The sequence below is a fragment of the Procambarus clarkii genome, chromosome 75 (assembly GCF_040958095.1).
Source record: "Procambarus clarkii isolate CNS0578487 chromosome 75, FALCON_Pclarkii_2.0, whole genome shotgun sequence".
In the NCBI taxonomy this organism is placed as follows: Eukaryota; Metazoa; Arthropoda; class Malacostraca; order Decapoda; family Cambaridae; genus Procambarus; species Procambarus clarkii.
This window is the reverse complement of record NC_091224.1, coordinates 13005836-13150014: the sequence shown is the minus strand read 5'-3', so window position 1 is coordinate 13150014 and position 144179 is coordinate 13005836.

Sequence of the window (144179 nt, the reverse complement as noted above, 5' to 3'; positions counted from 1 at the left end):
TAACACCATTGTTTTTCCAGGCTGAGACTCAACCCGACAGTATTCCTGGGTTCTTCCTAGAGAACGACTTGCTCTACCGCAGATATAGACCCAGTAAACTGAAGGAGGAGGACGATTGGGCCAACATCGAACAACTTGTGATTCCCACCAGCCTGCGGCCCACTATTTTACACCTGGCCCACGGAGCATTCTCCCACTACGGCTTCAACAAGACTTACCATGGGATTCGTCAAGACTACTACTGGCCAGGTATGGTAAATAACGTCAAACAGTACGTAAAACAGTGTCATACATGTCAGATGGCAGGCAAACCGAACGTCTCCATTCCCAGAGCGCCACTGATTCCCATACAGGTGCCTGCGGAACCTTTCCACAGACTCATAATAGACTGTGTTGGTCCTTTACCTCGGACCAGTTCAGGTAACGCCTACATCCTAACCATCCTGTGTCCTACCACCAGATTTCCCATAGCAGTTCCAGTGAAGAACATCACGGCTGCTACGGTTATAAAACATCTATTGAAGATCTTCACTCAATACGGATTTCCCCGGGAGATTCAAAGTGACTGTGGTACCAACTTCACCAGTGATCTCTTCAAAAGGACACTGGAGGAGTTCAACATCAAACAGGTATTGTCCAGCCCCTATCATCCTGCTTCACAGGGTTCTCTTGAACGTAGTCATCAGACCATCAAAGCACTCTTGAAAAAGTTTTGTAGTGAAACCTCGAAGGACTGGGATAAGCAGATTGACCTAATAATGTGTATTTTCAGAAGTCTCCCCAATGAGTCCCTAGGAGTATCTCCTTATGAGATGCTCTACGGCCGTAAGTGCCGTACTCCCCTTAAGGCTTTCAAAGACTCTCTCAGAGATGCCACCTTCAGTGAGCATCAGAATGTGCCCCAGTTTCTTCAAAACCTTCAACACATTCTAGAGAGAGTCCACTGCTTTGCCCATAATAATCTATTGAAAGCCCAGGAGAGAATGAAAACTCATTACAACCAGACCAGCAAAGTACGAAAATTTAAGCCGGGAGACTTCGTCCTTGCCTATTTCCCTATCCCAGGTTCACCTTTACAAAACAGATTTTCAGGACCCTACTGCGTCAAAGAGTGCAGGAATAATAACAACTACGTGATGGAGACTCCAGATAGGCGGCGGAAGACCCAGCTGTGCCACGTCAACCTCCTGAAGCAATATAATGGTACTCCTCCCACTGTCCTGACTAATTGTTCTACCTTCACAGAACCCTACATCCACAGTGAGACCATCCCAGCTTCTCCTCCCGAAAGCACTGACAAGGAGTCAGCGCTTTCTAATCCCGAAATCCTTAATGATCTTCCCAAATGCTTTCAGGATAATAATCGTGCTCCTTTGCCCTCTTCTAATTCCACTCTCACCTCGTCAGATAAGCCCTTCATCCTCCATGTCGACGCCAATGGTACCGACGTTGGTGGTGTCGTGATGCAGCAACGAGGCGAGAAGAATACACCTGTCAGCGACAACTGCTACAAGGATCTACGGAACAATTGGCAAGGAGCTACTCTTCCTCATCCTGAAGCTTCAGCACTTCACTCCACACCTGAAAAGTGCTCGGTCCACCATCAACACGGACCACACCACCCTACACCTCCTGCAGCACGCCCACTTCTCATCTCAACGACTTCTACTATGGGCTTGCTAACTGCAGAAATTCAACCTGGAGACACGCTATACCAAGAGTCTGACAACATCTTAGCCCATGATTTCTCCAGAGTTTATGAAGTAGAAGCGACTCCATCCATTACTCCAACACATAACGACGTACTTCTTCCAGAACCGCAGGCTTCGGGGGAGAGTTGTGACGATAATCTCCTTCAAGAGATTGAGCCTGCTCTTCCCTCCACAATTACGTCGTTGAAATTATATAATACTACTATGGAAGAAATGTCCAACAACGACAACAACACCAGCAAGGTTTGCCAGAGCGCAAAACGTTGCAGCCAGAGACACCTGTTCAGACTCAAACCGCCAAACTACCTGTTGATCGCTACCGGCTCCGCTGATTGGTCGCCGGTCTGGCTGCAACTGCACTCGCCCCCCCATACTACTTGATGTCTGGGGTCGCCATGACCTCAGACCTCAGAATGTTCAGTGCTTTCGTGGTTACCACTCCTCCCGGCTAGACGTTAGCGTGTACTGAGAGAGGTGGTAGCTTAAAGCCAATATTCCAGCACCTTCCCTTTATTTTGTGTTGCACTTCTTGTTATTTTATCTTAACGTAACTTTTCATTGTGTCATTTAATTATTCTTATTATTTTGATTGATTGATTTTATTATACAAATTTGTTTGTCCATTTTTTCATGTTTTGATTTATTTAACGTAATTAAAATTTCATTGTTAAAGTTTACTTGTGTTTTGTGTGTCTTCTCCTTACCTTACCACAGACGAAGTTCCAGTTTTTCTATTTTTTTTTTATAACTATGTGACGAGGCCATACCCCTAGCCTTAGACAGCCGAACACCAACGCGTTACCGTCACAATATATATATATATATATATATATATATATATATATATATATATATATATATATATATATATATATATATATATATATAAATATATATATATATATATATATATATATATATATATATATATATATATATATATATATATATATATATATAAATATATATATATATATATATATATATATATATATATATATATATATATATATATATATATATATATATATATATTTATATATATATATATATATATATACACGAGTACCACCTCTGGCTGCAAGAAGGGGGACCCATAGCCTCGGAGGAAACCACACATAACGCATTGGAGGGAATGTAGGTCCCCTCCAATACAGTTTCTGTGTGCTTTTCTCCTACCACCCCCTTCCCTTTTTTTTTCCTTTATTGTGTATTTAAAGGTTACAAAACATACAAGACAAATGCCTAAAGGTTATGGATCTCTTGAAGCTCCTCCGCTTCTGGACAGGAACCGAGGACGCAGCAAGCATTTCCCCTCTGGATCGCCACACTGAGACGCTGAAACAAAAAACTGGAAGCCCTTGGGTCTCTGGTGACGTCAATGAGCTTGGAACCCAATTCCTTGAGAAATCCCAAGGCACTCTTGCCCCAGGGGCCATGCGTTTCAGACGCTATGGGAACAAAGAGGTATTGACCTTCCAGTCGCCTGTACTTGAGTGATTTAGCTGTTTCCCTGTGGTTGGCCGCCCCACCTGCTTGATCAGATCCGAAGTGTACATAGGTGTCAGCCAGGGTGGATACACATGTGTAGTCCCACACCAACTGTCTACCCTCCTTCCATGAGTATATGGTGATGCCATCAGGGCAAAGTGCGGGGAAATCCGAGTTTTGGACCCCTAGGATGCGAGGTTCTCTCTCCGCTGGGCACCTAGCTGAGACGAGGCTTCTCTTGATGATGTCATTGACCTCGTTGTGTCTATATATATATATATATATATATATATATATATATATATATATATATATATATATATATATATATATATATATATATATATATATATATATATATATATATATATATATATATATATATATATATATATATATATATATATATATATATATATATCTTCTGTGCTGGCTAGGGTTCGAGTCTCCTGGTGGGAAAGTGTTCTAAAGTTATATATATATATATATATATATATATATATATATATATATATATATATATATATATATATATATATATATATATATATATATATTTTATAATAAACCTAGAAGAGGTACCACCTCTGGTGCAAGTGTAGGGACCCATAGCCTCGGAGAAGAAAATAAAGAGTACTCAGAGAAGACCTTGTGGATCCTCACTGAACACTTTGATATTTTCTTCTCCTACCACCCCTATTCTTTTGGTATGTGTGTATATTTATCTAACTTTATTTGAAAATGTCATTACACAAAAAAAGTTACAATATTGATTACATGCAGGGTGCAAGGCTGCTTGTCACAAGTTGTACAGCTCTTCCAGCTCCTCAGATGGCGGGCAGGAACCATGGATTCATGAGCATTTCCTCTCTGGATTGCCACACTAAGGCGCTGAAAAAGAAAACTGGCAGCTCTAGGGTCTCTAGTTGTTTCGATTAACTTAGACCCCAACTCCTTCAAAAAGCTAGCAGCACTTTTACCCCAGGCACCAAGTGTCTCTGAGGCAATGGGGACAAAATTGTAGTGGTGCTCAAGGTCTCTGTATTTACGTGACTTGGCCGCTTCCCGGTGATTGGCAGCTCCTCCTGCTTGTGTAGCACTGAAGTCAACATAGGTATTGGCTAAAGTTGAAACGCATGTGTAGTCCCACACCAACTGTCTACCATTCTTCCAGGGGTTCACCGTGATTCCATCTGGGCGACCGACAGGCTCATCAGAGTTGCGGGACATTAGGTAACGGGGCTCTCTCTCTGCTGGACAACCGGCTGTGGTAAGGCTTCTCTTTATAATGTCATTGACCTCGCCGTGTCTTGCATGCCATCCTCCTGTCCTTTGGCAGAGAAGGCCATGCCGTCCGTATCTGTCGGCCTCTGCCTCGCCGCAAATACATCTGTATTCGGTGTGGATTAAGGCAGCGAGGCGGAGAGCCACGGCAATTCGGAGGGCCTGCGGTGTGAGACGGGTGCCGGTTGCTGACATTGGGGTTGCTAATAGGAAATCACCTGCATGGGGAGCTGCTACAGCTCTAAGTCGGGCAGTGTCATGTGGTGTTGTCGCAGCTTCTAGCAAAGTCGCAGCTTCTTGGTCGGCAATGGGGCGATCCCAGCTGGATTGCTTATGGGCTTCAGAAGGCGGTGGTTGGGGTGCTGGTCCTGCGAGAGAGACCCATTTGGTTGTGCAGTCTGTGAAACAGGGATCATGTACCCCAGCCTGTTGAACTATTTGCTCAGGTAGGATTTCCTTCACCAAGTTGTCAGACCCCACTGAAGAGGACAGGAACGCTGGTACAGCAATTTGTGTTGCTGTGCGCACATATATATATATATATATATATATATATATATATATATATATATATATATATATATATATATATATATATATATATATATATATATATATATATATATATGCAACAATGATCACAAAAACACTGATCCAAGTATGCAGAATAACCACATGTGGAAAATAGAAAAAGCTTAACGCGTTTTCGGCTATTTCGCCTTTATCAGAGAAAAGTAGAATGAAGATCAATGAAGATCAAAGTAGAATGAAGATAGATCTTCATTCTACTTTGCTCTGATGAAGGCGAAGTAGCCGAAAACGCGTTAAGCATTTTCTATTTTTCACATGTGGTTATTCTGCATATATATATATATATATATATATATATATATATATATATATATATATATATATATATATATATATATATATATATATATATATATAACTTTAGAACACTTTCCCACCAGGAGACTCGAACCCTAGCCAGCACAGAAGCCTTCCAGCAACTGGCATAACAGGTACGCCTTAACCCGCTCCACCACCTGCTCAGACCCTTAAAAGAGATGGTAATTTCGGAGTATTTAAATACACCAAAGATCACCACCTCCCAAGAGCACTAGAGCAAGTGAGGGATAGACACTGTGTCTTCCCATATTAACAGGGACTTGATGAAATAAACGTATAAATGACCCCTCACTTGCTCTAGTGCTCTTGGGAGGTGGTGATCTTTGGTGTATTTAAATACTCCGAAATTACCATCTCTTTTAAGGGTCTGAGCAGGTGCTGGAGCGGGTTAAGGCGTACCTGTTATGCCAGTTGCTGGAAGGCTTCTGTGCTGGCTAGGGTTCGAGTCTCCTGGTGGGAAAGTGTTCTAAAGTTGTATACTTCACTCTCGTGTTTAGGAGAGTTGTGCCTTATATATATATATATATATATATATATATATATATATATATATATATATATATATATATATATATATATATATATATATATATATATATATTGGTGTATACTGGCAGCAGGTTTTCTTTCAAACATGTTTCATTGAATATGACCGCATATTCTGTATTTATTATTTTCTGGTTTAGGGCTTCTATCCCTCTAACTATTTTCTTAGCATCAGGGCTTAATTGGAATAGGAGTTCTCCAAAACTCATTTTCGTACTTTTAAGGTGAAGAAAAGAAGTGATTTACTATAGAGTGTATTACACTTATTTGTATAATTTGCACGACGTTTCGAACCTCCATGGTTCATTCTCAAGTGAACAATCTTACAATACTAGTTGATTTTATACCCGCATTAGGTCAGGTGATAATACAATGAAGGTGAAAAACATGGGGGGATACATAAGGGATAAACATAGGGGCTGCAGAAGGCTTATTGGCCCATACGAGGCATCTCCTATCCAAACACAAAGATTAATCCAGTGTAATTGGCCTGTTATGTTGGACATTGTCTTCTGTATTGGCATCGATATGTTCTTGTCTTGTCCTTACTCTCATGGTGGGTAGAGTAAATAGTTCCGTGATTTGGGTGTTCATGGTAGGTCGCTCTATTCTTATGTGAATTGCCTCAAGAATTTGTAATCTTCTTGAATCTTGGGTTTTGTCTATTATGCAAGTATTCTTGTTCAACATTTCTCTTGTTAGAGTAATGTCATGGGCTTGTCTCATGTGATTCCTAGGGGCACCAGATTGAAGATGGCATGTCAAACGCCTCGTCAGCTTGGTCGACGTCATACCTATGTACTTACATTGAAGGTTACATTCTTCGTGGGGGCAAGTGTACATGTATACAACACTTGACTGCTGTAGAGGGTTCTCCGTCGGCTTCGGGCTGTTTTTGATAAGGAGTTCGGAAGTCTTCTTGGTTTTGTAGAATATTATCAGGTTTATGTTTTGGTTAGGAGTAGTGCTTTTTACTCCTTTACGGATTATTTCTTTCATTATTCTTTCCTCTTTTATATGTTCACTGTGCATGGTTGATTTGTAATATAATTTTATTGGGGGTGTTGTGGTTTCTGTTCTAGGTTCTGAATTATGCCAACGGTCCAAGTGTCTTCTTATAGCAGCGTTTATTTCCGCGTTGCTATATCCGTTGTTCACCAATACCTGAGTTACTCTTTCAAACTCTCTACTCACGTTGCTCCATTCAGAGCAGTGGGTAAGCGCTCGACGAATATAAGCATTGAGAACACTGGCTTTGTATCTTTGGGGGCACTCACTTCTACCGTTTAGGCATAATCCTATGTTGGTGGGCTTGGTATATACGTTGGTGCTTAAAGAGGTTCCTGTTTTTGTTATTAGTACATCCAAGAATGGCAGACTGTTATTTTCACTATTTTCATGTGTAAATCGGAGTACTGACTCTCTCTCTAGGTGTCTTTTTAGGTCAATTAGTTCATCTGAGTCTTTTACTATTACGAATATGTCATCTACATAACGGCAGTATACAGTTGGTTTTTGTCTGCTACTGAAGACCCTATCTTCGATGGTTCCCATATAAAAATTAGCAAATAAAACTCCTAAGGGGGAGCCCATTGCTACTCCGTCTATTTGTAAATACATGTCTCCTTGTGGACTGATGAAAGGGGCTTCCTTTGTACATGCTTCGAGAAGACTTTTCAAGTGTGGCTCAGGTATGTCTAATTTGGGGGTGCTCTCGTCTCTGTATACTCTGTCCAGTATCATTCCTATGGATGTGTCGACTGGGACGTTGGTAAAAAGGGATTCAACGTCCAGGGAAGCGATGATTCCATCGGGCTGGGTAGATTTGATCAATTCTAGGAAATCTGCTGATGATTGTAGACTAAACTTACTTGGAGTGTATGGAGTTAGGAGTTCATTGAGTTTCTTTGCCACGTGATAAGTTGGGGTTGGTATTTGGCTGATTATAGGGCGTAGAAACAAAGACACTCCGTAAGTTAACATCCCTAAACGGTGGACAGCTAAAAATCCCTCGTCCTAAAGATGGCTACTTTAACCTGACTTCTTATGATCTTACCCAGGACCAACGAGACCTCTTAAATCTTGGTCTAAATTGTCAATTCTTATCTAAACCAAAGGTGCATCAAAAACGCCTGGAAATCGAAATGCTTCTGGACGATATCCATAAGCTAGAAGACAACAAAAAAGTCATCACCACTGACACACTTCAAGCTGAACTACTTGCAGAAGCAGGGAAAAAACGAGGAACATATTCATCTACAATCTTAACCCCACGACTCAAAGAAGCAGCGAAACAACTAAAAAATCTGAAATACGTAACAATAAGAAAAGCCGACAAAACAGCAGCATATGTATTGATTCCTACCCATGAATACATGAACAAAATTAGCGACATCCTAAGTGACGACTCCAAATTTCAACGAATCACGAGGAACCCCGTAGAAGACCCTAAGCGGAAAGTAAACAAAACAATTACAGCAATCAACACAAAGAAAGGTAGTGTGCATTTCAATAAACTTCAAGGCGACTATGGCTTAGGATATGCCTACGGCAATGTTAAGACGCATAAACCAGGTAACCCACTACGCCCTATAATCAGCCAAATACCAACCCCAACTTATCACCTAGCAAAGAAACGCAATGAACTCCTAACTCCATACACTCCAAGTAAGTTTAGTCTACAATCATCAGCAGATTTCCTAGAACTGATCAAATCTACCCAGCCCGATGGAATCATCGCTTCCCTGGACGTTGAATCCCTTTTTACCAACGTCCCAGTCGACACAACCATAGGAATGATACTGGACAGAGTATACAGAGACGAGAGCACCCCCAAATTAGACATACCTGAGCCACACTTGAAAAGTCTTCTCGAAGCATGTACAAAGGAAGCCCCTTTCATCAGTCCACAAGGAGACATGTATTTACAAATAGACGGAGTAGCAATGGGCTCCCCCTTAGGAGTTTTATTTGCTAATTTTTATATGGGAACCATCGAAGATAGGGTCTTCAGTAGCAGACAAAAACCAACTGTATACTGCCGTTATGTAGATGACATATTCGTAATAGTAAAAGACTCAGATGAACTAATTGACCTAAAAAGACACCTAGAGAGAGAGTCAGTACTCCGATTTACACATGAAAATAGTGAAAATAACAGTCTGCCATTCTTGGATGTACTAATAACAAAAACAGGAACCTCTTTAAGCACCAACGTATATACCAAGCCCACCAAAATAGGATTATGCCTAAACGGTAGAAGTGAGTGCCCCCAAAGATACAAAGCCAGTGTTCTCAATGCTTATATTCGTCGAGCGCTTACCCACTGCTCTGAATGGAGCAACGTGAGTAGAGAGTTTGAAAGAGTAACTCAGGTATTGGTGAACAACGGATATAGCAACGCGGAAATAAACGCTGCTATAAGGAGACACTTGGACCGTTGGTATAATTCAGAACCTAGAACAGAAACCACAACACCCCCAATAAAATTATATTACAAATCAACCATGCACAGTGAACATATAAAAGAGGAAAGAATAATGAAAGAAATAATCCGTAAAGGAGTAAAAAGCACTACTCCTAACCAAAACATAAACCTGATAATATTCTACAAAACCAAGAAGACTTCCGAACTCCTTATCAAAAACAGCCCGAAGCCGACGGAGAACCCTCTACAGCAGTCAAGCGTTGTATACATGTACACTTGCCCCCACGAAGGATGTAACCTTCAATGTAAGTACATAGGTATGACGTCGACCAAGCTGACGAGGCGTTTGACATGCCATCTTCAATCTGGTGCCCCTAGGAATCACATGAGACAAGCCCATGACATTACTCTAACAAGAGAAATGTTGAACAAGAATACTTGCATAATAGACAAAACCCAAGATTCAAGAAGATTACAAATTCTTGAGGCAATTCACATAAGAATAGAGCGACCTACCATGAACACCCAAATCACGGAACTATTTACTCTACCCACCATGAGAGTAAGGACAAGACAAGAACATATCGATGCCAACACAGAAGACAATGTCCAACATAACAGGCCAATTACACTGGATTAATCTTTGTGTTTAGATAGGAGATGCCTCGTATGGGCCAATAAGCCTTCTGCAGCCCCAATGTTTATCCCTTATGTATCCCCCCATGTTTTCCCCTTCATTGTATTATCACCTGACCTAATGCGGGTATAAAATCAACTAGTATTGTAAGATCTGTTCACTTGAGAATGAACCATGGAGGTTCGAAACGTCGTGCAAATTATACAAATAAGTGTAATACACTCTATAGTAAATCACTTCTTTTCTTCACCTTAAAAGTACGTAAATGAGTTTTGGAGAACTCCTATTTCAATTAAGCCCTGATGCTAAGAAAATAGTTAGAGGGATAGAAGCCCTAAACCAGAAAATAATAAATACAGAATATTCGGTCATATTTAATGAAATATATATATATATATATATATATATATATATATATATATATATATATATATATATATATATATATATATATATATATATATATATATATATATATATTTATATATATATATATATATATATATATATATATATATATATATATATGGGACATTTGGGGCTTGAATCTGATTATTTAAATATTAATGTAGTAAATTAAATTACGAAGGACCACCCGCTTTTATAGTAAAGAGGGAAACTGAGAATTTCTGATCATTAGATAATTCCTAGATGAACCAGTAACTATGGATAAAATGCTAGTGAATATGATCATAGAAATAATTAATGGGCTGTATAATTAAATGAATCAAACCCTCAAACACCTACATTGGGGGGTTATTACTGGAAGTAAGTACGTCCAGGAACTAGTGTGGTTCGTTCACTAATCCAAATTATAATAATCTAATCCTATGAATTATAGTGAAACTAATGTCATTACCATGAGTGAGAACATAGATTATAAGTATAGTAATAATAGTCACAATAAACACATGTTAATCCAAGGAAATTCTGCATATAAGTAATTTCAGGAACTTCATGAATTAATACAAAGAAATCTTAGCTTAATGATGATTCCTTTATGTAAGCCACGATGATTCCTCTAATTCCCTAGGCTCGGCTGGCTGACGAATGGGATGGATTAACATGGGAGAAGGTGTCAGGGAAAATTCTTCTCTCGTGCTGCAAAACAAATATTTACAGTAGCAAATAATTAAACTACTGAATCTCTATGTTCAAGAAATTAAGAGTTACAGGTGATAAAAGGTAATCACCTGTGGTTTGGTGTTGGCATGCGTCGTCACGGACAATCACCCAGCTACTACACCACACTTTACAAGATGCATCAAATAAAGAGAAGATACTTAGCTAATAAGGGCAATGTATAAGTTTTAAGATTGCCGAAATTCGCGCCCCAGGCTCTGGCTTCCGCTTATCCTGGATAATGGCGCGCTTCACTGGTCGGTCACGTGCAGTCAGGAACCAGATTAAAAAGGTTCCTTATGTTACACCAGCACCAGTTGAAGATGTTATCTGCAAGGTTGTTCACGCCTCACAGTGGCGACTTTCATCTGAGGATGGATAACGTCTACCCTGATGGCTGGGTAATGGCGTCTCCTCGTGAGCACGATACGGGTAGGTCTGCCTCAGAGCTTCCCTCCACGTGTACTGGCAAGCCTCTCCAACCCACGCCGCGTCTCGCGTTCATTAGACAAATTATTGTCATGAATATTAGTATTTATCGCATTTACGCTTGAAATGTTGAAGAATGGACGGGTTTATTATTTAGAAGAGGATAATATTATTATTTGCCAATTTAGGGATAGTAAACATATAAGGGAGAGGAATTAATGTCTCCCCATGGCATTCACTCGTGACGTTAACTTTTATTACTAGATAATCGCTATGACTCCTACGCTCTATTCGGCTTTTAGTTGGAGGTCAATTCATCTGTAATTAATTATCATACAGAATGCCTTGGTTATAGAGAATCGAATTTAATTCTCAGATACATTGGATATAATGTGTTTATTGTAAGGAAATCTGACGCAATACTGGCGTCGGATGACGTGAGAATTCTAGCCTACTGCACAGATGAAATTATTAGTACATGAGAATTCTACGTGGTGTTAATTTTACTTACTACAATAATTAATAGAGTTAGTAATAAGTAATGAGAATACAACAGTGTTGTATTCGGTGTTGGAAATTCCCAACATAACTCCGGGGGGAGGATTCTAGGGTCGTAGTGTACTGTGGAGTACTGACCTATCCCGAAGTGATATTAAGATTAGTACATTAGTATGTTAATATGTTAGTATGTTAGTACACACATAACGAATGTCCCGGATTTATCAAGGACTTACAAGAACTTGAGTCTTGCTATTCACATGTCAAATGAAACATGTTACTTATAGCCTACACCATTTATTAAAGAATTGCTCTTAGTTGAGAACTATAATAGGCTTGTAGTTTCCCTTAGTGGAAACATGTATTAAATATTGAAACATTAAATGATTAAGTTATCGGTAATCAGGAACTCTCTAAAGCTCACAATAAACTCAACAACTAGGGTCGCAGTGACATGTAATGGTGTATTACGTAGCTGCTGAATCGTAGGTAAACTCAGAATAAGTTCCTAAGAACTGATAACACTATTGTATGATTATACAGTAAAGTATTATTAGTCATTTAAGATCAAGGAGACTATGACACTACAGTAAGGTCACTGTCTAGGGTCGCTGTGACTTGTAACTATTGAGTTACTAGACAATAACATCACGCAGCATCATGATCACCTCAAATTCAAATGAGGAAATTGAATTTAATGTGCACTGCCGTGCAGTAGTCATTCTGACTGATGGTACAACTAATTTGCTAACTAGCTAAAATAATGGAAAAGTAGAGAACTGAAAAGTTTATTCATTAAAATCAAGGAAAATTCTGAGTCGACAGTTAGATTAGTAGCCTAGTCATTCTGACTTATGAGCTAATTAAATGGTAGCTAATAGGCTTGACACTGTAAACTGGTTTAGTGCGAAATCACCTTTACATGAATTTGAGTTTTTTAAATCAGTCTCTATAAGTATAGTCAACTGTAATTAATGGTGAGTACAGATTTTGCTAGTACTCAGTTGACACTAACTAAAGTCTCTAAACCTACCTAAATAAATGGTTTGAATTTCTAACCTACCTAAGTAAGGGACTAAGCTAATTGTGAGCAAAAATGTACTCGAATTAACATTGTGAGGAGTATTGAGCTCATTAACAAGTCGAGCTATATTGAACTCGTGAACATGGTGAGCTATATTGAGCTCGTTAGCAGTGCTAACAGGGTAAGTTACAGTGAACTCGTCAACAGTGTTGACAGGGTGAGCTACAGTGAGCTCGTTAACAGTGCTAACAGGGTGAGTTGCAGTGAACTCGTCAACAGTGTTGACAGGGTGAGCTACAGTGAGCTCGTTAGCAGTGCTAACAGGGTGAGTTCAGTGAACTCGTCAACAGTGTTGACAGGGTGAGCTACAGTGAGCTCGTTAGCAGTGCTAACAGGGTGAGTTCAGTGAACTCGAATTAACGAGGTGGAGTTTTGTCTCATTCAATTATCATGGCGAGCAATATTAAGCTCGTACGCATGGGGAACAAGCACTCATATTATTACGTTAATTCTAAGGTGAGCTATATTAAGCTCATGAAGCATGTTAATTAACAATGCTAATGTTTAACGATAATGCATTAAACATATTAGTTCTCTGTAAATTCGCTTACGTATTAGTAAGTTTGCAATTTTGTTTGTGCTGCGCTCCTACACTAAATAAGCAGAAACGAAAGAAAAATAATTCAAACAAATTAATGCAAGTATTTATCACTAACTCTTAGTGCAGAAAACATGGTATTAAGAAGGTTTTCTTGGCAAACCTTTAAGCGCAAGTATAGTGGACCAGTGGTCCTAGTGAATTTGTAATTACTAAATTCAGGAAATGCCAGTGGCATTGAGTGCTAGATTCTCTAGCCTAACATTATTAATTACCTAGGGAGTACTAGATTCTCTAGCCCAACATTACAATTTACCTAGGAAGACTGAGTGTGGTCAATTACTACTTGTCGAGAATAATTCTAGGTCTGCAGTGACTTCAATAGTTTGGTCGCTGTGACTTGTACTTGTTTGAGTACGGACCATTGGTTTTCACTGAGAGCTATGAAACATCTCGGCGAGTATCAATTGCACTACATTCAATCTGAGTTTATTACTCAGCTGTGTTTCTCCTTTTAGCTTGCTGCTGGAGAATTGATTTACTGCTGACTAATTTATTATTATTGGCAGGTTTAGGCTTGTTCACATTCAGAACTTTACCAGTAAGTAAGTAGCCACCTGCAGATTGGAGCATATTCATTCCCAATCGTTTAACATGTCCAGTTATGAACTGGTAATAGTAGTCGGCTCCTACTAGTACATCTACATTGTTAAGGCGGTCAGACATTAATTTGTTGTCAGCCAAATTAATTTCACGTTCCTGCAGGAAGTGGGCTGTGTACCTCAGACCCTTAATATTTAAGTCTAAAGGTATTTGATCTACAACAATGGCTTGGACAGCCTTGGCATGACTAGTCGTACAAGCGGTTGAACTACTGAGTATTCATGGGTTCCTCGATTTATCATGGACCCCGACAAGTTTAATTTTACCTGTCCTATTGGTTGTAAATTAAGTGCCTCTGCTGCCCTTTGAGTAATGAAAGTTCTCTGGGAACCTTGATCAAATAGTCCACGTATGGTGATCTTGGTTCCTCTGTTCTTCACTTGAAGTTGGGCAGTAGGCAAAGCAGCATCCACTTGAGATGCTTGGGAAGTTACGCTGTACACATCTCGCACCTTGCAGCACTGTACTTGTGTAGATTCTCTACGTCCTATTCTAGGATTGACATAATTAGACCTAACTAATTTGCACAGTGCAGCATGATGCTTGCCCCTTCTACACCTATCGCAGGTATTCAGTGGGGTTTCACAGCTGTTAACATTATGTGGTTTGAGACACCTAGTACATTTGTGTAACTGTTTGAGTCGTCTGACTCTTGTGTCTCTATTAGGATAATTAGTACATTTGTACAGAGAATGTTTTTGATTGCAAAACAAGCACATTCCCCATCCTACAGATCGTTTAGGGGTTACCGGTTTAGGTAAAACAGTATTTGCAGGTGGTGATGGTTTTGCTGCTTGCATTTGCTTGTTATTTATTCTCTTGGGAGTACTTGGTGTACTCTGGGGAACCATTAATAGGCTCTTGGGAGTGCTCTTTGGACTATTATGTCTCTTAGGAGCACCTGTGGAGTTATTAGCAGTGCTCTTTGGACTATTAGGTCTCTTAGGAGCACCTGTGGAGTTATTAGGAGTGCTCTTTGGACTATTAGGTCTCTTAGGAGCACCTGTGGGACTCTTAGGTCTCACTGATGAGTCAGTGTTTGACTGATTGTTGTTACATTGATTATTAGCACCTTTGTTACTCAGTGACAGTGTCACTTTAGGAGTTTCAGCTAAGGAAACTGATGTAGGTACAGTTTTGGTGCATTCAGATTCAGCATTAATTGCTTGGTCTGCTGTATGATTGCTCATATTGCGCAAACCTGTAAATATATCCTGAATTGACAGGGTATTACCATTCTGGTATACATATAATTTATTAAGTGTGTCACCACACAATTTTCTTTGGATGATAATTTTATCATCCACTCAGTAGTTGGGTGATCCACCTCTTTACTGAAAGAATTTATCAGTGACTCAAGCTGAAAACTAAAGGCTTGTAAAGAGTAAACTGATTGCTCTGGTGAAGATAAATTTAATAATTGGTGCACAAGGTTTATAATAGTCTTCTCATTGTTAGCACTTGCTTTAGAAGGCTGTTGTGAGCAATTATGACCATTACTTGTGTTGCTTAAGGCTTCTTGTGTAGCCTCAGCTTTGATTACAGCTTCGGCTGCTGCTGCAGCATTAGCTTTATCATTTTCTGGTTCAGATTTACTGATTATTGCAGCTTCACTTGTTTCATCTGCAGCTTCACTTGTTTCTCTGGGTTCTGGTGATAAGCTAGCTAATTCAGTAGCCTTATGTATTGAACTTATAGAATCCAGGGAACATTGAGAAGAGTGGTCTGAAATTTGATCAGACTCTGTAAACAAATCATCACATGAAGCTGTATTAGATGAGAGGTTAGAAAATGAAGGTTATACTTCAGTTGTTGATCCTGTATAGTGATCAGCATTGATTAGAGGATTCTCCTCATCTTGAGGTAGCTCATGTATTTCATCTGAGCTGAGTGCTTGCTCGGTTGTAGTTTTTCTACAAAAACGTTCTATCCAATCAGGATCATTTTGTTTCGCAAGTACTCTTTCATAGTGATCTAACTGGTCTTGAATGGTATCTACATATTCATCAAGATCATATTCGATCTGACTTAATTCGTCTGGGTCAGTATTACTGACCTGGAGTAAGTTCCTATGAGACTCGATTACAGTCTTCACATGATCATATTTTTGGATGGCGTTCCCTATGTAACTTGCTAGTCTGTAGACGTCACCTGGGTCAGTTTCGACACAGAGATGACATTTCATAAGCAGTTTTTCTAGAGGACGTTGAAAAGCTGTCAAGAATCTTGCATTCCTTTCTAAAGGATTCATTCTTGCGGTAAATGGAGCCTGATAGGGCTTATGTAGCTAGTGGTATAGCTATGTGTCTGCTCCTTGATGTAGAGCAGGTATAAGTATTGACAGCCTGGTATTTCTTGAGGCTGGTTGTAATTTACCTCATTTAGAGGTTAGCTACCTACCTAATAATAAGCAACTAAGATTTGAGTGGTACTTTGGTCTCACTACAGGTGTTCCTCAGCTTAGCTCATCTAAATCAGCCTCGGATGGGTAGTGGACTTACAGTAACACTCAAAGACATACATAGAAATATGCAATAAAATAATCACACAATAAATGGTTAATCCCACCCTTGATAGGGTCAGCACAAAAGAATAATATATATCACTAACTAGCTCAAGCCTAGTCGTGAGAATTTCTACTTGAGAAACTACAACTATATTTAGTCTGTATTTGTGCCAAATTCAACACAATCACAGCCTAAATTGCTACCTAATAAAGGTTGGCAAAGATTATATTATGGTGCAGTAATGTGCAAATAATTGTGCTGTGTTTTTGGGTTTTTTGTATTTTATATAATATACACTTGTGTAATTATGTGTATAAGAAATTAAATGAACACAAAGGAATTAATTGTGTTTGGCAAGTATTCTACTGCCGTAAATATTATCTAACTCCTAAATGTACTCCTAATGGTGGAATAAAATATTATCAGGGTTAGTAATGGTTAATTAGTATGAGATCAGTAATTTATATTAGTATACTAGATCCCTAAATGTTAATGATCCACTGACTTGAGTGAATCAGTAATTATAAAATGGATTCAGGCTATAATGGACAGTCTGCTGACAGCCATATATTGAAACATTGGTATAGCCTAAATGGTTAACACTTAATTGGTGTTAGTGATTAATATAAGGTTATGAGCTGTTGCTCTTGGTGACCTAAAGATTCTACTTCAGTATGAAGTGTAGGTCTAAATGTTGTGGGTAATTGGCTATGACCCACTAAAGCTATCTTATACATGAGGTGAAAGTAGCAATATGTTAGTGTGATCTAGACTAACTGATGTGTTACACTGTTAGTTGACACAATTAATTAAATAGTTAGTCTAGCTTCAATCACACAAGGATTAGTTATTAATGATTAATATTTTAATTATAAATTTAATGCCTATCCGGTTCGAAGGACCATAATGTGGGACATTTGGGGCTTGAATCTGATTATTTAAATATTAATGTAGTAAATTAAATTACGAAGGACCACCCGCTTTTATAGTAAAGAGGGAAACTGAGAATTTCTGATCATTAGATAATTCCTAGATGAACCAGTAACTATGGATAAAATGCTAGTGAATATGATCATAGAAATAATTAATGGGCTGTATAATTAAATGAATCAAACCCTCAAACACCTACATTGGGGGGTTATTACTGGAAGTAAGTACGTCCAGGAACTAGTGTGGTTCGTTCACTAATCCAAATTGCAATAATCTAATCCTATGAATTATAGTGAAACTAATGTCATTACCATGAGTGAGAACATAGATTATAAGTATAGTAATGATAGTCACAATAAACACATGTTAATCCAAGGAAATTCTGCATATAAGTAATTTCAGGAACTTTATGAATTAATACAAAGAAATCTTAGCTTAATGATGATTCCTTTATGTAAGCCACGACGATTCCTCTAATTCCCTAGGCTCGGCTGGCTGACGAATGGGATGGATTAACATGGGAGAAGGTGGCAGGGAGAATTCTTCTCTCGTGCTGCAAAACAAATATTTACAGTAGCAAATAATTAAACTACTGAATCTCTATGTTCAAGAAATTAAGAGTTACAGGTGATAAAAGGTAATCACCTGTGGTTTGGTGTTGGCATGCGTCGTCACGGACAATCACCCAGCTACTACACTACACTTTACAAGATGCATCAAATAAAGAGAAGATACTTAGCTAATAAGGGCACTGTATAAGTTTTAAGATTGCCGAAATTCGCGCCCCAGGCTCTGGCTTCCGCTTATCCTGGATAATAGCGCGCTTCACTGGTCGGTCACGTGCAGTCAGGAACCAGATTAAAAAGGTTCCTTATGTTACACCAGCACCAGTTGAAGATATTATCTGCAAGGTTGTTCACGCCTCACAGTGGCGACTTTCATCTGAGGATGGATAACGTCTACCCTGATGGCTGGGTAATGGCGTCTCCTCGTGAGCACGATACAGGTAGGTCTGCCTCAGAGCTTCCCTCCACGTGTACTGGCAAGCCTCTCCAACCCACGCCGCGTCTCGCGTTCATTAGACAAATTATTGTCATGAATATTAGTATTTGTCGCATTTACGCTTGAAATGTTGAAGAATGGACGGGTTTATTATTTAGAAGAGGATAATATTATTATTTGCCAATTTAGGGATAGTAAACATATAAGGGAGAGGAATTAATGTCTCCCCATGGCATTCACTCGTGACGTTAACTTTTATTACTAGATAATCGCTATGACTCCTACGCTCTATTCGGCTTTTAGTTGGAGGTCAATTCATCTGTAATTAATTATCATACAGAATGCCTTGGTTATAGAGAATCGAATTTAATTCTCAGATACATTGGATATAATGTGTTTATTGTAAGGAAATCTGACGCAATACTGGCGTCGGATGACGTGAGAATTCTAGCCTACTGCACAGATGAAATTATTAGTACATGAGAATTCTACGTGGTGTTAATTTTACTTTCTACAATAATTAATAGAGTTAGTAATAAGTAATGAGAATACAACAGTGTTGTATTCGGTGTTGGAAATTCCCAACAATATATATATATATATATATATATATATATATATATATATATATATATATATATATATATATATATATATATATATATATATATATATATATATATATATATATGCGGACACTTCGTTCTGAGTAGCTAAATCTGAAACAAGAACGAAGAACGAAGTGTCCGCATATATATATATATATATATATATATATATATATATATATATAAACTCACACCCCAGAAGTGACTCGAACCCATACTCCCAGGAGCAACGCAACTGGTATGTACAAGACGCCTTAATCCACTTGACCATCACGACTGGACAAAATGAGGTGATAGCCGAGGCTATTTGAACCACCCCACCGCCGGCACTCGGATAGTAATCTTGGGTATAGCATTTTACCAAATCACCTCATTCTTTGCGGCACACGTGAGGAACACAAATGCGAACAAGCCTGAATGGCCCCCAGGACAATATGCAACTGAAAACTCACACCCCAGAAGTGACTCGAACCCATACTCCCAGGAGCAACGCAACTGGTATGTACAAGACGCCTTAATCCACTTGACCATCACGACCGGACAAAATGAGGTGATAGCCGAGGCTATTTGTCCGGTCGTGATGGTCCTGGGGACCATTCAGGCTTGTTCGCATATATATATATATATATATATATATATATATATATATATATATATTTTAAGGTTGGTAGTCCGTGGAGACCGGACGCACCGTAGAGCTCCAGGTTACCTTTATACTTTATCACAAAATAGTGAGGCCAAGCAGGTGGGGCGTTGGTCAGGACATATGTGAACATCATTAGAAGACATCTTCAGCGTTTGAAGTCCCTCCATCATCTCAGTCAACGGTATTTTACAATTTTCTCCTGTTTGCCAAGCTTGAACTCACCAGCAACAGTGCCAGTGAGGGAGGCCTACCACCTTAACGGACGGGGCAGGATGGGGAAGGGCGGGGGCGGAGGGAGGCGCGTGAGGGAAAGTGAACCTTAGAAGTAAGGCGTCACTAAGAACACCCGCTCACCGGTCAGGTGGAGGAGGCTGGTAGTGGCCGCATTTCAAACTCCCCTCGATACCACGCCTCCCTCCCAAACCTCCCCCCCCCCCACCTCACTACCAGAGCTGACCCTCGCCCTACCGGCCTCCACACCCAGCCGCGGCCTCCACACCCAGCTGATGCCTCCACACCCAGTTGCTGGCTCCACACCCAGTTGCTGGCTCCACACCCAGTTGCTGGCTCCACATCCAGTTGCTTGTTCCACACCCAGTTGCTGGCTCCACACCCAGTTGCTGGCTCCACACCCAGTTGCTGGCTCCACACCCAGTTGCTGGCTCCACATCCAGTTGCTGGCTCCACACCCAGTTGCTGGCTCCACATCCAGTTGATGCCTCCACACCCAGTTGCTGGCTCCACACCCAGTTGCTGGCTCCACACCCAGTTGATGCCTCCACACCCAGTTGATGCCTCCACACCCAGTTGATACCTCCACACCCAGTTGATGCCTCCACACCCAGTTGATGCCTCCACACCCAGGTGTTGGCAGTTGCTTGGCAATGACCCAGTGTGTTTGCCCCCCTCTATAGAACAATGCACAGTTTAACTCTCCCAACCGAGTTGAAATGGAAGGGGTCCCAGCGGTCGGGCAGGACTCCACAAGCCTTGAGGTGCCAACAACTACTCTTAAAAGAGGTTTTTGCCGAGTATGCAACAAAAACACCGCCATAAACTCCAACGGTGGTGTCATCTGCTTTCACACCTTCAACGAGGTAAGATGCAGTGGTTCCCACCAGCCTCTGAAGGGAAGCAATGGCCAGCTGCCATTAACAGTTAGGGAAGAGACTCCCATTAACCTAATCTCATCTGAGAATCTCACCCAATTTATAATATATTTTCTCTAATTTTTTTCTTATGACATGATTAAGCTACCCATTTCATTATGTATGAGGTCAATTTTTTGTTATTGGAGCTAAAATTAACGTAGATATATGACCGAACCTAACCAACCCTACCTAACCTAACCTAACCTATCTTTATAGGTCAGGTTAGGTTAGGTAGCCGAAAAAGTTAGGTTAGGTTAGGTTAGGTAGGTTAGGTAGTTGAAAAACAATTAATTCATGAAAACTTGGCTTATTAGGCAAATCGGGCCTTGCATAGTAGACTGAGAAGTGCGCTCTGGCTACTAGGTACGACATATATATATATATATATATATATATATATATATATATATATATATATATATATATATATATATATATATATATATATATATATATATATATGTATATATATATATATATATATATATATACATATATATATATATATATATATATGTCGTACTTAGTAGCCAGAACGTCGTACTCGGCCTATTATGAAAGGCCCGATTTGCCTAATAAGCCAAGTTTTCCTGAATTAATATATTTTGTATAATTTTTTTCTTATGAAATGATAAAGCTACCCATTTCATTACGTATGAGGTCAATTTTTTTTTATTGGAGTTAAAATTAACGTAGATATATGACCGAACCCAACCAATCCTACCTAACCTAACCTAACCTATCTTTATAGGTTATGTTAGGTTAGGTAGCCGAAAAAGTTAGGTTAGGTTAGGTTAGGTACGTTAGGTAGTCGAAAAATAATTAATTCATGAAAACTTGCCTTATTAGGCAAATCGGGCCTTGCATAGTAGGCAGAGAAGTGAGTTCTGGCTACTAGGTACGACATATATATATATATATATATATATATTTTAAGTAGTAGTATTTTAGTAGTATTTTAATAGTTGAGTTGAGTAGTTTAGTTTGAGTTTTAATAGTTTAGTTGAGTAGTATTTTAATAAATAAGATACAGATTTAAAACAATTATTAAAAATACTACTCATTTCTAAATGAGTAGTATTTTTAATAATTTTTTTAAATCTGTATCTTATATTATTTACTAAAGAGAAACTTAACAATATGCCTTCAGCGGAACAAGTCTATGTGGTTGGGGACAAGTACAGGTTGACTAATTTAGCAGTTACCAGGGAGTATGTAAACAAATAGTAAAACTAAAACCAAACAAATCCCTAGGACCGGATGAAGTGTTTGCCAGGGTGCTTAAAGAATGCAAAGAGGAGCTTTGCGAGCCACTGTCTATCATATCTAATAAATCAATAGAGAAAGGCAATGTGCCCCATGTTGCAACGGTGTTCGGAATCTGCAGGATTGCCACGATGATATTCGGCATATCCTTGATGCCCAAGGCCATTCTGTCCTCCAGGTTGACTCGTTTACTCGTCCCCGTCGTGGTCGTCGCCGTCAACCCCTTCGTGTTGTGGAGATCACCTTTGATGGTAGGACCCTTCCATCCTCTGTCATTCTTGCTGGTGTTAGGTGCTCTGTCCAGGAGTATATTCCTTCTCGACTTTGTAACAAGTGCTAGAGGTTTGGGCATGGTGCCCTCTGCTGCTCTGGGACTTTCTCTCTCTGTCCTTTGTGTGGGGGTGAAGGTCACTCTAAGTCAGAGTGCACTTCTCCCCAAGCTCGCTGCCTCAACTGCGGTGAGGCCCATCCTACCTTCTCCCGTGCCTGTATCCATTACAAGCTTGAGGCGGCCGTCCTCAACTTGAAGCACCGAGAGCGTTTATCTTTTCCTGAGGCGAGGCGCCAGGTTCGCCGGCTCCCGCCTTATGCTAACATCTCTTATGCTCGCGTGTTGCACTCTTCCTCTCCTCGTCCTTCCCTCCTTCCTCAGACTCACAACCGTTTCCGGGCCTTGGACCCTGATACGCCCACTACCCCCTCCTCTGTTCCTTTGCGTTCTGTCCCGAGGAGTCCCCCTCCTGGTCCTCTGTCTGGGGTTCCCCTTCTCTCTACCCAGTCTGTCATGTCTCTTGTGTCTTCTTCCTCGTCTCCCTCTGATCCTCCTTCCCATCCTCTTCCTCCATCTATCGGCTCTCCCCGCCGCCTGTCGGTGCAGGCGGATGTCCATCGCTCTCCTAACAGCCGTCGTGTGTGCTCTCGTTCAGATTCTCCTGTTGAAACACTGGAATCTGTTACCCGGTACGTAGTTGCTGGGACACCGGTCTCTTTAAGTCAGAAGCGTAAGCCTGGCTCCTCTCCTTCCTCCTCCCCGGCGGGTAAGAAGGCTTCGCTTTCTTCCTCAGCCCCTACTTCTGGCTCTGTTGCTCCTTCCCCTCCCATTTCAGTGATTGCGCCCCCTGTTCCTGCTATGGAGGTTTCTTTGGCCCCTGCTTCCCTTTCTGTTGCTGCTCTTGCTGAGGTGCGCTCCCCTCTTTCTACTCCCCCTCTTCCTGCTGCTGTCCTTGACTACTCCTCTCCGTTGTCTCCTCCTTTTCCTCCTCCTCAGGACCCCACCCGCCCACCTCTGGTCTGTTCTCCCGCTTCCTTCCCTCCGTCTTTGCTCAGTTTACCCATGCCCCTTAACCCTGACTTTGCTGACCCTGATCCTGACCCTGATATTCTTTAACGTGCTGCGTTGCTCTTTCGCCTTTGTTTCTTCCTTGTTCTCTGTTATTGTCCTTTCCCTTCTCGTCGATGTCTATTTTTCAATGGAACGTTCGAGGTTATTATGCCAATTTCCTCGAACTCCAACTTCTGATTTCACGGTTTTTGCCCATTTGTGTCTGTCTCCAGGAGCCGATGCTTGGTTCCCAGAAAGTCCCAGAGCAGCAGAGGGCACCATGCCCAAACCTCTAGCACTTGTTACAAAGTCGAGAAGGAATATACTCCTGGACAGAGTACCTAACACCAGCAAGAATGACAGAGGATGGAAGGGTCCTACCATCAAAGGTGATCTCCACAACACGAAGGGGTTGACGGCGACGACCACGACGGGGACGAGTAAACGAGTCAACCTGGAGGACAGAATGGCCTTGGGCATCAAGGATATGCCGAATATCATCGTGGCAATTCTGCAGATTCCGAACACCGTTGCAACATGGGGCACATTGCCTTTTTCTATTGATTTATTAGATATGATAGACAGTGGCTCGCAAAGCTCCTCTTTGCATTCTTTAAGCACCCTGGCAAACACTTCATCCGGTCCTAGGGATTTGTTTGGTTTTAGTTTTACTATTTGTTTACATACTCCCTGGTAACTGCTAAATTAGTCAACCTGTACTTGTCCCCAACCACATAGACTTGTTCCGCTGAAGGCATATTGTTAAGTTTCTCTTTAGTAAATAATATAAGATACAGATTTAAAAAAATTATTAAAAATACTACTCATTTAGAAATGAGTAGTATTTTTAATAATTGTTTTAAATCTGTATCTTATTTATTAAAATACTACTCAACTAAACTATTAAAACTCAAACTAAACTACTCAACTCAACTATTAAAATACTACTAAAATACTACTACTTAATATATATATATATATATATATATATATATATATATATATATAATATATATATATATATATATATATATATATATATATATATATATATATATATACATATATATATATATATATATATATATATATATATATATATATATATATATATATATATATATATATATATATATATATATATATATATATATATCAACTGAAAACTCACACCCCAGAAGTGACTCGAACCCATACTCCCAGAAGCAACGCAACTGGTATGTACAAGACGCCTTAATCCACTTGACCATCACGACCGGACAAAATGAGGTGATAGCCGAGGCTATTTGAACCACCCCACCGCCGGCACTCGGATAGTTATCTTGGGCATAGCATTTTACCAAATCACCTCATTCTTTGGGGCAACACGTGAGGAACACAAATGCGAACAAGCCTGAATGGTCCCCAGGACAAATGCAACTGAAAACTCACACCCCAGAAGTGACTCGAACCCATACTCCCAGAAGCAACGCAACTGGTATGTACAAGACGCCTTAATCCACTTGACCATCACGACCGGACAAAATGAGGTGATATCAGTTGCATATGTCCTGGGGACCATTCAGGCTTGTTCGCATTTGTGTTCCTCACGTGTTGCCCCAAAGAATGAGGTGATTTGGTAAAATGCTATGCCCAAGATAACTATCCGAGTGCCGGCGGTGGGGTGGTTCAAATAGCCTCGGCTATCACCTCATTTTGTCCGGTCGTGATGGTCAAGTGGATTAAGGCGTCTTGTACATACCAGTTGCGTTGCTTCTAGGAGTATGGGTTCGAGTCACTTCTGGGGTGTGAGTTTTCAGTTGCATATGTCCTGGGGACCATTCAGGCTTGTTCGCATATATATATATATATATATATATATATATATATATATATATATATATATATATATATATATATATATATATATATATATATATATATATATATATATATATATATATATATATATATATATATATATATATATATTAAGTAGTAGTATTTTAGTAGTATTTTAATAGTTGAGTTGAGTAGTTTAGTTTGAGTTTTAATAGTTTAGTTGAGTAGTATTTTAATAAATAAGATACAGATTTAAAACAATTATTAAAAATACTACTCATTTCTAAATGAGTAGTATTTTTAATAATTTTTTTAAATCTGTATCTTATATTATTTACTAAAGAGAAACTTAACAATATGCCTTCAGCGGAACAAGTCTATGTGGTTGGGGACAAGTACAGGTTGACTAATTTAGCAGTTACCAGGGAGTATGTAAACAAATAGTAAAACTAAAACCAAACAAATCCCTAGGACCGGATGAAGTGTTTGCCAGGGTGCTTAAAGAATGCAAAGAGGAGCTTTGCGAGCCACTGTCTATCATATCTAATAAATCAATAGAGAAAGGCAATGTGCCCCATGTTGCAACGGTGTTCGGAATCTGCAGGATTGCCACGATGATATTCGGCATATCCTTGATGCCCAAGGCCATTCTGTCCTCCAGGTTGACTCGTTTACTCGTCCCCGTCGTGGTCGTCGCCGTCAACCCCTTCGTGTTGTGGAGATCACCTTTGATGGTAGGACCCTTCCATCCTCTGTCATTCTTGCTGGTGTTAGGTGCTCTGTCCAGGAGTATATTCCTTCTCGACTTTGTAACAAGTGCTAGAGGTTTGGGCATGGTGCCCTCTGCTGCTCTGGGACTTTCTCTCTCTGTCCTTTGTGTGGGGGTGAAGGTCACTCTAAGTCAGAGTGCACTTCTCCCCAAGCTCGCTGCCTCAACTGCGGTGAGGCCCATCCTACCTTCTCCCGTGCCTGTATCCATTACAAGCTTGAGGCGGCCGTCCTCAACTTGAAGCACCGAGAGCGTTTATCTTTTCCTGAGGCGAGGCGCCAGGTTCGCCGGCTCCCGCCTTATGCTAACATCTCTTATGCTCGCGTGTTGCACTCTTCCTCTCCTCGTCCTTCCCTCCTTCCTCAGACTCACAACCGTTTCCGGGCCTTGGACCCTGATACGCCCACTACCCCCTCCTCTGTTCCTTTGCGTTCTGTCCCGAGGAGTCCCCCTCCTGGTCCTCTGTCTGGGGTTCCCCTTCTCTCTACCCAGTCTGTCATGTCTCTTGTGTCTTCTTCCTCGTCTCCCTCTGATCCTCCTTCCCATCCTCTTCCTCCATCTATCGGCTCTCCCCGCCGCCTGTCGGTGCAGGCGGATGTCCATCGCTCTCCTAACAGCCGTCGTGTGTGCTCTCGTTCAGATTCTCCTGTTGAAACACTGGAATCTGTTACCCGGTACGTAGTTGCTGGGACACCGGTCTCTTTAAGTCAGAAGCGTAAGCCTGGCTCCTCTCCTTCCTCCTCCCCGGCGGGTAAGAAGGCTTCGCTTTCTTCCTCAGCCCCTACTTCTGGCTCTGTTGCTCCTTCCCCTCCCATTTCAGTGATTGCGCCCCCTGTTCCTGCTATGGAGGTTTCTTTGGCCCCTGCTTCCCTTTCTGTTGCTGCTCTTGCTGAGGTGCGCTCCCCTCTTTCTACTCCCCCTCTTCCTGCTGCTGTCCTTGACTACTCCTCTCCGTTGTCTCCTCCTTTTCCTCCTCCTCAGGACCCCACCCGCCCACCTCTGGTCTGTTCTCCCGCTTCCTTCCCTCCGTCTTTGCTCAGTTTACCCATGCCCCTTAACCCTGACTTTGCTGACCCTGATCCTGACCCTGATATTCTTTAACGTGCTGCGTTGCTCTTTCGCCTTTGTTTCTTCCTTGTTCTCTGTTATTGTCCTTTCCCTTCTCGTCGATGTCTATTTTTCAATGGAACGTTCGAGGTTATTATGCCAATTTCCTCGAACTCCAACTTCTGATTTCACGGTTTTTGCCCATTTGTGTCTGTCTCCAGGAGCCGATGCTTGGTTCCCAGAAAGTCCCAGAGCAGCAGAGGGCACCATGCCCAAACCTCTAGCACTTGTTACAAAGTCGAGAAGGAATATACTCCTGGACAGAGTACCTAACACCAGCAAGAATGACAGAGGATGGAAGGGTCCTACCATCAAAGGTGATCTCCACAACACGAAGGGGTTGACGGCGACGACCACGACGGGGACGAGTAAACGAGTCAACCTGGAGGACAGAATGGCCTTGGGCATCAAGGATATGCCGAATATCATCGTGGCAATTCTGCAGATTCCGAACACCGTTGCAACATGGGGCACATTGCCTTTTTCTATTGATTTATTAGATATGATAGACAGTGGCTCGCAAAGCTCCTCTTTGCATTCTTTAAGCACCCTGGCAAACACTTCATCCGGTCCTAGGGATTTGTTTGGTTTTAGTTTTACTATTTGTTTACATACTCCCTGGTAACTGCTAAATTAGTCAACCTGTACTTGTCCCCAACCACATAGACTTGTTCCGCTGAAGGCATATTGTTAAGTTTCTCTTTAGTAAATAATATAAGATACAGATTTAAAAAAATTATTAAAAATACTACTCATTTAGAAATGAGTAGTATTTTTAATAATTGTTTTAAATCTGTATCTTATTTATTAAAATACTACTCAACTAAACTATTAAAACTCAAACTAAACTACTCAACTCAACTATTAAAATACTACTAAAATACTACTACTTAATATATATATATATATATATATATATATATATATATATATATATATATATATAATATATATATATATATATATATATATATATATATATATATATATACATATATATATATATATATATATATATATATATATATATATATATATATATATATATATATATATATATATATATATATCAACTGAAAACTCACACCCCAGAAGTGACTCGAACCCATACTCCCAGAAGCAACGCAACTGGTATGTACAAGACGCCTTAATCCACTTGACCATCACGACCGGACAAAATGAGGTGATAGCCGAGGCTATTTGAACCACCCCACCGCCGGCACTCGGATAGTTATCTTGGGCATAGCATTTTACCAAATCACCTCATTCTTTGGGGCAACACGTGAGGAACACAAATGCGAACAAGCCTGAATGGTCCCCAGGACATATGCAACTGAAAACTCACACCCCAGAAGTGACTCGAACCCATACTCCCAGAAGCAACGCAACTGGTATGTACAAGACGCCTTAATCCACTTGACCATCACGACCGGACAAAATGAGGTGATATCAGTTGCATATGTCCTGGGGACCATTCAGGCTTGTTCGCATTTGTGTTCCTCACGTGTTGCCCCAAAGAATGAGGTGATTTGGTAAAATGCTATGCCCAAGATAACTATCCGAGTGCCGGCGGTGGGGTGGTTCAAATAGCCTCGGCTATCACCTCATTTTGTCCGGTCGTGATGGTCAAGTGGATTAAGGCGTCTTGTACATACCAGTTGCGTTGCTTCTAGGAGTATGGGTTCGAGTCACTTCTGGGGTGTGAGTTTTCAGTTGCATATGTCCTGGGGACCATTCAGGCTTGTTCGCATATATATATATATATATATATATATATATATATATATATATATATATATATATATATATATATATATATATATATATATATATATATATATATATATATATATATATATATATATATATATATATATATATTAAGTAGTAGTATTTTAGTAGTATTTTAATAGTTGAGTTGAGTAGTTTAGTTTGAGTTTTAATAGTTTAGTTGAGTAGTATTTTAATAAATAAGATACAGATTTAAAACAATTATTAAAAATACTACTCATTTCTAAATGAGTAGTATTTTTAATAATTTTTTTAAATCTGTATCTTATATTATTTACTAAAGAGAAACTTAACAATATGCCTTCAGCGGAACAAGTCTATGTGGTTGGGGACAAGTACAGGTTGACTAATTTAGCAGTTACCAGGGAGTATGTAAACAAATAGTAAAACTAAAACCAAACAAATCCCTAGGACCGGATGAAGTGTTTGCCAGGGTGCTTAAAGAATGCAAAGAGGAGCTTTGCGAGCCACTGTCTATCATATCTAATAAATCAATAGAGAAAGGCAATGTGCCCCATGTTGCAACGGTGTTCGGAATCTGCAGGATTGCCACGATGATATTCGGCATATCCTTGATGCCCAAGGCCATTCTGTCCTCCAGGTTGACTCGTTTACTCGTCCCCGTCGTGGTCGTCGCCGTCAACCCCTTCGTGTTGTGGAGATCACCTTTGATGGTAGGACCCTTCCATCCTCTGTCATTCTTGCTGGTGTTAGGTGCTCTGTCCAGGAGTATATTCCTTCTCGACTTTGTAACAAGTGCTAGAGGTTTGGGCATGGTGCCCTCTGCTGCTCTGGGACTTTCTCTCTCTGTCCTTTGTGTGGGGGTGAAGGTCACTCTAAGTCAGAGTGCACTTCTCCCCAAGCTCGCTGCCTCAACTGCGGTGAGGCCCATCCTACCTTCTCCCGTGCCTGTATCCATTACAAGCTTGAGGCGGCCGTCCTCAACTTGAAGCACCGAGAGCGTTTATCTTTTCCTGAGGCGAGGCGCCAGGTTCGCCGGCTCCCGCCTTATGCTAACATCTCTTATGCTCGCGTGTTGCACTCTTCCTCTCCTCGTCCTTCCCTCCTTCCTCAGACTCACAACCGTTTCCGGGCCTTGGACCCTGATACGCCCACTACCCCCTCCTCTGTTCCTTTGCGTTCTGTCCCGAGGAGTCCCCCTCCTGGTCCTCTGTCTGGGGTTCCCCTTCTCTCTACCCAGTCTGTCATGTCTCTTGTGTCTTCTTCCTCGTCTCCCTCTGATCCTCCTTCCCATCCTCTTCCTCCATCTATCGGCTCTCCCCGCCGCCTGTCGGTGCAGGCGGATGTCCATCGCTCTCCTAACAGCCGTCGTGTGTGCTCTCGTTCAGATTCTCCTGTTGAAACACTGGAATCTGTTACCCGGTACGTAGTTGCTGGGACACCGGTCTCTTTAAGTCAGAAGCGTAAGCCTGGCTCCTCTCCTTCCTCCTCCCCGGCGGGTAAGAAGGCTTCGCTTTCTTCCTCAGCCCCTACTTCTGGCTCTGTTGCTCCTTCCCCTCCCATTTCAGTGATTGCGCCCCCTGTTCCTGCTATGGAGGTTTCTTTGGCCCCTGCTTCCCTTTCTGTTGCTGCTCTTGCTGAGGTGCGCTCCCCTCTTTCTACTCCCCCTCTTCCTGCTGCTGTCCTTGACTACTCCTCTCCGTTGTCTCCTCCTTTTCCTCCTCCTCAGGACCCCACCCGCCCACCTCTGGTCTGTTCTCCCGCTTCCTTCCCTCCGTCTTTGCTCAGTTTACCCATGCCCCTTAACCCTGACTTTGCTGACCCTGATCCTGACCCTGATATTCTTTAACGTGCTGCGTTGCTCTTTCGCCTTTGTTTCTTCCTTGTTCTCTGTTGTTGTCCTTTCCCTTCTCGTCGATGTCTATTTTTCAATGGAACGTTCGAGGTTATTATGCCAATTTCCTCGAACTCCAACTTCTGATTTCACGGTTTTTGCCCATTTGTGTCTGTCTCCAGGAGCCGATGCTTGGTTCCCAGAAAGTCCCAGAGCAGCAGAGGGCACCATGCCCAAACCTCTAGCACTTGTTACAAAGTCGAGAAGGAATATACTCCTGGACAGAGCACCTAACACCAGCAAGAATGACAGAGGATGGAAGGGTCCTACCATCAAAGGTGATCTCCACAACACGAAGGGGTTGACGGCGACGACCACGACGGGGACGAGTAAACGAGTCAACCTGGAGGACAGAATGGCCTTGGGCATCAAGGATATGCCGAATATCATCGTGGCAATTCTGCAGATTCCGAACACCGTTGCAACATGGGGCACATTGCCTTTCTCTATTGATTTATTAGATATGATAGACAGTGGCTCGCAAAGCTCCTCTTTGCATTCTTTAAGCACCCTGGCAAACACTTCATCCGGTCCTAGGGATTTGTTTGGTTTTAGTTTTACTATTTGTTTACATACTCCCTGGTAACTGCTAAATTAGTCAACCTGTACTTGTCCCCAACCACATAGACTTGTTCCGCTGAAGGCATATTGTTAAGTTTCTCTTTAGTAAATAATATAAGATACAGATTTAAAAAAATTATTAAAAATACTACTCATTTAGAAATGAGTAGTATTTTTAATAATTGTTTTAAATCTGTATCTTATTTATTAAAATACTACTCAACTAAACTATTAAAACTCAAACTAAACTACTCAACTCAACTATTAAAATACTACTAAAATACTACTACTTAAAATATATATATATATATATTATTAAATATGACCGAAAAAGTAAGATTAATAATTCTAACACGAATTTTCTCAATCTTTCGTACATTATGCTTCACTGTTGGAGGTAAATCAAAAATCACTTCTCCAAAATTCATTTTTATTTCTAGTCTGACGCGACACGGGCGCGTTTCGTAAAACTTATTACATTTTCAAAGACTTCACAAATACACAACTGATTAGAACTTGCGTTTCCCTGATTTTATATCTACATTTGAGTGAGGTGGGAAGGGTGATGTGGCATTACATTTGAGTGAGGTGGGAAGGATGATGTGGCATTAACACAAGACAGAACACTAGAGGATATTAATAGGGTATTAAAAGTATCAACACAAGACAGAACAGAAACAATGGGTATTGAATAGAAGTGTTTGTAGAAAGCCTATTGGTCCATATTTCTTGATGCTTCTATATTGGAGCGGAGTCTTGAGGTGGGTAGAATATAGTTGTGCAATAATTGGCTGTTGATTGCTGGTGTTGACTTCTTGATGTGTAGTGCCTCGCAAACGTCAAGCCGCCTGCTATCGCTGTATCTATCGATGATTTCTGTGTTGTTTACTAGGATTTCTCTGGCGATGGAAGCAAGTAGATGGGGTCGCCATGGGTTCTCCCCTAGGTGTCCTGTTTGCAAACTTCTACATGGGTACCATCGAGCAAAAAGTCTTAGTCGACATGAACTTGAAACCGGCCATATACTGCAGGTATGTTGACGACATTTTTACACAGGTACCTGATGTCAGACATCTGCAGGAGCTGAAGGAGGCATTTGAGCAGAGTTCCGTGCTGCGTTTCACTTACGAGACGAAAAAGGATGGGAAGCTGCCTTTTCTAGATGTAACAGTCATGGAAAAGGGCGGAGGTTTCCACACTGCAGTCTACACAAAGGAAACAAACATAGGAATGTGCCTAAATGCCAACAGCGACTGCCCTGACAGGTACAAGAGGAGTGTTGTTAACGCATACGTCGACCGTGCTCTCAGCCACAGCTCAGAATGGAAGCAAGTCGACGAAGAACTCTGTAGGGTAAGGCAGGTTCTAGTCAATAACGGCTTCTCCAATGGTTTCATCGAAGACATCATAAGAAGGAAAGTGAAAAGCCATGCAACCTCCGAAGAGACAACTAACACAACACCTATACCCCCTATTAGACTATTTTACAGGAACTTCTTTTCCACAGCTCATAAAACAGAGGAAAGGGTCCTGAAAGATATTGTTAATAGAAACGTTATCCCTACAGACAAAAATCAGAGGATACAACTGACGATTTACTATAAAACCAGAAAAACGGCCAGCCTACTCATGAGAAACTCTCCAGACACGAAACAGAACGCTTTAAAAGAGACTAACGTCGTCTATGCCTTCAAATGCCCACTTGGGGACTGTAAGCTCCAAAAAACCCAGTATATAGGCAACATCTCTTTCTAGGCGTTTAACGATGCATAAACAACAGGGCTCCATTAAGGAACATATAATCTCTTCCCATAACCATACCATCGCCAGAGAAATCCTAGTAAACAACACAGAAATCATCGATAGATACAGCGATAGCAGGCGGCTTGACGTTTGCGAGGCACTACACATCAAGAAGTCAACACCAGCAATCAACAGCCAATTATTGCACAACTATATTCTACCCACCTCAAGACTCCGCTCCAATATAGAAGCATCAAGAAATATGGACCAATAGGCTTTCTACAAACACTTCTATTCAATACCCATTGTTTCTGTTCTGTCTTGTGTTGATACTTTTAATACCCTATTAATATCCTCTAGTGTTCTGTCTTGTGTTAATGCCACATCATCCTTCCCACCTCACTCAAATGTAATGCCACATCACCCTTCCCACCTCACTCAAATGTAGATATAAAATCAGGGAAACGCAAGTTCTAATCAGTTGTGTATTTGTGAAGTCTTTGAAAATGTAATAAGTTTTACGAAACGCGCCCGTGTCGCGTCAGACTAGAAATAAAAATGAATTTTGGAGAAGTGATTTTTGATTTACCTCCAACAGTGAAGCATAATGTACGAAAGATTGAGAAAATTCGTGTTAGAATTATTAATCTTACTTTTTCGGTCATATTTAATAATATATGTCTACAGGAAAGACTGCTACCAAAATATACTAATATATATATATATATATATATATATATATATATATATATATATTTATATATATATATATATATATATATAATATATATATATATATATATATATATATATATTTATATATATATATATATATATATAATATATATATATATATATATATATATATATATATATATATATATATATATATATATATATATATACATATATATATATATATATATATATATATATATATATATATATATATATATATATATATATATATATATATATATATATATATATATATATATATATATATATCAACTGAAAACTCACACCCCAGAAGTGACTCGAACCCATACTCCCAGAAGCAACGCAACTGGTATGTACAAGACGCCTTAATCCACTTGACCATCACGGCCGGACAAAATGAGGTGATAGCCGAGGCTATTTGAACCACCCCACCGCCGGCACTCGGATAGTTATCTTGGGCATAGCATTTTACCAAATCACCTCATTCTTTGGGGCAACACGTGAGGAACACAAATGCGAACAAGCCTGAATGGTCCCCAGGACATATGCAACTGAAAACTCACACTCCAGAAGTGACTCGAACCCATACTCCCAGAAGCAACGCAACTGGTATGTACAAGACGCCTTAATCCCCTTGACCATCACGACCGGACAAAATGAGGTGATATCAGTTGCATATGTCCTGGGGACCATTCAGGCTTGTTCGCATTTGTGTTCCTCACGTGTTGCCCCAAAGAATGAGGTGATTTGGTAAAATGCTATGCCCAAGATAACTATCCGAGTGCCGGCGGTGGGGTGGTTCAAATAGCCTCGGCTATCACCTCATTTTGTCCGGTCGTGATGGTTAAGTGGATTAAGGCGTCTTGTACATACCAGTTGCGTTGCTTCTGGGAGTATGGGTTCGAGTCACTTCTGGGGTGTGAGTTTTCAGTTGCATATGTCCTGGGGACCATTCAGGCTTGTTCGCATATATATATATATATATATATATATATATATATATATATATATATATATATATATATATATATATATATATATATATATATATATATATATATTTTAAGTAGTAGTATTTTAATAGTTGAGTTGAGTAGTTTAGTTTGAGTTTTAATAGTTTAGTTGAGTAGTATTTTAATAAATAAGATACAGATTTAAAACAATTATTAAAAATACTACTCATTTCTAAATGAGTAGTATTTTTAATAATTTTTTTAAATCTGTATCTTATATTATTTACTAAAGAGAAACTTAACAATATGCCTTCAGCGGAACAAGTCTATGTGGTTGGGGACAAGTACAGGTTGACTAATTTAGCAGTTACCAGGGAGTATGTAAACAAATAGTAAAACTAAAACCAAACAAATCCCTAGGACCGGATGAAGTGTTTGCCAGGGTGCTTAAAGAATGCAAAGAGGAGCTTTGCGAGCCACTGTCTATCATATCTAATAAATCAATAGAGAAAGGCAATGTGCCCCATGTTGCAACGGTGTTCGGAATCTGCAGGATTGCCACGATGATATTCGGCATATCCTTGATGCCCAAGGCCATTCTGTCCTCCAGGTTGACTCGTTTACTCGTCCCCGTCGTGGTCGTCGCCGTCAACCCCTTCGTGTTGTGGAGATCACCTTTGATGGTAGGACCCTTCCATCCTCTGTCATTCTTGCTGGTGTTAGGTGCTCTGTCCAGGAGTATATTCCTTCTCGACTTTGTAACAAGTGCTAGAGGTTTGGGCATGGTGCCCTCTGCTGCTCTGGGACTTTCTCTCTCTGTCCTTTGTGTGGGGGTGAAGATCACTCTAAGTCAGAGTGCACTTCTCCCCAAGCTCGCTGCCTCAACTGCGGTGAGGCCCATCCTACCTTCTCCCGTGCCTGTATCCATTACAAGCTTGAGGCGGCCGTCCTCAACTTGAAGCACCGAGAGCGTTTATCTTTTCCTGAGGCGAGGCGCCAGGTTCGCCGGCTCCCGCCTTATGCTAACATCTCTTATGCTCGCGTGTTGCACTCTTCCTCTCCTCGTCCTTCCCTCCTTCCTCAGACTCACAACCGTTTCCGGGCCTTGGACCCTGATACGCCCACTACCCCCTCCTCTGTTCCTTTGCGTTCTGTCCCGAGGAGTCCCCCTCCTGGTCCTCTGTCTGGGGTTCCCCTTCTCTCTACCCAGTCTGTCATGTCTCTTGTGTCTTCTTCCTCGTCTCCCTCTGATCCTCCTTCCCATCCTCTTCCTCCATCTATCGGCTCTCCCCGCCGCCTGTCGGTGCAGGCGGATGTCCATCGCTCTCCTAACAGCCGTCGTGTGTGCTCTCGTTCAGATTCTCCTGTTGAAACACTGGAATCTGTTACCCGGTACGTAGTTGCTGGGACACCGGTCTCTTTAAGTCAGAAGCGTAAGCCTGGCTCCTCTCCTTCCTCCTCCCCGGCGGGTAAGAAGGCTTCGCTTTCTTCCTCAGCCCCTACTTCTGGCTCTGTTGCTCCTTCCCCTCCCATTTCAGTGATTGCGCCCCCTGTTCCTGCTATGGAGGTTTCTTTGGCCCCTGCTTCCCTTTCTGTTGCTGCTCTTGCTGAGGTGCGCTCCCCTCTTTCTACTCCCCCTCTTCCTGCTGCTGTCCTTGACTACTCCTCTCCGTTGTCTCCTCCTTTTCCTCCTCCTCAGGACCCCACCCGCCCACCTCTGGTCTGTTCTCCCGCTTCCTTCCCTCCGTCTTTGCTCAGTTTACCCATGCCCCTTAACCCTGACTTTGCTGACCCTGATCCTGACCCTGATATTCTTTAACGTGCTGCGTTGCTCTTTCGCCTTTGTTTCTTCCTTGTTCTCTGTTATTGTCCTTTCCCTTCTCGTCGATGTCTATTTTTCAATGGAACGTTCGAGGTTATTATGCCAATTTCCTCGAACTCCAACTTCTGATTTCACGGTTTTTGCCCATTTGTGTCTGTCTCCAGGAGCCGATGCTTGGTTCCCAGAAAGTCCCAGAGCAGCAGAGGGCACCATGCCCAAACCTCTAGCACTTGTTACAAAGTCGAGAAGGAATATACTCCTGGACAGAGTACCTAACACCAGCAAGAATGACAGAGGATGGAAGGGTCCTACCATCAAAGGTGATCTCCACAACACGAAGGGGTTGACGGCGACGACCACGACGGGGACGAGTAAACGAGTCAACCTGGAGGACAGAATGGCCTTGGGCATCAAGGATATGCCGAATATCATCGTGGCAATTCTGCAGATTCCGAACACCGTTGCAACATGGGGCACATTGCCTTTTTCTATTGATTTATTAGATATGATAGACAGTGGCTCGCAAAGCTCCTCTTTGCATTCTTTAAGCACCCTGGCAAACACTTCATCCGGTCCTAGGGATTTGTTTGGTTTTAGTTTTACTATTTGTTTACATACTCCCTGGTAACTGCTAAATTAGTCAACCTGTACTTGTCCCCAACCACATAGACTTGTTCCGCTGAAGGCATATTGTTAAGTTTCTCTTTAGTAAATAATATAAGATACAGATTTAAAAAAATTATTAAAAATACTACTCATTTAGAAATGAGTAGTATTTTTAATAATTGTTTTAAATCTGTATCTTATTTATTAAAATACTACTCAACTAAACTATTAAAACTCAAACTAAACTACTCAACTCAACTATTAAAATACTACTAAAATACTACTACTTAATATATATATATATATATATATATATATATATATATATATATATATATATAATATATATATATATATATATATATATATATATATATATATATATATATATACATATATATATATATATATATATATATATATATATATATATATATATATATATATATATATATATATATATATATATATATCAACTGAAAACTCACACCCCAGAAGTGACTCGAACCCATACTCCCAGAAGCAACGCAACTGGTATGTACAAGACGCCTTAATCCACTTGACCATCACGACCGGACAAAATGAGGTGATAGCCGAGGCTATTTGAACCACCCCACCGCCGGCACTCGGATAGTTATCTTGGGCATAGCATTTTACCAAATCACCTCATTCTTTGGGGCAACACGTGAGGAACACAAATGCGAACAAGCCTGAATGGTCCCCAGGACATATGCAACTGAAAACTCACACCCCAGAAGTGACTCGAACCCATACTCCCAGAAGCAACGCAACTGGTATGTACAAGACGCCTTAATCCACTTGACCATCACGACCGGACAAAATGAGGTGATATCAGTTGCATATGTCCTGGGGACCATTCAGGCTTGTTCGCATTTGTGTTCCTCACGTGTTGCCCCAAAGAATGAGGTGATTTGGTAAAATGCTATGCCCAAGATAACTATCCGAGTGCCGGCGGTGGGGTGGTTCAAATAGCCTCGGCTATCACCTCATTTTGTCCGGTCGTGATGGTCAAGTGGATTAAGGCGTCTTGTACATACCAGTTGCGTTGCTTCTAGGAGTATGGGTTCGAGTCACTTCTGGGGTGTGAGTTTTCAGTTGCATATGTCCTGGGGACCATTCAGGCTTGTTCGCATATATATATATATATATATATATATATATATATATATATATATATATATATATATATATATATATATATATATATATATATATATATATTAAGTAGTAGTATTTTAGTAGTATTTTAATAGTTGAGTTGAGTAGTTTAGTTTGAGTTTTAATAGTTTAGTTGAGTAGTATTTTAATAAATAAGATACAGATTTAAAACAATTATTAAAAATACTACTCATTTCTAAATGAGTAGTATTTTTAATAATTTTTTTAAATCTGTATCTTATATTATTTACTAAAGAGAAACTTAACAATATGCCTTCAGCGGAACAAGTCTATGTGGTTGGGGACAAGTACAGGTTGACTAATTTAGCAGTTACCAGGGAGTATGTAAACAAATAGTAAAACTAAAACCAAACAAATCCCTAGGACCGGATGAAGTGTTTGCCAGGGTGCTTAAAGAATGCAAAGAGGAGCTTTGCGAGCCACTGTCTATCATATCTAATAAATCAATAGAGAAAGGCAATGTGCCCCATGTTGCAACGGTGTTCGGAATCTGCAGGATTGCCACGATGATATTCGGCATATCCTTGATGCCCAAGGCCATTCTGTCCTCCAGGTTGACTCGTTTACTCGTCCCCGTCGTGGTCGTCGCCGTCAACCCCTTCGTGTTGTGGAGATCACCTTTGATGGTAGGACCCTTCCATCCTCTGTCATTCTTGCTGGTGTTAGGTGCTCTGTCCAGGAGTATATTCCTTCTCGACTTTGTAACAAGTGCTAGAGGTTTGGGCATGGTGCCCTCTGCTGCTCTGGGACTTTCTCTCTCTGTCCTTTGTGTGGGGGTGAAGGTCACTCTAAGTCAGAGTGCACTTCTCCCCAAGCTCGCTGCCTCAACTGCGGTGAGGCCCATCCTACCTTCTCCCGTGCCTGTATCCATTACAAGCTTGAGGCGGCCGTCCTCAACTTGAAGCACCGAGAGCGTTTATCTTTTCCTGAGGCGAGGCGCCAGGTTCGCCGGCTCCCGCCTTATGCTAACATCTCTTATGCTCGCGTGTTGCACTCTTCCTCTCCTCGTCCTTCCCTCCTTCCTCAGACTCACAACCGTTTCCGGGCCTTGGACCCTGATACGCCCACTACCCCCTCCTCTGTTCCTTTGCGTTCTGTCCCGAGGAGTCCCCCTCCTGGTCCTCTGTCTGGGGTTCCCCTTCTCTCTACCCAGTCTGTCATGTCTCTTGTGTCTTCTTCCTCGTCTCCCTCTGATCCTCCTTCCCATCCTCTTCCTCCATCTATCGGCTCTCCCCGCCGCCTGTCGGTGCAGGCGGATGTCCATCGCTCTCCTAACAGCCGTCGTGTGTGCTCTCGTTCAGATTCTCCTGTTGAAACACTGGAATCTGTTACCCGGTACGTAGTTGCTGGGACACCGGTCTCTTTAAGTCAGAAGCGTAAGCCTGGCTCCTCTCCTTCCTCCTCCCCGGCGGGTAAGAAGGCTTCGCTTTCTTCCTCAGCCCCTACTTCTGGCTCTGTTGCTCCTTCCCCTCCCATTTCAGTGATTGCGCCCCCTGTTCCTGCTATGGAGGTTTCTTTGGCCCCTGCTTCCCTTTCTGTTGCTGCTCTTGCTGAGGTGCGCTCCCCTCTTTCTACTCCCCCTCTTCCTGCTGCTGTCCTTGACTACTCCTCTCCGTTGTCTCCTCCTTTTCCTCCTCCTCAGGACCCCACCCGCCCACCTCTGGTCTGTTCTCCCGCTTCCTTCCCTCCGTCTTTGCTCAGTTTACCCATGCCCCTTAACCCTGACTTTGCTGACCCTGATCCTGACCCTGATATTCTTTAACGTGCTGCGTTGCTCTTTCGCCTTTGTTTCTTCCTTGTTCTCTGTTGTTGTCCTTTCCCTTCTCGTCGATGTCTATTTTTCAATGGAACGTTCGAGGTTATTATGCCAATTTCCTCGAACTCCAACTTCTGATTTCACGGTTTTTGCCCATTTGTGTCTGTCTCCAGGAGCCGATGCTTGGTGCTCGTCCTGGTCGTTTTCGTGGCTATTCCTTTCTCTCTCCCCCCCCCCCCCCCGCCATTGCTGGGGCTCCTAATTCTTCTGCTCTCTTGATTTGCGCTGATGTTCCCTTTGTTCCTTTACTTTTTCCTTTGCTTCTCCCTTGTTCTGCTGCTCGTATCTTTGTGGGGAAATGGTACACAGTTTGTTCCATTTATCTCCCCCCGAGTGTCCTGCTTTCTCTTCCTGATCTGAAACACCTCTTGGACTCCTTGCCAGAGCCTGTGCTCCTGCTGGGTGGCTTCAATTGTCGTCATTCTCTTTGGGGTGACGTTCTGACGAATACCCGGGGTCGCCTTCTTGAGCCTTTTCTCCTCTTTCCCCTCTGCATGTTCGGGGAAACGGGTGGCTGTGCACATTATTGTCAGTAAATACTCATGGCCTTTTCTGGTCCTTGGCAACGGACTTACACAGTCTATCTAGACCCTCTCGAAAGGCTCAACAAACGCCATTATGGGCCTCAAAGGTTCCTTCGGTATAGCTGGAGCCGGCTTACCCGCTCGTTGGCATGCCAAACATCCCAGCAAACACAAATCGTATAGAAAACTTTCATCTATCTCTTCCCATAGGTGTAGGAATGACTTGCATTGAGAATGGTGTAGGAGAGCCTTTGAGAAACTTTTAATCCAAAAATCCAAACACATAGGTTTTATAATAAATTGTTTTTCTACAACTTTTTTGTAAAATTTTCTACGAGTTTTTTTTGTAAAATTCATTAATAAATTGTGAATGATATTTAATGGCTGAATGAAACCTTCAAAATACATTTAGTTATTCTATGATCAGACAAAGTAGTTTTCTAAATTTTCTAAAAATCGCTCTTTTTAACACAATTTGACTCCTTATGTAGTCCACTAAACACTAATATCATGTTTAAATATAAAATGTATGTATTATTCCCTAAAATAATTTATATAAATTGTAAATGTTGCTCAATAGCGGTGTGAAAGATTCTGAAGACTTTTTGTTGTCCTACATTCTTAATGTTTACATGTTTACATTCTCTGAAGTATAGTTGTCAAGGCTGTGTCCTTCACTCTCACCACAGATTCTTACACTCCTCTGCATGTTCAACTATAATTGTTTCCATTCTGAATCTCCATGGACATTTGTATCCAAAATGAAACAAACGTGGTTTCCTTCAGCGCCTTCAGCAGCCAGCACATTGCTCATTCATTTCCACAGATTCCACAGATTCAAGGAGGAGGAGGGCGAGAAGGAAGGACGATGAGGGCGAGGAGGAAGGAGGAGGAGGAGAGCGAGGAGGAAGGAGGAGTAGGTTGAGGAGGAAGGAGGAGTAGGGCAAGGAGGAAGGAGGAGGAGGGCGAGGAGGATGGAGGAGTAGGAGGAAGGATGAGTAGAGCGAGGAGGAAGGAGGAGTAGGGCAAGGAAGAAGGAGGAGGGCAAGGAGGAAGGAGAAGGAGGGCGAGGAGTAAGGAGGAGGGCAGGGAGGAAGGAGGAGGAGGGTGAAGAGGAAGGAGGAAGGCGAGTAGGAGGAGGAGGAGGGCGAGGAAGAAGGAGTAGGATGAGAAGGAAGGAGGAGGGCGAGGTGGAAGGAGGAGGAGGAATGAGGAGGACGAGGAGGAAGGAGGATGGTGAGGAGGAAGGAGGAGGACGAGGAGGAAGGAGGAGGAGGAGGGCGAGTAGGATGGTGAGGAAGAAGGAGGAGGAGGACGACGAAGAGGATAGTGAGGAGGAAGGAGGATGGTGAGGTGGAAGGAGGAGGGCGAGAAGGAAGGAGGAGTAGGGCGAGGAGTAAGGAGGAGGGCGAGGAGGAAGGAGGAGTAGGGTAGGAGGAAGAAGGAGGAGGGCGAGGAGGAAGGAGGGGGAGGGCGAGGAGTAAGGAGGAGGGCGAGGAGGAAGGAGTAGGGCGAGGAGTAAGGAGGAGGGCGAGGAGGAGGAGTAGAGCGAGGAGGAAGGAGGAGTAGGGTAGGAGGAAGAAGGAGGAGGGCGAGGAGGAAGGAGGGGGAGGGCGAGGAGGAAGCAGGAGGAGGAGGAAGGAGGAGTAGAGCGAGGAGGAAGGAGAAGGAGGGCAGGGAAGGAGGAGGAAGGAAAAAGGCGAGTAGGAGGAGGGCGAGGAGGAAGGAGGAAGGCGAGTAGGAGGAGAAGGAGAGCGAGGAAGAAGGAGTAGGACGAGAAGGAAGGAGAGGAAGGAGGAGGGCAAGGAGGAAGGTGAGGTGAAAGGAGGAGGAGGGCGAGGAGGAATGAGGAGGACGAGGAGGAAGGAGGATGGTGAGGAGGAAGGAGCAGGGCGAGGAGGAGGAAGATGGTGAGGAGGAAGGAGGAGGAGGAGGACGAGGAGGAAGGAGGAGGACGAGGAGGATGGTGAGGAGGAAGGAGGACGAGGATGAAGTAGGAGGAGGAGGAAGGAGGATGGTGAGGAGGAAGGAGGAGGAAGGAGGACGAGGAGGATAGTGAGGAGGAAGGAGGAGGAGGAGGAAGGAGGAGTAGGGCGAGGAGGAAGGAGGAGGAGGAGGAAGGAGGAGTAGGGCGAGGAGGAAGGAGGAGGAGGTTGCAGAGGAGGAAGGAGGAATAGAGCGAGGAGGAGTAGGGCAAGGAGGAAGAAGGAGGAGGGCGAGGAGGAAGGAGGAGGAGGGCGAGGAGGAAGGAGAAAGGCGAGTAGGAAGGAGGAGGAGGGCGAGGAAGAAAGAGTAGGAGGAGGAGGAAGGAGGAAGGCGAGGTGGAAAGAGGAGGAATAGGAGGAAGGAGGATGGTGAGGAGGAAGAAGGAGGACGAGGAGAAAGGAGGACGAGGAGGTTGGTGAGGAGAAAGAAGGAGGACGAGGAGGAAAGAGGAGGGTGAGGAGGAAGAAGGAGGAGAGCGAGGACGAAGGAGGAGGAGGGCGAGGAGGAAGGAGGAAGAGAACGAGGAGGAGAACGAGGAGGAAGGAGGAGGAGGGCGAGGAGGAAGGAGGAGGAGGGCGAGGAGGAAGGAGGAGTTGGGCGAGGAGGAAGGAGGAGGGCGAGGAGGAAGGAGGAGGCGAGGAGGAAGGAGAAGCAGGGCGAGGAGGAAGGAGGAGGAAGAGGGCAAAGAGGAAGGAGGAGGAGAGCAAGGAGGAGGAAGGTGAGGAGGAAGGAGGAGGAGGGCGAGGAGGAAGGAGAGGTGGAATGAGGAAGAGGGCAAGGAGGAAGGAGGAAGAAGGTGAGGAGGAAGGAGGAGGAGGGCGAGGAAGAAGGAGGAGGAATTAAGAGGAGGAGATCGAGGAGGAAGGACGAGGAGGAAGAGGGGGAGGTGGTCGAGGCAGAGGAGGAAGGAGGATGAGGTAGAGGAGGATGGAGTGGGTGTAAGAGGACGGGGAAGGGGGAAAGAGGAGGTGCGAAGAGGAGGACGTCGGGGAGAGGGGAACTAAGTGAAGGAGGAGAAGAGGAGGGGGGAGAATAGCAGAGGTAGAAGTAGTAGAGGGAAACGGGAGAGGGTGAAGAGGAGGAGTGAGGGAAGGGGGATGAGAAGGAAGGGGAAGAGGAGGGGGTGAGGGTAGGGGGAAGAAGTAAGAGAACGGGGGGCTAAGGAGGGGGAGGGGTAAGAGAAGGGGAAGAGGAGGGGGTGAGGGTAGGCGGAAGAAGTAAGAGAACGGTGGGCTAAGGAGGGGGAGGGGTAAGGGAAGGGGAAGAGGAGGGGTAAGAGAAGGGGAAGAGGAGGGGGAGGGGTAAGGGAAGTGGGATAAGGAGGGGGGAGGGGGTAAGAGAAAGGGGGATGTGAAGGAAGGGGTAAGAGAAAGGGAATGAGGAGGAGGAAGGGGAAGAGGAGGGGGTAAGAAGGGAGGAGGGAAGAGGGGAAGATGGGGAGGGAGTGTAACGGGACCTGTGTGAGTCATGGAGCGTATACACTGTAGGCCTACAGAGTTTTCTTTTTTTTTTTTACCACTGATGTGGCCACACATTTACAATGCTAACCAGCATATATACATTTTCTTCTGTCCTCCATGGACAGGGTTAGAGATGTGTTAAACATATAGTTCAAGGGTTTATTGAACACTCAACCACAGAAGGTGATTCGGTGCTTTTAAAATGCTAAGCTAACCTACATACGTAAATACATAGATACACAGATTTACGTATGCCCTACATAAAGTGTTAGATGTGTCTTTTACATAGTGTCATTAATGTACATTCACAAAGGTGAAATGTAATTCTGATCAGCTTCCATATATACTTTATACCCATACATATACATACACACACACATATATACATACATATATACACACACACACATGCATTCACATACATTTGTCTCATTTACTCTGACAGGGTGAGGTAGCTGATAAAGAAACTAGTGTACAATTAAGCACTTAATCACTGAAGGTGATGAAGGTGCTTTTACAAGTTCAGGTTATATAGTTACATCATATATATACATTGCATGATTGATATATTACATGGTCAATCTTGGATACAAGTCCAATATATCATCAAGTGTTCCAGTACTCATATAGTAACTACAGAGTTCAGCATACCTTAGCCCAGGAGGGCGAAAGTCAGTCAGTATGGGACATTCTACAATATAATGTTCAAGAGAGTGCATGTTTTCTGTTTCACAAAGTTGTCACATTGTGCACTCGACATTTGGGTTTTGAGAAAGCTGCCAGATACGTTTATATCCCAGGCGTCTTCTGGCCACTATAACATCACATTGCCGGGTTATTGTTCTATTAGTCCCATGTGAATGTCTCCTCACGATATCTATCATAATATTTAATGCTACAACTTTCAGGTCTTTGAGAATTTGTTAGGTCGGTGAGATTTTCATTAGATATTTGTTTAAGTATTCTCTTTGTCACTGCTAATGAAACACCCATATCAATTTCTACCACTGGTTTTCTGCAGGCTGACTTAGCAAGTATATCAACAGTGTCATGCCCTGAGATGCCAACATGTGATGGTATCCATAGGAATTTAATCTCAAATCTGTTTTCTTTGGCAGCTAAAACATTCATTCGAATATCACTGACTATTTTCTGGGTGTCACTACTATGTGCGTTCAATGCCAGGAGTGCACTCTGCGAGTCACAGTATATAAGTCCAGTGCCTTTGTCTTTTAAAAAATTCAGTGGCAAGGTATATGCCTGCAAGTTCGGTTTGAGTTGTACTTGCCCAGTCATTGACGCGCTTCATTGCTGTATGTACGAGAGAAGATTGTTCAAATATGTTACATGCACATCCGGTACATCGTCCACCTTCTTCTACAGAGCCGTCGGTATAGCACTGATAAACATCGTTACCCATACTCTGAGTACTTTCAGCGATGCTTTTCAGTGTTAACTGTTTTAATAATGTAGTGTGCACACAATCTTTCTTGGGCGCATTTACAAAATCAACTGATAGATCCCAGTTATCCCATGGAGTAATTGGCTGATTAATCATTAGTTGAGTTGGGTACATATTTAATATTTTGATGGAGTTGGCTATCTTCTGGAACCAATATGCATAATCAGATTTCGTTCTTCTTCTATAGACCTCAGGTGAGTGCAGCATATTAGAAAGTTTAGCTTGAAACTTTATGTATTGTCTAGATCTACTCAATGCCTTCACGCCGAAAACTGTGCTAATAGACAAAATTCTCTCACTTATGGTAGGTAATTTTAACTCTGCTCTCATATTAACTATTCTCGTGGACTTTGGAGCCCCAAGGGTGAGACGCATAGCTTCATTTTGCAAGGTTTCAAGAGATTTCAGCTCTTTTTCAGTATACAGTGTGAGATGTAGAGCATTGTAGTCAATCACAGAGCGTATAAATGATACATAAAACATTCTAGCAAGTCTCACGTTAAGTCCATGATTGACACCAACAAGGACCCGCAAGGGCTTTACTCTCCCAAAGTTTCCTCTTGAGAGAAGAAAGGTACCCAGGGTCGTTAATGGGGACACCAAGGTATCTGTAAGACTCGAAGTTCTCAAGTGCTCGCCCATCTATATGATAATTGGCTGGTGGAATACCACATGGAATGAGGGCACGAGTTTTCTGTACAGAGATAAGGAGGCCACATTCCTCAGCTCTAGTAGCAAAAGCATCGAGCAGAACTTGCATTCTAGGCTCGGTGGCAGCCTGTATATATATATTATCAGCATAACAAATGACAGTGTCTTCATTATTAGTTGGAAGATCTTTAATAAGTTTATGCATCAGAACGTTGAACAACAAGGGGCTGAGGACCCCTCCTTGTGGAGTCCCTAGTTCAAAGTGTTTGCTCTCTGTGCTTTTAACACCATTAAACAAAAAATATGCTGTTCGATTAGACAAATAGCCCTTTATCCATTTCAGTAATTTTCCTTGTATTCCCAGCTCGGCAAGCTGTTCCAGTATGATTTCTCTGTTTGCTGTATCAAAAGCTGCTGCTAGGTCGATGAAGACTGTTTGAGTGGAAGCTTCAATATGTGTGAAGTACTCAGCAAAACAGTATTGTGTACTGAGCCCAGGCATAAATCCAAACAGTTGAGGTGACAGGTGCCCCTGTATACGATACATGAGTCGGTTAAGAACAATACGTTCAAGCACTTTACAAACACACGATGTTAGAGATATGGGTCTATAATTATCTGAGTGTGGTTTGGGGATGGGAACAATGACACTCTTTGTCCAAGCATCAGGTAATACTCCTTCACGTAAACTCATTCTGTACAACACTAATAGTGGATTACCTGGTACGTGTGAGACTAATCTCAGTAGACTGTAAGTAATACCATCCTCTCCAGGAGCAGTTGATTTTTCCATCTTTAGTGCATGATTTAATTCCCATTCAGTTACATCATTAAGGTCCGACACGTCGATAACTGTACAGGCAAGATTGATGGTTCGTTGTCTGTTGGGGCGTGTGTCATCAAGTTTGTGCTGTATGTTAATTGGGAGTGAGTCGTAGCTCGATGTTAGTGCCCATTGATCAAGGAGGATGTTTGCTTGTTCTAGTGGGCTGTGGTGCAGCGGTTTGGTTGGGCTGCTTCTAGAGATTTTTCGTATCTTTTCCCAAACTTCAACAAGTGTTGTTTGCTCATTTAAACTTTGTAGGAACTCTTCCCAATGTTTATTACGTATAACGTTGCTCATGTCTCTCACCTCTCTGTTTGCAACTAGAAATCCATGCAAGTTACCTTGTGCTTTGGTTCGTTTGTACGTATCTCCAAGTTGCTTTACTCGTTCATGTTCTTTAACAAATACGGGGTCAAGGACCCACTTGGGTGGTAGTAGGTGTTGCCCACTTCTGCTAGGCTTACGACCTGTTCCCCAACACACCCATGTGTTATAGTAGGTAGTAATCGTATCAACGAGATCTCTGGAGAAGGCTTGTACATTCGTTATAGTGTAACGAATGTACCATTCGTTGATACCATTTGATATACAATTAATAAAGTTGTCATGCAAGCCAAATGGAATATTCATTTTCCGTCTCTGATGTCTATTAGGTACATCACACTGTACCTCATAGGAAGCAGAAACTGCATAGTGATCACTAAGTGATTTACCAACGAACATTCCATCCTATCTCGCACAAGGTTTCTACCCATTACATAATCAAGTCTGCCTCCCAATAAATGAGTTTGGGGTATCCGTAGTATACACGGTTAATCTGTTGTCATAAACATATTTGATAAATTTGCATCCATTATCGTTGTTAGTACTGTCTCCCAGTGTAATATGTCTAGCATTAAAATCTCCCATGTATATTGTCCCATGATTGTCTAGATCTGGGAACAATGTTACATTGATTTTCTGGCTTCTGGCATATACGTTGAGGAATGAAAAGTGGCCTGCTGTAGTTTGTACATGAAAGTGATGGTACTGTGTGTGTACATTGTGTGACGTGCTCACAAGAATGTGTGGTAAATCACTTCTGATGTATGTTAATAGGCCTGTGGCGTTACTGTTATTATAGGATGCATACCCTCTGATTTTTTTTTTTTTTTTTTTTTTTTTTTTTTTTTTTTAAACAGAGCAAGTACAGGGTGGCTGTTTGGCAGCCGTGCGGAGCGGTTCTGTTTACATTCGCTCCTCAGTCTTGCCTGGACGTTTGGCGTGCACACAGCTGGTGGCGTTTTTTGTGGCCTCTGGCCTGGCGGGCCGGCGGGATGGCGTTGCCCATGCCGCCTATAAAGCGTGTTCATACACGCTTTATAGGCTGGCATGGGCAGGCCTATATACGGTTCAGCTGGCCTTCTCTGGTCAGGTGAACTACTCATTGTTGGAGGTTGCTCTCCTGGATGTGCTGGGTCTCAACCCTGCAGATGTGTGTGGTGTGCAGCTGGCTGGGGAACATCGGGCCTTGGTTAAGCTGACTGACGCTGTGGTGTACCGGGATATGGTCGACAAGTATGATGGGCGTACTGTACCTTTGCCTGGCGCGGCGGGTACGGTTTCTGTAACGGACTTGTGTGTTCCAGTGACTTTTGTGGTGGTGCGGGGGCTGCCGTTTGAGTTCCCAGAGAGCCTGCTCCGCCGATTCTTAGGAGGATATGGGAGTGTTCTCGCCTGTCGGGCAAATGTGCTGAAGTCTGGCCGTCTTCGTGGCGTCCTGATGGGTATCCGCACGGTTACCATGAAGCTGGGGAAGGCGATCCCGTCGTCGATGGTGCTGCTGGGGTTCCAGGTGCAGTGCTTTTATGCGGGACAAGAGCGCACATGTTTTTGGTGCGGTATGGCTGGACACCAGGCTGCTGGTTGCCGTAATGGCACTGTCCGGTTGGTCAGTGTCTTCCGAGAAGAGGATTTTCCGCCTCTACATGGCCTTGTGGACCTGGGGGATGATCCTGCCGGGTTGTACCCTCCCCCTGCACCTACCGGTGATGGCGTTGTGGGTGCGATGCGCCCCATTGGTGCTGACGTGTCGGGTCCGATGTCTGTGGACCCCCCTGGTGTGGGTGGTAGTGCGGTGGTCCCGCATCTGGAGGTGCATCCGCCTCCAGTTGCCATAGCCGTCGATGTTGACGCTTCGGTGGGGCGTGGCCCTGTTTTGTCACCGGTGGAGGATGTCGCGCCAGATTCTGGTGCCCTTGGTGTGGAACCCTTGGAGGCAGATGAGTTAATGGAAGGGGGTCGCCCCTCTCGTCGTCCTTCCACCACTGCTGTCCAGGGTCAACCTGGCTCTCAGACGAAGCGTCGGAAGACGAACAGGAGTGGTCGCTCCAGGGACCGAGGGCCTTCGGTGCGGAGGTTAGAGCCTGATGCGAGTGTCGGTGATGGTGAGGGTGTGGCGGTGTCTGTAGTAGACCCGTCGGTGCCGGACGGTGGAGGGTGTGTTGTGGACCCTCCTGGTGATCTCGTATGTGGGCCCCCTGGGGTACAGAGCCCGGAGTGGGCGGTAGTGGATCCGGGGGACTGTGGCAGTGATGATTGCGGCCTTGTGATGAAGCTCCGGAAGGACTCTGGCCTCCCCCCCCCCACCCCCCGTGGGGAGTGCGTCTCCGTCGCCTGGGAACCCGGTGGCGGCTGCTACTGCTTCCGTACACGGGGTGTCGGCCGGACCGGTGTGACGGTTTTGTGGTTAGATAGGGTTTATCTCTTTTCCCGATGGATCCTAAATTAACATGTGCTTAGCTGAATGTGAATGGTTTGCGTTCTGTGGCTGTGCAATTGGGCCTGGTGTCGATGCTGCGTGAGTGGAGGGTGGATGTGGCTTTTGTGCAGGAGCACCATGTGCAGGAAGTGGGGTTGTTACATGTGTTGGCTGAGGGGTTTACGGTGGTGTTAAACCCTTCGCATGGCTTGCGTGGAGGTACGTTGATCCTGCTTTCTAAGCGGGCCCCGATTTCCGTGCTTCACACGGAGATGGACGAAGGTGGTCGGGTGCTGTTAGTTCGGGTCTCCTTTTTGGGGTCTGAGGTCTCTCTCTTGAATGTGTACGCGCCATCTGGGGCGGCGCAGAGGCAGAACCGGGAGGTTTTCTTTTCCTGTGATGTGCTGCATTTTTTGCGGCACGATACGAGGGGGATGATTTTGGGGGGGGAATTTAATTGTATTACATCGCCGCGGGATAGCAATAGTCTTCGTCCAGCGAATATCTCGCCGGCTTTGACTGCTACCTTGAAGAGTTGCGGGTTTCGGGATGCGGCCGTGTTGCAAGGGGGTCCTTTGGAGTACACTTTTATCTCGCATGGGGCTTGCTCTCGCCTTGATCGTTTTTACGTGCCTATTGGGGGTGGTTCGGTTTTTTCGTTGCAGACGGTTCCCGTGGGGTTCTCAGACCATTGCATGGTGTTGTTGCAGGTGGGGATTCGCAGCCAGGTGCGGGTTGGCCGTGGCTGGTGGAAACTGAATTGTGGGTTGCTGAAATGCCCTGTTGTGTGTGCCTAGTTCCGGGCCCGGTTGGGTGTTTTGGCCGCTTGGAATGGGACTTTTCCCTCAGTCCTGGAGTGGTGGGAGTGGGCTAAGGTGGAATGTCGGTCGTTTTTTCGGGTGGTGGCGAAGCGGGAGGCGTCGGGAAGGTTTGGTCTGTTGAAGGTCTTGCAGGCACGGTTATTTCGCCTGTATGGGTTGCTGAATCAGGGTTTAGATAGGTTTCGGGAGATCTCGGTGTGTAAGGATCTCATTTGTGGGCTGAGGGAGGAGATGGCTGAGGGTGTACGTGTGCGGGCTGGGGTGGAGGAACGGTTGTGTGGTGAGAAGCTCTCGCAGTTTTTACTGCGGAGGGAACGGGTGGGGCGTGCCTCTGTTTTGTTGGCAGGTCTTCATCGGCCGGACGGTTCGGTTTTGTCGGACACGGGGGCGATTTTGCATTATATGCGTGGTGAATTGGAGTCTTTGTATGGGGTGGTTGCGGGGGATGAGGGGTTGATGGAGTCCTTCCTCCAACACTGTGCACCGGGGTTGTCGGGTATGGATTGTGTGGGTCTTGTGCAGGAGGTAAGCCCTTCGGAGCTTTGGGAGGTTGTGCGGTCCTTTCGTCGTGGTAAGGTTCCAGGGTCGGATGGGTTTCCGATGGAGTTCTATGTCGAGTTTTGGGATGTGCTTGGTGCCGATTTTTTGGAGGTGGTTCGGTTTTGTCTTCGGAGTTTGTCTCTGTCTGTTTCGCAAAATGATGGTCTTGTGCGGCTTCTTCCGAAGCCGGGGGACTTACGTTTCTTTGCAAATTGGCGGCCTATTACATTGCTAAATGTGGATTACAAGATTATTTCCAAGTTGTTGGCTGGACGTTTGCGCTCGGTTGTGGGGTCGGTGATCTCTTAGGGTCAGTTTTGTGGCGTTCCGGGTAGGTCGTTGGTGCAATGCAATTCCCTTTTTCGGGATTTGCTCCTCTATGTGGAGGAGTCTGGTGTTCCCGCGGCCATGATAAGCCTGGATTAGTCCAAGGCTTTTGATCGCGTGCCAATTGGGTTTGTTTTGCGGGTCCTGGAGAGGTTTGGTTTCCCGCCCCAGTTTGTGGGCTGGATATGGATGTTGTATGCTGGTTGTAGTAGTAGGGTGTGTGTCAATGGGTTCCTTAGTGCTCCCTTCGCTATTCAGCGTTCGGTTCGACAGGGGTGTCCTCTGTCGATGCTTCTATATATTCTGTTTCAGGAGCCCTTTGTTCGCTCAGTGCGTGCTTGTCGTTCAGCTGTCTCACCGTGTTTGCCGAATGGCTTGTCCCTCAAGATTTGTGGTTATGGGGACGATACAGTCTTGTTTGTTGCCTCTGAGGGTTCTGTGCCTGCTGTTCAGGATTTGGTGCTTCAATTTGAGTCGGCTACAGGGGCTTTGGTCAATCGTGGAAAGTCTTGTCTTCTGGGGTTGGGGGGTTGGGCCTCTCGTTTGGTGTGGTCTGGTTCGTGGTTTCCGGTGGTTCAGTCCATTCGGGTTCTGGGGATTACGTGGTTCAGGTCGTATGTGCAGTCTTTGGAGCTTAATTGGGAGGCAGTTTCGCGGGGGGTGGGCGTAGCTGTGGGGATGTTGTCGCAACGGGCCCTGACTATTTACCAGCGGGCGATTGTCGTGTCTTGTAAGGTTTTGTCGCGGGTCTGGTTTGTTGCGCAGTGTTTTCCGTTGGATCGGCGGAAGGCTCGCGCACTGGAGGGTTTGGTGTATCGTTATGTGTGGTGTGGCCGGTATCATCCGGTTCGTCGATCTACATTATGTCTTAAGGTGTCAGAAGGTGGAATTGGTATTCCTGATGTCTATGTGAAGGCGTTGGCTTTTTGGGGGTCGGTTCGGAGGAGTTTGGTGTTAGGGGGTGGGTTAAACTCCTTGGGGTTGTTTTACTGCTCTATGAGGTTTAGTTTTTTGCTTGATCTGGATCGTTGCCAGGAGGTGGCCATGTATACGCCTCCAGTGTATTCGTGGGCGGTTTTGATCCTTCGGGCGCTTTGTCGATTTCCTGGGTTTGTCTCTTTTGGTTGTCGGGAGGTGTATGGGGCGCTTGCCTCTCGGGTGCCTCCCAGGGTCGAAAGTTTGTACCCTTGTTTCGACTGGGGGAATGTGTGGGAGGCGTTGAGTGGGCCGTGTATTGCGCCACGGACGCGGGAGTTGGTTTTTCGATATTTGCATGAGTCTTTGGCTACGAATGCAAGGCTCTTAATGTTGGGTTTGGTCGCCTCTGATGGTTGTGTTCATTGTGGGAAACGTGAAACTCAGTTGCACGTCTTTTATTTTTGTGCGCGGGTTCAGGGTTTGGTTGGGTGGTTGCGGGATGTCATTGCAGCCTTTTGTGGTCCAGGGGTGCAGGTCGACCTATTGCGGTTTTTGTTTTTTTCGTTCCCTCGGGGCTCCAGGCGGGTGCGTAACACGCTCGGGGTGTTGTTAGCGGACTATATTTTTTGTTTATGGGTTGGTAGGATGGAGGGGTATGGGGTGGGGAGGATTTTGGGCTTTTTGAAAGGCCGTCTGTCTTATACTATGTGGTGGTTGCGTCGCTCCTTTCCTAGGGATTTTGATGCTTGGTTCACGGTCGAGTATGTCCGGGGTGCTGCGTTGGTGTAGGTGGTGGGTTCCTGTGTGTGTGGTTGTGTGTGTGTCTGTGCGTGTTCCTTTGGTTCGGTTCCCTCTGGTGGGTGGGGGTTTGGGGGGTCTGTGTTTGTTTGTCTTTGGGGTTTTGTGTGTACTGGGGTTTGCTTGGTTACCTTGTGTGGCAGGATTTTGTTTGTGTGTGGGTGGGTATGGGTGTGTTGTGGTGTTGTGTGGCATGTCTGTCTCTCTCCTGATGTGTCCGGTGCGTGGGTGTTTTTTTCTGCTTGGTGGCTGGCCGTCCTCTGTCTGTGGGGGTCGGGTTTGTGTGCTGGGTGGCTGTGTTTGTTTCGTATGTGTTCCATTGTTGTGTGTTTTTTGTATGCTTGTGTTCATTGTCATTTTGTCTTGCGGCCATGTGTTATGTGCTTTTCATTATGGTTCCTGTTGGCACGCCCCGTTTTGGGTGGCATGTGTTGTTTGTTTGTGTGTTTATGCTTTTTTTTTACACTTTGTTCTGTTATCTCTGTCATTTTACTGTGTTATATGTTCCAATGTCGGTTTGTACTATACCGATTCCTTTATTTTTTACTATGTTATTTTACTATGTAATGCTAATGTGTTTTGTTTCCTTTATTTTATGTACTATGCTGTGTATTGCTTTGTTGTATTCCATTGTTATTTTCCTGCATTTCCTTACTATGTTGTATTTACAGTGTTAAATTGACATGTTTGTTATTGTGTTTATTGACATGTTTGTTATGGTGTGTTGTCTGCTGTTGTGTGGTGTGGCGCATGGTGCGTGTGTTTTGCGTTTGTGTTATTTTTGTGTGTGTATTCCTGTTTATAATTTACCCTTGATTTTATTGTGCTCCTTGTGCGCTTTTGTAATTACTGACGCTTTTGGCACGCCCCATCTGGGTAGTGCTGCTTTTGTTTTTGTGTGTATGTGTGTGTTCTTATGTGTTTTCTGTTATTCTTTGTTTTCACTTTTGTGTTGATCAGTGTTACTTGTTATCTGTGTTGTTGTTATTCTGTGTTCTTCGTTATTCTGTGCTTTCCTGTTTATATGGTTACTATACCCTCTGATCTTTGGTGGGGTTTTGTTTATCATATTGGACGTGTAGGGCTCCTGTAAAGCAATTATATCTATGTTGTTACTGGTAACATATGCAATTAGGTCATTCAGTCTTTTGTTGATGCTACGAATGTTCCAACTGAGAAACCTAATGGTTCTTGTGTCAACAGCGGCCATCGTCTTGGTGTTGTTCCTCCCTGGGACTGGTGGTCCCATTGTTGTCCTCGTCCCACTTACACAATGTTTCAATAAGTGACTACGACGTAAAGAGCCTCACCAACCTGGCGTTTGGTATTGTCAGGAACATCTGGTGACATCCTCAGTTTCTTGATCACTGAGCAACGCGGGATGGTCCGCGAGTGAATGTTATCTGTAAGTCGTATGGCATAATTACTGTCACTCAGAGTATTATCTTTTTCATTCTCGTACTTGGCTTGAGCGCGTTCCTTAAGGTCATGAATCATTTTAAAATATGCTGATGCAGGTCGACTTCCTTTTCCAGTTAATGTTTCTGTGTCACTAACACTGCTGTCATCTGTGAGTTGACTGACGACGTCGCTGCCACCGCCTCCGTTGTCGCCGCTGCTGCCGCCGCCGCCGCTGCTGCCGCCGCCGCCGCCGCTGCCGCCACCGCCGCCGCCGCTGCCGCCGTCACCACCACCACAGGAACCTTTACCAGCATGGGCCGCGGCTGTGACACAGCAGCATGGGGGCTGCTGTATCTCTTGTGGAGGAGCCTGACGTAGCGTCCGTATAATTTCAGTCAGTTCTGCTACCTGTGCTTGCAAGGTTGCCAACTGTCCATTAACTATTGTGTGTTGTCAGGGGCGTTGCTGATACTGTCACCATTATGGGATGGGTCAACAGTACTAGAGCCGGCATCAGTAGACACTTGTTGTGTCTCGGGCACTTGCCTCCTTGTGCCAAGGGAGGCTGGCCGTTTGGTACAATCTGAGTGCCAGTTGGTGACTCCCTCCATACCACATCTGAAACACTTCAGCGGCGGTTTAGACGGAGCCACAGATTCAGGATGTTGCTCCTGCTTCTGTTGCAGTGTTCTGTTGCTCCTGTTCCTGCTTTCTTTGGTCTCTGGTCTTCTTATACTGACAGTCCTTCAGTGGATGAGGACCGGAACAGAGAGCACACTTGGGTGTGGGGCATCAGCAGTACTTAGCTATGTGGCCATTGCCACAGCACTCGTAACACTCCACAGGGTTCGACTCCCACACCCTGAACGTGCTGGGGCACGCATACAACCCACCAAACCAATACTTGTCAGGTGGTGAATCAGGCTTTTTCCAGACTATGACTATTTGATCAGTAGGCTTACCATTCTTGGTCAATCTTCGTGCTCTGTGTACCCCGTCTAATTCATAGGCCCACTTTAGTGGATATCTGTGACTGTACCTGTAGACTAGGTATTCAACCATCTTCTTGTTCCGTGTTGGATTATCTAGAGGGGAGAGCTTTACATCACCTATTTTCCCTTCTAGAAGAGCCTCCACAACCTGCTGCTTCTCTCTTGAAACATACACATATGGAGAGTTGACATGTGGACATAGCACGCCTGTCAGCCACACTCGTGCCTTTAGGGAAGGTCAGACGTGTGTACTCGCTCCTTGATGCTATCGGACGCCTTCCACCCTGTCGTTCACCAGGCTTCTGTTTCCCTTGTTCCCTTCTCTGGCTCTTACTTACCACCGCCTCAAACCCATCATTCGGTGGTGGGGTGACAGTGTCACTGGTCACGTTAGGGGAGAGCCCTGAGGGTCCAGCAGCTACCTCCTCCATACCTGCTTCTTCAGGCGGCATTAATTGTTGCTCTAACATCTTTCGATACCTGGTTTCCATTGATAATCATATGATGATGATTAACACGACAAATGGCAGAGCAGGCAGCATGCCCTACCAGTCATCAGCGCCAACAGTCATAAACCTGCTCTGAGGGGAAGAGCACTCTCAGTGGGTTTGAGAGTGCTCAGACGACTTGGATAAACACTTGGATATTCCACTTGGTTGGTTGGGACTCGCAGAGGGTAGCCCTCAGTGACTTATTCTCCTATGTGTGGACAGAATGTCCCCTAAGACAGCCTAACCCTGCTACAAGGGTGAACAGATGCCCAAGTCAAGTGGCCCCCCCAGATTTTACAGGTAACCGCATGGGCCACTGGACCGTTCCACTTGACCTGTTGAAATGGCGAAATGAGAAGAATAAGAGAAAGTGGGAAAGATAAGTCTTATAACTAGGAATGTACAGGTGCTCTGTACAAAGCTGGCATCATTGTAGTGTTGACGGCTGTCAACCTCCCGCCAGGGAAGGGATAGGGGGGACCGTTGGGTCAGCGGTCTAACCGCAAGGGTCAGAGGTCCGTGGGGGACAGATTACGATCCCACAACTCTCCTTGCTGTTTGTTGCCTGACGCTGTAGATGCCCTGTGGTTCTTGCTAGAGTCTTACAGTGAGTTCCAGGTACACTGTACAGGCGTTACTGTGTTATTAGCACCAGCAATGCATCAAACTAATGTTTGGTAGGCTTCCCCTAAGGGAGCGGAGGGGGCAGGCGAGCCTGCCTTCGACCTCAGGCGCCACTCCCTAGTTCAGTCTAGGGTTCCCTTGATACTAGTGACTTATGCAACAGTGTTGGAACACTCAGCAGCACAGTAGTATTGTGACGATAACGCCCTGGCGATCACAGCACAAGGTTGGGGACGAGGGACTTGACCCAAAGAGAGAGAGAGGAGGCGCGCACATCCTCTCAGCTCAAGGCCTGGCCAACGAGTGGCCTACAGAGTTGCCATGACGTGTTAGGGCGCTGGATTATACAGGCATGTCTTGGTAGATGACAATGGTGTGTTCATCTTCATCAAATACAGCAAGAAAAATAAAGAGTAAGATAATAATGTTTTGCATAACTTTATCTCCGATTTTACTAATGAATTAAATAAATATTAATAAGTGAACACTGCAAGTTGGTGAGGCAGCGACAGTTGTCGTGTGGGTCCACCAGGCGAGGGTCAGTAGTACCCAGCTGACCATCACCCGGGTGGTCCAGTGTTTATACCCGCGCGTAGTGACCATCACCCCCTCCCTCCCATGCTCTTCCCCTTCCTTCTCTTACCCCTCCCCTCTTCCACTTCCTCCTCATCCCCCCCTTCTCTTGCCCCTCCTCTCTTCCCCTTCCTCCTCATCCCCCCCCCCCTTTGCTTACCCCTCCCCCTGCTCTTCACCTTCCTTCTCTTACCCCTCCCCTCTTTCCCTTCCTCTTCATCTCCCCTTCTCTTGCCCCTCCTCTCTTCCCCTTCCTACTCATCCCCCCCTTCTCTTACCCCTCCCCCTCCCCTTCCTCCTCATTTCCCTTCCCTTTCCCCTCCCCTCCTCTTCCCCTTTCTTCTCATCCCTCCTTCCCTTGCCCCTCCTCTCTTCCCCTTCCTCCTCATCCCCCTTCTCTTACTCCTCCTCCTCTTCTCCCCTCCCCTTCTTACCTGTACTACTCCTACACCTGCTATTCTTCCCCCTCCTGTTCTCCTCCGTCACCTAATTCTCCCCTTTCCCCCCCAGACGTCCTGCTCCTTTCCCCCTCCTCCTTTCCTCTCCCGCTTCTTCCTCCTTCCTCTTAGACCTACTCCTTCCTCCTCTTTTTCATCCTCCTTCCTCCTCTGCTTCGACCTCCTCCTCCTCCTCCTTCCTCCTTGATCTACTCCTCCTTCCTCCTCGATCTCCTCCTCCTCCTTCCTCCTCGACCTCCTCCTTCCACCTCTTTCTCGACCTCCGTCTCCGCGATCTTCCTACCTTACCAACTCTTCCTTCCTCTTCGACCTCCAACTCCTCCTTTCTTCTTGCTCTTCTCCTTAACCTCCTCTTTAACATCCTCCTCCTTCCTATTCGCCTTCCTCCTCCTTCCTCCTCGCTCTCCTCCTCCTCCTTCCTCCTCGCCCTCCTCCTTTCAATCTTCCTCCTCACTCTCCTCCTCCTCCTCCTTCCTCCTCGCCCTCCTCCTTTCAATCTTCCTCCTTCCTCCTCGCTCTCCTCCTCCTTCCTCCTCGCCCTCCTCCTTTCAATCTTCCTCCTTCCTCCTCGCTCTCCTCCTCCTTCCTCCATGCTCTCCTCCTTCCTCCACACCCTCCTCCTCCTTCCTCCTCGCCCGCCTCCTTCCTCCTCGCCCTCCTCCTTCCTCCTCGCCATCCTCCTCCTTCCTCCTCACTCTCCTTCTCCTCCTTCCTCCTTGCCCTCCTCCTCCTTCCTCCTTGCCCTCCTCCTCGCCCTCCTCCTCCTCCTCCTCCATCCTCTTCGCCTTCCTCCTCATTCCTCCTCGCTCTCCTCCCTCCTCATCCTCCTTCCTCCTCACTCTCCTCCTCCTCCTCCTCCTTCCTCCTCGCCCCCCTCCTCCTTCCTCCTCGCCTTCCTCCTTCCTCCTCGACCTCCTCCTTTCGCCTCGACCTCATCCTCTAACCTAGAATTATTCCTCCTTCCTCCTTCCCCTCCTCCTCCTTCCTCCTCGCCCTCCTCCTTCCTCCTCAACCTCCTCCTTTCGCCTTGACCTCATCCTCTTACCTGGAATTCTTCCTCCTTCCTCCTCGCACTCCTCCTCCTCGCCCTCCTCCTCCTTCCTCCTCGCCTTCCTCCTTCCTCCTCGACCTCCTCCTTTCGCCTCGACCTCATCCTCTTACCTGGAATTCTTCCTCCTTCCTCCTCGCACTCCTCCTCCTCCTCCTTCCTCCTCCTCGACCTCATCCTCTTACCTGGAATTCTTCCTTCTTCCTCCTTGCTCTCCTCCTCCTCCTTCCTCCTTGCCCTCCTTCTTCCTCCACCTCCTTCCTCCTCTCCCTCCTCCTCCTTCCTCCTCGACCTATTATTCCTTCCTTCTCGCCCTCCTCCTCGCTCTCCTTCTTCCTCGCCCTCTTCCTCCTTCCTCGCCTCCTTCCCCTTCCTTCTTGCTCTCCTCCTTCATCCTCCTCGCCCTCCTTCCTCACTCTCCTCCTTCCTCCTCGCCTTCCTCCTTCCTCCTCCTTCCTCCTTGCCCTCCTCCTTCCTGCTCCTTCCTCCTCTCTCCTCCGAACCTTCTCTCCGAAGGGCGAGGAGGACCTCGCCCTTCTCGTCCTTCCTTCTCGCCCTCCTCCTCCTCCTCCTTCCTCCTCGCCCTACTCCTCCTTCCTCCTAGCTCTCCTTCTCCTCCTTCCTCCTCACCCTCCTCCTCCTTCCTTCTCGCCTTCCTCCCAGCTCCTTGCCCTCCTCCCTCCTTCTGGCCCTCCTCCTCCTTCCTCCTCGCCCTCCTCCTCCTTCCTTCTTGCCCTCCTCCTCCTTCCTCCTCTCTTTCCTCCCTCCTCCTCCTCCCTCCTCCTCCTCCTTCCTCCTCTCTTTCCTCCCTCCTCCTTCCTCCTCACTCTCTTCCTCCTCCTTCCTCCTCGCCCTACTCATCCTTCCTCCTTACCCTCCTCCTCCTCCTTCCTTCTCGCCCTCCTCCCTCCTCCTCGTTCTCCTACCTCCTTCCTCCTCCTCCTCCTCCTCCTTCCTCCTCGCCCTACTCCTCCTTCCTCCTCGCTCTCCTCCTCCTTCCTCCTCACTTTCCTCCTCCTTCCTCCCTCCTCGCCCTCCTCCTTTCTCTTCGCCCTCCTACTTTTCCTTCCTCCTCGCCTTCATCCTTCTCCTTCCTCCTTCCCCTCCTCCTTCCCCTCCTCTTTCCCCTCCTCCTTCCTCCTCCCTCCTCCTTTCCCTCCTCCTCCTTCCTCTTCGTTCTCCTTTTTCCTCCTCGCTCTCCTCCTCCTCCTTCCGCCTCGCCCTCCTCCTCCTTCCTCCTTGCCCTCCTCCTTTTTCCTCGCCCTCCTCCTTCCTCCTTACCCTCCTCCTTCCTCCTCCTCCTCTTCCCTCCTCCCTCCTCCTCGCACTCCTCCTCCTTCCTCCTCGACCTCATCCTCTTACCTGGAATTCTTCCTTCTTCCTCCTCGCTCTCCTCCTCCTCCTCGCCCACCTCCTTCCTCCTCAACATCCTATTCCTTCCTTCTCGTCCTCCTCTTCCTCGCTCTCCTCCTTCTTCCTCGCCCTCTTCCTCCTTCCTCCTCCACCTTCTTTCTCCTTGCTCTCCTCCTTCTCATTCTTCCTCCTTGCTCTCCTCCTTCTCATTCTTCCTCCTTCCTAATCGCCCTCCTCCTCCTTCCTTCTCCTCCTTCCTCCTCGACCTCCTCCTTTCTCTTCGACCTCACCCTCTTACCTGGAATTCTTCCTCCTTCCTCCTCGCTCTCTTTCTTCTTCTCCTCCTTCCTCCTCGCCCTCCTCCTTCCTCCTCGACCTCCTATTCCATCTTTCTCGCTCTCCTCCTTCTTCTTCCTGGCCCTCCGTCTCCTTCCTCCTCGCCATCCTCGTCCTTCCTTCTCGCCCTCCTCCTCCTTCCTCCTCGCCCTACTCCTCCTTCCTCCTAGCTCTCCTTCTCCTCCTTCCTCCTCACCCTCCTCCTCCTCCTTCCTTCTCGCCTTCCTCCCAGCTACTCGCCCTCCTCCCTCCTCCTCCTTCCTCCTCGCCCTCCTCCTCCTTCCTCCTCGCCCTCCTCCTCCTTCCTCCTCGCCCTCCTTTTTCCTCCTCGCCCTCCTCCTCCTCGCTCTCCTCCTTCCTCTTCGCCCTCCTACTCCGCCTTCCTCCTCCTCCTTCTTCCACCTCCTTCCTCCTCGCCCTCCTCCCTCCTTCCTTCTCCTCCTCCTTCCTCCTCGCCCTCCTCCTCCTTCCTCCTTGCCCTCCTCCTCCTTCCTCCTCGCCCTCCTCCTCCTCCTTCCTCCTTACCCTCCTCCTTCCTCCTCCTCGCCCTCCGCCTTCCTCCTCCCTCCTCCTCGCGCTCCTCCTCCTTCCTCCTCGACCTCATCCTCTTACCTGGAATTCTTCCTTCTTCCTCCTCGCTCTCCTCCTCCTCCTCCTCCTCGCCCACCTCCTTCCTCCTCGACATCCTATTCCTTCCTTCTCGTCGTCCTCCTCCTCCTCGCTCTCCTCCTTCTTCCTCGCCCTCTTCCTCCTTCCTCCTCCACCTTCTTTCTCCTTGCTCTCTTCCTCCTTCCTCCTCGCCCTCCTCCTCCTTCCTCCTCGCCCTCCTCCTCCTTCCTCCTTGCCCTCCTTTTTCCTCCGCCTCCTTCTTCCTCTCCCTCCTCCTCCTTCCTCCTCGACCTATTATTCCTTCCTTCTCGCCCTCCTCCTCGCTCTCCTTCTTCTTCCTCGCCCTCTTCCTCCTTCCTCGCCTCCTCCTCCTTCCTCCTCGCCCTCCTCCTCCTCCTTCCTTCTCCTCCTTCCTCCTCGACCTCCTCCTTTCTCTTCGACCTCACCCTCTTACCTGGAATTCTTCCTCCTTCCTCCTCGCTCTCTTTCTCCTCCTCCTCCTTCCTCCTCGCCCTCCTCCTCCTTCCTCCTCGACCTCCTATTCCATCTTTCTCGCTCTCCTCCTCCTTCTTCTTCCTGGCCCTCCTCCTCCTTCCACCTCGTCCTCCTCCTTCCTCCTTGCTCTCCTCCTTCCCCCTTCCTCCTCGCTCTCCTCCTCCATTTTCCACGCCCTCCTCCTTCCTCGCTCTTCTCCTTCCTCCTCGCGCTCCTCCTTCCTCCTCGCCCTCTTCCTTCGTTCTCGCCCTACTCCTCCTTCCTCCTCCTCCCTCTTCGCCCTCCTCCTCCTTCCTCCTTGCCCTCCTCCTCCTCCTCCTTCCTCCTCGCCCTCCTCCTTCCTTCTTGCCCTCCTTTTTCCTCCTCCTTCCTCCTCGCTTTCCTCCCTCCTCCTCCTCCTTCCTCCTCACTCTCTTCCTCCTCGCCCTCCTCCTCCTTCCTCCTCCTTCCTCCTCCTCGCCCTCCTCCCGTCCTCCTCGCCCTTCCTCCTCACCCTCCTCGTCCTTCCTTCTCGCCCTCCTCCTCCTCCTTCCTCCTCACCCTCCTCTTCCTCCTTCCTCCTTGCCCTCCTTCCTCCACCTCCTTCCTTCTCGCCCTCCTCCTCGCTCACTTCCTTCTTCTTCCTCGCTCACCTCCTTCTTCTTCCTCGCCCTCTTCCTCCTCCTTCCTCCTCGATATCCTCCTTTCTCCTCGACCTCACCCTCTTACCTGGAATTCTTCCTCCTTCCTCCTCGCTCTCCTTCTTCCTCCTCGCCCTCTTCCTTCTTCCTCGCCCTCTTCCTCCTTTCTCCTCGCTCTCCTCCTCTTTCCTCCTCGCTCTCCTCCTCTTTCCTTCTTCCTCCTCGCTCGCCTCCTCCTCTTTCCCTCTTCCTCCTCGCTCGCCTCCTCCTCTTTCCTCTTCGCCCTCCTCCTCCTCCTTACTCCTCTTCTGTCTCCTCCCTCCCTCCCTCCTCGCCCTACTCCTCCTCCTTCCACCTCGTCCTCCTCATTCCTCCTCGCTCACCCCCTCCTTCCTCCTCGGCCTCCTCCTTCCTCCTCGCTCTCCTCCTCCATCCTCCATGCCCTCCTCATTCCTCCTCGCCCTCCTCCTTCCTCCTCGCCCTCCTCCTTCCTCCTCGCCCTCCTCCTTCGTCCTCGCCCTTCTTCTTCTTCCTCCTCCCCCCTCCCCATCCTGCCCGTTGGCGTCGTGAGGGGGCTTGGTGGACGGTTGCCGGAGTGTGATGCTCCGTTGGGCAGTCCTCTGTCCTTTTCTGGCCTTGCACTCCTGCTGCTGTCTTCTCCAATTGTGCCGGATCGCTTTTCCTTTTCCTTATGTTTCGTTTTTCTCCCCCCTCTTCTCCTATCTGCTTGTCGTTTCCTGCCGACCTTTTCCTTGTTTTGGATTATTTCTTTGGACTTCTTCTATTTTGACGCCCGGGTGCTTGAGGAGGCATACTCTTGCACCCGTAGAACTGTAGTACCCAACGTCTCGAGCGAGGGGAACCTTTTATTGTCAATCCCCCTTTCGTCGCTGAACCCGATCTCGACGGACTGACGGTTCTTAAGGTGGCGTTTGTGGGGCGTATACTCACGACGCACCCCTAGGGGGCCCCGGCATGATTGGCGATAGCTTCCTCTTGGGTGTCCTGCCTCTAATTGTGGCTCCAATTTGAGCCGGTCGGCCGAGCGGACAGCACGCTGGACTTGTGATCCTGTGGTCCTGGGTTCGATCCCAGGCGCCGGCGAGAAACAATGGGCAGAGTTTCTTTCACCCTATGCCCATGTTACCTAGCAGTAAAATAGGTACCTGGGTGTTAGTCAGCTGTCACGGGCTGCTTCCTGGGGGTGGAGGCCTGGTCGAGGACCGGGCCGCGGGGACACTAAAAGCCCGAAATCATCTCAGGATAACCTCAGGATCCATGGTGGGTATGGGGGCACATTCGTGGATGAATTTGTCACTTTTCGTCTCTATGTCTTTGAATGTTTCCGTTGTACTCTCTCAGGCTCGTGGGGTGGGCGACCAAGCCCCCGAGTCGGCCTGTATTGGAAGACCAGGCTCTGTAGCTCCCGCTGCGTTGGGCCCCGACTTTGCTCCTCCTTTGACCGTCCTGACTTCTTCCCCCAGCTACCCTCCCTCCTCTGGGGTTGGGTCGAGCTTCCAGCCCCCAGTGGCGACCACTTCGTCCCCTGGTGTGGCTAAGTGTTTCGTTGTGACTACTGCGCCTTTTGACCCCTCTCTTTCTAGGGGTTCTCAACGCCGTTCGCGCCCCAACCGCACTCGCTCGATTCCTTCCCGTGCTGATGCGTATCAGGCCTTGTTTGGTCCTGCTTCATGGGCCAAATACTTTGATCTCCTCCCTCTTGATTCTGCGCCTCCTGACGATTTCTCCCTCCATCGGCATCTTGTAGATTCCGTGGATGCGTCTGTTACTTTCAACCCCACTCGTTTCGGTACACGTGTCGTTGCTGCTCCTTCTCAGGATGCGGCTTCCCGCTTGGCTGCCTTATCTTGCCTTGGCGAGATCCCTGTTCGGGTCTCCAAGAACGTTCAGATGAATTCCAGTGTTGGCACTATTCTCCTCCCACCCCATGTTGCAACTGGTGTTCGGAATCTGCAGGATTGCCACGATGATATTCGGCATATCCTTGATGCCCAAGGACATTCTGTCCTCCAGGTTGACTCGTTTACTCGCCCCCCTCGTGGTCGTCGCCGTCAACCCCTTCGCGTTGTGAAGATCACCTTTGATGGTAGGACCCTTCCATCCTCTGTCATTCTTGCTGGTGCTAGGTGCTCTGTCCAGGAGTATATTCCTTCTCCTCGACTTTGTAATAAGTGCTGGAGGTTTGGGCATGGTGCCCTCCGCTGCTCTAGGACTGTCTCTCTCTGTCCTTTGTGTGGGAGTGAAGGTCACTCTAAGTCGGAGTGCACTTCTCCCCAAGCTCGCTGCCTCAACTGCGGTGAGGCCCATCCTACCTTCTCCCGTGCCTGTGTCCATTACAAGCTTGAGGCGGCCGTCCTTAACCTGAAGCACCGGGAGCGTTTATCTTTTCCTAAAGCGAGGCGCCAGGTTCGCCGGCTCCCGCCTTATGCTAACATCTCTTATGCTCGCGTGTTGCGCTCTTCCTCTCCTCGTCCTTCCTCCCTTCCTCAGACTCTCAACCGTTTCCGGGCCTTGGACCCTGATACGCCCACTGCCCCCTCCTCTGTTCCTTTGAGTTCTTTCCCGAGGGGTCCCCCTCCTGGTCCTCTGTCTGGGGTTCCCCTTCTTTCAACCCGGTCTGTCATGTCTCCTGTGTCTTCTTCCTCGTCCCCCACAGATCCTCCTTCCCATCCTCTTCCTCCATCTATCGGCTCTCCCCACCGCCTGTCGGTGCGGGCGGATGTCCATCGCTCTCCTAACGGCAGTCGTGTGTGCTCTCGTTCGGCTTCTCCTGTTGAGACACTGGAATCCGTTGCCCGGTACATAGTTGCTGGGACACCGGTCTCTTTAAGTCAGAAGCGTAAGCCTGGCTCCTCTCCTTCCTCTTCCCCGGCGGGTAAGAAGGCTTCGCTTTCTTCCTCAGCTCCTACTTCTGGCTCTGTTGCTCCTTCCCCTCCCGTTTCAGTGATTGCGCCCCCTGTTCCTGCTATGGAGGTTTCTTTGGCCCCTGCTTCCCTTTCGGTTGCTGCTCTTGCTGGGGTGCGCTCCCCTCTTTCTACTCCCCCTCTTCCTGCTGCTGTCCTTGACTGCTCCTCTCCGTTGTCTCTTCCTCTTCCTCCTCCTCCTCCGGACCCCGCCCGCCCACCTCTGATCTGTTCTCCCGTTTCCTTCCCTCCGTCTTTGCTCAGTTTACCCATGCCCCCTAACCCTGACTTTGCTGACCCTGATCCCGACCCTGATATTCTTTAACGTGCTCTGTTGCTCTTTCGCCTTTGTTTCTTCCTTGTTCTCTGTTTTTGTCCTTTCTCTTCTCGTCGTTGTCCATTCTTCAATGGAACGTTCGAGGTTATTACGCCAATTTCCTCGAACTCCAACTTCTGATTTCGCGGTTTTCGCCCCTTTGTGTCTGTCTCCAGGAGCCAATGCTTGGTGCTCGTCCTGGTCGTTTTCGTGGCTATTCCTTTCCCCCCCCCCCCCCAGCCATTGCTGGGGCTTCTAATTCTTCTGCTCTCTTGAATCGTGCAGATGTTCCCTTTGTTCCTTTACTTTTTCCTTCGCCTCTCCATTGTTCTGCTGCTCGTATCTTTGTGGGGAAATGGTACACAGTTTGTTCCATTTATCTCCCCCCGAGTGTCCCGCTCTCTCTTCCTGATTTGAAACACCTCCTAGACTCCTTGCCGGAGCCTGTGCTCCTGCTGGGTGACTTCAATTGTCGTCATTCTCTTTGGGGTGACGTTCTGACAAATACTCGGGGTCGCCTCCTTGAGCCGTTTCTCCTCTCTTTTTCCCTGTCTCTTCTGAATTCTGGTGAGCCCACTCATTTGGACTCTCGGACTCGCACCTTTTCTTGTCTTGATCTTTCTCTCTGCTCTTCTTCTCTTTACTTAGATTTCACGTGGCAGGTTCTTGATGACCTCCATGGAAGTGATCATTTCCCCCATCCTTGTTTCCTTTTTCTCTTTTCGCCCTTCCCTCTCTTTCCCTAGGTGGCAGTTTGCTAAGGCAGACTGGACCCTATTTACCCTCAGTGCTGCTCTCTCTGACCTCTCCCTTCTGCCTCTCTCTCGCGCTCTCCTCCTTTTTCGTGACACTGTCTTCAATGCTGCCCTCCGCTCTATTCCTCGCTCTTCCTCTCAGGGTCCACGGAAGTGCGTTCTCTGGTGGAATGCGGACTGTGCTCAGGCTGTCCGCTGTAAGCGTGCAGCCTGGAAGAGGCACCGCCGTTGGCAGACGACCGATTCTTTTCTTTGCTTTCGGAAAGCGAGTGCGGTGGCCCGTAGGGCCATCCGTATGGCTAAACGTGAATGTTGGGCATCTTACGTCTCAACAATCACGTCCGAAACCCCTCTGGCCCAGATCTGGAAGCGTATCCGCAAGATAGCGGGTAAGTTCGTTCCCGATGTTTCACCGGTCCTTCACCTCCATGATACTCTTGTGGCGGACCCGTTGCAGGTCGCTTCCGAACTGGGTTCCCACTTTTCTTCTGTTAGCTCTGGTCTTCATCTTCCCCAATCTTTCCTTCTTCGTAAACCTGTCCTTGAGTCTCGTCCTTTAGATTTCTGCACTCATCTTCAGCTTCCCTATAATGATCCCTTCTCTCTCTCTGAACTTCGTTCTGCCCTGGCCCTCTGCGGTTCTACGGCAGTGGGCTCCGATGGTATTCATAATGAGATGCTTCGCCATCTCCCTCCGAGCACGTCTCAGTATTTACTGAGTCTGTACAATAGGATCTGGGAGTCGTCGTCAGTCCCTGAGGACTGGCTCGATGCCGTTGTCCTCCCTGTTCGCAAACCGGGGTCTCTGGGTACTTCCCCTAAGGACTTTCGCCCTATTGCTCTCACAAGTTGTGTCTGCAAACTCTTTGAACGTATGGTTAACGTTCGTCTGATGTGGTTCCTGGAACACCATCACCTCCTCTCCCCTTCTCAATTTGGTTTCCGCAAGTGCCGCAGCACGACAGATGTCCTGGTGAACTTGGAGGTCTATATTCGTACTGCTTTTGCTGCGAAGACCTCCGTTGTTGCCATCCTTTTTGACCTGGAAAAGGCTTACGACACCACTTGGCGTTATCATATCCTATCTCAACTTCATTCTTTTGGCCTTCGTGGTCATCTCCCTCTCTTTCTCCGCAGCTTCCTCTCTCATCGTTCCTTTCAGGTGCGCCTTGGTACCGCTCTCTCTCCCTCTTTTCAGCAATACGAAGGTGTGCCCCAGGGTAGTGTTCTGAGCACTACTCTTTTTCTGGTTGCCCTCAATGGTCTTCTTTCCTCTCTTCCTTCTGGTGTCTTCTCTGCTCTCTATGTCGATGATCTTACCCTTTGTTGTCAGGGTGATGATTCGCCTCTCCTTCAACTTGCAATTGATGCCGTGTCGTCTTGGGCCACAGATCATGGCTTCAAGTTCTCTACTTCTAAGACTTGTGCCATGACTTTTACGCGGAAACGGGTTGTTCTTCGTCCCTCTTTGTCACTTTATAGTCATTCCCTTGAATACAAAGATTCCGCAAAGCTTTTGGGGTTATTCCTTGACACTCGTTTGACTTGGTCTCCCCATATCTCTTACCTCCGTGTTGAGTGCTCTAAGGCCCTTACCCTCCTTCGGGTCTTGTCCCATACTTCTTGGGGGGCAGATAGGCGCACTCTCCTTGCTTTACATTCCTCTCTCGTCCTGTCTAAGCTCGATTATGGTTGCCCTGCTTACTCGTCTGCTTCTCCTTCTACTCTTCGCCGTCTTGATGCTTTGCACCATACTGGGTTGCGCCTCAGTTCTGGTGCCTTTCGTTCGACTCCCATCCTTAGCTTGTATGTTGACACTGGCTTCCTGTCTCTCCAGGACCGCCGTGATCGCTACTGTCTTCGCTATCTTGCACGGTCCTTGCAACATCCTTCCTCTCGCCTCTGTCGTGCTTTAACTTTTACCCCTCTTGCGGTTCCTGTTCCTCTTCACCACCTCCCTCTTTCTGTCCGGTTATCTCGCCTACAGGATTCTCTTTCCGTTCGTATTTCTGATGTTTCTCCTCATGTTGTTCCTTCTTTGCCCCCGTGGAGGGTCCCTCTTCCGCGGTTTTGTACATCCTTGACCCGTATCACTAAAGCTTTTACCACTCCTACGGTTCTAAAACGCCTTTTCCTCGAGCACTTTTCTTCTCACTCCCGCTCCGTTTCTGTCTTCACCGATGGGTCTAAGTCAGCGGACGGTGTTGGCTACTCTGTTGTTTTTCCTGATCGCACTTATATGTGTCGCTTGCCTCCGGAGACTAGCATCTTTACAGCGGAACTTTATGCTATTCTCTATGCTCTTCGTCTCCTGCTTTCTCGTTGTCAGTCTTCCTTTGTAGTTGTTGTTGACTCTCGTAGTGCCCTCATGGCTCTCGGGTCCTTTAATCCAGTTCATCCAGTAGTTGTCGAGATCCAGCATTGGCTGTTTCTTGTTCACAGTAAATTTAAGTCGGTTGAGTTTTGTTGGGTTCCCAGCCATATTGGTGTGTCTTTAAATGAGCGTGCGGATGCTGCCGCCAAGGACGCTGTCCGCTCTTGTCCCATCTCTCGTAAAGGCATTCCGTATTCTGACTTTTACCCGGTTATCCATTCCTCAGTCCTTACCCGTTGGCAGGCTTCTTGGTTGTCTGTTACTGGTAACAAGCTACGTACTCTTAAATGTTGTGTTTCCTCGTGGCCGTCCTCCTTCCACCGTAACCGGCGGTGGGAAACAGCTCTGGCGAGGTTGCGTATTGGCCATACTCGCTTAACCCATGGTCACTTGATGGAGCGCCGCCCTGCTCCTTATTGTCCTAGTTGCATTGTCCCTCTTACGGTCGTGAATGTCCTTCTTGAATGTCCTGACTTCCAGGACAAGCGTGTGTCTTGCTTTCCGACCGCCCCTCGCGGTCACCTGTCCCTCGATAGAATTCTTGGTGACTCGGATACTTTTGATATCGTTCGCCTTATGCGTTTTTGTTCTCGTATTGGCATCCTTGGTGATATTTAGCGCCCTCTGATTATTTTGCGTATTTGATGGTGCTACATAGCCTTCCCGGTTTGGTGCCTTCTTTTGATAATTACTTACTTACTTCTTCCTCCTCGCTCTACTCCTCTTTCCTCCTCGCCCTACTCCTCCTTCCTCCTCGCCCTACTCCTCCTTCCTCCTCCTCGTTCCTCCTCCCTCTTCGCCCTCCTCCTCCTTCCTCCTCGCCCTCGTCCTTCCTTTTCGCCCTTCTCCCTCCTCCTCGCCCTCCTTCCTCCTCCTCGCCCTCCTCCTCTTTCCTTCTCGGCCTCCTCCTCCTTCCTACTCACCCTCCTCCTTTCTTCTTGCCCTTCTTCTACCTCCACTTTCTTCCTCCTCGGCCTCCTCCTCCTTCCTCCTCGCCCTCCTCCTCCTTCCTCCTCGCCCTCCTACTCCTTCCTCCTCGCCCTCCTCCTTCCTCCTCGCCCTCCTCCTTCCTTCTCGCCCTCCTCCTTACTCCTCACCCGCCTCCTGCTCTCTCTCCCTACTCCTCCTCCATCCTCCTCGCCCTCTTCCTTCCTCCTCGCCCTCCTCCTCCTCCTTCCTCCTCGGCCTCCTCCTGCCTACTCGCCCTCCTCCTCCTTCCTCCTCGCCCTCCTCCTTCCTCCTCGCCCTCCTCTCCCTACTCCTCCTTCCTCTTCCTCCCTCTTCGCCCTCCTCCTCCTTCTTCCTGCTTGCTCTCCTCCTTCTTCCTCCTCCTTTCCTCCTCGCCCTACTCCTCCTTCCTCCTCGCCCTCCTTTCTCCTCGCCCTACTCCTCCTCGCACTCCTTCCTCCTCGCCCTACTCCTCCTTCCTCCTCCTTCCTCCTTGTTCTTCTCATCCTCAACATCCTCTTTAACTTCCTCCTCTACCTCATCCTCCTTCCACCTCTGCCTTGACCTCCTCCTCCTCCTTCCTACTCGACTTCATCCTCTTACCTGGAATTCTTTCTCCCTCCTCCTCGACCTCTTAATAAAAAAAGGAATAAAAATGATGAATTAACCTTTATTATGATCTTGTTTCTTTTTACTAAATGTTGAAATATACTTTTATATTTCTACATTTATATAAATAACAGCAATAAAAAACTACGATTATGAAACATTTAAGGTTGCCACAGGGTTTCAAATTTATTTTAGCCAACGTTTCGTGCAATACGTTTTAGAAACTTATTTACATCTTATACCTCTTTACATCCTTCCACACGTTCGGCCAATAGAACTGCTCCTGCACCTTATTTAAGGTCTTCTTCACCCCTAAGTGTCCTGCCATATCTATGGAGTGGGCTAGTTCTAGCACTGCCGCCCTGAACTCCTTCGGCACCAACACTTGGTGCTTCTCCAACCATACCTTATTTGCACCGGCTTTATCTAGTCGCCACTTCCTCATCAGTATATCATCGTCCAAGTAGTAATGCACGGGGGACTCCGGACATGAGTTTTCCCCTTTCGCATCCCTGATTAGCTCTATAAACTCCTCTTTCTGTGCCCTAATCAGGTCCGCTCGATTCACTCTGAACCTTTCAGGTAGGGTCATCTTCACTTCCTGTCTTCTCGAATCTTCATTCTTCTCAGCTGGACCTTCACCGAACAGCCCAAACATATCCACGTTGACCTACTCCCTTGGTGGAGTCAACTCTGCCACATCATCTCCAGTGTCATCCTCGGCGGCTACATCCGACTCTATAACTGCACAGGCCGGGTATGCAATGACTTGACTGTCCTCTGCCTCATCTTCGAGGATGCTGGCTAGATCTATCTTGTCCGGTGTTCCACTCGTACCGCGGTCCTTCTGGTACTCCTCCAGTACAGCTTTTACTATCAGCTCTGGCAACAACTTGGACCCACACAAGTCATTCCCCTGAATCACTTGGACTCCTGGAACAGGCATGTTGAGGCACACTCCCAACATCACCCCCGCCGACAAATAATCTGACTTCAACTTGACAGCACACACGGGCATGTCACTCTTAAACAACAACCCATGAATCTTTATCCTCTTACTGCCAGCTACCAGTCGATCGTTTCCGATTTGGCCTCTCAAAATCAAACTCTGATTGGCTCCAGTATCCCTGAGGATACTAACCTCCACCTCGGGTTGACCCTCTATGCCGACCCAACCCTTACTGATGAACAGCCTATACCGCTCGTTCATCATATCTACCTTCTGTGGTTTGTCTTGTTGAACATGAACGTACTTCTTCCGAGGATCACACATGGTCAGGGTCACGACTCTCTTACCCTGTCGACAATCTCGCATCATGTGACCCGATCTGTTGCACTTGTAGCACCTCGTTTGGGAGAAATCTTTTCTATACGTCCCTGAGTGGCTCTGACTCTGCCCACTTGTATTGGAGTTCATCGGGCCAGACGCACTACTCGAACTCTGTGGAGCTTCACTGGACTCTTGTCTCTGCACATTTTTTTTTTCCTGCTTACCTCCAGCAGGCAGACTCGGCAATTTTCCTTCCTGGGGCTTAAAATTAGCTGGTCTGCTTGTCTGTCCCCCCCCTCCCCTTCCGGCCCGTTGGCGTCGTGAGGGGGCTTGGTGGACGGCTGCCGGAGTGTGATGCTCCGTTGGGCAGTCCTCTGTCCTTTTCTGGCCTTGCACTCCTTCTGCTGTCTTCTCCAATTGTGCCGGATCGCTTTTCCTTTTCCTTATGTTTCGTTTTTCTCCCCCCTCTTCTCCTATCTGCTTGTCGTTTCCTGCCGACCTTTTGCTTGTTTTGGATTATTTCTTTGGACTTCTTCTATTTTGACGCCCGGGTGCTTGAGGAGGCATACTCTTGCACCCGTAGAACTGTAGTACCCGACGTCTCGAGCGAGGGGAACCTTTTATTGTTAATCCCCCTTTCGTCGCTGAACCCGATCTCGACGGACTGATGGTTCTTAAGGTGGCGTTTGTGGGGCGTATACTCACGACGCACCCCTAGGGGGCCCCGGCATGATCGGCGATAGCTTCCTGTTGGGTGTCCTGCCTCTAATTGTGGCTCCATGGTGGGTATGGGGGCACATTCGTGGATGAATTTGTCACTTTTCGTCTCTATGTCGTTGAATGTTTCCGTTGTACCCTCTCAGGCTCGTGGGGTGGGCGACCAAGCCCCCGAGTCGGCCTGTATTGGAAGACCAGGCCCTGTAGCTCCCGCTGCGTTGGGCCCCGACCTTGCTCCTCCTTTGACCGTCCTGACTTCTTCCCCCAGCTCCCCTCCCTCCTCTGAGGTTGGGTCGAGCCTCCAGCCCCCGGTGGTGACCACTTCGTCCCCTGGTGTGGCTAAGTCTTTCGTTGTGACTACTGCGCCTTTTGACCCCTCTCTCTCTAGGGGTTCTCAACGCCGTTCGCGCCCCAACCGCACTCGCTCGATTCCTTCCCGCCCTGATGCGTATCAGGCCTTGTTTGGTCCTGCTTCATGGGCCAAATACTTTGATCTCCTCCCTCTTGATTCTGCGCCTCCTGACGATTTCTCCCTCCATCGGCATCTTGTAGATTCCGTGGATGCGTGTGTTACTTTCAACCCCACTCGTCTCGGTACACGTGTCGTTGCTGCTCCTTCTCAGGATGCGGCTTCCCGCTTGGCTGCCTTATCTTGCCTTGGCGAGATCCCTGTTCGGGTCTCCAAGAACGTTCAGATGAATTCCAGTGTTGGCACTATTCTCCTCCCACCCCATGTTGCAACCGGTGTTCGGAATCTGCAGGATTGCCACGATGATATTCGGCATATCCTTGATGCCCAAGGCCATTCTGTCCTCCAGGTTGACTCGTTTACTCGTCCCCCTCGTGGTCGTCGCCGTCAACCCCTTCGCGTTGTGAAGATCACCTTTGATGGTAGGACCCTTCCATCCTCTGTCATTCTTGCTGGTGCTAGGTGCTCTGTCCAGGAGTATATTACTTCTCCTCGACTTTGTAATAAGTGCTGGAGGTTTGGGCATGGTGCCCTCCGCTGCTCTGGGACTGTCTCTCTCTGTCCTTTGTGTGGGAGTGAAGGTCACTCTAAGTCGGAGTGCACTTCTCCCCAAGCTCGCTGCCTCAACTGCGGTGAGGCCCATCCTACGTTCTCCCGTGCCTGTGTCCATTACAAGCTTGAGGCGGCCGTCCTTAACCTGAAGTACCGGGAGCGTTTGTCTTTTCCTGAGGCGAGGCGCCAGGTTCGCCGGCTCCCGCCTTATACTGACATCTCTTATGCTCGCGTGTTGCACTCTTCCTCTCCTCGTCCTTCCCCCCTTCCTCAGACTCTCAACCGTTTCCGGGCCTTGGACCCTGATACGCCCACTGCCCCCTCCTCTGTTCCTTTGAGTTCTTTCCCGAGGGGTCCCCCTCCTGGTCCTCTGTCTGGGGTTCCCCTTCTTTCAACCCGGTCTGTCATGTCTCCTGTGTCTTCTTCCTCGTCCCCCTCCGATCCTCCTTCCCATCCTCTTCCTCCATCTATCGGCTCTCCCCGCCGCCTGTCGGTGCAGGCGGATGTCCATCGCTCTCCTAACGGCCGTCGTGTGTGCTCTCGTTCGGCTTCTCCTGTTGAGACACTGGAATCCGTTGCCCGGTACGTAGTTGCTGGGACACCTGTCTCTTTAAGTCAGAAGCGTAAGCCTGGCTCCTCTCCTTCCTCTTCCCCGGCGGGTAAGAAGGCTTCGCTTTCTTCCTCAGCTCCTACTTCTGGCTCTGTTGCTCCTTCCCCTCCCGTTTCAGTGATTGCGCCCCCTGTTCCTGCTATGGAGGTTTCTTTGGCCCCTGCTTCCCTTTCGGTTGCTGCTCTTGCTGGGGTGCGCTCCCCTCTTTCTACTCCCCCTCTTCCTACTGCTGTCCTTGACTGCTCCTCTCCGTTGTCTCCTCCTCTTCCTCCTCCTCCTCCGGACCCCGCCCGCCCACCTCTGATCTGTTCTCCCGTTTCCTTCCCTCCGTCTTTGCTCAGTTTACCCATGCCCCCTAACCCTGACTTTGCTGACCCTGATCCCGACCCTGATATTCTTTAACGTGCTCTGTTGCTCTTTCGCCTTTGTTTCTTCCTTGTTCTCTGTTTTTGTCCTTTCTCTTCTCGTCGTTGTCCATTCTTCAATGGAACGTTCGAGGTTATTACGCCAATTTCCTCGAACTCCAACTTCTGATTTCGCGGTTTTCGCCCCTTTGTGTCTGTCTCCAGGAGCCAATGCTTGGTGCTCGTCCTGGTCGTTTTCGTGGCTATTCCTTTCTCTCCCCCCCCCAGCCATTGCTGGGGCTTCTAATTCTTCTGCTCTCTTGATTCGTGCAGATGTTCCCTTTGTTCCTTTACTTTTTCCTTCGCCTCTCCATTGTTCTGCTGCTCGTATCTTTGAGGGGAAATGTGGAAATGAACAAACACAGTTTGTTCCATTTATCTCCCCCCGAGTGTCCCGCTCTCTCTTCCTGATTTGAAACACCTCCTAGACTCCTTGCCGGAGCCTGTGCTCCTGCTGGGTGACTTCAATTGTCGTCATTCTCTTTGGGGTGACGTTCTGACGAATACCCGGGGTCGCCTCCTTGAGCCGTTTCTCCTATCTTCTTCCCTGTCTCTTCTGAATTCTGGTGAGCCCACTCATTTGGACTCTCGGACTCGCACCCTTTCTTGTCTTGATCTTTCTCTTTGTTCTTCTTCTCTTTACTTAGATTTCACGTGGCAGGTTCTTGATGACCTCCATGGAAGTGATCATTTCCCCCATCCTTGTTTCCTTTTTCTCTTTTCGGCCTTCCCTCTCTTTCCCTAGGTGGCAGTTTGCTAAGACATACTGGACCATATTTACCCTCAGTGCTGCTCTCTCTGACCACCCCCTTCTGCCTCTCTCTCGCGCTCTCCTCCTTTTTCATGACACTGTCTTCAACGCTGCCCTCCGCTGTATTCCTCACTCTTCCTCTCGGGGTCCACGGAAGTGCGTTCCCTGGTGGAATGCGGACTGTGCTCGGGCTGTCCGCTGTAAGCGTGCAGCCTGGAAGAGGCACCGCCGTAGGCAGACGACCGATTCTTTTCTTTTCTTTCGGAAAGCGAGTGCGGTGGCCCGTAGGGCCATCCGTACGGCTAAACGTGAATGTTGGGCATCTTATGTCTCAACAATTACGTCCGAAACCCCTCTGACCCAGATCTGGAAGCGTATCCGCAAGATAGCGGGTAAGTTCGTTCCCGATGTTTCACCGGTCCTTCACCTCCATGATACTCTTGTGGCGGACCCGTTGCAGGTCGCTTCCGAACTGGGTTCCCACTTTTCTTCTGTTAGCTCTGGTCTTCATCTTCCCCAATCTTTCCTTCTTCGTAAACCTGTCCTTGAGTCTCGTCCTTTAGATTTCTGCACTCATCTTCAGCTTCCCTATAATGATCCCTTCTCTCTCTCTGAACTTCGTTCTGCCCTGGCCCTCTGCGGTTCTACGGCGGCGGGCTCCGATGGTATTCATTATGAGATGCTTCGCCATCTCCCTCCGAGCACGTCTCAGTATTTACTGAGTCTGTATAATCGGATCTGGGAGTCGTCGTCAGTCCCTGAGGACTGGCTCGATGCCGTTATCCTCCCTGTTCGCAAACCGGGGTCTCTGGGTACTTCCCCTAAGGACTTTCGCCCTATTGCTCTCACGAGTTGTGTCTGCAAACTCTTTGAACATATGGTTAACGTTCGTCTGATGTGGTTCCTGGAACACCATCACCTCCTCTCCCCTTCTCAATTTGGTTTCCGCAAGTGCCGCAGCACGACAGATGTCCTGGTGAACTTGGAGGTCTATATTCGTACTGCTTTTGCTGCGAAGACCTCCGTTGTTGCCGTCCTTTTTGACCTGGAAAAGGCTTACGACACCACTTGGCGTTATCATATACTATCTCAACTTCATTCTTTTGGCCTTCGTGGTCATCTCCCTCTCTTTCTCCGCAGCTTCCTCTCTCGTCGTTCCTTTCGGGTGCGCCTTGGTACCGCTCTCTCTCCCTCTTTTCAGCAATACGAAGGTGTGCCCCAGGGTAGTGTTCTGAGCACTACTCTTTTTCTGGTTGCCCTCAATGGTCTTCTTTCCTCTCTTCCTTCTGGTGTCTTCTCCGCTCTCTATGTCGATGATCTTACCCTTTGTTGTCAGGGTGATGATTCGCCTCTCCTTCAACGCCGGCTTCAACTTGCAATTGATGCCGTGTCGTCTTGGGCCACTGATCATGGCTTCAAGTTCTCTACTTCTAAGACTTGTGCCATGACTTTGTGCCGCGAAGCTTTTGGGGTTATTCCTTGACACTCGTTTGTCTTGGTCTCCCCATATCTCTTACCTCCGTGTTGAGTGCTCTAAGGCCCTTACCCTCCTTCGGGTCTTGTCCCATACTTCTTGGGGGGCAGATAGGCGCACTCTCCTTGCTTTACATTCCTCTCTCGTCCTGTCTAAGCTCGATTATGGTTGCCCTGCTTACTCGTCTGCTTCTCCTTCTACTCTTCGCCGTCTTGATGCTTTGCACCATACTGGGTTGCGCCTCAGTTCTGGTGCCTTTCGTTCGACTCCCGTCCTTAGCTTGTATGTTGACACTGGCTTCCTGTCTCTCCAGGACCGCCGTGATCGCTACTGTCTTCGCTATCTTGCGCGGTCCTTGCAACATCCTTCCTCTCGCCTCTTTCGTGCTTTAACTTTTACCCGTCCTGCGGTTCCTGTTCCTCTTCACCACCTCCCTCTTTCTGTCCGGTTATCTCGCCTGCAGGATTCTCTTTCCGTTCGTATTTCTGATGTTTCTCCTCGTGTTGTTCCTTCTTTGCCCCCGTGGAGGGTCCCTCTTCCGCGGTTTTGTACATCCTTGACCCGTATCACTAAAGCTTGTACCCCTCCTACGGTTCTAAAACGCCTTTTCCTCGAGCACTTTTCTTCTCACTCCCGCTCCGTTTCTGTCTTCACCGATGGGTCTAAGTCAGCGGACGGTGTTGGCTACTCTGTTGTTTTTCCTGATCGCACTTATATGTGTCGCTTGCCTCCGGAGACTAGCATCTTTACAGCGGAACTTTATGCTATTCTCTATGCTCTTCGTCTCCTACTTTCTCGTTGTCAGTCTTCCTTTGTAGTTGTTGTTGACTCTCGTAGTGCCCTCATGGCTCTCGGGTCCTTTAATCCAGTTCATCCAGTGGTTGTCGAGATCCAGCATTGGCTGTTTCTCGTTCACAGTAAATTTAAGTCGGTTGAGTTTTGTTGGGTTCCCAGCCATATTGGTGTGTCTTTAAATGAGCGTGCGGATGCTGCCGCCAAGGAAGCTGTCCGCTCTTGTCCCATCTCTCGTAAGGGCATTCCGTATTCCGACTTTTACCCAGTTATCCATTCCTCAGTCCTTACCCGTTGGCAGGCTTCTTGGTTGTCTGTTACTGGTAACAAGCTACGTACTCTTAAATGTTGTGTTTCCTCGTGGCAGTCCTCCTTCCACCGTAACCGGCGGTGGGAAACAGCTCTGGCGAGGTTGCGTATTGGCCATACTCGCTTAACCCATGGTCACTTGATGGAGCGCCGCCCTGCTCCTTATTGTCCTAGTTGCATTGTCCCTCTTACGGTCGTGCATGTCCTTCTTGAATGTCCTGACTTCCAGGACAAGCGTATGTCTTGCTTTCCGACCGCCCCTCGCAGTCACCTGTCCCTCGATAGAATTCTTGGTGACTCGGATACTTTTGATATCGTTCGCCTTATGCGTTTTTGTTCTCGTATTGGCATCCTTGGTGATATTTAGCGCCCTCTGATTATTTTGCGTATTTGATGGTGCTACATAGCCTTCCCGGTTTGGTGCCTTCTTTTGATAATTACTTACTTACTCAGCCAAGGTTCTATTTGCTTCTATCTGCATTTGTTTTGTTCTTTCTTTTTCCCTTTCGACCTGGGCTCTTTCGTTTTCTTTCTCCACCTCTAGTCTTGCTTTCTCTTTTTCTTTCTCCTGTTCTAACTCCAGTTCCCTTATTCTGGTTTTCTCTTTTTCATTTTTCATCTGAAGTTCTAACTTCAATTTCTCCAGTTGGAATTGTCTTTCTTTGTCCTCTTGTTGTTGCTGCATCTGGAGCTACAATTAATCACTGTAAACTGGCTTAAAATCGCGCTTACCACAAATTGTTTAGTCAAGGGCGCTTCATGGCCGATGCTCGACAGGGCAATCACAAGTTGCCCAACGAAAATATTTCAGGACGGCTTCACAACTCTTCCTGCCGTCCAGGACTTGAGGCCACAACGTTCCCAACTTGATTCCACAGCTGAAACGTCTGCACACTTCCTTCCTCTTGAAGGTATAATCACTAGGGGTTCCTCTCTAACAGGAGCTCACACTGAGCGCGGCTTTCCCTCACGATATCTTTTTGAGGGGAAGGTGCTCAAGTGGGGGTCAAAGCCCTCCAGAAGCGAGCCTCATACTTCTAGCAAACTCTCCACACCTCATGTCAAGTCATTTACTTATATTCTTGATCACTGCCCATACTCTTAAACTATTTATCAAATCTAACCAATTATTTTACGTATGTATTTTCATGTCTATATTTCTTAGACCTCCTAGTCAGGTCAGGCCTGATAGAATAATTCTCAAAGGGGAGATTCGTTTTTCAGCTACCTGGGATTATAACACCTTCTAGCTGTCTTTTCCATAAAGAAACTTATTTCTCTTAAACAAGCTTGAAGCTTATGTTGTGTTATATCATCATATAATTGACAGCATCTCTACTCAACCAATCTGGGAGCTGGTCGGCCGAGCGGACAACACACTGAACTTATGATCCTGTGGTCCCGGGTGCCAACGAGAAACAATAAGCAGAGTTTCTTTCACCCTATGCCCCTCTTACCTAGCAGTAAATAGGTACCTGGGTGTTAGTCAGCTGTCACAGGCTGCTTCGTGGGGGTGGAGGCCTGGTCAAGGACCGGGCCGCGGGGACACTAAAAACAAAGCCCCGAAATCAACTCAAGATAACCACCTCTCTCTACGCATGTACTATACTTGTTTTGGCAACAAACCAGTTTTCCTCTGCGTGACGATGTCAACACCCTCTGTTGAGCGCACCCGACCCTATTTTCTGTTCTCCGGTGGAAGGCGGTGAACTTACTGCCACGTGTGTAGTTTCCTTCTTACTATACAATTTTTTTATACAACAAAACAGGACGGCTTCTCTGAAGTCAGCAACTGGAGACCCTGATGTTACGAATCTTACTAGGATTCTGCCATTACTCTTGATTCTCATATTACTTTATTGTATTGTTCTCTAATTAATATTGCATCCAGTTGTATGATATAAGATTTTGTATGTTACATATATATTATAGCATGCTGTAGAGTTACATTATATTGTATGAGGCTTTTTGTGTTAGATTTCGCATGTAGTTTCTCCATGTGAGCGGTTGACCATATTTGGATACGGCCAGTGTGGGAACATTGTTGTCAATCGAGTGTCTATAGTTTTACCTTGATTTATACCCATATTTGGTTGCCGTATTATTGTATGGAATGTTGTACCAGTGTTTACTACTCTTTAGTTTGACAATGTTTTGAATATTAGTGCTGCATTTTGTTATTAGAATTTCCACAATGTTTATGTGGACGTTTAGTTGATTTTGTGGTAGACGATTAGTTGACGTTTGGCCTGCGGACCAAAGCGTGGGCAGTAGCGTGGCGGCTGTTGTCGAGAGGAGTCGTGTTTTAAGCTAAGTCATTGGTCACTGTTATTTTAGCCCATATAAATGTTAATTATCTGGTTAGATGATTTGAGTATTACTATTGATTAATCCATGTTCTGGTGATATTGCTCATGTCTCAATAATTAATTTCATTCTATGATTTTGCATGCTGAAGAATATTTCTGGTTATTATTTATACATTTAATAGTTGTTGGTCCCCTTTAGCATAAATATATTGTTCTCCATTTTATGCAGTGATGTATTTATACCCCTAGACATTTGTTGGCAAGGCCGATTTATTATCATTTCTTTACACTGCGGGGAGAAGAACCTTATTTAGTCTCAAAGGTGGTAACACCTGATCAACAGATGAATCAGGACTCCTGGTTCAACCTTTACGCCGAGCAGACGTCTTGAAACCTCCTCCGCCTGGGTGCCACCTGATCATGTCTTGTTTTTGCGTTTTGGCTTTGCTACTGCCGTTTGGCATCCATTTTCAGCGGTCCGATTGTACGATGCCTGGCGCAATTATCGCCTTGGGTCACAGGATTGTTGATAGATTTTTTTTTTTTACGTGTTCTGGCTGGTTCTCCCGGCTGGGTGACGGTGTTCGGGGGCCGGCTTGGCCGAGAGGTGCCGAGGGTTGGCGGGTCTTGGTGGGCTCCTGGTGTGCCCTCAGTCGCGGTGGGCGGCTGGCTTCTGCTCTGCCATTGGACGCTGGATGACTTTTTGCGTTTTAGTTGGGGGCAGAGTTTTGGTTTTGCTACCTGGTGTTCTCTGTGTGGAGCGGGGCCGGTGCTTGTCACTCTGAGGGACTCCTGGGGCTCCCCAATCATCTGCCTGACTGTGTGTTTCTTTGCCGTATGGCATATTAGTTTCTAGTGATTGGCGTCACTCGTTTTGCGATTTGGCTTGGCGTTTCACCTTTCCAAGCTTCGCGATTCAACCTTAACGGGAACGCCGGGGCGCATCCGATCCCATGATCGTCGTCGCCCCTTAATCAACAACAACAACAACAGATGAATCACTGGATGGAAAATTACTCCGAACTCTACTCCAGAGAGAACTTGGTCAGCATAGAGGCTTTGGATGCAATCGAGTGCCTGCCCATCATGGAAGAACTTGATCTTGAACCTACTGTGGAGGAACTTGCGAAAGCAGTGGATTCACTTTCCTCAGGGAAGGTCCCAGGAGATGACGGGATTCGCCTGAAGTTATCAAGTGCGCTCGTAGAACACTTAAAACTGAGCTTCATGAACTTCTATGCCAGTGCTGGAGGGAGGGCTCGGTGCCACAAGACATGAGAGATGCAAACATCATCACTCTCTACAAAAATAAAGGTGACAGAAGCGATGTCAACAACTATCGCGGCATATCCCTCATCAGCGTCGTCGGCAAACTCTTCGCCAAGGTCGTCTTGGTCAGGCTTCAGATTCTTGCTGAGTGTACCCAGAGTCACAGTGTGGTTTCCGAGCAGAGAGGTTGACCACTGACATGATGTTCTCTCTGAGACAGCTTCTAGAAAAGTGCAGGGAGCAGAGAAGAGCCTTGTATATCGCCTTCATTAACTTTACAAAGGCCTTCGACCTCGTGAGCAGGGACGGACTCTTCAAGATCTTGGCCAAAATTGGCTGCCCACCCATCCTACTCAGCATGATACAATCATTCCACAAGGACATGAAGGAATCAGTCGTGTACGACGGCTCAATCTCTGAACCATTCAACATCAACAGTGGTGTTAAACAGGGGTGTGTTCTTGCTACAACCCTGTTAGGCATCATCTTCGCAATCCTCGTCAAGCATGCCTTTCGAACAACCACAGAGAGCATCTATCTCCGTACAAGATCTGATGGAAAGCTCTATAATCTATCCAGACTCCAAGCTAAGACGAAAGTACAGATGTGAATCCTCAGGGAGTTCCTCTTTGCCGATGACGCAATGATCACCACACACACAGCAGAAGGCCTGCAGCTGCTTCTCAACCGCTTTGCCGCAGAATGTTCCGCATTCGGCCTGACAATCAGCCTGAAGAAGACACAGGTGATGGGACAAGATGAGCTACCTTGTATAAATATAGCAGACTATGTGCTGGAGGCAGTTCACGAGTTTATGTACCTGAGCTCCACAATCTCAGACACTCTTTCCCTGGACACTGAGCTCAACAGGCATATCGGGAAGGCTACAACAACACTGGCCAGGCTCACAAAGCGAGTTTGGGAAAATGCCAAACTGACAGTACACACCAAGGCACAAGTCTACAAGGCATGTGTGGTGAGTACACTTCTCTACGGCTCGGAATCCTGGACCCTGTGCTCCCGCCAGGAGAGACGGCTCAATACCTTTCACATGAGGAACCTGAGACGCATACTTAATATCACGTGGAAAGACTACGTCACCAACAACACAGTATTCGAGAGAACAGGAGTCCCTTCAATGTTCACTCTCCTGTAGCAGAGACGCATGCGATGGCTGGGACATGTCACACGCATGGAAGATGGCCGCATACCGAAGAACCTCTGGTATGGAGAACTGGCATAAGGAAGGAGACCCACCGGAAGACCTCAGCTGCGTTTCAAAGACGCCTGTAAACGCGACCTCAAGCAGATGAACATCGACACCAACACTTGGAAGGCAGCAGCTGCGGACAGATCTGCCTGGAGATGCAAAGTGCAGAAGTGACTCCAGCAATTCGAGGATGAACTGAAGAGGCAGGCAGAGGACAATAGACTTCAGAGGAGGTCTCGACCATTGTCAGATGCACCCGCTTCGGCGTTTATCTGCGCTCGCTGCAATCGGGACTGTCATTCTCGGGTTAGCCTTCACAGCCACAGCAGGCATTGCATCCAACTAGACTAAAACATCTATGCATCCCAGGGCACAACTCCATAACCCCACGGGAATGACGTATGCCTGTTATATGCGATTTTTATACGTCAAAAGTAATGTAGGGGGGCGGTACCATGAATGGCAAGAGGCAGTTCACCCGGAGAGACCAGCAAAGGCCAGTCTTGAATGCAAAACTTGTTTCAGTGGGAAATATATATGGCCTGGTCGGTGGAGATAGTGAATTGTCTATGGTACCCAACGAGCTATTGGTGGCTGGTCCAACGTATCCCGGGGTGACCCAGTTGTGTTAATATATGGAATTAATTAGAGACCGTCAAAAGTTAAGGCTTGTTAGAGGTGAAGTCTTTAGAGAAAGCCAGCCCACGTGTTGCTGAAGTTTCGAGGTAATGTTTAGACACTAAGATGATACCGTTGAAGACTAGCCTGTGAATTGCTGAGAAAATTGGAATCGCCAGAATGAGTAAATTAGAAGAAAGGCTCAGGGAAGGAGCCATAAGTGTTGTACAAAGAAGACTCGCTGGGATAAGAGACCACAGAAGTTCTTTTCTAGTGTCCTGTATGAAACTGACACATACGGTGTTATCTGTGTTATACATATGTAATAAGTTTAAACAGATAAGAAGTACATGTGGTGAAAGTTATGTTTAGTGTTGTTTACCCCTATTCTTGTTCGATTAACTATTACTGCTCGGTTCCTAATAACTTAACCCTGACTTGGGGTTGGATCTGGTAACAACAGGCACTAAGGACATATAGAAAGTGAATGAAAAGAACCCAATTACTGGCTAAGTGAGCCCATAACACTTTATCACTTATACCCACCTGGGTCATAATGTGGGTATTGACCTTACCAAGGCAAATCCGGATTTCTACTCTACAGCAGCTTTCAGCGGGTGAAGTTCAAACCTTTTAGCATTATCAGTTTCAACCAATCTGTTTACCGTCGTTTTTAATTCGGCAGTAGAATTTCTAGTGATCCATTACAATTTTTTTAATACACAAGGATAAATTATATTATCTCAAAATATATTTATAATTTTTTAGTACGACATTATTGACATATCACCTATTCTGACTACCATTTCCCAATTTTCACAAAGATCCGTAACTGTCGCTTTGAGGTCAGAAGAAAGCATAGTGCTCCTGTAGTTGTCTGTCCAGACCTAGTGAGGTGGCCGGAAGGTTGAGCTGGAGATCCTGGTATATGAAATATTCGACCATGGGACACAGAGCAAGGTGACCAATATTGATATATTATAACAGAGATTTTAGAAGGAGGAAGAAAGACTCGATACAACTACAGAGGCGCCAAACTGTCTCCTAATCTCATAGCGACTGCTAGGAACTTAAGGAAGTTGTTTGTAATACCCCTACTGCTATTTTACTATGTTTAAGCATGTTACCAATTTTTTATGTTTGTGAGAGACTCGTCTCTCAAGGCACTAACTTATTGCTTGACCGTTGTGCTTGCAATGGTTAACTCCGTTATTTGGTAGCCAAAGGGTGTCAAGTTGGGTATCAAAGGACTCGGTACATCGTGAGCAGTACAATGAGGTCAACAGTTGCGACCTGGGTCACCTAGATAAGCAGCCTTGCAGAATGCAGGACACTGGTACCAGGAGTACTTTCTTCCCTACAATTCGTTAGAAGTCCTAACCACAAAACCCCTCAACCCCTTCTGAAACAAAGAGGCATTGAACTGAAGCCGGGGACGCCAGGTTTGGCTCCACCAGCAAGAAGTAGAGCCGCGACCAATTCAGGGAGGGCATAAAAACGCGGGAAAAGCTCAGGCGTTCTTATAGGGCATCGAGTACTGACGTCACAGCATTTGCCAAGCACATAAGAGCCCAGTGGTGCTCAAGACCCTCATTCGGGGTAGGACAGGGAGGGAGACAGCAAGCCACTTTTAGGAGCTCGAAGTAAGGACTCTATTTGCCCTTGTTCTGAAGTATTGTTATCCTCACACAAGTAATTATTCCAGGCACAGGATCGCTGGGATAATGCTGGTGTTCAAAGAATAAAAATTCCATCAACAAGAAGGAATTTACGACGAAACGACGGTGAAAGGTACTAGCCCTGACCACGTGTTTGTCTGCAAGGTACAAGCAGTGTTGTGTACAAGAATACGTGATTTGACTAGGAAGTAGAGTGTAGGAAGAAGTGAAATCAATTATTGCAAGTTCAATGATAAGATTTAGTCACTGTGAGTCTGATTGGAGAGTGTCCAATCACCTGCGGAACAATCAAGTGTGAGATATCCCTAAGTGTAACTAGCTCTTGGGTGTTAGCGACCGCGTAGTGGGTTCGCGAGCGTGAGAAGTGAGGAGGGGTGAGTATTCTCCCTCTTCCGAGGCTCTGTGTGTGTGTGTGTGTGTGTGTGTGTGTGTGTGTGTGTGTGTGTGTGTGTGTGTATATATATATATATATATATATATATATATATATATATATATATATATATATATATATATATATACATACACATACATACATACTCGCGCGCGCCACCAACAGAACACGGTACTTTAACCGTGGGGTACTCTGCCGTAGTGTTGTTGAGTGCGAGGTTAAATGATACCTCAGTATAAAGACTGTTGAGTGCTTGGTGCATTTAAGATAGAGCTCTGAGGGTCGTGTCTGAGTGATGATAGATCAGCTCCAGTTTTTGCACCACATAACACCTGGATTTAACATCGATCATTTCATAAGCTGGATGGTGCCCCCGAACCAATACTGTTGATACTGTATTGGGTGCCCTCGCTATAATCTCCAGTCTACCCGGCAGCTGAAAATGTCATCAGGATCAGCTGTAAATGAAGCATGTAGGGGGTAATGGCATGTAAGTACTGAATTCCAGGTATTGTTAAATTGTTGTGTGTACACGCTATTTTGGTGGTAAAGTAAACCACCCAATCTTGGATTATCAGAGTTTCTCGCAAAGGGTTTCTATGTGACAGGATCCAAAGAGATTTTAGAAGTGTTATTCTGTCTGCTTGACCACTCGTAACCTTCCTTGACCTGTCATTAGTGGAGTAACAGGTGACTCTTGTGTGTGTGTGAACAATTATAATATAAACACATTTGAGTTAGGATTGTTCAACATTTGGTTACAGGAATTGTGGAGAGATGGATTTCTACGGTTAGCTTTGTGGCACTTAATTGGTGTGAATATCATTTGTCTGTGTGGCACGCTAATATTTTCCTTAATTCTGATTTTTGTTAAATTATTAAGTATTGTATTGTAGTGTAGTGCAACACTTTTTTAGTGGCTTGTCTCTGTGATAGTGTCATTAACGAAATTAGTAAAGTCATGAATGTAATTAGTAGAGTGATTTGATTATAACTGTTCACTTGTCTGAGTGATAGTGTCATTAATGTAACTGTTGGTTTGTTGACTGTCTGTGTGATAGTAATTAACATCATTGTTGGTAATTAATTGTTCGATTGTAATTTGATTGATTGGAGTCCAAGTGACGTGTGTTAATGTAATTAATTATTTGTCTGTAGAATGTCTTAGTGACAAGTCTTGCATTAATTGATTGAACGTCCTTGTGACATTGGGTGTTAAAGTAATTACTTGTGATTGTGTATTGTGGTGATTGTCTTTGTGATATTATTTGTGTTTAATTACATGTGTTCATGTCATGTGCTAGTGAAGTATTTACCAAAAGTGTTCACATGACTGTTCAGGATTGTTCACTGTTGTTCTGATCGTCCAGTGGTCGATATCTTGTGTCTCTTTACACCTATCAGGTGGTGGGTCTGCAGACCTACTGTAAATTGGTGTTTGACAACTGTTGAAGTGACACCCTTGATTAAAGTAACGTTAACGTAGGTGGCTACGTATTAGTAAGTAACTTGATGAATAAACCTATTTTTGCTACTCGCATTGCCTTTGATCTAATTCAACATCCTGCAGTTCTGCCCCATCTATTGAACTTACCAATTGACTTTAAGAGAGAACTTGAGCTGGCTCAGGTTCCAGCCCCTAACCCTTATTACTGAATATAAATTCGGTGTGAGGATCCAAACTCTACCTGCTAGATTTACTTGCATGTAAGTTGCAGAGAGAACGATCCGAGTGAGGAGAGCGCTGTATTGCTTGTGGGCGTGAACACCACCTTGGTCATCATCTCATCCTGGAGTACTGGACTCCTTGGCGTTTGGCTCACGCCGCTCACCTTCTGTATCACTAATTTCACACCTGGCTTCCCAGCGTGGTTGCTGGTGTGTTCCAGTGACTCCCGAAGTGAACCACTTACATCTGGCATTCCCAAACTGGGCTAAATAATTTAATCTTAACAGTAACAGTAAAAAGCCTCATAGCCGGAAATAGAGGCTCATAATATTGTTTTACAAACTTTATATATTCACTTCACAACATTTGTTTCCATTTTCCTCTGCGTTGTTCCTATCTGGAAACGTTATTAGTAGCGAACTCTGGAACGATGTGCTTTGCTTTTGATGTTATAATCAATGTTATCCCCCTTCCTTAGTCATCCGTCTTCTCCTGTGGTCTACACCCACTTCACTATCTATTAATTTTATAAAGTCCTTCACACTGTTTTCCACAGCGAGTCCAGAAAAGCTATTAGCCTCGCCACAGTAACTTGATATCTAGTATTATCTTCCTGAATTAATATGATACGAACATCAAACTCTCAGTTCTCCAGAAGCAATATTGCAATGATAAACGCGCAATCAAAGAAACCGCTACCTCACTATTTACAAATTTGTGAGAAAACAGCGGAACTTAACAACAGTTGTATGACGTCACTGAGTGATTGAATAAGCACCTCTAACGATACAGACACACAAACATCTGTAGATGGGAGAAGTTGCATGCAACCACTGCACACACACTTAGCGGCAGGTTTATTGAGAAACACAATTGTAAAGTAAGATTGCCTTCCTTTTGCTATATAGGAACACAAAAATATATACGAAACAGTATTCATCATGGAATACTTACACACATACAGGTAACATATACCCGTAGAGGAAACATGCAAATCTAGAAAACATATTCACAGAGGACGAACATTTATAATGATAGTGGAAATTCAGAGATCGTACACTCAGCCAGTCACCATACACATATACAGTGAGCATACACAGACAAGAACTATACACACACAGGCAGCAGACACACATACAGGAATCCCACTCACAAACGTGAAACATTCACAGGGATGGCGAGTATAAATGCAGACATGGAACATAAATACAGTCAGGGAACAGCAATACAGACAGGGAATCTAAATACAGCCGAGAAACATAAATACAGACAGGGAATATATATATATACAGACAGGAAACATAAATACAAACAAGGAACGTAAATACAACCCATGGAACATAAATACAAAAATGGAACATTAATACGTAAGGGGCACATAAATACAGTAAGGCAACATAAAGCAGACATGGAACATAAATACATTCAGGGAACATTAATACACTCAGGAAACATAAATACAATCAGGGAACATTAATACAGTCAGGGAACATAAAGCAGACATGGAACATAAATTCAGTCAGGGAACATTAATTCAGACATGGAACATTTATACAGACAGAGAACATAAATACAGACAGGAAGTATAAACGTAGACAGGGAACATAAGTAGAGACAGGGAACATAAACACAAGCAGTGAACATAAACATTAACAGTCAGAACATGTAAACAATTCCAGACCCAAGTCTGCACACACAGCAGGAGCTGCGCACTCTCCCTAAGGAATCCAAATTTTTCCTCGTCACATTGAGCCATCCATTACCACAACAAATTAAATTAAGTTCGTCTAAAGGCAACATTAGTGCTGACATTTCAACATGCTTAAATTTATACTTCGCCGAAGATATTTTCCAATCCCATTTCCCACCTGGGATGGGAAATGACGTTTGGCAAGGTTCAAATAGTAATTAAAATGAATGAAAAAATAATGAGAATGGGAAATGATATGAATAGGAATTGGATATAAGCATATGTCGAATGGAAGGAATAAGAAAACAATATAAATTGTGGTATAATTCATTTGTAATTTAAGAATTTAAATTATATTATTGAAATATGATATAAGATACTAAATAGACACTTGCAATTAAAAGAATAACAACTATAATAACTTTTCTCCAGCTGACTGGATCTCTGAAAATCGAGCTCATATTGCTTCAAATGGATTTTCCTTTTGGGAAGTCTTATAAATTTATTGATTGATTTATCTAAAACCGTTGATCCTGATGAGGTTATTTTTAATATTTCTGGCAATTTTTTTTCATGATACAGCAGCAAAAAAAAGGGCAAATTTTTTACATCAGTTTACTGTAAACCCACATTCACATCATTGGGTTTGCATTACCTAGATTTTTGCCCTAAACTGTACAAAATGAATACAATCAAAACTTCAATAAATAGACAACTTATCTGTGTTCGAATTATAAATAATTTGATACTGATTTTATGTTTTTGCATGCACGTTTTGTTTAAAAAAAATCCTAGTAAAATATTTTCTAGACTTCTAAAGAGATTCTTAAATATCATATTTACGTATGGTCGAGGTTCTCATGGTCCTTAAACACACACATTACATCAAAATCCCGTATCAGGTACTGTAAGCTATTACATTAGCAAGGAACTTCAGAATATTCTAAGAAATATTTATCCACAAATTAATTTTCAATTCGTGTTTACTTACAACTACACCATTGCAAACTATTTAAATCGGAGAGATCCTCTACCTCTTAAGCTCTGATCATGTGCTGTCTTTAAATGATCGAACTCTAATGTTCCAAACGTGGGAAATACCACACAAATCTTTATTTTATTTCTGAGAATATGGGTATTTTTAACGTACTTAGGCAATGTGTATTGTCAAGGTTCGCCCCCTTCCTACAGTTGGGGCTACTCCCACGGGTCTTCGCCTCTCCGTACGTGGCGCCACTTCTCGCCCCGGGGCTCCCTCAGTCTACTGATGATTGACTGATGACGATTAAGCCACCCAAAAAGTGGCACGGGCATGAATAGCCCGTAAGTGGTGGCCATTTTGAGCCATTGCCAGTGTCAAGAGCTGATACTGGAGATCTGTGGAGGTGCAACTGCACCCTGTGTGACGGGAGATGTCTCCCGTCTCAGTCAACTAAGGGCTGGCCATATATATACCCCTAGCGAGTGGAGAGGTTCAAGTCTACCTGTGTTACACCTGAACCTGCCCGTATTGACACTGGGAGATTCTATCTCTATCTAGTCTGTTCAAGGGTGGCCAGCTGGGTGTTTATACTCGTGTTCCAGCAACACGTCAGTGGTCTTATTAATTATCTTGAATCTAGGATGCAATATCATGTGCAGTGTAAGGTGACATATATGGTTTCACTCAAAATAGCCCTAGAGAATGGAGGATCACTCAAACACACTGGTAAAATTAAAAGTTTACTGAAGAGAACATATACACTTGCATAAGAAAATAATCAGGTGGAAATTTCCGATGGTGGCAACCTTCTCTCACCGCGTCTCTGGCAACACAGTCAGTTGACTGGGTCCACTTGTCAGGCGGCGGGCACACACCTCGCGCCTCTGGCAACACGATCAGCTGGCTGGGTCCAGCTGTCAAACCGGCGGGGACACACCTCGCGCCTCTGGCAACACGATCAGCTGGCTGGGTCCAGCTGTCAAACCGGCGGGGACACACCTCGCGCCTCTGGCAACACGATCAGCTGGTTGGGTCCAACTGTCAAACCGGCGGGGACACACCTCGTGCCGCTGACAACATGGTCAGCTGGTTGGGTCCAACTGTCAAACTGGTGGGGACACACCTCGCGCCTCTGAAAACATGATCATCTAGCTGGGTCCAACTATCAAACCGGCAGGGACACACCTCGCGCCTCTGACAACACGGTCAGCTAGACGATTCGAAGTTCGTTTATGGGTTTTTGAAAACCAGCTACTATTCCCAGATACACGAACATCACCGCATCTACATATTTATGTTCCACTACCAATTCATGCCTTCATGAGCTCCTTGGCGATAAGCCTAACACTATCACATAGACAATAAATGATAACAAGAAATGTTCATGACATACAGAATATCCTAGCTCGCCTAGATCAAAAGGGTAAAGGGAGGGATAACTATCTTCTTTACTTCATTCCATTACGAAGCCGACTCGTCCTCTGGCTAGGGATGATGAGGTTCCGGGTCCTGGCTTCTGGTCTTCCGTTGATCAGTTCCCACACACACACACAAGTTCCTCAGTCGTCCTTGTAGTAGTGCGTCCTCGTCGTCCTCACACCCAGCAGATACGGTCCTCCTCCTCCTCCTCCTCTTCCTCGGGGTACTGGAGCCAGATACCTGCGCCGTCGTCCTCCTCCTCCTCTCACTGGCACTGTAGACACACTTGTAGTCCAGTACAGCTTCCCGTTGCCTCACTTTCAGTAGATTCGGCCCGGCCGTCGCTACTCGCTTGATATGTAGAACGTGGTCCGCAGGGCGTCCCAGACGTCTCCAGCCCAACGTTCGTCCCTGCTACAGACTCTTGATAATAGAGATCTTGACTCTCTAGCCCGGCCAATCCTTGCTTCTTGGCACTCGAGATAACCACCCCTATTCTTTTAGTGTATGTGAATATATATCTAACTTTTTTTTATAATTTCATTACCCAAAAAGGGTTACAACATTGGTTACAAGCAAGGTATAAGACTACTTGTCACAAGTTGTATAGCTCCTCCTGCTCCTCAGATGGGTGGCAGGAACCATGGATGCAGTGATCATTTCTCCTCTGGATCGCCACACTAAGGTGCTAAAAGAGAAAACTGGTGGCTCTAGGGTCTCTAGTTGTTTCAATTAGCTTGGAATCCAGCTCCTTCAAAAAACTTGCAGCACTTTTACCCCAGGCACCAAGTGTCTCTGAGGCAATGAGGACAAAATTGTGGTGGTGATCAAGGTCTCTGTATTTATGTGACGTGCCTGCTTCACGGTAATTGGTAGCACCTGCTGCCTGTGCAGCACTGAAGTTAACATAGGTGTCGTTAACCTCGCCGTGTCTTGCATGCCACAACAAAACAGCCTCTCAACAACCACAGCAACACCAGTATCCGTCTTACCAAGTATTTTTGTTTACGTTTGGCCATATTTATTCATAAATAGGTAGGCGGTTATAATGTATGATTAAACCAGCCCATCCTCCAAAAATGGGGTGGTAAATGTAAGAAGACAAATAAGTGCAATTATGTACTATTCATAGCAGTTAGGAATTGTACTTATTTTCACTTAGTATTAAATCGTACTGTCAAATATATTGTGAATATAAGAGTTTACCTGAAAAAAATGAATAGAAAACCACAACCTCACCTAACCGTCTTAGTTTTAGAAGATAATAATTTTATTGCTTCTTAATTACAATTACTGCTTAACCTATAGCTATATTGATATTACAGTTTTATAAAACTAATAAAACAAAACTAAAATATATCAATAAATTGTAAAGTAACTCAGGATATTTTAAAATTTTGTATAAAATCGATATTGTTTAATAAACCTGAAAAAGAAATTACTGATATTTAAAACTTTGTGTTGCAAATCGAAAATAAAAACTTCATCCTAAAATTCTGAGTGTCTAAACAGAAAACGAGGAAAATGAAATTGGGGGAAGGGGTTGGGTAAATGTAACAGACTCATAAGTGCAATTATGCACTGTTCATGACAGTAAGAAAATGTACTTATTACACATAGTATTGAATCGTACTGTCAATTCGGAGGATGGTTTGGATTAAACCTACAACCAAGTACGTTTACTCAGCTCAACACACTCATATTCCATGTCATACCTGTACTTATATGTTTAGGGAAACATTATTAATTCTTTAAATTCGGCAGGTAATTGTGATTTGGAGTTACAAGAAGCTGAGCAGAGAGTTGGCCCTCAATATAAGATTACCTAACTGTACACCAAGCTTTGTAGGCCTCCAGACAGCCGCCATTACGTGGCACTCAGAGGCACAGAGCCACACCCAATTTTGATGCTACAATTACACAGCCTTAGCAGGACCCATCAACAGGAACAGCTAAGCCCCTTTTTTTGTACAATAATTTAGACATAGTATTTGTAATTATAAATTCATTATTGCTATAATAATAGTAGATTAGACCACCATATGTGGTATGATTTATAATTTACATATTGAAGATTAGGTAAACAATTTGAGGTTTATAAAGGAGCCATCTCAAAGTGGTTTAAGCTACAAATTGTCCCACCAATTATGTGAGATAAATTCAAGCAGCTAAATCAGTACATTCAGTCCACTCACTTACTTGCTTAATTAACTAACTTATCACTAAGAACTAAGAAAAATAATCAGATAAAATTATCATATTAAAGTCAATTAAAAAATAAGTAAAAATATTTAGTATTTACAGAATTAAAAAAGAATTAAGTTGCTAGGATTTTTCCACAACATATTCGTCATAGTAAAAGACTCCGATGAACTAATTCATCTAAAAAGCCATCTAGAGAGAGAGTCCTCCGATTTACACATGGAAATAGTGAAAATAACAGTCTGCCCTTCTTAGTTGTACTAATAACAAAAACAGGAACCTCTTTAAGCACCAACGTATATAGAAAACCTACCAACATAGGAGTGAGTAACGGTAAGAGTGAGTGCCCCCAAAGATACAAAACCAGTGTTCTCAATGCTAATATTCGTCGAGCGCTTACACACTGCTCCGAATGGAGCAATGTAAGTAAAGAGTTTGAAAGAATAACTCAGGTACTGGTGAACGACGGATATAGCAACACGGAAATAAACATCGCTATAAGAAGACACCTGGACCGATGGTACAAGCCTCAACCTAGTACAGAAACCACAACACCTCCAATAAAATTATATTACAAATCTACTATGCATAGTGAACATAAAAAAAGAAGAAGAAGGAATAATGATGGAAATAATTTGTAAATGAGTAAAAAGCAATATCCCTGACCAAAACATAGACCTGATCATATTCTATAAAACAAAGAAGACTACCGACCTCCTTATTAAAAACAGCCCGAAGCTGACGGAGAACCCTCTACAGAAGTCAAGCGTTGTATACATGTACACTTGCCCCCACGAAGGATGTAACCTTCAATCTAAGTACACAGGTATGACGTCGACCAAGCTGACGAGGCGTTTGACCTGTCATCTTAAATCCGGTGCCCCCGGGAATCACATGAGACAAGCCCATGACATCACCCTAACAAGAGAAATGTTGAACAAATATACCTGTATAATAGACAAACCCAAGATGTAAGAAGATTACATATTCTTGAAGCAATTCACATAAGAATAGAACAACCTACCATGAACACCCAAATCACGGAACTATTTACTCTACTCACGTGAGAGTAAGAACAAGACCGAAATATAACGATGCCAACACAGAAGACACTGCTCAACATAACAGGCCTATTACACCTGATTAATCTTTGTATGTGCTAAGTCCCCCATTTATCCCCTATTTATACCCTTGCCTTTTCCTATATTCTACTTGTTTTATCACCTGACCCGTACTGGTATCAATTTATCGAGATCTGTAATTTCTTTTACGGGCTCACCATAGCCATGGTGGAGCATGGCTACATGGACACTTTGTTCTGAGTAGCTAAATCTGAAACAACAACAGTAATTTCTTTTCACTTGAGAATGAACCATAGAGGTTCGAAACGTTGTGCAAATTGTATAAATAAGTGTAATACATTCTATAGTAATTCACTTTTTTCTTCACCTTAAATTAACGAACATGAGTTTTGGAGAATTCCTCTTTCAGTTAAGCCCTGATGCTAGAAAAATAGTTAGAGAGATAGAAGCCCTAAATCAGAAGATAGTAAATACAGAATATGCAGTCATATTCAATGAAACATGTTTAAAAGAAAACCTGCTGCCTGTATACACCAATATATATATATATATATATATATATATATATATATATATATATATATATATATATATATATATATATATATAACCTAGAAGGGGTACCACCTCTGGTGCAAGCGTAGGGACCCATAGCCTCGGAGAAGAAAATAAAGAGTACTCAGAGAAGACCTTGTGGATCCTCACTGAACACCTTGATATTTTCTTCTACCACCCCTATTCTTTTGGTATGTGTGTATATTTATCTAACTTTATTTGAAAATGTCATTACACAAAAAAAGTTACAATATTGATTACATGCAGGGTACAAGGCTGCTTGTCACAAGTTGAACAGCTCCTCCAGCTCCTCAGATGGCGGGCAGGAACCATGAATGCAGTGAGCATTTCCTCTCTGGATTGCCACACTAAGGTGCTGAAAAAGAAAACTGGCAGAAAAAGAAAAAAGTCTCTAGTTGTTTCGATTAGCTTATATATATATATATATATATATATATATATATATATATATATATATATATATATATATATATATATATATATATATATATATATATATATATCCGAGGCTATTTGAACCACCACGCAGACGGCACTCTGATGGTAATCTTGTGCATAGCTTTTCATCAAATCACCTAATTTTTATGGGGCCATGTGAACAACACATATGCGAAAAAGCTTGAATGGTCCCGAACATATATGTGAATGAAAACTCCACACTCCAGAAGTGATTCGAACTCGGACCACCAGGAGCACATTGCAACTGCTGTACACTGTGCCTTAATCCACTCGACCATCAGTGACCACACAAAAAGTGGTTCAAATTGCCTCAGCTATCACCACATTAAGGCACCGTGACTCCAGATGCAATGTGCTCCTGCAGGTCTAGGTTCGAGTCATTTCTGGGGTGTGGAGTTTTAATTTGCATATATGCTTGGGGACCATTCAAGCTTGTTCACACATATATATATATATATATATATATATATATATATATATATATATATATATATATATATGTCGTACCTAGTAGCCAGAACTCACTTCTCAGCCTACTATTCAAGGCCCAATTTGCCTAATAAGCCAAGTTTTCCTGAATTAATATATTTACTATAATTTTTTTCTTATGAAATGATAAAGCAACCCTTTTCTCTATGTATGAGGTCAATTTTTTTTTATTGGAGTTAAAATTAACGTAGATATATGACCGAACCTAACCAACCCTACCTAACCTAACCTAACCTATATTTATAGGTAAGGTTAGGTTAGGTAGCCAAAATAAGCTAGGTTAGGTTAGGTTAGGTAGGTTAGGTAGACGAAAAAACATTAATTCATGAAAACTTGGCTTATTAGGCAAATCGGGCCTTGAATAGTAGGCTGAGAAGTGCGTTCTGGCTATTAGGTACGACATATATATATATATATATATATATATATATATATATATATATATATATATATATATATATATAACTGAAAACTCACACCCCAGAAGTGAGTTGCATATTGTCCTGGGGACCATTCAGGCTTGTTCGCATATATATATATATATATATATATATATATATATATATATATATATATATATATATATGCGAACAAGCCTGAATGGTCCCCAGGACTATATGCGAATGAAAACTCACACCCCAGAAGTGACTCGAACCCATACTCCCAGAAGCAACGCAACTGGTAACTACAGGGCGCCTTAATCCGCTTGACCATCACGGCCGTCAAAAGGAAGTGATAGCCGAGGCTATTTGAGCCACTTCCCCGACGGCAACTCGGATGGTAATCTTGGGCATAGCATTTCACCAAATCACCTCATTCTTTGGGGCACTCGTGAGGAACACAAATGCGAACAAGCCTGAATGGTCCCCAGGACTATATGCGAATGAAAACTCACACCCCAGAAGTGACTCGAACCCATACTCCCAGAAGCAACGCAACTGGTAACTACAGGGCGCCTTAATCCGCTTGACCATCACGGCCGTCAAAAGGAAGTGATAGCCGAGGCTATTTGAGCCACTTCTGGTGGCTCAAATAATAATAAGCCAAGTGGCTCAAATAGCCTCGGCTATCACTTCCTTTTGACGGCCGTGATGGTCAAGCGGATTAAGGCGCCCTGTAGTTACCAGTTGCGTTGCTTCTGGGAGTATGGGTTCGAGTCACTTCTGGGGTGTGAGTTTTCATTCGCATATAGTCCTGGGGACCATTCAGGCTTGTTCGCATTTGTGTTCCTCACGTGTGCCCCAAAGAATGAGGTGATTTGGTGAAATGCTATGCCCAAGATTACCATCCGAGTTGCCGTCGGGGAAGTGGCTCAAATAGCCTCGGCTATCACTTCCTTTTGACGGCCGTGATGGTCAAGCGGATTAAGGCGCCCTGTAGTTACCAGTTGCGTTGCTTCTGGGAGTATGGGTTCGAGTCACTTCTGGGGTGTGAGTTTTCATATTCATATATATATATATATATATATGTCGTACCTAGTAGCCAGAACGCACTTCTCGGCCTACTATGCAAGGCCCAATTTGCCTAATAAGCCAAGTTTTCCCGAATTAATATATTTTCTCTAATTTTTTTCTTATGAAATGATAAAGCTACCCATTTCATTATGTACGAGGAAAATTTTTTTTTATTGGAGTTAAAATTAACGTAGATATATGACCGAACCTAACCAACCCTACCTAGAAGTGACTCGAACCCATACTGCCAGGAGCAACGCAACTGGTATGTACAGGGACGCCTTAATCCGCTTGACCATCACGACCGGACATAAGGAAGTGATAGCCTAAGCTATTTGAACCACTTCCCCACCGGCACTCGGATAGTAATCTTGGGAATAGCATTTTATCAAATCACCTCATTCTTTGGGGCAACACGTGAGGAACACAAATGCAAACAAGCCTGAATGGTCCCCAGGACTATATACAACTGAAAACTCACACCCCAGAAGTGACTCGAACCCATACTGCCAGGAGCAACGCAACTGGTATGTACAGGGACGCCTTTATCCGCTTGACCATCAAAACCGGACATAAGGAAGTGATAGCCTAAGCTATTTGAACTACTTCCCCGCCGGCACTCGGATAGTGCCGATGGTCAAGCGGATTAAGGCGTCCCTGTACATACCAGTTGCGTTGCTCCTGGCAGTATGGGTTCGAGTCACTTCTGGGGTGTGAGTTTTCAGTTGTATATAGTCCTGGGGACCATTCAAGCTTGTTTGCATTTGTGTTCCTCACGTGTTGCCCCAAAGAATGAGGTGATTTGATAAAATGCTATGCCCAAGATTACTATCCGAGTGCCGGCAGGGAAGTGGTTCAAATAGCTTAGGCTATCACTTCCTTATGTCCGGTTGTGATGGTCAAGCGGATTAAGGCGTCCCTGTACATACCAGTTGCGTTGCTCCTGGCAGTATGGATTCGAGTCACTTCTGGGGTGTGAGTTTTCAGTTGTATATAGTCCTGGGGACCATTCAGGCTTGTTTGCATATATATATATATATATATATATATATATATATATATATATATATATATATATATATATATATATATATATATATATATATATATATATTTAATATATATATAGTGTGTGTGTGTGTGTGTGCAAAAAATCCACAGAGAAATGGAAAAAAAGAGAGATATTCGTTTCGGCCGATCAGGGCCTTTGTCAACACCGGACTGAGATCTGAGTCTGGTGTTGACAAAGGCTCTGATCGGCCGAAACGTTCATCTCTCTTTTTCCATTTTTCTGTGGATTTTCCGCATATATATTTATGCGGGAACATGTACAAAAATGTGAGAACTCTTGTGTATGTAAATTAATAAAAAAATAATGAATCTAGAAATCCAACATGCAGTAGTTGGCCCCACATAGGAGCGTTTTCTTTTACAATCCCAGAAATTTTCTTTTAGTCTTTTATTCATATACTACTATACATAATTTTGACATGGTTACAACCATCATAGGTGGAAAGAGAGCATGTTCATTAACTAATTACTGACCCAGTCCAAGATACAACCCAACAACAAACAGACATATCACCTTACCGACTTGTTACTAGGTGAACAGATATGTTAGGTGAAAGAAAATGTGTAAAATCATTTCTATCCTATCTTGAATTTGGAATTTTCGAATGTGTGTCGAGAACGAGTATGTGGTGGTTGGTGGTGTAGTATATATTTGTGTATGTGTGTGGTTGTGTAATCACCTAGTTGTGCTTGTTGGGATGATCTTTGGATCTTTGATCTCGCCTCTCAATTGTTACTCAACTGGTATACAGATTCTGGAACCTATTTTGAAATGGGGTATGGAGTCTCATCCACGTCAATTATTTGTTAACTTCTCTAACGATGAAAAAAATGATGTCTCTGTGACTAATTTGGCTACTAAGATATCATCGGCACCCCTTATTCATCAAGTTCAGCTCACGATAAAAGTAATTTTGTAGGTAGTGATCATGTCTCCCCTTACTCTTCTGTCTTCCAGGGACATGAGGCCTAGCCCTAGTAGCCTTCCAAGCTCAAACCTCTCAGTTCTGTGACTTAGTTCTTTGTCTTGTATTTAACTAGGTCTGGATTCTATTTTAGAGTTACATACTCCAAGATTGGTCTGATATAAGTAGTATATGTCATGTTCAGAGCAAACGGCACCATCCGTTTGTATGCACTGCGTTTCATACGCCAGCAGAACGTAAACAACAGAGTGCGTGCAAGCTTGGACACTGCTAGTCATGTATCATTATATGTATTAAAGCCTACCCTACCACCAAGACTTCCCAGCAACACAGAACACCTCACTGGCGACGAGCATGAACAGTGAACGCAGGTACTAGTCCAGCTCAAAACACAAGGAAAAAGCGTGCTGGCTCGCCCCGGTGGAGGAGAAACCGTGCTGTCTGTGAGCATCACACCAATGTTGTGTGCTATACAACCACACCAATGCAGTGTGCTACCATTGTTGTGTGCTGACCAACGCTGTGTGCTAATCAATGCCGTGTGCTACCAATGCTGTGTGCCGACTAATGCAGTTTGAACACCAATGCTGTGTTCTACTAATGCTATGTGCTATCTTCTTGAGGTTTTCTTGAGATGATTTCGGTGCTTTTAGTGTCCCCGCGGCCCGGTCCTCGACCAGGCCTCCACCCCCAGGAAGCAGCCCGTGACAGCTGACTAACACCCAAGTACGTATTTTACTGCTAGGTAACAGGGGCATAGGGTGAAAGAAACTCTGCCCATTGTTTCTCACCGGCGCCTAGAATCGAACCCAGGACCACAGGATCACAAGTTCCGCGTGCTGTCCGCTCGGCCGACCGGCACCCAGTGACGTTGTGTGCTAACTGAAGCTTTGTGCTGACAAGCTGTATCCTTAGGAAGCTATGTTCTGATTGAAACTGTGTGCTGAGGAAGCTGTGTGATAACTACCGATGCTGTGTACAAAACCAATGTTTTGTGTATAAAACGACGCTCTGTGCTTCACAATTCTTCATGTTGATTTTGCTGTAAATCGTTTGCTATGTTGACAGTGCTGAAAACTCATCAGACAACAATGCTGACAACTGCTATGACAACTGCTGAGCAGCTGTGAGTTGGAATAACACCACATGTACACAAGGCTAGGTAAGAGGTCAGTTGCTGCTGTATTGTGCATTGTTGTGAACTTTTGCATTAAAATGCTTGTGTGATTTGCAGAATTTAAGTAATTACGGTGCATTCTTAATTAACATACAAAGTGCAGCAAGTGTTTATTATTCTGAGGAACATTGATGTGATAAGTTTATATTTATACAGTAAAAATGACAAATATACCTCAGTTTCCTTTATGTGATCCTGACTGTGACCAGACAAACCTGTCACAAAGGTGGACCAAATGGCTTAAAAGGTTTGAAAATTTGTTAATAGTTTCCGGCATCAAAAGTGCTGAAAGAAAGTGTGCCTTTCTACTTCATTATATAGGTTGCTACTTCATTATGTAGATCGAGTATGTGACATCTTTGATACACTGAAAGACACTGGTGGTGACACAGATTATGACACTGCCAAAGCCAAATTAAGTGAACATTTCAAACCTAGACAAAACACTGCTATGGAAATTATGCATTTCAGGAGAGCCAAACGTCTCTTTAATGAAACTGTAGATTAATACCACTCACGTCTACAGGGTTTAGCAGCCCATTGTGAGTTTGCAGAAGTTGACAAAGATATCAAGCAGAAAATATTTGAAACATGCCCTTCTACACGTCTCCGTCGAAGAGCTCTAGAACTTCTTGATGATGAAAGTTATCTCACAAAGATACTTAACATTGCTCGTCGAATAAAAGATGCTGCACGTGATGCCTGTGTCATAGAATGCAGTGCCAACAATGGTTCTGCCACTGTTACTAACAGTGATGAGGTACGTAAGGTTCAGGTAAGACACCGTGATCATAGACGATATCATGGCAAATCCAACAGAAATTTGACCCGAGAACCACATCACAACTGGGGTCAAGGAACACAACCCAAGCAATCACAACGACCCACATCAGAGGGTGTTAACAATAAATGTTACAGTTGTGGAGGAGACTACCCTCACCAAGGTAATGCTTGTCCCGCTCAAGGTAAGAAGTGTTATGAGTATGGGAAAAGTACGTAATTTTGGAGTTATGTGTCGCTCTGCTCTAAAGAAACCACAGTCAGTGAATTAATGTACTATTCGAGGATCAGGTCATAAGGGGTTCAGGTGGCAAACACAGTATTGCACCTCATATGCAGAATGTTAATAACGTACAAGACAACATGCCATTGCAACCATTCTCAGATCACAGTGAATGTGATTACATTCATGGGATACAAGTAATCACAGAATGGAATAATCTTCCAAACAACCCAGAGACCAAAAGTATTTGGTTTGATAAAAGTATCAAATACCAGCATTGGTATTTGACAAATACCAATGCTGGTATTTGTCTCAAAGCTCTTATTGATACTGGATCAAACATTAACACCATTCCTGAGTGCCACTATGAGAAATTTAAAAAGACAGTTCCAAACGCTTGAAAACTATAATGGTAAAGCCATTGCCTATGCTTCGAAGGAAGGCTTGCCAGTGATTGGAACTTTCACTGCAGAGATTAAGTCAAAGAATGCAATGCTCACTACTACATTCCATATAGTTAGGAATTTAAAGGATTCTCTACTCAGTTACAAGACTTCAACCAAATTGGAGCTACTACAGCTTTTTAATGCTGTCTGAGTGGGATCTGCAAACAATGTTGTTGATGCTATTGGTGCTAAATTTTCGGACCGATTTAGATTCATAGGTTGTTATACTGATAGCAAAGTTCATCTGCACATCAACCCAGATGTAATTGAAGTTGCCGAGGAATATGTACACACTGTAACCTGAGATGCAGTCCCTAAGGCTATCACTCTCGATGAAATCCGTAAAGCGACCCTAGAGGACCCAACTCTGCAAGCAAAATGGATGCGTTGATTAAGAAAACGTTTCCACACATCCCACCCTCAGGAGTTGATCAAGACGCATTCAAAGTACTTGAACGCATACAGTCAGAATTAGGTGTTATGCAGCAACGCCACACCGTGATGCAAGATACTGGCATCATCATTCCAACTGTTCTCCAGCAGCGAGCTCTGAAGCTTGCACATCTAGGACATCAAGGTCTTGTTAGGACCAAACAGCTGCGACGAGAAAATGTGTTGTTTCCTGGCATTGATCGTCAAGCAAAGTACATGCATGATGCCTGTGTCCCTTGCCAAGCTGCAGTGTATGACGTTTGGGACGAGAGTCCTTAAACACAAGAATATTCCTTGATGAATTGTTTGTCGGGTTAAAATAATTTTTTTCTTTATCGTTTGTACGATTTGCACTTCGTCAGTTTCTACACTAGTTGGAATCACTTTGAAATAAGCCATATTACTTGTTATACTCTGATCTCTATTATTCGCTGTTACCATAGTTCCTTTTTACACTAATCACTTTATATGGTTTTGTATCATACGGCATATCTAGCTTTCCCTCTTTTTTCTTTATAACTAGAACAGTGTCTCCAACCTTAATGAATTGTTCCTTTGCATGATGATTATGAACAATTTTCATTTTGCCTTTAGCTAGTGCATCCTTCTGAGCGAGGCAGGTCTGAGGGGTGACTGGCTTGAGGGAAGACTGGACAACAAATAAACTATATTTTCTGATATTTTTCATGTACTCTCTTGACCCAAGCCTTTCGATGTTATTTTTGACAAGCCATACACACACTGTAATTTAAAATGGATTGTATAGCATTTTTAAATATTCCAAAAGACTACTACGGGACTCTTATTATCCTCGGAAGTGGCCTCCAACCCTGGCCTGAACTGGCAGATGGAAGCCCAGCAGCTGAGGAGTATGGTGGTAGACCACTCAAGGGAGTCGATGCCCAGGAGCAGAGCGGAGACAGGTAGATGATAAATGTTACCAGTGGAGTCCCACGGGGCTTTGTACTTGAACCAATCCTGTTTCTAATATATATAAACGATCTTCCAGAGGATATAGGCTCATTCCTTTCAGCTATGATGCAAAAATTAGGAGAAGAATCAAGACAGGTAAAGATAGACAGAGATTACAGGACGATTTGGACAAAATGGAGGATTGGTTTAGAAAATGGCTATTAAAGTTCAACTCAGAAAAGTGCTGAAATTAAGCAAAGGGAGCAGGAGATCGAACACAAGGTATCATCTGGAGGGTGAAATGCTGCAAGAGTCAAATAGAGAGAAAGATCTGGGGGATGATATCACACAACCTGTCCCAGAAGCCCACATCAAAATGAATATCATCAGCGGCATATGCTATATTGGCCAACATAAGAACTGTCTTTAGAAACTTGAGTAAGGATTCGTTCAGGACCTAGTAAATCATTTATGCCAGACCAATCCTAGAGTATGCCGCTCCAGCCTGGAGTCTAAACCTAGTTAAACGCAAGACAAAGTTAGAGAAGATTCAGAGGTATACTACCAGACTAGTCCCAGAACTGCAAGGTCTGAGGTACAAGGAAAGGCTAAGGGAGCTAAACCTCACGTCCCTGGAAAACAGTAGAGTAAAAGGAGATATGATCACCAACTACAAAATTCTCAGGGGAAAGGATGGGGTGGATAAAGACAAACACTTTAGCACGGGTGGAACTCGAACAAGGGGACACAGGCGGAAAACTTAGTATTCAAATGAGCCACAGAGACATTAGAAAGCATTTCTTCAGTGTCAGAGAGGTTAACAAATGAGATGCATTCGGAAGCTATCTGGTGGAAGCTGACGCCATACACAGTTTCAAATGGAGATTTGATAGGGCCCAGAGGGCAGATTCACGAAGCAGTTATGCAAGCACTTACGAACCTGTCCATCTTTTCTCAATTTTTGGCATCTTATAATTATTAAACAGTTAATGAGCCCCAAAGCACCAGGAGGCTGTTTTAACAATAACAACAGTTGATTGCGAAGTTTTCATGCTGGTAAACTGTTTAAAAAATGTACCCAAAGCCCGTACATGTACCCGATGATGATACTTTTCAAGACGATAGTGCTCTCTAGAGTGGAGTACTGCGGCACAATGAGCCCCTTTCAAAGCTGGAGAAATTCCTGACCTGGAGAGCGTGCAAAGATCCTTTACTGCTAGAATCCACTCAGTAAAACATCTAAACTACTGGGACCGACTAAAGAACCTAAATCTGTATTCTCTTGAGCGCAGGTGGGAGAGATACATAATAATCTATAAGTAGAAAATATTAGAAGGGTTGGTCCCAAACTTGCACACAGAAATAACATCACATGAGATCAGGAGGCATGGCAGGATGTACAGAATACCCCCGTTGAAAAGCAGAGGTGCAACCGGTACTCTGAGAGAGAACTCTATCAACATCAGAGGCCCGAGACTGTTCAACACACTTCCACTACACATAAGGGGCATAACTGGCCGACCACTCACAGTGTTCAAGAGAGAACTGGATAAGCACCTTCAAAGGATACCTGATCAACCAGGCTCTGATGCATACGTCAGGCTGCTAGCAGCCGCATCAAACAGCCTGGTTGACCAGTCCAACAACGAGGAAGCCTGGTCAACGACCGGGCCCCGGGAACAATAAGCCCCGGAAAAACTCCTAGGTAACTCAAAGGTAAAGCCGTCAAAGATTGAGGAAAGATGTTCACGGTCGCAAGTCCTTGCATAACTGCTTCGTCCAGTAGGCTTAGAAACCTGTACACTACTTGATTGACAGTTGAGAGGCGGGTCCAAAGAGCCGAAGCTCAACCCCCGCAAGCACAACTTGGTGAGTACAACTAGGTACTCACCTAGTTGTACTCACCTAGTTGTGTTTGCAGGGGTTGAGCTCTGGCTCTTTGGTCCTGCCTCTCAACCGTCAATCAACAGGTGTACAGATTCCTGAGCCTATTGGGCTCTATCATATCTACACTTGAAACTGTGTATGGAGTCAGCCTCCACCACATCACCTCCTAATGCATTCCATTTGTCAACCACTCTGACACTAAAAAAGTTCTTTCTAATATCTCTGTGGCTCATTTGGGCACTCAGTTTCCACCTGTGTCCCCTTGTGTGTGTGCCCATTGTGTTAAATAGCCTGTTTTTATCTACCCTATCAATTCTCTTGAGAATCTTGAATGTGGTGATCATGCCCCCCCTAACTCTTCTGTCTTCCAGCAAAGCGAGGTTTAATTCCCGTAGTCTCTCCTCGTAGCTCATACCTCTCAGCTCGGGAAATAGTCTGGTGGCAATCCTTTGAACCTTTTCCAGTTTAGTCTAATCCTTGCCTAGATATGGACTCCATGCTGGGGCTGCATACTCCAGGATTGGCCTGACATATATGGTATACAAAGTTCTGAATGATTCTTTACACAAATTTCTGAATGCCGTTCGTATGTTGGCCAGCCTGGCATATGCCGCTGATGTTATCCTCTTGATATGGGCTGCAGGAGACAGGTCTGGCGTGATATCAACTCCCAAGTCTCTTTCTTTCTCTGACTCCTGAAGAATTTCCTCTCCCAGATGATACCTTGTATTTGGCCGCCTGCTCCCTACACCTAACTTCATTACATTACATTTGCTTGGGTTAAACTCTAACAACCATATGTTCAACCATTCCTTCAGATTGTCTAGGTCTTCTTGAAGCCTCAAACAGTCCTCTTCTGTCTTAATCCTTCTCAAAATTTTGGCATCGTCTGCAAACATTGAGAGAAATGAATCTATACCCTCCGGGAGATCATTTACATATATCAGAAACAAGATAGGACCGAGTACAGAGCCCTGTGGGACTCCACTGGTGACTTCACGCCAATCGGAGGTCTCCCCCCCTTACCGTAACTCTCTGCTTCCTATTGCTTAGGTACTCCCTTATCCACTGGAGCACCTTACCAGCTACACCTGCCTGTCTCTCCAGCTTATGTACCAGCCTCTTATGCGGTACTGTGTCAAAGGCTTTCCGACAATCCAAGAAAATGCAGTCCGCCCAGCCCTCTCTTTCTTGCTCAATGTGTGTCACCTGGTCGTAGAATTCTATTAAGCCAGTCAGGCAAGATTTACCCTCCCTGAACCCATGTTGGCGATTTGTCACGAAGTCCCTTCTCTCCAGATGTGCTACCAGGTTTTTTCTCACGATCTTCTCCATCGCCCTGCATGGTATACAAGTCAAGGACACTGGCCTGTAGTTCAGTGCCTCTTGCCTGTCGCCCTTTTTGTATATTGGGACCACATTCGCCGTCTTCCTTATTTCTGGTAGGTCTCCCGTCTCCAGTGACCTACTATACACTATGGAGAGTGGCAAGCAAAGTGCCTCTGCACACTCTTTCAGTACCCATGGCGAGATCCCGTCTGGACCAATAACCTTTCTAACATCCAGATCCAGCTGGTGTCTCTTGACTTCCTCTCTCGTAATTTCGAACTCTTCCAAGGCCGCCTGGTTTACTTCCATTTCTCCTCGCACAGTGACCTCACCTTGTTCTGTTGAGAAGACCTCTTGGAACCTCTTGTTGAGTTCATCACACACCTCTTTGTCATTCTTTGTTCTTTGTATACCTGTCCTCGCCTGTTCTAAGTTTCACTACCTGTTCTTTCACTGTTGTTTTCCTTCTGATGTGACTGTGGAGTAGCTTTGGTTCGGTCTTGGCTTTGTTTGCTATATCATTTTCATAACTTTTCTCTGCTTCTCTTCTCACCCTGACATACTCATTCCTGGTTCTCTGGTATCTCTCTCTGCTTTCTGGTGTTCTGTTATTCCGGAAGTTCCTCCACGCCCTTTTGTCCAGATTCTTTGCTTCCATACATGCCCTATTATACCATGGATTCTTCTTTTGCTTCTCGGATTTTTCCTTTTGGGCCGGGATGTATCTGCTTACTGCCTCCTGACACTTTTGGGTGACATAGTCCCTCATATCTTGTACAGACTTATCTCTGAGATCTGTGTCCCAAGGTATTTCCCTTAGGAAGCTTCTCATCTCCTCATAATTTCCCTTTCGGTATGCCAGCCTTTTGTTTCCTAGTTCTTTCTTGGGGTGGGGGATAATTCCTAGCTCTACCAGGTACTCAAAGTTCAATACACTGTGATCACTCATTCCCAAGGGTGCTTCTATCTTGACTTCCCTTATATCAAACTCATTTTGGGTAAATATCAGATCAAGCATTGCTGGTTCAGAAAGCCTTTGACACAGTACCTCACAGAAGGCTGTTGCAAAAGTTGGAAGTGCAGGCAGGAGTAAAAAGTAATGTGCTCCAGTGGATAAGGGAGTATCTACGCAATAGGAAACAGCGAGTAACGGTGAGGGGGAAGGCATCAGAGTAGCGAGATGTCACCAGCAGGGTTCCACAGGGCTCTGTACGTGGACCCATTCTGTTTCTAGTATATGTTAACGATCTTCCAGAGGGTATAGACTCATTCCTCTCAATGTTTGCTGATGATGCAAAAATTATGAGAAGAATCAAAACAGATGAAGATAGACAGAGACTACAGGACGACGTGGACAAACTCGAGGAATGGTCTAGAAAATGGCTGCTAAAGTTCAACTCAAGAAAGTATAAAGTAATGAAATTAGGCGAAGAGAGCAGAAGGCTGAACACAAGGTACCATTTGGGAGGTGAAATCCTGCAAGAGTTAAATAGAGAGAAAGATCTAGGGGTCGATATCACACCGAACCTGTCCCCAGAGGCCCACATCAAAAGTATATCATCAGCGGCATATAGACTTGCCAATATAAGAACTGCCTTTAGAAACTTGTGTAAGGAATCGTTCAGGACCCTGTATACCACTTATGTAAGACCAATCCTGGAGTATGCAGCTCCAGCGTGGAGTCCATACCTAGTTAAACACAGGACGAAGTTAGAGAAGATTCAGAGGTATGCCACCAGACTGGTCCCGGAACTGAGAGGAATGAGTTACGAGGAAAGGCTAAGGGAGTTGAACCTCACATCCCTGGAAAACAGAAGAGTAAGGGGAGACATGATAACCACCTACAAAATTCTTAGGGGAATTGACAGGGTGGACAAAGACAAACTCTTTAGCGCGGGTGGAACACGAACGAGGGGACACAGGTGGAAACTTAGTACCCAGATGAGCCACAGAGACGTTAGAAAGATTATTTTTTAGTGTCAGGGTAGTTAACAAATGGAATACATTAAGTAATGTTGTGGTGGAGGCTAACTCCATACACAGTTTCAAATGTAGATATGATGGAGCCCAATAAGCTTAGGAATCTGTACACCAGTTGATTGACAGTTGAGAGGCGAGACCAAAGAGCCAGAGCTCAACCCCCGCAAACACAACTAGGTGAAAACAACTAGGTGAGTAGACACACACACACACACACACACAGTTGAGAGGCGGGACCAAAGAGCCGAAGCTCAGCCCCTGCAAGCACAAGTAGGTAAGTACAACAAGTTGAGTACACACAAGCACAGTTAATAATGGCAATGACACACCTCTTTTAGATGAAATATGATTTGAGAGGATATCTCCAATGACGATTCAACGTAACCGGATGCCAGATTCCTTAATACGCACTATGCATACTCGTTCACTCACTCATACACACACACACACGATATCATACACGATACCCGGAGGGTATCGATTCATTTCTCTCAATGTTTGCGGACGATGCTAAAATTATGAGAAGGATTAAAACAGAAGAGGACTGTTTGAGGCTTCAAGAAGACCTAGACAAGCTGAAGGAATGGTCGAACAAATGGTTGTTAGAGTTTAACCCAACCAAATGTAATGTAATGAAGATAGGTGTAGGGAGCAGGAGGCCAGATACAAGGTATCATCTGGGAGAGGAAATTCTTCAGGAGTCAGAGAAGGAAAAAGACTTGGGGGTTGATATCACGCCAGACCTGTCTCCTGCAGCACATATCAAGCGGATAACATCAGCGGCATATGCCAGGCTGGCCAACATACGAACGGCATTCAGAAACTTGTGTAAAGAATCATTCAGAACTTTGTATACCACATATGTCAGGCCAATCCTGGAGTATGCAGCCCCAGCATGGAGTCCATATCTAGTCAAGGATAAGACTAAACTGGAAAAGGTTCAAAGGTTTGCCACCAGACTAGTACCCGAGCTGAGAGGTATGAGCTACGAGGAGAGACTACGGGAATTAAACCTCACTTCGCTGGAAGACAGAAGAGTTAGGGGGGACATGATCACCACATTCAAGATTCTGAAGGGGATTGATAGGGTAGATAAAGACAGTCTATTTAACACAAGGGGAACACGCACAAGGGGACACAGGTGGAAACTGAGTGCCCAAATGAGCCACAGAGATATTAGAAAGAACTTTTTTAGTGTCAGAGTGGTTGACAAATGGAATGCATTAGGGGGTGATGTGGTGGAGGCTCACTCCATACACAGTTTCAAGTGTAGATATGACAGAGCCCGATAGGCTCAGGAATCTGTACACCTGTTGATTGACGGTTGAGAGGCGGGACCAAAGAGCCAGAGCTCAACCCCCGCAAACACAACTAGGTGAGTACAACTAGGTGAGTACACACACACACACACATACAAAGGATTGCCAGTAAGCCTTTGACACAGTACCACTCAAGAGACTAGTGAACAATCTGGAGATACTGGCAGGTTTGAAAGGGAAGGTACTCCATCGGGTTCGATTCCCGGTGGAGACGGAAACAAATGTGCCGAGTTTCTTTCACCCTCATGCACCCGTTCTCCTAGCAGTAAATAGATACCCTGGAGTTAGATTCTTCGAGTTGCTTCCTGGGGATGGATGTATGTGTAAATTAAGATTAAGGACTTGCCCGAAAAGCTATGCGTGCTCGTGGCATACAAGAATGTAGAACTCTTGTATATATAAATAAATAATAAAAATAAAAATATTTGGCTGACTGAATCTCTTCTCTGGTGGTGTTTAACCTCCAGAGAAGAGATTCAGTCACCTATAAATCATTCATTGCATCGAGGAGACAGGAAGTCTGAAATAAATATAGATCACATTTCTGTCGTTCTTCTGACATGTACATAATTTTGGTTGAATAAGATATTGTCACAATAATATTTGTTTATTTCAAATAATATTGAAATGTAAATGAGTTACATTTACCCATTTAGAAAGGGAAGAGGTTCAGGCAGCTACCTTAATATCATATTGTTATTCATATATCAAAACTGGCTGAATCTCTTCCCCGACCAAATCTTCTCAGCTACCCTAAGCTTCCTAGTATTATGTAAGTAATGACTAAATATAATATATTTACTCATAGTTCACTCGATTCGGCGAACTATTTAACGGAGGTGAGGTATTCGTTGTAACAGATGAGGCCTTCAGGAGTCCTTTATGAGCACTTTTTAATAATATAAAACAAGAATAATTATTACTATATACTCAGTCAACTGTACCTTGGACATACCACCATAGCAGCATGTACAACACCCCTATTTGGAAGAAAACCAGCTAGGTTGTTCATCAAGTCACTACTACCCAGACATAGCTGGGACTTGTTTAACTGTCTTAAGTATGCATCTTCTCAAACAAGAAGATTAACATTGTCAACCCAAAGAACTTTCGTTGTCTTGTGGGTGCAAAATGATGGAATCTTTAAAGAACAATATTTATATTTGTACAAATAGTGTTTTCCTAGCTCAAACAATATTGTTTTTTTTATTCTACATGTATTTCTAATGACTGGTCACATTCTCTCAGGTAGTGGTCAAGGCAGTCCCCATCACTTTCACTACAGATTCTGAATCTCCATGGATGAATGCTTATTTTTCACAACGCGAAGTCCTCTTTAAATCTATTCCCATAAAAGTAAGCTTTTATGGGAATAGATTTAAGCTTACTTTTAAATAGAGCTTACTTTAGATAGAGCTTACTTTTATGGGAATATTCCCATAAAAGTAAGCTCTTCGTATTATATTGGTAATCATTGATGAATATCACTTCATCAACTTGGACAATTCTATGTTTTTTTTCGTATTCGTGTTTCTGGTTAATTGCTTTAATGGTCTAGGCAAAACAGCCAGATTCCTACAAGAAAAAGGAATCAAGTTGACTGATAACAAAAATAACATCTGTTTACCTCACCGATGTAGGAATACTTGCACGTGCAGACTATTACAACCAGTTCATTGCTGGACAAACTAAACAACAGGGGATGAACCTGCTGAAGTCAGCCAGAGGCAAATTACTCGCAGTTACAGTCTTAAACCTTAAGAAGCCTATTCCTGCCGGCCATCAGTACTACTAGAAAATCTAAATTGTCAGCTGAATATAAATCTCCAGCAACTAAGCACAAAAAAGAACAAAGTTGACTATATAAACGAAAGACTGATTTTGGTACAATTATTATTAGCCGAGATGGTGTCTATGGGTTTCAGTGGATAGTCACTGACCAGTAACCTAAACAGCTACAAGTCATTGCGACCAGTGTCACTGAACCTACTGCAGTCCCGGAACAATTCTTGACTGTAGTAATAGATCATTTTGTGCTGAAATTAACTCTCGTGTGGATGGAGCGGTGATCCCTCCTTTTATCCCTGTTGCTCCCTAGCTTTAAGTATGGTTTTTAGTATGGTAAGTAGGACTAGGATCTTTAAGAATAGTCTGTTTATTATTCGTTTCCCCAGTGCGTGGGACTTGTAACTATTGCAGTTCATCGATAATTCTTGACCCATGTCTTTGTGTCCGTCAGAGCGAGCCACGTGCTGTTCTTAGGTGTATCTGTTGATTATCTTGTTAATTGTGTGTGTGCGAACTTGTAATAGACTGGAGAGTAGACAGTCTCCCCTTTCATTATCCTCATTTTCTGTGCCATTGTATGAAGTAGGGAATTTAGTGGGATATTGTGCAATTCTAGAGCTTTATTAGACGGGTACGTAACATATTTTCTCATTTGAGCAAAATAAACTACAATAAAGCTAGAAAGCCTTGCATCGTAGGAGTTAGCAGGAAAGTGAGATCGCCTAGAGACTTCCAACACCTGCAACTCCATCCAGTAAGGGACATCAGTCTTGTCCTACAAACCAACACACACACAAATGCCAGTCAATATAAATAGTAAAAATCATTACGTAGGTAGACGTTAGGGAATTAGCTAGAGTCAGCAGGGTACAATCTGAGGTATTTACCCAATGAAAAAAATACAGCTGACTATATCAACAGAGGGTGATCTTGATATCATCACTTAAAGTTGAAGATGAGCTCATGAGTCTTCAGTGTCAAACCAGTGAATAGTAGTCTAAACTGCTACTAGGCCCAGCGACCAATGTCACTGATCCATCAGCACTCTTGATCAAGGCCATTCTTGATTTTAATGACTGAACCCATTCAGTCCTCTGAGTCAAATAGAATTTAATTAGGGCCAGAAACTTAAGAGCACAACAAGGGTATTATATCTTGAGGTGACTCCCGACATAAGTGCTGAAGCATTCATGCAGGCCTTTTGCAGGTTTTCTGCCCATCAATCCTGCCTCAAGTTGATGATCTCAAACATTGGGTCCAACTTGGTGGCAGGGGAAGAATGTCTGAGTGAAATCTGGAATCACTCAGCGGTACATAATGCCCTTAATCAACGGCAGCGCCACTGGAAGCTCAAACCTCCCAGAGCACCGTGGCTTGGCGGCTTCAATGAACAGATGGTGGGCACAGTAAAACGCAGTCTCAGGAAAACCCTCTACCATCAAAAGATAGATCTCAAAGAGCTCCAAACCGTTGTCATGGAAACTGAGTCAAGGGTAAATAACCGACCACTAACCTACCTCTCTGATGACTACTCGCAACGTGAACCACTAAGTCCATCTCATCTGATGTATGGGGAACTTCTTAACCCTCTAGTATCCCTCACAGATGAGGGACCAGAAGGTCCTTTGTATATCAGAGAGAGTGACTTGGTTCAGAGCTTTAAACACTTGTCACAAGTAATATGTTTTTTTTATTGATATAAAAATCCAAAATACAAACCACATAACAAGGAGATAACATAAATAATAATACAAAATCGGTACAAGACATAACACATGGCACAGAAAATAAACAAAATTACAACATGTAAAAGGCAACTGGAACAACAACAAAATAGGAACATAAAGAAAAATACCTCTATAACTTAAAGGGGTGGAAAACAAAATACAAACCTGTGCACCCCAAACCTCACACAGAGGAGCACAATAATACACAAAAGGCATGCGCCAGATACATAGAAGCAATAAGCACTCACACCATAAGGAACATAAAAAGGCATATATAATAAATTATGTGCAGAGCAACGTAAGAAGCCCACGCAGGAGCCAGGAAAGAAACACACCCACACACAGGGAGCCGAAAACACAGAAAAACATAAAGCACAAACACCATGCAAACGACCAATAGGCCGTAAGAACACAAGGACATAATATAAAACAGAGACACGCTAAAAGCAATTCACGACACATACCCAAAGCATGAAACACAAGTCATTAATAACAGAAAACAGAACCACGTAAGGAACTGAAAATGCAGAAAAACAAAAAGCAAAGAACATGCAAACGACCAAAAGGCCGTAAGGACACAAGTACATAAAATAAACAGCCACGCATAAGACACACATATCCGCAAGTATAAAACCACACCCAACCACACAGCCAATCACACAGAATGAACACAGAAAGAGACCAACATACAAACACACACGCAAACCCAGAAAAAAAACGGAACACGCACGAACCGGAAAGCAAATCCCCCCCAACTCAAGCACCCACATGCAACCCCACCCCACACCCACGCACCCAAGTGCGCGCAAACACCACAAAACACAATAGTCCTACAGGAGGATATTTCTCAGGGCACGTCCACACTGGATACTTCTGCTGATAAGCGTCCCATATCAAATACTCCTGGTCCGTAGGGGCACGACCCTCACGATAATCCTGGCACTCCATATACTTGGGGATCACCACATCCGGCGGAAGCGGTCGCCTCCAACCACAGGACACCGAAGACGAAGAATCCGACACGGGAGGCAGGGACACCACCGCCGAGGAAGAAGTAGATACCGGTACAGCGGGCGGAGGCCGCCCAACGGGCGCACATAAGGGCGCGCACTGCGTTTTACGTCGGGCGTTTTACACTGAGCCCCGCAGAGGATGGCTCCGCAGGTGCTCCAGGGCCCCGGCCAACTGGAAAAGGAGTAGAGTCCCCTCGACACACATCCTTCAACAACACCACGACGAGGTACGCGATCACGAGGGGCAACCGCCCACTGAGGAGAGCCACCAGCGGGGGGCACAGTGTCCAACACAGAAGGCACCACAGGAGGCAGCTCAACGTCGTCCACAGCATCATCATCCGCCGCATCACGCTTCTCCGCCCACGTCCGGCGAGGTGACCCTTGTCACGACCCTTGAGACTAAATAATGTTCTTCTCCCCACAGTGTAAAGAACAAATTAAAATCTGCCATGCCAATGGGTGTCTAGGGGTATAATTAATCACTGTATAAAAACGGGAGAACAATATATTTTGCTAAGGGTGACAACTTAACAACCATTAAATAAATAGTAGCCAGAAATATTTATCAGCATGTAATACTATAGAATGCAAGTAATTATTTGAGACCTGAGCACTATCACCAGAATATGGAGTAAGCCATAAATACACTAAAATCGTCTATCCAGATAAATTAATATTTATATGGGCTTAAAATAACAAAAACCAAGAACTTAGCTTAAACACAACTGCACTCGACCGCAGCCGCCACTCTACTGCCCAGGACGAGGTCCGCAGGCCCAACGTCGACTAACCGTCTACCCAAACACCAATTAACGTTCGCATGAACATTGTGAACATTCTATTTACAAAGGTCAGCCCTAAACTCCAACATTATTAACTAAGAGTTGTAATTACCGGTCTCACATTCCTTGAAATATACGGCTACCACATATGGGAATAAATAAATATAAAACTATAGGCAATTGATTTGCCAACAATCGCCCTGGCCATTCCCAAATATTGTCAACCGCCCACACGGCTAATTTCACGTGACATCCACCACCAAAACAAACCTTACACACACTACCCAGCTATCTATGTTATATATATATAATGTATATATATCTATATACACAAATCTTATACAACTGACAGCAATATTTACGTAGAGAAAACAATAACATAATACGAGGTTCGGGAGAATTGGCAGAATCGTAATAAGATTCGTGACACGTACCCCGAGCTGAATGATGGCGCTTAGAAATAGGCCGTTGATCATATGAACTGTCACCCCCTGCAAGTGGTGCCCCAGAAGTACCATCGGCAGGCGGCCCCAAAGCCGGGGCAGCACGATCACGCAGAATAGCAGCCTCAACGACTTGGGGCAAAAAGCCACTACCACCCAAGGAGACCGGACGTGGAGAAGAAAGAGACACAGCAGGCGAAAGGGTAGACTCCAGCACACGTGAGGCATCTAGCGAGGGCGACGGAACCGGCAGAGGAGAAGATGCACGGGTAAACAAGTTCTTCTGCAGGAGACGCAGGCACCACCCCCACAGCACCATCCAATGCCACCACGGAAGCAACCGGAAGTGGATGAATGTCCGCATCCACCGAACGGCGAAGGTCCGAAGCAGGTGCCCCTAGGTCCTCACAGATCACCAGTGGGGCTGACAGATCAGAGCCAGATGGAGCGACAGCTGGAACCGCCGCAGGAACCACACCAGGCACCTGCACAGAGCAAGGATCCGCCGGGGAATACCCATACATAGACAAGCGGGGAAAATCAGCCTCCAGTAAACGAAAGGGGGCCTCAGAACGAGGAGCAACGCAGCGGGCCGTCACGTGGCCCTCAGTACCACTCAGGAAACATGTGCGTGTTTGACCCTGATAAAATACCCACAGAGAGAGCCCACAAAACGAAACCCTGGAAGGAATAGGGCTTGTGACCCACATAACGAGCGTACGAGCACCCAGACGAACCCCTTTCAGCCGACCCGCACTGAAAGTGGTGAACCGGTGCTTAACCACCGCACAAAACTGTGTAAACACCGACATGAGCTCCGCTTCGGGGAAGGTCACCGTTACCCCGTGAACACTCACAAAAGTCAAGGGCCCCTAGGGATCCGAGATCTCCACAGTCACAGCCGAAGCAGGAAAAGGAAGCGAGCGTGCATCCCAGCGAGCTACAAACTCCTGGTAAAAAAGCGACGTGGCAAATGACACCGCTACACGGGCAGGCGATATCATTTCTAGCCCCTGGAGATCAGAGACGTTGACACGGAGCACGCCCAGGAGAGCAACCTCCACAATGGCCCAGTCCACTGCACCAGAAAAATCCAGCCGTACTGTATCCACCCGTCGAACACGGCTACAACCGGCCACCTCCATACCGCCAGCCGGAGCCCCGCCAGCGGGTGCTACACACCACCAAACACGAACCACGATGCAGCAACGGCCAACGACGACTGGCTGCTCTAGCCTGACGTCCGCACCCTCTGGCGGCGGAGCAGAGAATCATTAACCTACCTCTCTGATGGCTACTTGCAACATGAACCATTAAGTCCATCTCATTTGATGTATGGGGAACTTCTTAACCCTTTGGCATCCCTCACAGATGAGGGACCAGAAGATCCTTCGTATATCAGAGAGAGTGACTTCGTTCAGAGCTTTAAACACCTGTCACAAGTAATAAGTTTGGATTCGAGAATACCTAACTGCTCCAAGTACCACTATTGGGCAAACAACCCCTATAATAAGGTCATCCTAAACCATGGTAACATTGCTCTGGTGGACAGGGATGGACCACATTCAGAGGGGCCTATTGGTCGAATAGTTGCTGTTCATCTAGAAAACCAGGGCATCTTGAGAATAGTGAAGGTAAAGTGCCCAGTCACCACTACTCTCAAAATCTTAGAAAAGCTAGTCCCATTGGAGTTAGCAGGAATGGAAGTCACACAAAGACGTCCCACCCCTATAGCATAAAAAAGGTACACCTGCCCAGAACGGACAGCTGCACAACTGTGCAAAGTGAGAATTAAGCAGTAATATAACACTGAAGAAGTTTAACTTCACCAGAGTTAGCAGGACAATAAAATCACCTAGGGATTCCCAACACCTGCAACTCTAGAACCAGATATCTGTCCTGTATGAACTGAGGCACAAATGTACCACTTACTAACAATTATTAATAATCCTGAGGAGGGGTATCAGTGTTCACCAGTTCTAAACAGTGGATTCCGACCCGTTTTTCCCTCCCATCCCCCCAGAATTATGTCGGAAATTTCAACTTATAATTTACTAACCACTGGCATACCAAATAAAAATGGCTATGCCAGGAAAATACTAATATTACCAATATACGAACATATCACAGAGAACGGATTTAATAACCTTCCTGAGAAAATGGGATGTTGCCACGTAAACAAATCCACTATTTCTTTATAATATTTCTCATGTGAATACCTAAAACCTTCAGTCTGAAAGTTATTATTCAAGATTCACTTTAAGTAAATAATTAGTAAAACTAAAGTCTCCTTCCCTAAGTCAATAATGACGAAGTTGAAACTTTACTGATGGTTGCGTCCACAGCGGGAATCGGGGGAGAGAGACACTAAGCCATGCCATTGTGCACAAGGCTTTCAGGACGCTCTCATGTACTAACGCTCATCGTGCATCGTGTAGATTTCCATCGTGAAAATCTGAACGTGCATTCTCCCTGAGCTTCGTGATACAGGAATAACAGAACTTCTGCCCATCCGATGAGCTCTTCAATCAGGGAAGTGTTGTTTCCGAACAATTGTAATAGATTATAGTATTTGCCAGTAGTTATGACTAATTTGTTGTTCGGCTACGACGCATGAGTGTCACCTGGAATTGGTAAGCCCTTTTTCCATTAGCAATTAATCTCCCCAGAATATATAATGTGTGTTGTGGTAACAGTTTACTACTGATAAAGGAATTATAAATGATGAATTTCCATTTTAAAGTAGATTACTATCAGTAATTAAATAGTACTTAAGTAAACTCTTGCTGGGGAAAATTCCCCCACCACACACACACACACACACACACACACACACACACACACACACACGCACACACACACACACACACACACACACACACACACACACACACACACACACACACACACACACACACACACACACACACACACACACACACACACACACACACACACACACACACACACACACACACACTCACACACAAATGACAGAAGACCCAGACAGGAATATGATAGAAACAACATGGCCACCATTAACATAATAGAGAGAGCAGCTTCTGTTGCTACCAGGAATGGATCTGGACTACTAATTATGGGAGACTTCAACCATGGGAAGATAGATTGGGAGAACAGAGACCCGCAAGGAGGGCCAGAAACATGGAGAGGAAGCTGCTGGACGTGGTGACAAGAAACTTTCTAAGCTAGCACATCCAGGATCCAACAAGAATGAGAGGAGATGAACCAGCAACGCTTGACTTGATATTTACCCTAAATGAGTGGGATATAAGGGAAGTTAAGACGGAAGCATCCTTGGGAATGAGTGATCATAGTGTATTGAACTTTGAGTACCTGGTAGAGCTAGGAATTATCTTCCCCAAAAAAGAACTAGGAAACAAAAGGCTTGCATACCGAAAGAGGAATTATGAAGAGATGAGAAGTTTCCTAAGGGAAATACCTTGGGACACAGACCTCAGAGATAAGTCTGTACAAGATATGATGGACTATGTTACCCAAAAGTGTCAGGAGGCAGTAAATAGGTTCATCCCGGCCCAAAGGGAAAAGTCCGAGAAGCAACAGAAGAATCCGTGGTATAATAGGGCATGTATGGAAGCAAAGAAACTGAACAAACGGGCGTGGAGGAACTTCCGGAATAACAGAACACCAGAAAGCAGAGAGAGATACCAGAGAACCAGGAATGAGTATGTCAGGGTGACAAGAGAAGCAGAGAAAAGTTATGAAAATGATATAGAAAACAAAGCCAAGACCGAACCAAAGCAACTCCACAGTCTCATCAGAAGGAAAACACCAGTGACAGAACAGGTTTTGAAACTTAGAACACACGAGGACAGGTACACAGAGAATGACAAAGAGGTGTGTAAAGAACTCAACAAGAGGTTCCAGGAGGCCTTCACAATCGAACAAGGTGAGGTCACTGTGCTAGGAGAAAGGGAGGTAAACCAGGCGGTCTTGGAAGAGTTCAAAATTACGAGAGAGGAGGTCAAGAGACACCTGCTGGATCTGGATGTTAGAAAGGTTGTTGGTCCAGACGGGATCTTGCCATGGGTACTGAAAGAGTGTGCAAAGGCACTTTGCTTACCACTCTCCATAGTCTATAGTAAGTTACTGGAGACGGAAGACCTACCAGATATATGGAAGATGGCGAATGTGGTCCCAATATACAAAAAGGGCGACAGGCAAGAGGCACTGAACTACAGGCCAGTATCCTTGACTTGTATACCATGCAAAGTGATGGAGAAGATCGTGAGAAAAAACCTGGTAACACATCTGGAGAGAAGGGACTTCGTGACAAATCGCTAACATGGATTCAGGGAGGGTCAGTCTTGCCTGACTGGCTTAATAGAATTCTACGACTAGGTGACAAAAATTAAGCAAGAAAGAGAATGCTGGGCGGACTGCATTTTCTTGGATTGTCGGAAAGCCTTTGATACAGTTCCGCATAAGAGGCTGGTGCATAAGCTGGAGAGACAGGCAGGTGTAGCTGGTAAGATGTTCCAGTGGATAAGGGAGTACCTCAGCAATACGAAGCAGACAGTTACGTTGAGGGGTGAGACCTCAGATTTGCGTGAAGTCACCAGTGGAGTCCCACAGGGCTCTGTACCCAGTCCTGTCTTGTTTCTGATATATGTAAATGATCTCCCGGAGGGTATAGATTCATTTCTCTCAATGTTTGCGGACGATGCCAATATTATGAGAAGGATTAAGACAGAGGAGGACTGCTTGAGGCTTCAAGAAGACCAAGACAAGCTGAAGGAATGGTCAAACAAATGGTTGTTAGAGTTTAACATAAGCAAATGTAATGTAATGAAGATAGGTGTAGGGAGCAGGATGCACATACAAGGTACCATCTGGGAGATGAAATACTTCAAGAGTCAGAGAAAGAAAAAGACTTGGGGGTTGATATCACGCCGGACCTGTCTCCTGCAGTCCATATGAAGAGGATAACATCAGCGGCATATGCCAGGCTGGCCAACATAAGAACGGCATTCAGAAACTTGTGTAAGGAATCATTCAGAACTTTGTATACCACATATGTTAGGCCAATCCTGGAGTATGCAGCCCCAGCATGGAGTCCATATCTAGTCAAGGATAAGACTAAACTGGAAAAGGTTCAAAGGTTTGCTACCAGAGTAGTACCCGAGCTGAGAGGTATGAGCTACGAGGAGAGACTACGGGAATTAAACCTCGCTTCACTGGAAGACAGAAGAGTTAGGGGGACATGATGACCACATTCAAGATTCTGAAGGGAATTGATAGGGTAGATAAAGACAGGCTATTTAACACAAGGGGCACACACACAAGGGGACACAGGTGGAAACTGAGCGCCCAGATGAGCCACACAGATATTAGAAAGAACTTTTTTAGTGTCAGAGTGGTTGACAAATGGAATGCATTAGGAAGTGATGTGGTGGAGGCTGACTTCATAAAACAGTTTCAGGTATAGATATGATAGAGCCCAATAGGCTCAGGAATCTGTACACCTGTTGATTGACGGTTGAGAGGCGGAACCAAAGAGCCAGAGCTCAACTCCCGCAAACACAACTAACTGAGTACACACACACACACATATTGGAGCGGGACGTGAGAGATGCTGTTGGGCCGGACGGAATCTCACCATGGGTATTGAAAGAGTGTGCAGGAGAACGTAGTTTGCTACTCTTCATAGTGTATAGTAGGTCACTGGAAACGGGGGACGGTTAATGTAGTCCCAATATACGAAAAGGGTGACAGACAAGAGGAACTGAACTACAGGCCAGTGTCCTTAACTTGTATACCATGCAAGGTGATGGAGAAGATTGTGAGAAAAACCTAGTAACACATCTGGAGAGACGAGACTGCATGACAACCCATCAACATGGGTTCAGGGAGGGTAAATCTTGCCTTACAGGCTTAATAGAATTCTACCAGCAAGTGACAAAGATTAAGCAAAAAAGAGAAGGTTGGGCGGACTGCATTTTTTTGGACTGTCGGAAAGCCTTTGACACAGTACCCCATAAAAGGCTGATGCTGTTTGAAATTTCCAACAGTTATTCTCATCCCTAATTCAATCGGATGTATTTCCTGTATTAGGCTTCATACACATCTAATTTTCATTTGATAGTCCTTAATACAACAGGATGTATTTCCTGTATTAAGCGTAATAATTAACTAACACTACTAATATGTAGTTTAGTATTGTAGAATATACTGTATTAGGTTGTGGAACATCATGTAATTTCTCCTAGAATTGTGTAGTGCTGCGTCAGCCACGCACGGGGGATAAAATTTCCACATACCTGTAGATCTCATACAAATGCAACCATTTACTTTTCTTTATTAGGAATAATAATTTAGTAATAGGTTTACTTTTAGTAAACAATAGTTTACTGGAATTTCCTTACCCAGCTTAATTGCTGTTCCAGTAAATAATATCATAATCTAACATCATTTCCACCACCAAGCAAGTATTGTTTTATTTGTGCAGTCTACATTAACTGACGTGCACTGTGAGAATTAAACATCACCACATAAAGAATTTATCTAAACCATCAAGAGTGTTCATAAACGCCCCCTTCCCTATTTAGCTTTAATAAATAAATATAATTTATGCCCGAATCCTCACGGTGAGCTATTGCACATGCACGACTTTGGGGAAGGAGGAGAGAGGACTTTCGCCATTACCAATAAGAAGCGTGAAGGTGTTCCATAAGAGGTCCAACAAATCTTCTCATCCAAACGATATCCGAACATCCTTAGGAACCAGATTGAGAACGCAGCTTACCAGAATCACGGACACCAGTTTGGCAGGCATTTTACCTTTTATTAGTATTTATAGAGCTATTAAATATGATTAATATAGGTAGCCATGTCGCCACGCTGCTGGCGTACCAAAAATTCAATGTAAGTGCATCTCCTTTCCCTCCAAATATTTAGATATTAACTTATATGTGTGTGAATACTAGTTTGTGGTGGAAATTATGGAATCATCATTATTGCAGCACGGTGCAACACCCTTGAGGAAGCGTGTGACCGCCATAACCTCACGTGTGCCAAGTATCACTATCTCAAACTGTTTCCAGACTGGCGTACAGTGGACTGTATCTACGTCCCTCTGTCACAGCTGAGATATAATCAGTTTTTCATTGTAGATGGTACCATATTATCCAGAGTCCATATATATATATATATCTGATGCTACTTTTTATGCATTATTAATCTTCACATTGCAGTAGTATTTCTTGCATTACATATTTTACTCATTATCTATATGTGTGCATATTATACTTATTATTATTGCATAATATATGTTACACAGATTAATCTTATAGAATACCCCCCCCCCCTCAAAAAAAATGTGTCATGGGAGGCTGGCTCTAGAATTATATAATTTACAGTCATTGCTTAATAGAATTTATTCAGTTACTATCATAAATCTATAAGTCACTGATTTTCTCATTTAATTACTCATTCTGGTCCTTCGAGCTATTTTAGAATTAATCATTATTTTGCATTCTTAAAATTATACATTTTATTAGTATTATACTGGAGCCAGAATTCCGCACATATTTTATGGTCGACTTCGTACCGGATGAACCAGCATTACAGCGTAATCAATATAATTAGTAGAATATATCCATAAGTTAGGCTATCTACAATTCATTGCTCATTTTCATCCCTGATAACATTATACTCTTTAATTAGGGAATATTATCAGGTGATAGGATAGAATTTAGGGCAGCATATCTGCCGCTCTCATAGAATTTACGGCAGCATATCTGCCACTCATAGAATTTAGGGCAGCATATCTGCCACCCATAGAATTTACGGCAGCATATCTGCCACTCGTAGAATCCATGGCAGCATACCTGCCACACATAAAATTACGGCAGTAAAATACCTGCCACATATATAATCATATGTAGTAGTAGAATAATTGTCATACATATATAATCACTTGTATATACTCTATATAACTCAAAAATTATAAAAAGCCAAAAACATAGCACTATCCTGAATCTGCACATCAGTAGTATTATAGTATTTTATGTTAATCCATGTAGAATAGAATGCTTAGCCTGGAATTGTACTTGCTAGTGTACAACTCTAGCCTAACTCATTATTACTAGCCAACCTAGATAGGTAAGATTATTAGTAGACTAACATTGTACAAGGCAGTGCAACCTAGTCAGCATTTATTATTGTGCAAACCCAAGTCAGGGTAGGACTTATCATTATTTTACACAAATTGTCTTTTTATATCATATTATATATATTTACAGTGTATATTTTGAGTGTTATTGAAGTGTCACTACCCATCCAAAGCTGATTATGAGGAGCTAAGCAGAGGAATTCCTGTAGAAACACTGAAATACCACTCAAATATTAGCTGTTTACTATTAGGTAGGTAAGCTAACCTCTATGTGAGGTAGGATTCACATAGCCTAACTGAAGAATCAGATATTAGCCTACCCACATCTGTACTGGTTCCACGTATATATGAATCAGTACTCCAGTTAATTTCATTACCAAACCATGGCATCAACTAAGCCAAAGTCCACAGGCAGTGCACCAGAAGTAATGTCCAGCAACTGCTTATTATATTTTAGATCATACACGAGTCACAAAGGCCATGTGACTAGACAGTTGAATAAGTGTGATCAGCTGGTACAATCAGGGGACACAGCCAAGGTATTAGACAATCTCATAGAGACGGCCAAGCAAAAGTTGCAAAGAACAAATGAGGCTGCAGATGACTATCTCAGAGTCCTCATGCAACAGAATGCTGAGCGGATCAACTAGATACCTTCCATGCCGAGATGGAGAAGTTTGTGGAGGGTATCCAAGATCATCTAAATAAATTAACACAAGCTCTAGAAAAAATGCAGAGCGACTCAGTTTCGCAAAATACTCTAACCACAAGTGAAACTAATAAACAGGAAACACTCCAGGAGGTTCGTCTTCCTACCATTGATCTCCCTTACTTCCATGGTAGAGATGATGAGAATTTTGAATGCTATTGGAACACATTTGACTCCTTAGTAAATTCCAAAAAATCTATTAGCAAGACTAATAAATTCCTCTCTTTGCAAAGTACCCTAGAGGGTGAAGCAAAAGCAGTTGTCGAACACCTAGTCCCTAGTGATGAGGGTTACGATACTGCTATTCAGTTACTAGAAGTTAATTACAGCAATAAAGAAATTGCTATTGCTAATCTTTATTATAAGTTAAGAGCGATACCTACACCTGATACCACCCCTGAAAAGCTCTACAAGAATTTAGGCTCCAGGTAGAGTCTCTAATCAAAGCTCTAGGTGTCAAAGCAGATGTACCTAAAGCAGAGTGGGTATTGAAATTAGAAATCCAGAATAAGTTTCCTAAGGAGATTCTAGCATCTATCTGTTCCCATTATAGAACAGATATCCTATCCTTAGATGAAATTTTTGAGGGATTAAGGATAACAGTTAATCGACTGAGAGCTCATGAGAAAATAATATCTGACACTGACAAATCAACCACTGATAAAACAGTCAAATCCAAAGGTACCTATAAACAGCCTAATAAATCAAAAACCGCTACTTCCACTCCAAGATGGAAGAATACTACAATAGGTACCTACACTATCAGCCCTACTAAACTTGTAGCCCATAAGTCACCCAAGTTAGTGACTCCTACATCTACTACAGGAAGGAGATCCTGTCTCTTTTGCCAAGAGAGTCATACTATTTATCAGTGTCATAACTTTCCTGATCACGTTTCTAGGATAAAGCGCCTCATGGAATTGCACAAGTGCACCAGGTGCTTGTTGCAACACGATCCTAATACATGCACCACCCCATTACACATATGTAACAGGTGCCACCAGGATCAACATCATTCAGCATTGTGAGGAGTTGATAGGCCAAAATCACCAAAACTCCAGGTGGAACAGGATACTTCCACCATTGTGCAATGTTGTAAGGTGCGATAGGAGGTTAAGGTGCATAACACCAAGTCTCGTAATAATGCCGTATTACCTACTGCACAACTACAATTAAATAGTAAGAATTCGAGAATCACTACAAGAGGTCTATTCGACCATGGATCCCAGAGAACGTTTATCACTCAACAAGCAGCTAACCAGCTAAAACTTAAACCCTTGTGTAAGGTGACATTGAACATATCAGGATTCCTAGCAGATACTGGACCTCAAGAATTTGAAGTAGTACAACCACTAGTACGTCTAGGCGGTTATGTCCGACCTGTTATGGCCATAGTAGTTAATCACATCCATCTTGACATGAATGTCAAAGGTCTAAGGGACACAGCCAATTTTTTACAGAAAATTAGAATTAAGCTGGCTGACTCCAAGATAACGTCTGACCACCTCACCAATGTAGATCTATTAGTAGGGCAGACCATTATTATCAGTTCATTACTGGAACTACAAACCAGCATGGAATGAACTTGTTGAGTTCAGCCGTGGGCTACTTACTTTCAGGTAGAGTCTTAAACCTGAGGAAGCCTATGCCAGCTGACAACCAAAATTAATTCCAGATTGAGTCTGGTACAATTAGTACTAGCCGAATTAGTTTCTATGGATCTCGTTGGATAAATCAGTGGTCAGTAGCCTAAGAATTGGCTGCAGGTCACCGCGACAAATACCATTGACCCCACTGTAGAACCAGAAATATTCTCGACAGTAATAATTGACCACATTCAGTCTTCATAGCATTGCATAGTCTTCATAGCATTTCATAACATCTTATATGTACTTATCATACCTTAGGAAAGTCTTCTGGAGAAGACAGCATTTATAGTATCTTAAGTAAGTCTTCTAGAGAAGACTGCATTTATACCAAGTCGACTGGACTAGGATTCAGTAATCCATTTAATATGATACACCTGCAGGGTTGTATCAGTTTTGTTTGAGCTCCTTCTGCTTTCTTGTCTCTGCCTACAAGCATCTTAGAGACAGTTTGGAGAAGTATCTTAGCACAAGCAAAATTGAACTTTGCAACAGCCTGTAAGTGAACATTTACCAGAAGACTATTAGTAGTGAAACAAATTGTTTCTCATAATAGAATAAACTCATCTTATCTTTTTCCAGATTGAGTCTGATACAGTTATTACTAGCCGAGTTAGTTTCTATGGATCTCAGTGAATAAATCAGTGACTAGTAGCCTAAACCGGTTCCCGTCACAGCGACACATGTCATTGACTCACTGTAGACCCAGAACTATTCTCGACAGTTGACCACATTCAGTCTTCATATTGGTTATCATGCATGTACTTAATTATAGCTCACAAGAGTTATAGTACTGTAACTTAATGTATATAAACCGAATAGGTTTACTACTCACTTAGAATCTTTAGGTTATTATATGTGTTAAGTTATACTTCCAGAGAAGTTATAGCACTGTAGCGTAATGTATATAATTCGCATTTACCCTCTACTTAGGTAGATTAGGGACATTAGTTAGGGTCAGCTGAGTGCAAGCTAAATATGTACTCACTATAGCATACCACAGACTGCATTTATAGAGACTGATGCTCTGATACTCAGTTCTCTATTTTATCTAGAATTTAGCTAGGTTAAGAATTTAGTTATTATCATTACATAGCCTAAATTACTTTGTGCATCAAGAACTACATATTAGGCTAAATTTAATCTTGTATAAACACTTAGAATTTCTCCTTTGATGTTGAGGTGATTTGTGAGTCTGCAGTGATCAGTTAGTGTCTAGTAACTCATCCAGTTACATGTCACTGCGACCCTAGACACTGATCTCACTGTAGATTCAGTATCTCCTTGATCTCAACGAGACATATAGAATAATTAATCATTACATTGATGTACCCGTGATAACAGATCATACCTGTCACACAAATCCGGGACATTCGTTATGTACATACTAACCTACTAACATATAAGAATATAATTTCAGGGAAAGGGAATAGGTACGTTAGTACTTAACATTGAACTACGACCCGTAATTTCCCGCCCCGGAATTATGTTGGAAATTTCCAACAGTTATTCTCATCCCTAATACAACAGGATGTATTTCCTGTATTAGGCTTCATACACATCTAATATTCATTTACGAATCCTTAATACAACAAGATGTATTTCCTGCATTAAACTTAATAATTAACTAACACTACTAATATGTAGTTTAGTATTGTAGAATATACTGTATTAGGTTGTGGAACATCATGTAATTTCTCCTAGAATTGTGTAGTGCTGCGTCAGCCACTCACGGGGGATAAAATTTCCACATATCTGTAGATCTCATACAAATGCAACCATTTACTTTTCTTTATTAGGAATAATAATTTAATAATAGGTTTACTTTTAGTATACAACAGTTTACTGGAATTTCCTTACCCAGCTTAATCGTTGTTCCAGTAAATAATATCATAATCTAACATCATTTCCACCACCAAGCAAGTATTGTTTTATTTGTGCAGTCTACATTAACTGAAGTGCACTGTGAGAATTAAACATCACCACATAAAGAATTTATCTAAACCATCAAGAGTGTTCATAAACGCCCCCTTCCCTATTTAGCTTTAATAAATATATATAATTTATGCTGCAATCCTCACGGTGAGCTGCGCATGCGCGACTTTGGGGAAGGAGGAGAGAGGACTCTCGCCATTGCCAATAAGAAGCGTGAAGGTGTTCCATAAGAGGTCCAACAAATCTTCTCATCCAAACGACATCCGAACATCCTTAGAAGCCAGATTGAGAACGCAGCTTACCAGAATCACGGACACCAGTTTGGCAGGCATTTTACCTTTTATTAGTATTTATAGAGCTCTTAAATATGATTAATATAGGAAGCCATGTTGCCACGCTGCTGGCGTACCAAAAATTAAATGTAAGTGCATCTCCTTTCCCTCCAAATATTTAGATATTAACTTATATGTGTGTGAATACTAGTTTGGTGTGGAAATTACGGAATTATCATTATTGCAGCATGATGCAACACCCTTGAGGAAGCGTGTGACCGCCATAACCTCACGTGTGCCAAGTATCACTATCTCAAACTGTTTCCAGACTGGCGTACAGTGGACTGTATCTACGTCCCTCTGTCACAGCTGAGATATAATCAGTTTTTCATTGTAGATGGTACCATATTATCCAGAGTCCATATATATATATATCTGATGCTACTTTTTATGCATTATTAATCTTCACATTGCAGTAGTATTTCTTGCATTACATATTTTACTCATTATCTATATGTGTGCATATTATACTTATTATTATTATTGTTATTGCATAATATATGTTACACATAGATTAATCTTATAGAATACCCCCCCCAAAAAAAAAATGTGTCATGGGAGGCTGGCTCTAGAATTATATAATTTACAGTCATTGCTTAATAGAATTTATTCATAAACAATCATAAATCTGTATGTCACTGATTTTCTCATTTAATTACTCATTCTGGTCCTTCGAGCTATCTTAGAATTAATCATTATTTTGCATTCTAAAAATTATACATATTATTAGTATTATACTGGAGCCAGAATTCCCCTCAGATGCAATGCAGGAGAAACAGGCAGGAGTAACTGGTAGGGCGCTCCAGTGGATAAGGGAGTACCTAAGCAATAGGAAGCAGAGAGTTACAGTGAGGGGTGAGACCTCAGATTGGCGTGACGTCCCCAGTGGAGTCCCACAGGGCTCTGTACTCGGACCTATCCTGTTTCTGATGTACGTAAATGATCTCTCAGAGGGTATAGAATCATTCCTCTCAATGTTTGCTGACGACGCCAAAATTATGAGAAGGATTAAGACAGAGGAGGACAGCTTGAGACTTCAAGAAGACCTGGACAAGCTACGGGAATGGTCGAACAAATGGTTGTTAGAGTTTAACCCAAGCAAATGTAATGTAATGAATATAGGGGTATGAAGCAGGAGACCATATGCAAGGTATGATTTGGGAGACGAAATGCTTCAGGAGTCAGAGAGAGAGAAAGACCTGGGGGTTGATATCACGCCAGACCTGTCCCCTGAAGCGTATATCAAGAGGGTAACATCAGCGGCATATGCCAGTTGGCTAACATAAGAACGGCATTTAGAAACTTGTGTAAGGAATCTTTCGGAACATTATATACCACATATGTAAGACCAATCCTGGCGTATGCAGCTCCAGCATGGAGTCCATTTCTAGTCAAGCATAAGACTAAACTGAAAAAGGTTCAAAGGTTTGCCACCAGACTAGTACCCGAGCTGAGAGGTATGAGCTACGAGGAGAGACTAAGGGGATTAAACCTCACTTCGTTGGAAGACAGAAGAGTTAGGGGGGGAAGACATGATCACAACGTTCAAGATTCTCAAGGGAATCGACAGGGGTAGATAAAGACAGGCTATTTAACACAAGGGGCACACGCACTAGGGGACATAGGTGGAAACTGAGTGCCCAAATGAACCACAGAGATATTAGAAAACATTTTTTTAGTGTCAGAGTGGTTGACAAATGGAATGCATTAAGAAGTGATGTAGTGGAGGCTAACTCCATTCACAGTTTCAAGTGTAGATATGATAGAGCCCAGTAGGCTCAGGAACCTGTACACCTGTTGATTGACGGTTGAGAGGCGGGACCAAAGAGCCAGAGCTCAACCCCCGCAAACACAACTAGGTGAGTACACACACACACACACACACACACACACACACACTCACCCACTCACGCACTCACGCACTCAAACACGGCCCCAACGAGGTAGGAGACACACGCGATTAGTGAGGTCCGCGGAAATTCGTCAATTTCTCGGGACATTGAATGAGTATAGAGGCTAGATCATAGTATTTGGCCTCTCGCAGTGTGTAGCTTGCAGGGTGCAACATAGCATAGTCATATCGCTAGTGATAGTGCGAAGATTTGGCGAAGAAACCAAAAGTGGAGCTAGGGCATCACCGGTGCATGTAAGTGTGTGACCTGACCGGGTGGGACGACCCGCCGTGGAGCTACCTGATTGTGCTGTTGAGTGGTGACTGTGATCAGTGGTACAGTGAATTAGTGAACTGTCACATAACGATACAGTGACTGACTCCAGAGCTTTGTGTTGAAAGAGAAGAACAACCTCATCAATCTACCAGCACTTAGTGAATCACCTAGTGGGAGACAACGACGGATAACCATCGTCATCATACATCGCTCATCTGGTTGTGTGAGCGGGAGGCAGACTGGTATGTACCCCTCTCTGGTCAATTAATCAGGTGTACAGATTGAGGTAAAAGATTATCAAATTCTCGTTCAGGATATCATATATATTTAAAAATCTCAGAGTGGCTCATTTAGGCAGAGGTAACGCATAAGGGATATCTTGACACATACACGCACACAAGTGTGCACACGCTAAAACAGACACACACACGCGTGCACACACACACACACACACATTTGTCCAGTCAGGGGAAAAGGCATCTGGGATAGGACCTTACTATCCCCCCCCCCCATCTTGACCCCACCATCGGACCTGACCTGACTTAGTCGCCATCTCCCCCCCCCCACCCCCAGTCCCCCGCATCGCCCATACACACACTCTTCCCCTCCCCACTCTCCCTCTCTCCCTCTCCCTCTCTCCCTCTCCCACTATCTCTCTCCTGCTCTCTCTCTCCTGCTCTCTCTCTCTCTCTCCTGCTCTCTCTCTCTCTCTCTCTCTCTCTCTCTCTCTCTCTCTCTCTCTCTCTCTCTCTCTCTCTCTCTCTCTCTCTCTCTCTCTCTCTCTCTCTCTCTCTCTCTCTCCCTCCCTCTCTCTCTCCCTCTCTCTCTCTCTCTCCCTCCCTCTCTCCCTCCCTCCCCCTCTCCCTCCCTCTCTTTCCTTCCCCCTCCCTCTCTGCCCACACACACACACACACACCTCACCCGCTCTCTCCCTCACCCGCTCTCTCCCTCACCCACTCTCTCCCTCTCCTCTCTCTTCCTCCCGCCTCTCTCTCCATCTCCTCCCCCGCCCCTCCCCTTCTACTTTCTTCTCACTTCAGTGGAAGGGTCGGATCCCCCCCACCCACCCATTTATCTCTCCCTTTATCACTCCCTTTCTCTCTCTCTCTTTCTCTCTCTCTTCCTCTCTCTCTCTCTCTCTCCCTCCCCCATCCCAACAGGGTCAAGCATGGCAGCCAGAGGTCCCAGGGGAACAGGAAAGAGCCAAGGTGACGAGATGAAGGAAATGTTCGCCCAGTTTCTGGAGGACATCAAGAGTGAGATGCAAGAAATGATGCAGGAAATGAAGAACGAAATAAGCAACCTGAAAAGAGAGCTGTCAGCAGCAAAGGAGGAGATTAGAGCCCTCAAAGAAAATGGTATCGAGGCTGAGAATCAGAAAACCACCCAGGGAGAAGGTGGTAATAGTTTTCTGGATGAGAATGCCACAATAAAAGCAACATTTGCGGAAATACTAAAAAAAAATAACTCTGAAGTAATGACTGCAGTGATGGAGGTGGCCATGAAAGCAGCTACCTCGCAGGAGGCGGCACGCTCCACTAGTCAACTGCTGGAAAGGAACAGATCAGTGGTTGCTGTGGGTATTAAGGAGCAGGAAGGATCTAATAGGACAGAGTGGAGTGACAAGGACAAAGCAGCAGTGAATGAAGTACTAAAGGCACTAGACATGGAAGGGGCTGAGCATAGCATTGAGAAGGTTTTCAGGCTAGGCCGGTACAACAAAGACCGAGACCGAATGATAAAGATAGTGTTTGCAAACGAGAACACAAAGGAGAAGATCCTATCAAGGAAGAGCTCCCTGAAAAACGTGGGAAAATTAAAAAATGTATTCCTCCAGAGAGACATGACAAGGGAGGAGAGAGCCGTGGCGGCAGAAGCAAGGAAGAGGCGCAGGGCGAGAGGGGAAAACCAGGAAGTCACAGCTCCCAACCCAACACCCCCAGAGGCGAGGGGGGAACCCACAACCAGCTACCCAGTAACACCAGAAGGGAGGACAACCCCGCCTCCCTCCACTGCATAGAAAACCCCCCTACCCCAAACCCTCCCTGCCCCCACTCAAATGTTCAGCAAAATCTCTCTCCCCCCACACCCAATCCCCACCCTTCTACCCCACCCCTCCATCCGAGTCCTCCCTCCCCCCCTTTCCTTCCCGTCTTCCCTCCCCTTTCACCCCATACCCTCCCTGTCCCTCCCCCTTCACTGGATCCCCCGCCCCTCATCCCAGTATCCTCTGAGACCCTGTTATCCACCTCACAGGTCCTCACACCCATGGAACAGCCTCCCCCACCAGCAGAACACTCACCAAGGAGGCGATTTGAGAAGGGACAGAAGAAAGTGAGCCTCAAAGCGATGTACACAAACATAGATGGAATTACAAATAAAGCAAATGAGCTTGGAGAACTGGTACTAGAGGAAAACCCAGACATAATAGCCCTCACAGAAACAAAGATCACGAAAACGATAACAAATGCAGTGTTCCCACAGGACTATTATGTTATGAGGAAAGAGAGGAAAGGAAGAGGTGAGGGTGGTGTAGCTCTGCTGGTAAGACAAGGCTGGGATTTTGAGGAGATGGATATTCAGGGCTGCGAAGGTTTCAGTGACTACATAGCAGGTACTGTAACAAATGGAGGGAAAAAAATTATAGTCGCAGTCATATATAATCCACCACCAAATGACAGAAGACCTAGACAGGAATATGATAGAAACAACATGGCCACCATTAACATAATAGAAAGAGCAGCTTCTGTTGCTAGCAGGAATGGATCTGGACTACTAATTATGGGAGACTTCAACCATGGGAAGATAGATTGGAAGAACAGAGACCCGCATGGAGGACCAGAAACATGGAGAGTTGCTGCTGGACGTGGCAACAAGAAACTTTCTAAGCCAGCACACCAAAGAACCAACAAGAATGAGAGGAGAAGATGAACCAGCAATGCTTGATTTGATATTTACCCTAAATGAATGGGATATAAGGGAAGTTAAGATGGAAGCGCCCTTGGGAATGAGTGACCACAGTGTATTGAACGTTGAGTACCTGGTAGAGCTAGGACTTATCTCCCCCCAAAAAGAACTAGGAATCAAAAGGCTAGCATACCGAAAGGGGAATTATGAAGAGATGAGAAGTTTCCTAAGTGAAATACCTTGGGACACAGACCTCAGAGACAAGTCTGTACAGGGTATGATGGACTATGTTACCCAAAAGTGTCAGGAGGCAGTAAACAGGTTCATCCCGGCCCAAAGGAAAAAATCCGAGAAGCAACAGAAGAATCCATGGTATAATAGGGCATGTATGGAAGCGAAGAAACTGAACAAAAAGGCGTGGAGGAACTTCCGGAATAACAGAACACCAGAAAGCAGAGAGAGATACCAGAGAACCAGGAATGAGTACGTCAGGGTGAGAAGAGAAGCAGAGAAAAATTTTGAAAATGATATAGCAAACAAAGCCAAGACCGAACCAAAGCTACTCCACAGTCACATCAGAAGGAAAACAACAGTGAAAGAACAGGTATTGAAACTTAGAACAGGCGAGGACAGGTATACAGAGAATGACAGAGAGGTGTGTGAGGAACTCAACAAGAGGTTCCAGAAGGTCTTCACAATAGAACAAGGTGAGGTCACTGTGCTAGGAGAAAGGGAGGTAAACCAGGCGGCCTTGGAGGAGTTCGAAATTACGAGAGAGGAGGTCAAGAGACACCTGCTGGATCTGGATGTTAGAAAGGCTGTTGGTCCAGATGGGATCTCACCATGGGTACTGAAAGAGTGTGCAGAGGCACTTTGCCTGCCACTCTCCATAGTGTATAGTAAGTCACTAGAGACGGGAGACCTACCAGAAATATGGAAGACGGCGAATGTGGTCCCAATATACAAAAAGGGCGACAGACAAGAGGCACTGAACTACAGGCCAGTGTCCTTGACTTGTATACCATGCAAGGTGATGGAGAAGATCGTGAGAAAAAACCTGGTAACACATCTGGAGAGAAGGGACTTCGTGACAAATCGCCAACATGGATTCAGGGAGGGTAAATCTTGCCTTACAGGCTTGATAGAATTCTACGATCAGGTGACACAGATTAAGCAAGAAAGAGAGGGCTGGGCGGACTGCATTTTCTTGGATTGTCGGAAAGCCTTTGACACAGTACCGCATAAGAGGCTGGTACATAAGCTGGAGAGACAGGCAGGTGTAGCTGGTAAGGTGCTCCAGTGGATAAGGGAGTATCTAATCAATAGGAAGCAGAGAGTTACGGTGAGGGGTGAGACCTCCGATTGGCGTGAAGTCACCAGTGGAGTCCCACAGGGCTCTGTACTCGGTCCTATCTTGTTTCTGATATATGTAAATGATCTCCCGGAGGGTATCGATTCATTTCTCTCAATGTTTGCGGACGATGCTAAAATTATGAGAAGGATTAAAACAGAAGAGGACTGTTTGAGGCTTCAAGAAGACCTAGACAAGCTGAAGGAATGGTCGAACAAATGGTTGTTAGAGTTTAACCCAACCAAATGTAATGTAATGAAGATAGGTGTAGGGAACAGGAGGCCAGATACAAGGTATCATCTGGGAGAGGAAATTCTTCAGGAGTCAGAGAAGGAAAAAGACTTGGGGGTTGATATCACGCCAGACCTGTCTCCTGCAGCACATATCAAGCGGATAACATCAGCGGCATATGCCAGGCTGGCCAACATACGAACGGCATTCAGAAACTTGTGTAAAGAATCATTCAGAACTTTGTATACCACATATGTCAGGCCAATCCTGGAGTATGCAGCCCCAGCATGGAGTCCATATCTAGTCAAGGATAAGACTAAACTGGAAAAGGTTCAAAGGTTTGCCACCAGACTAGTAACCGAGCTGAGAGGTATGAGCTACGAGGAGAGACTACGGGAATTAAACCTCACTTCGCTGGAAGACAGAAGAGTTAGGGGGGACATGATCACCACATTCAAGATTCTGAAGGGGATTGATAGGGTAGATAAAGACAGTCTATTTAACACAAGGGGAACACGCACAAGGGGACACAGGTGGAAACTGAGTGCCCAAATGAGCCACAGAGATATTAGAAAGAACTTTTTTAGTGTCAGAGTGGTTGACAAATGGAATGCATTAGGAAGTGATGTGGTGGAGGCTGACTCCATACACAGTTTCAAGTGTAGATATGACAGAGCCCGATAGGCTCATGAATCTGTACACCTGTTGATTGACGGTTGAGAGGCGGGACCAAAGAGCCAGAGCTCAACCCCCGCAAACACAACTAGGTGAGTACAACTAGGTGAGTACACACACACACACACACACACACACACACACACACACACACACACACACACACACACACACACACACACACACACACACACACACACACACACAAACACACACACACACACATACACACACACACACACACCAACACACACACACGCACATAGTTTCATTCTGGGCACTAAACTCTGGAGTTTCCAAGAAGAATCTCAAGGTTTAGTACATCAACGCAGATTGAGTATCCAATAAAACGGAAAAAAATAACTGAAATAGTGAAGCAGATCTACACATAATTGCAATAGTCGAAACTAAAATAAATGATATGATATCGGATGCAATCTTCCCAGAGAGATCTAAGTTATAAGGAAAGAAAGGACACAGAGACATGGAGAGAGGGTGGCACTCCTCATGAAGCAGAAATGGATGTTTCAGGAACTAGAGAATTGGGGGACTAATGGAAACACAAGCATACTTGGGATTTTGACAGGTGTTGGGAAGAGAATTTTAATCATGATAATCAACAATTCCCCACCTAACACTAAAAGCCCTAGACAGGAATATGATGATGATAACAACAAGGCATGTATAGACGAACTGCAGAGGGCATCAACAACAGCTCACAGAATGAGAGCAAAACTGTTGGACATGGGTGACCTCAAGCACAGAAAGATTGATTGGAAAACAAGAAATCACCATGGAGGGGAAGTATCGTGGGGAGCAAAATTAGTGGAAGTTATAGGCAGGAATTTCCTAACACGACATGTGAAAGAAGACACAAGAGAATGAGGAGGGGATACACAAAGCCTATTAAACCTGATTAGCACCAAGATTAAGGAAGACATTACGAATATGGAACATGAAATACCACTAGGAAACAGTGACCATTGAGTCCAAGTCTCTGACTACATGATCGAGGTTAAAATTGTGATCACTTGGCAAGAGGGCTGGGAAAGGAGAGTAGACTATATAAAAGAGGATTACAGGAGGATAAGAGAATATCTGGGAGAAATACAGTAGGAAGAAGAACTAAGAGAAAAACAATGCAAGTTTTGATGTACTTAGTCAAGTGGAAATGCAAGGATCCCGAAGAGAGCTTTATACCTACAGTAAAAGGAAAAAGTAGGAGGGAATATAAAACTCATGGTTTATTAGATAGTGCCAGGAAGCAAAATTGAGAAGCAGGAAGAAGTGGAGAAAGTACCAGAGAACAAAAGACAGAGGGCAATAATATTAGAGGCAACAGAGCTAGGATTGAATACATTAAAATAAGGAGAGTATCGGAAAGGAATTATGAAAACTGTTCTGCAATGAAAGCGAGAAAGCCACCTTAATTATTACATAGTAATTAATTACTACATATTTTACTTCATATAAGAAGAAAAATGTCGGTGAACGACCAAGTTACAAGACTAAGGGAAAACAGAAGGGGCATATACGGAAAGTGACAAGGAAATCTGCGAGACACTGAATGCCAGTTTCCATGGAGACTCACAACCGAGCCTCAGACTCACAACCATTGTTAGAAGAGATGACCCGAGATGAAAGATTATTAGATATAGTGGTGACAGCAAAGAAGGTAATGAAACAGCGGACAACACTGGATGCAACTAAAGTAGTTGGAACGAACAAAGTATCCCCATAAATCCAGTTTTGCAATGCAAAGGCAATCGACTACATATTAACCCTTTAACGGTGCAATTTTTTTATTATTATTCATAAAATAAATACACAACAGATAGATAATATAACAGGCAAGTACGGAATAAGACAATACAGTGAAAACGAACAAGAGGTACAGAAAAAATAAACAATACAGGAAAACAAACAGTATACGAAAGAAAGAAAGACACAGACATAAAACAAGGACATAAAAACAAATACAGGAATACATAAAGTCACAAGAAATAATGAACATAAAACAGAATCACATCCAGAAAACTGTAAGTACATTAATGCATAAAGATAACACACAATCATAACCAGCCCTACATCCCATACACAGGTGCATAACAGTACAGAAAAAAACAGGCCTCCCGCACGTGCACACGCACGCACACATACAGTCACATGCCGTCCCCACACACGGAGCACGGGCCAGGCCAAGCCAAAAAGCCAGACAAACACATAGCGGAACAGGCCCACGCAGGAGCCAGGAACAAACGCTCACACCACACACACGCACACACAAGCACACCCTCCTATGCACGCAGGCCCCGGAAAACTAATCCACACACACCCATGCAAGAGCAAGCACCAAGCAATACAAAGACAAACAAGAAAACACAAAACACAACATAAACCAACTGCACGGACCAGCAATACTTATCCGGGTACTCCTGTGCCAGAAAGCGTAAGCAGTAAGCTTTCCAAACCAAGAGGTTGTCATCAGTGATCAGACGACCAGGAGCCGCACGAGGCCGAGGCATTAAATCCGGCACTCCAAGGATAAAACCCTACACCAGCGGAATCCAAATGGAAGCCGAGTTCCACGGAACAGGATGCACTAGGTCATTAAAGTCAAATTCCAAAGGGCGAGTCCCATCGTACACCTCCCCGGACAGGTTGATGAGGGAAGGGTTTCCTCCTAGGGGATCGGTCACAGGGTTACGCATGTGGAATCACACCAGGCAGAGCACAGGGCCGCACACCAGTTTACACACCAGGACCTTCGTCGTGAGCCACACAGAGCCCCGCGCATGGGGGACCTTCAAACACGCCAGGTCCCCTGCCACTGGGAATAAGAGCAGAGGGCCCCCGGCGTACATTTTTCGTCAAGACCACGACGAGGTCGCGATCACCAGGGGCAACCGCCCACGGAGAGGATCCACCAGCAGGAGGCGCAGGGTCCGACACAGGAGGCAGCACAGAGTTACCTATAGCATCGTCAACCACATCGTCACACTCGTCAGCCCGCGCCCGAGGAGGCGACGCATACCTATCCATACGAAAGCGCTTAGGGACAGGCCGTTGATCGTCGGAGCTGTTACCCCTTGCAGGTGGCACCAAAGAAGATCCATCGGCAGGCTGCCCCATAACCGGAGGAGCACGACCCCTCAAAATTTCAACCTCGAGGACACGGGGGACGAGGCCGCGACCCACAGAGGAAACCGGAACTGGAGAAATAACAGGTGCAGCTGGCGGGAGAGAAGAGACCTGCACAGGTGAGGAAGCCCACGGGGATGCCAGATCCGGCAGAGGAGAAGAGGCGTGTATAGGCTAGGAATCCATCGGAAGCGACGAGGAAGACGGCGGGAGGGGGGGGGGGGGGGAGTGGCAACACACCACCGCCCCGTCACATACACCACCATTTATACATACCAGCCGAGATACCCGGGACACCACCGGGACAGCAGGCGTCAGAGAAGCCTCCCCACCCACTCCATCACAAGGCGACAGGTCCTGCTCCACCAACAGGGGGGAAATCCTCTTCTCTAAATAAGTTAACAGGAGCAACCGTCACCCCAGTATAAGCGGCCGCCTGGTGGATTTCAAGGCCACAACGAAAACATGTTCATGGCTGCCCTGCATAGAAGGCCCTCATAGTGTAGCCCAGCAAGTTAACCATGGAGGGAACAAGAGACTTGAGCCACAAGGCGAGAGTCCGGGTGCCACATGAGACACCTCGCCACCATCCAAAAGAGAGAGTTTTTACGTAGAGACACCACGGTTCCAAACTGGCCAAAGAACCTCCGGGGCAAATAGATAGTGTTTTTATAAATTGTTCGATTTCAATTAAAAAATTTTGACGAGTTGTATATGAAAAAGGTTTCAACTGGTCGAAGTCTCAGCATCGAAGCATAAATAGGAAGGGAGGAAAAAATATTGAATTAGATGTCAAAATTTTTTGAAAATGGTCAAAAACGATTATCAAACACAAGTTTCAACTGAAATCATGTCTATGACTCTCAGCTATCAAAATAGTATATATTAAAAAAAATTATAATTAGTTTTATTAAAAAAAATTAAGTTAAAAAAATAAAATTTGGATTTTTTTTCATTTTTTTTATTTGTTTATCAGATATTTTGCAATAAACTTATACACATGATGGCACGTAAGCCTATCTTAAAGGGTGCCAAGGGGGCAAGGAAATTGGCTGATGTCAATCTCAGCCATAGATGGCAGCACCATAGACTTTATTTTTTACTTATATATTTCAAGTAAAATAAACGTTCATATAACTCTTTAATTTTTATTAAATTTACATGAAACTTATGTATTATATGTAAAGTTTATGTCTCTACAAATCTGTAAAAAAGCGATTTTCCTAAGTTCATTTAATGATTTAATAATAACAATAAACACGTTACTTTTGCATACTTTTTTTTTGGGGGGGGGGGGACTTTGACAATTTGAATTAGGAAAACTAAACATTCGTTGAAAAAAAATTAAATCTTCCTTTCTATTTAGGCTGCAGTACTGAAACTTGGAACAATTGCACACCTTTTCCTTTAAAACTAGTCAAAAAATAATGGTTAACATTGAACAACTTTTAATAAACTAATCTAATGGCCCCTTAAACTGCATCTGCCAATCTTTTGACCATTTCAAAATCCTATTTAGATCAACTTGAAGTGATAGTGAGTCTTCTTCCTTGTTAATTTCCCTACCGATTTTTGTATCATCGTCAAATTTGCAAATGTTGCTACTCAAACCGGAATCTAAATCATTTATATATATTATAAACAACAGAGGTCCCAGGACAGAGCCTTGAGGCACTCCACTTACTACATTTTCCCACTCTGACTTAACCCCATTTATACTAACTCTGTTTCCCTTGGAATAGCCATGCCATAATCCAATTTAATATAGCACCTCTCCCCCACAATACCATGAGCCTCTTTCTTTTTAATCAGTCTTTCATGTGGCACTGTATCAAAAGCTTTGCTAAAGTCAAGGTACACAATATCACAATCCTTACCACTATCAACTGCCTCAACTATGCTTGAATAAAAAGTTAGCAAATTTGTTAAACATGAACGGCCCTTTGTCGAACCATGTTGCTAATCATTTATTAATTTATATTTTTCAAGAGGAAGACGAATTGTATTTGCAATTATCGATTCAAGTAAATTTCCCACAATAGACGTTAAACTAATTGGCCGATAGTTTGACACAAGTGATTTCTCTCCTTTCTTAAAAATTGGTAAAACATTAGCAACCTTCCATGACTCTGGCACTCTGCCTGACTATTGATTTATTAAATATGGTAGACAGTGGCTCGCAAAGCTCCTCTTTGCGTTCTTTAAGCACACTGGGAAACTCTTCATCCGGCCTTGGGGATTTGTTTGGTTTGAGTTTTACTATTTGTTTAATTACATCCTCCCTGGTGACTGCTAAACTAGTCAACCTGTCCTCGTCCCCACCCACATAAACTTGTTCAGCTGAAGGCATATTGTTAATTTCCACTTTAGTAAATACAGAGATAAAATATTTATTAAAAATACTACTCATCTCTTCGTCATTATCCGTTATCTGACCTGTCTCAGTTTTTAATGGGCCTATCCCTTCCCTAATCTTTGTTCGATATAACTTAAAAAAAAACTTTAGAATTTGTCTTTGCTTGCCCTGCTATGCGAGCTGCATAGTTTCTTTTTGCTTTCCTTATCTATTTTTTTAACATTTCTAATCAGTTGTATGAATTCCTATAAACTGACTTCCCCATTCTTATTCCTTCTGTACCACGCTCTCTTTTTACCTATAAGGTTCTTCAGATCCCTTGTTATCCATTTTGGATCATTAGTATTTGATGTATTAAATCTATATGGGATACTGCGTTCCTGTGCTTTGCTTAGAATATTTTTAAATAAGTTATATTTTGAATCCACATTGAAATCCTTTTTTTACGTCACCTATCGCTGGGTTCACGTCTCGCTCCAAGACCGGCCCACCCCACATGCCTAAGACGTTCCAATCTATTTGACCCAAAAAAAATCTTAGGCTATTAAAATCAGCTTTTCGAAAATCTGGTACTTAACAGAATTTTCTCCAAAAGATCTATTCCATTCTATATTAAATCTGATATCTTTGTGATCACTGTTCCCTAGCTCACTTCCTATTTCGATGTCATTAATTTGTGTTTCCCTGTTTGTTAACACTAAATCTAAAATATTATTTTCCCGCGTTGGTTCCTTAATGTGTTGCATAAGAAAGCAACCGTCAATCAATTCTAGAAAATCTTCTGCTTTGTTATTCCCTGTTCTGTTAATCAAGTGTATTCCACTAAAGTTAAAGTCACCCATGACACAAATACTGCTAGACCAAGATGCTCTAGATATTTCATTCCATAGGCGCTTTGCTTCCATCCTGTTTAAGTTTGGTGGCCTGTATATAACTCCTATTATAGGATAATTTGCTTTTTCGTTTAATTCAATTCAAATACTGTACACTAGAAGGTGAAGGGACGACGGCGTTTCGATCCGTGTTTGGACCATTCTCAAGTCGATTGTGAGTCACACAATCGATTTGAGAATGGTCCAGGACGGACCGAAACGTCGTCGTCCCTTCACCTTCTAGTGTGTGGTTTGGTCAACATACGTTAGCCACGTTTATTGTGACTCATCGCCTTCAAATACTGTAGTTTCTGTGTGTGGCTCAGTTTTGATTCCCGCTTTGAGACTACATTTCAAATTTTTCCTAACATATGTGGCTACTCCCCCTCCTCATCTAATATATCTATCTGTGTGAAATAGTTTAAATCCATTTATTCAGCTAATAGTTCTCAATTTTTCTACATTCATCCATGTTTTGGTAAGTGCAATAATATCTATTGTTTATGTTCTGACCAGAGCATTTAAATCGTTTATTTTGTTTCTTAGACTTCTACTGTTAGTGTAATAAACCCTAAGTGTATTGGTATTTTGAGGCCCTTTTCATTCCCTGATAATTTTGCCAATTTGTATCTCCCTCAAACATATACATTTATTACCTCCCTTCTCATTATCAGTTCCCATACCACTATCAACTAACAGTTTAAACCCAAACCCCAAACAAACACCTCCAACCACTGGTTCCAATGAGTGAGAATCCAACGATCTAGAAACTTACGAGATGGAGAATGTTGGGAAGCTGTCCTTTCTAGATGTAACAGTCACGGAAAGGAACGAAGGCTTCCACACTGCAGTTTACAATAAGGAAACAAACATAGATATGTGCCTCAATGCCAATAGTGACAGCACAGACAGGTACAAGAGAAGTGTGGTCAATGCTTACGTCGACTGGGCTCTCAGGCACAGCTCAGGATGAAAGTAAGTCGATGAACTACTCTGTAGGGTAAGGCAGGTCCTAGTCAACAATGGCTTCTCTAACGGTTATGTTGAAGACATCATAAAAAGAAAAGTGAAACACCATGCAACCTCTGAAGAGTCAACTAGCACAACACTTGTACCCCTTATTAGACTGTTTTACAGGAACTTCTTTTCGACGGCTCATGAAACGGAGGAAAGGGTCCTGAAAGATATCATTGATAGGAACGTTATCCCTACAGACAAAAATCAGAAAATATAATTGACAATTTACTTCAAAACAAAAAAACGGCCTACGTACTCATGAAAAACTCCAGACACCAAACACAACCCCTTGAAGGAAACCATCGTCGTCTAAGCCTTCATGTGCCCACTTGGGGACTGTAAGCCCCAAAGAACTTAGTATATAGGGAAGACAACAACATCTCTTTCTAGGACATTAACAATGCACAAACAACAGGGGTTCATCAAGGAACATATAATCTCTTCTCACAACCTGACCATGACTAGAGAAATCTTCACAAGCAACACAGAAATCATCGATAAATACAGCGATAGCAGGAGACTCGACATCAGCGATGCATTACACATCAAAATGGCAATTAACAGCCAATTAACGCACAACTATATTCTACCCACATCAAGACCCCGAACAAACATAGTAGCAGCAAGAGGAAGTATGGGTCAATAGGCCTTCTGAAGTTACTTCCATTCTTATCTTTTCATACCAATATATAGAGGAAGGGGGTGGTAGGAGAAAAGCACACAGAAACTGTATTGGAGGGGATCTAAACATTCCCTCTAATGCATTATGCGTGGTTTCCTCCGAATCTATGGGTCCCCCTTCTTCCAGCTAGAGGTGGTACTCCCTATAATATATATATATATATATATATATATATATATATATATATATATATATATATATATATATATATATATATATATATATATAAATATATATATATATTGTTGGGGTTCACCACCATAAGAGGGGCGAGTAACAGTATACCCAAGGTCACTCACCGTAGCCCTGCGGGTCTTCACTCTATCCTCGCGGCACCACTGTACGCCAGGAGAGTATCCCAGTCAATCCCAACCGGCTTCTGATCGAGAAAGAGTGGGAACACA